A 144,179-nucleotide genomic window follows, 5' to 3' on the forward strand; every position below is an offset into this window, starting at 1 on the left:
AAACAATTGTAGACCTCCACAAGTCTGGTTCATCTTTGGGAGCAATTTCCAAACGCCTGAAGGTGCCATGTTCATCTGTACAAACAATAGTACTGTCACGGTTGTCAAAAGGAGAAGAGGACCAAAGTGCAGCGTGTGTGTCGTTCCACATTTTATTTATACTGTGAAACTATGCAATACATAAATACACTGAATGGGGGAAAAAAAAGAAAAGTGACACAGAGATGAACACATACACAACTCAAAATTAATCACCCACAAAACCCAGGTGGAAAAACCCCTACTTAAGTATGATCTCCAATTAGAGACAAACGAGGACCAGCTGCCTCTAATTGGAGATCATCCCAAACAAAACCCCAACATAGAAATACAAAACTAGAACCTAAACATAGAAATAGAAAACATAGAAGAAGAAAAAACCTGTCATGCCCTGACCTACTCTACCATAGAAAATAACATATTTCTATGGTCAGGACGTGACAAGTACGCAAGTATAAACACCATGGGACCACGCAGCTGTCACACCTCTCAGGAAGGAGACGCGTTCTGTCTCCTAGAGATTAACGTACTTTGGTGCGAAAAGTGCAAATCAATCCCAGAACAACAGCAAAGGACCTTGTGAAGATGCTGGAGGAAACAGATACAAAAGTATCTATATCCACAGTAAAACGAGTCCTATATCGACATAACCTGAAAGGCAGCTCAGCATGGAAGAAGCCACTGCTCCAAAACTGCCATAAAGACAGACCTACGGTTTGCAACTGCATATGGGACAAAGATCGTACTTTTTGGAGAAATGTCCTCTTGTCTGAACAAAAATTGTTTTTTTTTGGGCCATAATGACCATCGTTATGTTTGGAGGAAAAAGGTGGAGGCTTGCAAGCCGAAGAACACCATCCCAACCCTGAAGCACGGGGGTGGCAGCATAATGTGTTGGGGTGCTTTGCTGCAGGAGGGACTGGTGCACTTCACAAAATGGATGGCATCATGAGGAAGAAGATTATGTGGATATATTGAAGAAACATCTCAAGACATCAGTCAGGAAGTTAAAGCTTCCAAATGGACAATGACCCCGAGCATACTTCCGAAGTTGTGGCAAAATGGCTTAAGGACAACAAAGTCAAGGTATTGGAGTAGCCATCACAAAGCTCCGACCTCAATCCTATAGCAAATTTGTGGGCAGAACTGAAAAAGCGTGTGTAAGCAAGGAGGCCTACACACCTGACTCAGTTACACCAGCTCTGTCAGGAGGAATGGGCCAAAATTCACCCAATTTATTGTGGGAAGCTTGTGGAAGGCTACCCAAAACGTTTGACCCAGGTTAAACAATTTAAAGACAATGCCACCAAATACTAATTGAGTGTTTGTAAACTTCTGACCCATTGGGAATGTGATGAAAGAAATAAAAGCTGAAATAAATCATTCTCTCTACTATGACATTTCACATTCTTAAAATAAAGTGGTGATCCTAACTGACCTATGACAGGGAATTTTTACTCAGAATAAATATCAGGAATTGTGAAAAACTGAGTTTAAATGTATTTAGCTAAGGTGTATGTAAACTTCCGACTTCAACTATATGCACGGGAATACTTTGGAAAAGATTTCCAAAATTAAAATGACTTGGAGCTGATTTGCTGGTGTTTTTACAGTTTTTTATGTCAAAAAATTATTGTCCAATAGTAATGTTTTTTTGGGCTCAGAAAACTGGCAGGGAAGGCAAATAAAATCACCCACGGGCCAGTAGTTGGGGAACCCTGAAGTAGGGGATAGGGTGTAAGGGCCTAGGGAGTAGGGGGTAGGATGACAGAACCAGGTGTTCAGCAGGGCCATCACATGCAAACTGGGTATCCCTAACATCATCTAGCCACAAAGTCAAAATTGGCTATATCGTAAAAATGTATGAAAACAAAAATGTGCTTTTTAGTCTTAATTTACAGTTATGGTTAGCAGTGATGGGTAAGGCTGTGGTTAGGTTTAACATCTGATTTTAAGATGATAAATTGTAGAAATAGGCGGGGTTTATGACTTTTCGGCTGTCGTAAGTAGTGACGACCGGGGTAGGAAGTAGGGAGGGGTTCCAGAAACTATGGCTAGTGTTTCGTTCAAGGGAAGTGAATAATTAGGTGAGCGAACCAGATGTTCAGAAGGACACCAGTTGGACAGACACAGTTGGACAGACAGTTGGACACCAGACACCAAAATGCTCACAACCAGATGTTTCACTTGAAATAAACACATTTCAGTTAGGTCTGTACTGGGGAGAATGTAGGCAGTTGTTCTATACTTCTGACAACATTTTGGTCAGAGGCTAAAACCATGACCATTTGTAAACAAATAACTGAGGTCTTCAAAGAATAAAGGAGTAAAGGACCATAAAGTAAGTTGTGTGTGTGCGCGTTTGTGAGGTGTGTGCATTTCTCTCACATGATTATTTCAACTTGTTTCATCATTCGGCATCCCTCTTCTAGGCCTCAATTGAGATTAATACTACAGTGTATACACACACACACACACACACACACACACACACACACACACACACAGTACTAGTCAAAAGTTTGGACACACCTACTCATTCAAGGGCTTTTCTTTATATTTACTATTTTCTACGTTGTAGAATAATAGTAGTGAAGAAATAGTTATAACCCAAAAAGTGTTAAACAAATCAAAATAGATTTTATAACCATATTTTTTAACCGGTTGAGAGAATGCCAAGAGTGTGCAAAGCTGTCATCAAGGCAAAGGGTGGCTACTGAAGATTCTAAAATATATTTCATTTATTTAACACTTTTTTGGTTACTACATGATTCCACGTTATTTCATAGTTTTGATGTCGTCACTATTATTCTACAATGTAGAAAATAGTAAAAATAAAGAAAAACCCTTGAATGAGTAGGTGTCGACTTTTGACTGGTACTGTAAATAACAGTAATCTGATTTTATAAATAACTGCAATATCTTCTTTTACTGTAGTCATTTATATATTTTCCATTAAGCACTGACCTCACAAGGGTTGCTGAGACAGTTATAAGCTAGTGTGTACATTACAGCTCAGGAGGGCAATTTTTTTGTTGTTGACAAGAACAATAATGTTTGGTGTCATCGCTGCATCCTTGTTCATAATGTTCACACTCAGCTGTGCTACCCCAGGATCACTTGGGGCTCAGGTAAATTATAGAAGAAGACAAAAACAGAGTATAATTATAGGTAAACAAACAATTCCGTGCTCATGAAACTTCCATTCGCAGCACATGGGGGACAGGTTTTGTACTAGGCTTGGAAGGTATATTCCTCTGAACTGTAGTGACATTGTATCTGGGAAGGCCTGAGAGAATAGTCTAAAACTGAACACTGTGTTAGTGCCTAACGTCATGGTTTGACTGTGTCCGTATCCTAGGTGACACTCGTAATGACCTGTATCTGACCCTGGAGCGTGGGGACTTTGAGAGGGGGGGCAAGAGTGTCCAGAAAAACATTGAGGTCACCATCTATGTGCTTTACGCTGATGGGGACACACTCAAGGTAATTCTACAGCATGAGGAATTGATAATCTGAAGAAATATGTAGAATCGCCTCCAGGGGACAGCTGGAAGCAGTGTTTGTATACAATGCACTACCGTACCAACATTGTACCTTAGGGCTCAGACACACCAATAGTGTTTGCTGGTCAAGAGTACTTAGCACCTCTGAATATAATTTGCGTACAGAGTGCACACTGATTTTTCATGTGGAACCGCAACAAAAATGGCAGCAGTCAGGCACCTACAGCGGGTGGTACCTAAAACACAGCGTGCTGAATGACTGACAGACAATTGCTATGTCCAAATTCTATTGAGCCTTAACTGCAGGTCCACTGGGCGCCAATACAGCACATCTCATGTGAATTCTTATGTGGATTATAATAAATGGTCATAAAGTGAGCTCCAAAAGTATTGGGACACATTTTTTGTTGTTTTGGCTCTTGTACTCCAGCACTTTGGATTTGAAATGATACGATGACTATTAAAGTGCTGACTGTCAGCTTTATTTTTGGGATATTTTCATCCATATTGGGTGAATTGTTTCGAAATTACAGCACCTTTTAATATATTGTCCAGCCATTTTAGGGGACCAAAAGTATTGGGACCAATTCACTTATGTGTATTAAAGTAGTACAAATGTAAGTATTTGGTCCCATATTCATAGCACACAATGACCACATCAAACTTGTGAATATACACATTTGTTGGATTCCTTTGCTGTTTGTTTTGGTTGTGTTTCAGATTGTTTTGTGCCCAATATAAATAATTGGTAAATAAAGTATTGTGTCATTTTGGAGTCGCTTTTATTATAAATAAGAATAGAGTATTTTTCTAAACACTTATACATTCATGTGGATGCTATTATGACTACAGATAGTCCTGAATGAACCGTGAATAATAATGAATGAGAAAGTTAGACGCACAAATATCATACCCCCAAGACATTTTTTTGGGGGGGTATGATATGATATTTGTGTGCCTGTAACTTTCTCACTCATTGTAAACTCAGGGGGGAAAAAGAAACGTCCTCTCACTGTCAACTGTGTTTATTTTCAGCAAACTTAACATGTGTAAATATTTGTATGAACATGACAAGATTCAACACCTGAGACATAAACTGAATAAGTTCCATAGACATGTGACTAACATGTTGAATAGTGTATCCCTGAACAAGGTGGGGTCAAAATGAAAAGTAACAGTCAGTATCTGGTGTGGCCACCAGCTGCATTAAGTACTGCAGTGCATCTCCTCCTCATGGACTGCACCAGATTTGTCTTTTTCTTGCTGTGAGATGTTACCTCACTCTTCCACCAAGGCACCTGCAAGTTCCCGGACATTTCTGGGGGGAATGGCCCTAGCCCTCACCCTCCAATCCAACAGGTCCAAGACGTGGTCAATGGGATTGAGATCCGGGCTCTTCGCTGGCGATGTCACCTTGTAGAGTCCATGCCCCAAAAAATTGTTCATGTTCTGAGGGAAAAAGGGGGTGCAACTTAATATTAGGAAGGTGTTCATAATGTTTTGTACACTCAGGGTATACTGTAGATCTATAATATCATGGTCTGTTTTTAATTTTTTTTCGGTCAGTCGCACTCCATTCCATAGGCTGCTTCACTTTTTTCAATTTCATATTTTCTTTACATCTGGTATTATAGGCCTGTGTGTGTGATTTCGTTTTGACAGGCTTTAGTTTAGGTGTAGTGTACTGTATGGCTGCATTTTGGATACAATTGACAGCTGGCACTGGTCTGAATTACTTGACTGCCCCTGCATGGTGTGAAAGAGACCCTATCTAAATCAGTGAACATACTGCATCTAAATCACAGGGCTCATTTAAAGTTGCTGATACGCAGGAACATTTTCTGCCACAAAAGAGTGATCAAATTAAGAGTACCTGTCCTTTCTCTGTTCCCACCATCAGGACTGTATCAGTCTGGGTAGTGGGGAGCCAAACACAAGTGAGCACCGGTCCTTTGTCCTCTACCACAATAACAGCCCTCGCTGGAGTGAGATGATCAAACTACCCATCCCCATAGACCGCTTCAGAGGATCACACCTGCGCTTCGAGTTTAGACACTGCTCCAGTAGGTCAACAGCTCTAGACATGACTTACAAAATATTATTGTTATGAACTTGATAGCAATACAGAATTGTGTATGGTATTGTCTATGGTGTGTAGATGGTATAAACTATACGGTAATGCCTTTGTGTCTCTCCTCAGCTAAAGACAAAGGGGAGAAGAAGCTGTTTGGTTTTTCCTTCACTCCTCTGATGAGAGAGGATGGGACCACGCTATCAGACGAGAGCCATGAGCTCTATGTCTATAAGGTGGGGTCACACAGACATGCACCAATGTTTGCATATAGCAGCTATTCTACATTATTCTGTCATTTCTATCTAACACATGTCTATGTTGTGCCTCTGTTCCCCAGTGTGATGAGAATGCGACATTCAGTAACCAGGGCCTGTACCTGAGCATGCCCTGCTGTAAGGAGGACTTCAACAGCTGCCTCAACCTGCCCTCTACCCTGCCCTTCCAGAGGAACCCCAAGGAGACCTTCTGGGTCTCCACACAGCTTTGCTCCACCAAGCTCACCCAGAACGGTACAGCCAACTCACTACACTGCATCTCACCACACTCACACAGCTCTATAACAGAGCTTTGACTGTCCTAGCCTCCGTCTTTAGCCAGAGCTTTACATTTATTTCTGTCTATTCTATTCTATTCTATTCTTCTCTGTTTCCAGTGGACCTCCTGGCCCTACTGAACTGGAAAGCCCACACTGACAGGGTGTTGGACATCCTGGGCAGACTACGCCACATCAATGGAGAGGAGATTGTCAAGGCAACACTCTTTTAGTCAATCAATACATACATCTAGGAAAACCCCCTCTCGACTGTTTGGCCAAACACTAACAGATCTGTGACTAGACATATTTTTGGGGAACTATGATGATGAAATGATTGAGCTGGCTCCTCTCTCCTGCAGTTCCTACGAGATGTCCTGGATACACTGTTTTGTCTCCTGGATGACAACACAGATAAATACGGACCATTGGTTTTCCAGTCATTGGTAGGTCAAGATGGAGAGATCATTCAATGGAATGGAATGCCTGCATGTGTGTGACTACATCATAATCTAATTTTCTCCATTATGTCTAAAACCTATCTTTTGTTTTCCTCTCTGTCTGTCTTTTTGCCCTCAGGTGTTTATCATCAACCTTCTCAGGGACAGTCGTTTCTACCACTTCCGGCCTGTTATGGAGGCCTACATACAGAACCACTTTGCAGGAGCTCTGGCCTACAAGTAATGTGCCACGTATACCATTAAAACTGCTTCTGTTGTTTGAGAGGTCTTGATGTCAGTATCATGTTGCTGAGTGGAAACCATAGCAGTTTTTGTTTTGCTCATAACGTATTATACAAGATTTGTCTTGCTCTCTGCAATAATACAGAAATATAGTATGACGCTAATGTGCATTTTCTTTGTCTTATATGGCCATGGGATCCCCCATGTTTTACACACTTTACTCTGTGTTCTTGTAGAGAGCTAATCCGCTGTCTGAAATGGTACATGGACCGCTCTGCTGAGGTTGTCAGACAGGATCACATCCAAGAGGCCATGAAGGTAAAGCTCACATCAGGACATGAGAGGAGGTCTGGACAAACACTGTTAGACACTCCCAACATGCTTTTCTTTACCAAACATGCAACATTTAGACTTCACGCCTATAGATGAAAGGAAATATGACATGACATAACACAACAGAACACATAATATAAAGATAATGGTATTTTACAGGTAATTGTATCTTGTTCCGTCCTCTGTCCACCCTGCAGGCTCTGGAGTACCTGTTTAAGTTCATTGTCCAGTCTCGGATCCTGTACTCGCGGGCGACCTGTGGTATGGAGGAGGACCAGTTCAGAGCCAGCATCCAGGAGCTTTTCCAGTCCATCCGCTTTGTGTTGAGTCTGGACAGCCGCAGCTCTGAGACCCTCGTCTTCACACAGGTCAGAACATCAAAACTTCCTGTCTGTCTGTATATAATGTAGATCGTCTTTATGCCAGAATGCCGTAATGTTATAGTTCTTGACTTTGGGTATTGTCCTCCTCTTCTACATAGACAAATCAGTGCATTTTGACTAGTCTTCTATCTCTTGCTTGCATGTAATGCATTTGTCATTTGTATAATTTTATTTTTGCTCTGATCCCTCCTTTTACTGTTGTCCCATCCTTGGCTTGCTCTTGGACAGTTTAGGGGTGTGATCAACTGCATGCCTTTCTATGGTAGTCATGCTCCAGGGGTCTCTCCTGTCTCAGTAAGTCACAGTGCCACCTTGTGTTGGTGACCCAGTGCCCTGTATGGATGTTACTATAACTATCTTACCGATGGCATAGTGTCATTTATAGAATGGATCAATATGAATGATCTAAAGACCTGCTCCTCTCTCTCTGCGCTTCTCTCTTTGTCGCTCTGTCTCCCTCTGTCTGTCTGTCGGTTCCTCTATCTCCCTCTCACTCCCTTCTTCTCTCTTCTACTTGACCCTGTCAGGCGGCGTTGTTGAACAGTTTCCCAGACATTTTTGATGAGCTGCTGCAGATGTTCACAGTGCAGGAGGTGGCTGAGTACGTCCGGGGCACATTAGGGAGCATGCCCAGTACGGTGGACATCGGCCAGTCTATGGATGTGGTCAAACTGCAGTCCATCGCCCGCACCGTCGAGAGCAGGCTCTTCTTCTTCCCTGGTAAGACTACAGGACAACTTAACTTATACAAAATGAGTCTGTGAACACTTTGATGCTCCCAAAGTGGGAATTTGATAGATGGTGTAACTGGGTCTTTGTCAGGACAAAAAATCTAAAAGTCAAGGGTTAAAGCTGGTTAAATATCTTTCTACATTTGATCCTTCACTTTTTCCCCATCTCACTCGCTCTCCATACCCCTTCCCACTCTCTCCCCCTCTCCTTCCTTCTCTCTCCCCCTCTCAGAGTCTCGAAGTATCTTGCTGCCGGTGGTCCTGCATCACATCCACCTGCACCTGCGCCAGCAGAGGGAGCTGCTGATCTGCTCAGGAATCCTCACCAGCATCTTCTCCATCATCAAGACCAGCTCTATGGTACATCACATCACCACTGAATCTATTGTAGCTGTAAGGGTTTGAAGAATATGCCCTTAACTACAGATCATGGATCAGATTACACTACCCCCAGGCCTAATCATAATCATTAGGGGGATTAAATTATATCTGACCCTGTATCAGTGGTTAGCGGCTACTTTTCTGTACCAAAGCTGGTACCATAACTGGTTACTAGTACATCTCCTGTACCTAGTAATCCTAGCTAAACATTTTTTCACATTTCCTGTTTCAAATGGAATTAAATATGAGACGACTGAGTAGTTGGTAAAACGTTATACACTGTCAAGGCTTGTTAAGGCAAGCATAACACCATGTCATTGTTTAGACATTATTGTCAAGGCATTATTATGTAGGGCACTTCATGTTGAGGGATGAATTTATCTTTAAAATGGTCTGTCAAGCAGCTTATGCAAATGTATTAATTAAATTCCGTCTCTCTTCTTCCCCTTCTCTACCTCTGCCACTGCTCATCGCTCCCCCTATTTTGTCTCCCCTTCCATCTCTGTCTTCACCTGTCTCCTCCATGACCATCTCTGTTTCTCTCTCTGTTTCTCTCTCCCTCTCTTCCTAGGAGTCTTCTGTGCAGGAGGAGGTAGAGATGATGGTGGAGAGCCTGTTGGATGTTCTGCTCCAGACTCTGTTGTCCATCATGTCCAAGTCTCAGTCTCTGGAGACAGCTAGGGGGCAGCGCTGTCCCCAGTGCACCGCTGAGATCACGGTCAGCGATTCTCCTCTCCTACACTGTCTGGCTGGATCTTTATTCACTACATGGAACAGATACTGTATATATTTTGTAATGCGTGTAACCTCTCAATGGGTGGGTTTCTGCCTGTCCAGGGGGAGTATGTGTCCACTCTGCTGTCTCTACTCAGACAGATGACAGAGATCCACTTCCACCACCTGCTCAACAACTTCCACAGCAAAGAGGAACTCAAGGTGAGTGCTGCTGTGTCAGTCTGTCTGACAGAGGAACTTGGGGTTGAGCTATAATATGTAGATGATCATGTACCCAACACCAGCTAATTTATTGTCTTCCAGGAGTTCCTGTTGAAGATCTTCTGCGTGTTCCGGAACCTGATGAAGCTCACCATCTTCCCCCGAGACTGGAGTGTCATGAGGCTACTGACCAGTCAGTAAGTCTGACTCAGATGACCTATAATTCTGCCTTCATATTGCCTCCTATATGAGATAAGGGAACATATCCAACCATGAGATGACACTCTCCTGACTCTGATCGCATGTGACATTAGTGTAGCTGTTGCATCATCTATTTTTATCATAACTTTTTGCTGTCTCCTTCTGCAGTGTCATTGTGGCGACAACACAGTACCTGTCTCCAGCGTTACACAAGAACTTCTCAGAGGCGGATTTTGACTTCAAGGTGTGCCTCTGTAGAGAAACGAGAAGTGTCATGTTGAACAAGAGCAGTAAGCAAGTAAACGAGAGCCTTCAATATCCCGGAGAAGTCAACCCCGAACCTGCTGTTCTATCCTTGTCTTTCTCTGTTTACGAAGGACTGTCTTTTTTTTCTGTACATGGTTTAACTACAGTATGCTGTTATTCTCTGATCTGTCTCCAGTCCAATGTGGCTGATTTTGTCCAACCTGGATTTATGCCTAGAGGGAAACTACGGAAATGCAAAACCTGATGGTGAACTAAGGGGCCAATAAAAAGGTGTATACAGTAGATATAACTTTATTGGAATCAAAATACAAGTTGATGTTTGTATGTGTGTGTTCTCTGTACCAGGTGTGGAATTCCTTCTTCAGCCTGACGGTCCTGTACATCAACCAGCCCAGTCTGCAGTTGGAGCCCCTGACCCAGGCCAAGAGGAAGAAAGTCCTGGACAAGTAAGGACCTCTGTTCAATGTCCATCAATTATATCCTCAAACACTCAGGAAATATATAGTTTAAAGACATATTTCCCACATCTATCTACGTGTGGTCACTCAGTAGCTAGTATTCTCTACATTCTCCCCATGTACCTTCTCTGCAGGTATGGAGATATGAGGGTGATGATGGCCTATGAGCTCTTCAGCATGTGGCAGAAGCTTGGTAAGATAACACTACATTCATATACAACTGTCTTGTCATTCTAGCCTTCAAGGATAATGTCATGTGTGTTTATAACATCTGTATTGTGCCCTCTCTGTGTGCTCCAGGTGAGAATAAGCCCCACTTTATCCCTGGAATGATGGGTCCATTCCTGGGAGTGACGCTGGTGCCTCAGAGCGAAGTTCGGAATATCATGATCCCCATCTTCCATGACATGATGGACTGGGAGCAGAGGAAGAACGGCAACTTTAAGCTGGTCAGTACTGTCCCCAGCTGCGTCACACCACTCATCCTTTGTAGGGCTTGTATTACTACAGGTTATCACCCAATATCATATCTATGTTATGGAGCTATGATTTCACTGCTAGAAGTGTGTAGGAAAATGTTGTGGTCATTGATTGCTTATACACTAACCTCTGTGTTGTGTAGGTGGAAGCAGAGTTGATGGACAAGCTGGAGAGTATGGTGGCTGATGGGAAAGGGGACGGCAATCACAGAGAGCTCTTCGGCCTGCTGTAAGCACCAACAACCTCAGTCTTCTATTCATACTCAATGCCAAATTGTTGCTTGAGTGTGCTGTACTACTGTCATTTTCTATGCTTCTGACTTCTCTTGGGTCTTTTTCTGCTGTGTCATTCAGGACCCAGTTGTTTGGGCCTTACCCCAGGTAAGTTATCAGTTTCTCAACAGCCCAAGCCTTAGCTCTACCACTATCATGGTCCTTTCAAACATATCAGTGCTTACAGTTCCATGTCCAATGTTAATGTGCACCAGTAACATAGAGCTTGTCTGTCTCTGTCTTTAGCCTACTGGAAAAAATTGAGCAGGAAACATGGAGAGAGACAGGCATTTCGTTTGTTACCTCCGTCACGAGACTGATGGAGCGCTTGCTAGACTACAGGTATTATTACTACTGATCGATTGGATTACAGATTATAAACAACATGTTAATATCCTAACATTGACTGACTATTGATAAAGGGATGTACTGTCGAGATAGGACATTACAAACCTGCTCTGCTTTTAGGGACTGTATGAAAGGAGATGAGATGGAGAACAAGAAAATAGGTGGTTCTTCCAACCTCATGGTGAGGCATTTTATATGTTTTAACCTTTACTGTACCTCAGTTAGGCCAGATAATAATACCCGCGTGTGCTACAGTATATCCATGTAGTGGTGTGTTGCTTCCATTTGTCTGTCCTCCCCAGAACTTCTACAAGTCAGAGATCAACAAGGAGGACATGTACATCCGCTACATCCACAAGCTGTGTGACCTGCACCTGCATGCAGAGGACTACACAGGTAACTGGTTGGGATGTATATAACACTTTTCAGCGTGCTCACACTGTATAGTATTAGAACCCTGTGACAGTCAGGACTACCATGTAAAGTCAATGACGGTTAATCATGGTGACCTTTGTGTCCTCCCCACCACCAGAGGCAGCATTTACCTTGCTGCTGTACTGGGAGCTGCTGCACTGGGAGGACCGACCCCTCAGAGAGTTCCTCCACTATCCCACACAGAGCGAGTGGCAACGCAAAGAGGGCCTCAGCCGCAAAGTGCTCCACTACTTTAACAAGGGAAAGGCAAGCCAAGCTAAATCAAGTCAAGCTAAGTTAAACAACAAGGGGAATGCAAGTCAGGCTATGTCCAGTCACTTTGGGTAGTATTTCATGTGAGATACTCAAATCAAACATATTATTTTACATAAGTTCCACATGGGTCTACTTAGAAAACATCTCAAGTCAGAATCTCAAGTCAAAAGACTTCTCTATGTTCATGATGTCGTTGATGGCTGTTTAATTCTGGAAATCCAACATTTTCCCCTTCAAATCCTCCTGAGAATGATGTTCCATAGACAGGATATTGTAAACATGTATTGAGAGATTCCATATGTGAGAGATCTCAGTCTCTTTATCTCTTTCCAGTGTTGGGAATATGGAATATCACTCTGCCGGGAACTGGCTTTCCAGTATGAAACCTTATATGACTACCAGAGCCTGAGCTGGATACGGGTGAGTCTGTCTGACAACCCAGTACTGTATGCCTCCTCGCGCTTTCTCTCTCTCTCGCTCTCTCACAGCCATTACTTTATCCCCCAGTGACTACTCATCATCATGAAGATGGAAAGTAAGTAGAAAGGAATGGAATTGAATATTAATTCTTTAATGTCCTCACAATGTGGACATTTATTCACATTGCAATAGACTGACGAAATACCAAAAACATTATGACCCCTATGATCAAGGGAACCTCATTGATGTGTGTTGCTGATAAAAGCTGAAGATGCTCTCTTAGAGTTGAATCAAGTATTTTTGTATTTTATAGAAAATGGAGGCTGCGTACTATGACAACATCATAGAACAGCAGAGGATTGAACCAGAGTTCTTTAGGATGGGCTTCTATGGCAGGAAGTTTCCATTTTTCCTCAGGGTGAGATGAACACACACACGCACAATCTTTTATTTAAATGATATTCAATTGGTTTTACGTATCAGTTGGATGACAACCCTTCTCTCTCCAGAATAAGGAGTTTGTGTGCCGGGGCTATAACTATGAACGGCTGGAGGACTTTCAGCAAAGGATGCTAGGAGAATTCCCACATGCCATTGCCATGCAGCACCCCAACCAACCAGATGACGCCCTCCTACAAAGTGATGTTCAGTGTATCCTAACCATGGTCAATGTGTTGTGTGTTGTGTCTGTCAGTATATTTGGCTGTGTTTTCCTTAACGCCTGGCCTCAGACCTGCAGATCTATGCGGTTACCCCAGTGTCAGACATCACTGACGTGCCTCAGCTGGAGCGCGTACCTGAGAGGATCAAGAGCTTCTACCGCATCAACAATGTCACTCGCTTTCACTATGACAGACCCTTCCACAAGGGACCCAAGGACAGGGAGAATGAGTTCAGGGTATGTGTGTGTGGAAGGAATTAGAATAGAATGTAACTGAAATTGTCAGTTGATACAAGCTGTGTATAATTACTATACAGAAGGTGACTCGGTGTTTTGTGTGTGTGTCTTCAGAGCCTGTGGATCGAGAGAACCACCCTGATTCTGTCTCGTCCTCTTCCTGGCATCTCCCGCTGGGCTGAGGTGGAGAGGAGAGAACTGGTGAGGAGCACTGGCATCACAAACTGTTATCACAAACTGTCATCTCACACTGTGACAGACGCCTCAGGGTGATGATGCAAGCGAGTGCATAATTTGTGTCAAATCAAAATCTAAGTTTATTGGTCGCGTACACCAGTGGAGGCTGGTGACTTAAAAAAAATTGAGGAGGATGGGAGACCCACGGTATAGGGGCGGACCGCACGGAGTCGACAAAGTGTGTTTCAAAAATCGTCAGACTAATTATTTTGAACTAAAGACATTTATAGTACAATATTATGGGGAATGTGAATGAGAGGGCTACTTACAGTGTTGGGAAGGGATCAGAGCAGTGATTGAATGAGGGTATGAGGCATGAGTTGAGGTGTTCAGAGGCTCAACTTCAGTGCAGGTTGTCCTTCAGTGCAGAACAGGCTCATCATGGATGGATGGTGTTGAAGAGCTCAGCTCTTCCACTGATGACAGGACTTGACTAGGGAAGACAAAAAACAATAACAATAACACAACACACAACACAATCAGACAATAGAGCTAAGAATGAGTTAGTCCAAGCAAGGAGTAAAATCATTTACATGTGTAATAATGTGATAGTGTTTGTACAGTAATGAGAGAACATTGACAGGTTTGCTCACAATGCTTGGAGAGGAAACAATGAATGTGTCAGTGGATGAATCAAGCCCTGATCATCCACATACCTGACTATAACGGACAACTGCGAGCAGACTGGTGGGGCAATTCTTTCCCACTGGGGCCTGGTGTTTTTCCTTATCTGGTAATACATATGTCCCACATGGGTCTACTTAGAAACATCTCAAGTCAAAATCAACATATACTTAGCATTACTTTCTTTGCTTTCTCCCTGGCATATTACATCATTTACTTTCTCCCTGGCATATTACATCATTTATGCAGCAGCATACAATACATTTTTGGACTCACTGTTGTGCTGTGCTCATTTGAACAGGAAGGTGGCGCGGTGGTCCTTGTGGGCAAATTTTGTCAGGAAACTTTGTCATCAAAGTCTGGCATTCTCTGGATTTATGGTTCTTTCAAGACAACAAGGAGCTCAAAAAAATAAAGGTTGAATCATAAGGTCAGTGATCTTCAGGTCAGAGCTATAGAAAGAGGCCCAAGTTCCCGACTTGGAATTCTGAGTTGGAGGTCTTTTCTCAGTCGGAGCTTGTTTTTTCAGAGACCCAGTTGTGGCAGAAGTCATGCTGGATTGACAGCATGGCCTATGTATTCAACCTTTTCTGGCACATGGTGTTGCGTGTGAATGTTTATCCTTTTAAGCTTGGAAAAGAGACCCTTAAACCCAGACTTGGACCACACACCCTCTTCACCAAATTGCAGGCAGGGGAAGCAAAATAGTGATTGCTTTGCAACGCCTGCAGTTAGCCGCTGATTCCTTCCAAACCACTCATTGTGTAATTTGCGATTTCCAACTTGTTGTGTAATGTTTATGTCCAATGGCCGATGAGCACCTATATGTTTGATCTATAATTTGATTGAAAAGATTGAAAATGATTTGCCAGTACATTGTAGACGTGATTCATGATGACTGCTTGTCTAGCTTGAAAGCTAAGATTTTTGAAAGTATGATGTTGACATGATCTGTCCAATCAAAGCTACGGTAGATATAATATGATTTGACGTCATTTTATCTGTGGCTAATTACCTTTCTTGGATGGGCACTTCTAATGAAACTCTATGGCAACACCCAAGGGGGCTTGAACTTTCTAGCTCTCCCTGTAGATTTTGCGGTGACGTAGTGTCACCATGAGTGACAGAACGCTGAGCCAATCACGCCGCAACTAGAGAAGATTACCAACCCCTACGCTCTGTATTTTATGCTGGCTGCGCCTCCACCACAGAGAGCACTGAGCTAAGCTGAAACACCAACAATTTGGAGCTGCCTTACTCAAGAAAGCAAAAAAGAGACCATGTTTGTATGCAGATTTATTAACTCAATCAATTTTGTTTGCAAACCGATATGTAACATGTATTAATGCCGAAATAACATGCAAAAAAGTATTATTCAAATATTTTTTTAGCTAAACAGATGGGGCTCAAAACAATTGGGGCTCTGCCCCACCTGCGAGTAAAGCACTGAGATGCAGTGCCTTACTATTAATGGATGATGCAATGGAAGCAGTCAAATCATTCTGAATTGATTTTGACATCCCGGAGAAGACAGTAGAAACTCCCATATGCTCAGCAAGTAAAGCATCATAACTTGGCCCTCCCGAGTGGCAATCGGTCTAAGGCACTGCTTCTCAGTGCTAGAGGTGTCACTATAGATCTGGGTTCGATCCCGGGCTGTATCACAACCGGCCATGATCGGGAGACCCATAGGACTGCGCACAATTGGCCCAGCTTCTTCCGTGTTAGGCGAAGGTTTGGCTGGGGGGTGCTTTACAAGTAGGCTGTCATTGTAAATCAGAATTTGTTCTTAACTGACTTGACTAGTTAAAGGTTAAATAAAAAATTACCTCTGCAAGCTCCTTATAGCTCAGTTAGCTGAACGTTCCTTCCCATCGTGCCCCTAAGTAAAAGCCAACTCTTAAACTGCTTGTGATCCTGTTTCTTCTTAACTTCTCATTGTGTCGTACAGTTTGAATACGCAGACGTTTGTCCATTTACATGATCGATGCAGCTTTTTCCAAGAAGCTTGAATCTGATGTGGGCAATGACACAAAAATCGACTATATTGTTGTTTGCGTTATCTAGCCATTCTGGTGGAGAAAACTGCACTCAGGTAGCTAGGCTAACATTAGCACTGGCTACTAAAGTTAGTGCAATTTATTTCAATTTGCCATGCTAACTCCACACAAAAATAAAGTTTGAAAACCAAGAATACTACATCAAATCTACCTCCTCCTAGAAACTAATTTGAATTGAATAATATTCTAAAAATGCTCAACTATCACTCTTCACTCTAAATCTCTATCCAAATGTAACCAACTCACCAAGCTTCTCAACACAGAACCCCCATAATTTGTATTTAACCTTTATTTAACTAGGCAAGTCAGTTAAGAACAAATTCTGATTTACAGCCTTATTCTAAGATGTATTAAATTGTTTTTAATCCTCATCAATCTACACAAAATACCCCATAATGACAAAGCAAAAACAGGTTTTTAGACATTTTTGCAAAATTATAAAACATATCACATAAGTATTCAGACCCTTTACTCAGTACTTTGTTGAAGCACCTTTGGCAGCGATTACAGACTCGAGTCTTCTTGGGTATGTTGCCACAAGCTTGACTCACCTGTATTTGGGTAGTTTCTCCCTTTCTTCTCTGCAGATCCTCTCAAGCTCTGTCAGGTTGGATGGAGAGAATGTTGCTCCACAGCTATTTTCAGGTCTCTCCAGAGACGTTTGAAGAGTTTCAAGTCTGGGCTCTGGCTGGGCCACTCAAGGACATTTAGAGACTTGTCCCAAAGCAACTCCTGTGTTGTCTTGGCTGTGTGCTTAGGGTTGTTGTCCTATTGGAAGATAAACCTTCGCCCCAGTCTGAGGTCCTGAGCACTCTGGAGCAGGTTTTCAGCAAGGATCTCTCTGTACTTTGCTCCGTTCATCTTTCCCTTGATCCTGACTAATTTTCCAGTCCCTGCCGCTGAAAAACATCCCCACAGCATGATGCTGCCACCACCATGCTTCATCGTAGATATGGTGCCAGGTTTCCTCCAGACGTGATGCTTGGCATTCAGGCCAACCAGAGAATGTTGTTTTTCATTGTCTGAGTCCTTTAGGTGCCTTTTGGAAAACTCCTAGCAGGCTGTCGTGCCTTTTACTGAAGAGTGGCTTCCATCTGGCCACTCTACCATAAAGACCTGATTGGTGGAGTGCTGCAGAGATGGTTGTCCTTCTGGAATGTTCTCCCATCTCCACAGAGGAACTCTGGAGCTCTGTCAGAGTGACCATCGGGTTCTTGTTCACCTTCCTGACCAAGGCCCTTCTCCCCTGATTGCTCAGTTTGGCCGGGATGCCAGCTTTAGGAAGAGTATTGGTGGTTCCCTACTTCTTCCATTTAAGAATGATGGAGGCCACTGTGTTCTTGGGCACCTTCGATGCTGCAGACATTTTTTGTTACCCTTCCCCAGATCTGTGCCTCAACACAATCCTGTCCCGGAGTTCTACAGACAATTCCTCAAGGATTATCAACGGAAACTGGATGCACCTGAGCTCAATTTCGAGTCTCGTTGCGAAGGGTCTGAATAGTTATGTAAATAAGGTATTTCTGTTTTTCATTTTTAATACATTTGCAAAAAAATTTAACCTGTTTTCGCTTTGTCATTATGCGGTATTGTGCGTAGATTGATGAGGAAAATGTTTTATTTAATACATTTTAGAATAAGGCTGTAACTTAACAATGTGGAAAAAGTGAAGGGCTCTGAATACTTTCCGAAGGCACTGTATGTGTGTGTGTGTGTGTGCAGTTGGAGGTGAGCCCTCTGGAGAATGCCATCTACGTGGTGGAGAATAAGACCCAGGAGCTGCGGACCCTGATTAGCCAGTACCAGCACAGACAGCACCAAGGCAACATTAACCCCCTCAGCATGCTGCTCAACGGGGTCATAGACGCTGCCGTCAATGGGGGCATTGCCAGATACCAGGAGGTACTAAGGGAAGGAAGGGAGGGAGATGGGGGTGGGTGGGTCGGTCGGTGGATTTGAATGGATACTTTGGTCCTTTTCTTCCAGAACATATATTGTTATCTGCCATGTCTTGTAACGCATTCATATCCTATATTCCTCCTCCACAGGCGTTCTTTGAAAAGGACTATATGAACAGCCACGCAGAGGACACAGAGAAGATCACTCAGCTCAAAGACTTGATGCAGGAACAGGTCAGACAAAGCTCTTAACTCGTCAGTGGTCCACACAGTGTATATGGGTATAGAAGACAGAAACTATATCTTTCCTACGTGTTGTTTCATTGTCACAGGTTCACATCCTTGGAGTGGGGCTGGCTGTCCATGAGAAGTTGGTGCACCCAGAAATGCGTCCCCTGCACAAAAAGCTGATAGATCAGTTCCACATGATGAGGACTGGTTTACATCAGGTGAGTGGTTCTACATACTCTTCTGTTTGTGTGTCCTAATGAGTTGGGGTGTGTGTGTGTGTGTGTGTGTGTGTGTGTGTGTGCAGTCAGTGATTATTCAGAGCAGTGTTTATATGTGGTCCAGCAGGGGTTGCCAGCAGCCTGCACTGGAGTCAACAATCCCAGAGGCATCAAGACCACTCACAGCCACATGAGCCCAGAAAGTGTCCGTCTGATTCACAGACACAGGTCAGTCACATATTGTACAGGATTTAACTTGGAAAAAAGAGATGTTGCAGTAATCTGTGAGATTAGAATATTATTCTCTCTCTGCAGCCCTATGAACCTGCAGGGTTCTATCCGTCAGTTGTCCTCCTCCCTCTCTTCTCACACCTCCTGCGAGGCGGGAGGAAACCTGGTCATCCTGACAGACGGCCTATTGGGAGAGCACCCTGAGGACACGGCTCACATGGAGGTGGGTGGAATGAATACACACACACAAACACACGCAGGTTTTGTATGTTTTGAAGATATGTGAATGAACAGATATATTATTTTCCAGCCAAGCCCCTCCTCCTCCAGTCTGAGCTCCATTCGGTCCACCTCCTCCCAGGTTATTAACTCTGCCCCATCTAGTGCCAGAGGTGAGTGTCACCTGCACCAGGCAATAAATACCTCCAACTCATCATCATCATGTTCTTGGCCAGTTGTACATTTAACATTCTCAACAATGTACAGTACCAGTCAAAAGTTTGGACACACCTACTCATTCAAGGGTTTTTCTTTATTTTTAATATTTTCTACATTGTAGAATAAAAGTGAAGACATTACAGCTATGAAATAGCAAACATGGAATCGTGTAGTAACCAAAAAAGTGTTAAACAAATCAAAATATATTTTTGATTTTAGTTTCTTCAAAGTAGCCACCCTTTGCCTGTTGAAAAATAAATGATAGTCCCACTAAGCGCAAACCTGATTGGATGGTGTATCGCTGCAGAATACCGTGGTAGCCATACTGGTTAAGTGTGCCTTGAATTCTAAATAAATCACTGACAGTGTCACCAGCAAAGCACCATCATACCACCTCCTCCATGCTTCACGTTGGGAACCACACATGCAGAGATCATCAGTTCACCTACTTTGCATCTCATAAAGACAAAAATCTCAAATTTGGACTCATCAAACCAAAGGACAGATTTCAACCAGTCTGATATCCATTGCTCGTATTTCTTGGCCCAAGCAAGTCTCTTCTTCATATTGGTGTCCTTTAGTAGTGGTTTCTTTGCAGCAATTTGACCATGAAGGTCTGATTCATGGTTCATGCAGTCTCCTCTTAACAGTTGATGTTGAGATGTGTCTGTTACTTGAACTCTGTGAAGCATTCATTTGGGCTGCAATCTGAGCTGCAGTTATCTCTAATGAACTTATCTTCAGCAGCAGAGGTAACTCTGTCTTTCTTTCCTGTGGCGGTCCTCATGAGAGCCAGTTTCATCATTGAGCTTGATGGTTTTTGCGATTGCGCTAGAAGAAACTTTCAAAGTTCATGTCTTAAAGTAATAATGGACTGTCGTTTCTCTTTGCTTATTTGAGCCGTTTTTACCATAATATGGACTTGATCTTTTAGAAAAAATGGGCCAACTTCTGTATACCATCCCTACCTTGTCACAACACAACTGATTGGCTCAAACGCATTAAGAAGGATATGTTAATTGAAATGCATTCCAGGTGACTACCTCATGAAGCTGGTTGAGAGAATGCCAAGAGTTTGCATAGCTATCAAAGCAAAGGGTGGCTACTTTGAAAAATCTCAAATATAACATACATTTTGTTTTGTTTAACACTTTTTTGGTAACTACATGATTCTATGTGTGTTATTTCATAGTTTTGATGTCTTCACTATTATTCTACAATGTAGAAAATAGTAAAAAATAAAGAAAGGAGGGAAGGAGAGGATGGAGAAGAGGACATGAAGAATTTAGCAAATCCAATTGAGATTATCCCAATGGGTCTCTGATGTCTGTCTGACCTGTCCTCTCCCCCCTTCCTCCCCCAGGCTCTCCGTCCCTGCCGGATAAAGCCAAACCCAACCGGGAGGTGATGATGCTGCTGCCGCCTCACCAGAGAGTCAACAACACCATGTACTACACCATGACTGAGAACGGACAGGTGCTGACGTTACAGACCAAACTATGTTAAAATAGCACAGAAGTCAACTGATGACATTGCTGCATTAGTTAATTAAGGAGAAGACGACAGCTAGTTCACTGAGCGTAAGAACGATAGGCTGGCCAAAGCAGAAATAGACTGGTACTGAGCCCCAGAACACACTGTTTGTTCTTGTCCTTTTCAGTTATCTTTAGACTCTGTTGTCTCTCTGTTTGCAGAGCAACCATCTGCAGCGTGCCTTACTCCAGCAAGTGAACCCCTGTAAGCCGTGCGTTGACCCTCCCATGAGCTTGCCAGAGAAAGGTGAGTATACTGTATGCCTGTCTTAAAATTGATAAATGCTGGTGTTCTCTAGTGTTCATGAGAAATGAGCTAAGTAGGACAGAACTTACAGTCCTAGCTCTATAGTGAGCCTGTGGTTTGCTGGTGTTCCCCCAGTGTTCCCTAGTGCCCCGAGCAGCTGGAGTCTAGATGGCGAGGGCAGGGAGACAGTGCCCTATATCCAGGGACCTACAGGGGGCATCATCATGCCCCCCGTCCCACCCAGGTCCTTCCCACCAGGTAACACCAATTATATACACCTTATCTATGTGTAAGAGTCCCTTGGCTGTCATGTACACTAGACAGGAGGTTTTGGAAGTTTATTCTGATATGATTGTTTTCACCTCTTTAGGTCACTTCCTGATGCACTTTGATGCGTTCCACCACCAGAACAGTGACCCGCCCCCGGCACTGCCTGTTCGCTCTCTCAGAAAGGTAAAAGACAGTTCAAATACTGTAACGGTACATCTTCTTTTCTTGGTCAACAGATGCCAACCCATTTCTTATCTTCCTCTTTCTCGCTCTCCATCCCTCCAGTCTCCTCTCCACCCCATACCCGGCTCACCCACTAGTCCTCAGTCAGCCCTGGGGGGCAGTAATTCCACCCTCTCGGGCAGCGCCAGCAGCGGGGTCTCCTCTCTGAGTGAGAGTAACTTTGGGGCCCAGTACCCCGATGCCCAAACTGTGCGAAATGACGCCATGGAGCCCTTACCCAGCCACCTGTGGACCCCTGATGAGTACCTGGCATCTCCCTATCTGCACATCCACTACAGTGGGCCAGAACCAGAGTCCCTCGACCATGTCCGACCCTTTCACTACCGTAACCCTGTCTCACACCTCCCCCACTCCCAAACTCACTCCCACCCCCACTCTCACCACCAACCGGTCGGCCTTGATGGCCACCCTCATCCCCACGGGCCCACCCACCACCAGATACCCATCCACGGCCCACACCACATTCCTTACCGGCGCCCTCAGCCCCCAGCTGTGCCCCCCAAGCCCTACCTGAGGGAAGGGTGCATCCCTGAGGAGGACCTGAGCTCCTTGGTGCCCCAGCCCATCCCCCTTCCTCGGAGGATCTTCCACTCCCCCCACAGCCACAGAGAGGAGCTAGCCAAGGCTGCCTGGGAGCAGTGCATCAGCGAGGAGCATGAGGAGACACCATGAGGAGACTACAGGGCTGGGCCTCTTGGAGATTTTACTCACCTCGGTGCATCTTACTAGTCTAAAGTGGCTCCCTTCCCATTGTCTCCTTGCCTTCATCTGTATTGATGTGAAAGAACATGGGCTGTTGAATCATGCAAATACATTGTAGGCATTAACAATATTGCTTTCATCCATCCCATGTTTTTTATATCAGAGCAGATGAAGGGGAGAGGAAGCCACTTTAGACTATTGAGTTGCACCCTCACTCTCCTCAGTGTATTCAGTCTGATTCTGAATGGATGAAGCAGCATCATAGGAATTAATAAGGGAATATTATCTGTTGGACAATATGACCGATAATGACTTTGTTTAAATTGATATTGACTGTACACTGTTGTACAACTAGTCTGTGAGCATGTTTAGTTTATTTTCATTTGAGAACAGTATACAGCCGTTTTGTGAAACATGACGATCCTCATCAAAATGATCAACACATACGAGCCCCAAATAGAATCCCCCTCCCTTTTCCACAACGAAAGGCAACTACAGAAAGTTATACTCTTAGTAAAGTCATGATGACTTTTCTGCTTTTAATGCTCCATATATCTATTATTTTGATACACTTGCTACAGTATGTATGGGGTTTTCAAATAGACTTTTCCATCCTCTGTTTTACAAAACGCTGTATAGTGCTTCACCATATGACATTCTCCAATCTTCTGTTCTATTCTGCTACCTGCTTCTCATTGAAAGCAGGTCTGTTATTTGGACCTGGGTCACTCTTCTTGACCAAAGCCTCTAGGGACATATAAACCTCAGTTTAGGATTATCCCTCCATACAGTACGTATGGAAAACAATGTGAATGTATTCAAACAAGATGTGCTGTTTGTATTACGCAAGTGGCAGGTCTTCTTTTCTGTTCAAGTGAAGTTGTCTTTATTACAGTCTTCTTGTCTTTTGTGTAACAGACCGAAATATCTCATGAGAGGAGCGTGAATGTTACCCAGACTAAAAGAGCTGATAAATCCTTGGGAGGGCTACAAGGAAGGGGTGGAATTGTCAGGTGCCACAGAGCGCTCTGGAACAACAGTGAGTTCCCAATGTCAGTTTGAGTTGAGTTGGACTCAATAATACTGGATTGTTCCTTGAAAGAAGATAGTGATGGAGAAAATAACCATGGTGAAAACATCCTTAACACTCAACTAGGAGTAAGATGAGAAGTAGCGAAGAATAATGGCTCAACAGTACCTCAACCACCTATTGGACTATCTATACTCATAAAAACAATTATCACACCCTATCTCTGCCTCTATATGTTTCAAGACAATGACAATTAACAAGTAATACATATGTGTGTGTGTAAAAGGACTAATGGCAATGACATTGCTCCTGTCTGTTACCTGTTCTACTCACCTTCACCCCATCTGCCCACCGAATGGCAAATCCAAACTCCCTCAAACAGTGTTCTAAACAACTACCTGCCTTAAGTGCACTGAAATGCAGTATCAGTCTCTCATTCCGACACCTCACTTGACTGTTTCTGTGAAGCTCATGAAATGACAGCTCTCTTTTTTCATCACGTTCTCTACGCTTCCCGAACAAACCTCATGATATCTATGTGTGACATCTGTTTTGTCCTGCCTTGGTTGAAGATTGTTGTTTGGTTTGTAGCGCTACAGTATACTTAGTTTTGCCTGCAGTTTCTCTTCACTCTGATCTGCAATAGAGAGATGTTTGTGTGTACAGAGGATGAGTATGAGAAGCTCAGACAGGACCATGAGGTTGATCTCCTTGGGCAATGAAAGTACAACAGACAGTGTTTGCTGAGATGTAATGTATAACCAACCAGTGGGTTGGAAGGTGGAGGTTACTGTTAAAAAATACAGGTCTTTGTTTCCCCAAGTAGTTTTTTGCAGGTGAATGCTTTGCTTTGTGTTCTTGCACATTAGGTTGTCCACTGATCAGACAACATCTATTTTTGTATGCAGGTACATCAGTTGTGAGGACATATTTCACTGATGTATCATGGAAGGATGCAGGGTATGTTTTGCAGACTGTGGAGTTAGTATGGAAGAACAGAACTATGGATCAAATATAGGATGAAAGTCAGATGTATGGGGAAGCTGATGTTTGTGTGAAGAGGAGCGATACTCAGATCAAATATAGGTACAATAGAATTTTTCAATGTAAATTCTGTTACTGTACATACAGCGGTATTGTGAAATATTTTTGAAAATTATTGCAGACCCCCCCCCCCTAAAATAATTTTATTGTTGTTTTGTGTAAATACATGTACTCCAGAAATTGACGTAATTGATGAATATCTATAATCAATGTTTAAAGAAGACAAAAACATTAGACTGTGGCTGTCTGCATTGTTCTTGACTTCAAGTCTTCAAATATAAATACTTTATACACTTTTCAATGTGCTTTCTTGTACAGATGGTGTTAGCATGATCAAACAGTGTTTGGTTGTAAAGGTGGTTTTCCTACTCCCATAACTGCTGTGGTATGGATTCATTAACAATGCCAAACATTAAAGACAATCTTTTATCAGCTCTGACTCTGTCATTTCCATGGCTTGCTGCTCTGTGGGAAATAGAACCAATGATTGGCAGTATGTTTGACTGGGAATGGAAATTGACAGTAGGTGACACTGCTACTTCCACATACACAAATCACTGTCAGTCAATCAGTCAATCTTTATTTTTTATCAGAAGGAAATTTGGTTGCAGACAGATGTGACAGTTCAGTACACATATTTAGCTATTAAAGACATTTGGTTGTGAAATATGTTTTTTCTTGTAAGGTTCAAAGGAGCAAAAGGCATTACATCTTGTAGGAACTTTGTATAGAAAGTATTAAAAAGACATTGAAGTGAAGTTGATTCACCAAAAGCAAAGCTAAATTGACAGCTGCTTTAAATAATGGAAATACTACCTTTAAATATACTTAAGTATCAAAAGTAAATGTAATTGCTAAAATATACTTAAGTATCAAAAGTAAAAGTATAAACAGTTTCACATTCCTTATATTAAGCAAACCAGACTGCACCATTTAAAAAAAAATGTATTTTATACAGATAGCCAGGGGCACACTTCAACACTCAGACAATTTACAAATGAAGCATTTGTTTAGTGAGTCCACCAGATCAGAGACAGTAGGGATGACCAGGGATGTTCTATTGATAAGAATTCAAAGTGCAACAAGTACTTTTGGGTGTCAGGGAAAATGTATGGAGTAAAAAGTACATTATTTTCTTTAGGTGTGTGGCAGTAAAAGTTGTCAAAAATATAAATCGTAAAGTACAGATACCCCCAAAAACTACTTAAGTACTTTTACTTACTGTAAGTACTTTACATCACTGGTTGCGTGCCACGTCATCGACTGTTCAGTCAGGCATCCGATGGCTAAGTCCTGTTCTCCTACTCAGATGTTGCTGACTCATGCCAGATCTTGCTAATCCTGGATGGGTGTTTTACGTATCAGCTAACCACATGTTAATAGCAATCTGGCGCTCGACCTAACAGTCTGATATGTCACACAACCATTGGTTAATGCATGCAATGTCTAAGCAAGGGATCACAACCTATACCATATGATGTGGTTAGCTGATAGTTTAATACAGATCTGGCATGTGTCTGTGATGCAGTTGGCCAGCAGGCACTCGACCCTAATGCTGCATTCATAAGCAAGTGGGAAGGTGGTAATTACCAGTTGCAAAGTCGTAAATACCAGTTGGATGCATTCACATGCTTTGAACTCGTTGAGAAACGGTAATTGGCGAATGGCCAACAAGCTATGTCAACCATGAACTAATAATGTGGAAATTGAGCAGGTTATTGGAGTAACCCTGGATTGTAAATTGTCATGGTCAAAACATACTGATACAACAGTAGCTAAGATGGGGAGAAGTAAGTCCATGGCGCTGCTCTACCTTCTTGACAGCGCTATTGACAAGGCAGGTCCTACAGGCCCTAGTTTTGTCACACCTGGGCTACTGTTCAGTCGTGTGGTCAGGTGCCACAAAAAAGGACTTGTTGACTTGGCTCAGAACAGGGCAGCATGGCTGTCTCTTGGATGTACACGGCGAGCTAATGTCAATCTCTCTTGGCTCAAAGTGGAAGAGAGACTGACTTCATCACTGCTTATATTTATGAGAGGTATTGACATGTTGAATGCACCGAGCTGTCTGTTTGAACTGCTGGCGCATAGCTCGGACACCTAAGTCCAGAACAGACTATGGGAGCTGCACAGTACTACATAGAGCCATGACTACATGGAACTCTATTCCACATCGACTAACTGATGCAAGCAGTAATATTAGATTTAAAAAACAGATTAAAAATACACCTTATGGAACAGCGGGGACTGTGAAGCAACACAGGCATAGGCACAGACACATACATACACACACACGATAAAACATGCGCACTATACACACACGTACACATGGATTTTGTACTGTAGATATGTGGTGGAGTAGGGTCCTGAGGGCACACAGTGTGTTGTGAAATCTGTGAATGTATTGTTATGTTTTTAAAATTGTATGAACTACCTTAATTTTGCTGGACCCCAGGAAGAGAAGCTGCTGCCTTGGCCAGAGGTCAGCATGTGGGTAAGTCGGAGCTCAGGCATGATAGACGAGTTTCCCACTTGTAATTACCAGTTGGAGGGACGTTCAAGTGGATTTTTCCCAGTGGTACTTGGTTAGGATCGTAACATTACCTGCCACATATCTGGAAGTCAGCAAGGGCAGGTATGTAATGCTGCATTCGTAACCAAGTGGGAAGTGGACATTTACCACATACAACTGTGAATAATCGACTTGAACGGCCCTTCAACTGGTATTTACTGGTGGAAACTCGCCTATTATCCAGAGCTCCCACTTCTCCTAAGGAAATTACCTTGATAACCGCATTTTCTGCACTTAAATGCAGCAAAACATGATTTATAAAAAGCTCTCCATTAATATGGTTTTTGAACACTATAATTTGTTTACAAGCATGATAGCTGTAATCCTAATTTTAGTTGATGGTTTATGTAGCTTGTTGGCCATTAGCCAATCGGTGTTTCTCAACAAGTTCAAAGCACGTGAATCACAGGAGGTTGGTGGCAACTTAATTGGGGAGGATGGGCTTGTAGTAATGGCTAGGAGGGGAAAATATGGAATCGTATCACCTACACTAAACACATGGTTTCCATGTGTTTGATGCTATTCCACTTTCTCCGTTCCAGACATTATCATGAGCCATCCTCCACTCAGCAGCCTCCACTGACATGAATGCATCCAGCTGATATTCATGAATTCACTATTGGTAAATTCCCACTTCTATCCTGGTTACAAAAGGAGCATAAGTGAAATGATTACATATTTTAAACATTACTATTTCCACGCATAGAATAAGCATACGCATTTTATTACTGGCAAAACAATTTATGAACTAAAATGATACCACCCCTTCTTCAAGAACAGAGTAGCGCTTGCGTAGTGTAAAGGTGCTCAAGCAAGTATGTGCATTCTTTCAGGAACACACTTTGACCCCTAGTGCATGATACTTGCTTGTACCTGCTCCACCAAACTCAGTCAAAGACAGTGGTGCAAGTTAACCTGTTGGGGCTAGGGGGCAGTATTTTCACTGCCGGATAAAAAACGTACCCGATTTAAACTGGTTATTACTCTTACCCAGAAATGAGAATATGCATATAATTAGTAGATTTGTATGGAAAACACTCTAAAGTTTCTAAAACTGTTTGAATGGTGTCTGTGAGTATAACAGAACTCATATGGCAGGCCAAAACCTGAGAAGATTCCATGCAGGAAGTGCCCTGTCTGACAATTTGTTGTCCTTCTAGGGCATCTCTATCAAAAATACAGCATCTCTGCTGTAACGTGACATTTTCTAAGGCTTCCATAAGAAGGCGCCAGAAAGTGGAATGAGAGCTCTGCATTCTCTGGGCGAAAAACAGCAGGAGTGTTTGTGAGTGGTCAGGCAGGGAACACTGACACTGGAGCGCGCGTGCATGAGAGGACTCCATTTTTTCTTTCTCTCTTTGAACAAATACAACGTCGCCTGGTTGGAATATTATCGCTATTTTACGAGAAAAATCTCATAAAAATTGATTTTAAACAGCGTTTGACATGCTTCGAAGTACGGTAATGGAATATTTTGAATTCTTTTGTCACGAAATGCGCCCTTCGGATACTGACCTCAACGCACAAACAAAACGGAGATATTTCTATATAACTATGGATTATTTCGAACCAAAACAACATTTGTTGTTGAAGTAGAAGTCCTGGGAGTGCATTCTGACGAAGAACAGCAAAGGTAATTCAATTTTTCTAATAGTAAATCTGAGTTTGGTGAGGGCCAAACTTGGTGGGTGTCAAATTAGCTAGCCGTGATGGCCGGGCTATCTACTCAGAATATTGCAAAATGTGCTTTCGCCGAAAAGCTATTTTAAAATCTGAAACCGCGATTGCATAAAGGAGTTCTGTATCTTAAAATAATTGTTATGTATTTTGTGAACGTTAATCGTGAGTAATTAAGTAAATTCACCGGAAGTTTGCGGTGGGTATACTAGTTCTGAACATCACATGCTAATGTAAAAAGCTGGTTTTTGATATAAATATGAACTTGATTGAACAAAACATGCATGTATTGTATAACACAATGTCCTAGGAGTGTCATCTGATGAAGATCATCAAAGGTTAGTGCTGCATTTAGCTGTGGTTTTGTTTTTTGTGACATATATGCATGCTTTGAAAATGGCTGTGTGATCATTTTTGGCAGTGTACTCTCCTGACATATTGTAATGTTTTGCTTTCGCTGTAAAGCCTTTTTGAAATCGGACAGTGTGGTTAGATTAACGAGAGTCTTGTCTTTAAAATGGTGTAAAATAGTCATATGTTTGAGAAATTGAAGTTATAGCATTTATGAGGTATTTGTATTTTGTGCTACGCGATTCCACTGGCAAACGTCCCACCTTGCCCAGGGAGGTTAATGGTAATGTTAGACAATAAAAACAAATGTATTTTAAACAGTAATAAATATTTAGAGTTGAGCTGCGCAGGCTACATGTACAGTATGTCATAATTTACTGCAAACAAACAAAATGTCCGCATGGCGTTAACCGGCCTGTACCACGGCTACCACTTATTAGAACAGAGGAGTGGAGGAGCGCTATGTGCTTCTCCACAATCTCCACCAATAAAAACTATGAACACATTTTTTTTATTAGCATGAAGTAAAGGTTTTTGTATTAGTTAAGTTACACATTTCACAATAAATTCTTGACAAAAAATGTGACAATACATAGGCTACTAAATATCCCATCAGAATATAGGAGATGAATAACATTAACTGTAGATCAGATGGTATTTCACAAAGTTATAATTCTCTTTTTCCCTTAATTTTTTCTTCCCCCTTTTCTTCTCACATCTCTCCATCTCCATCTCCTCCTTGAAGTCTTCTCCGCCTGGCTGCCTTTTCCAACTCAGTTTGGCATCTTGAGACATCTCCTTCTCCATCATTTTATACCTGTATCTGCTGTAAGGTGGCCTCCAGCACAGCCAGATCAGTCATGGACACAGAGGAGTCTGGTATCAGCTTCACTCTGACTACTTATCTTTTCATATATGAAGGGCACCATGGCAGAAGAAAGGGTATGTCATTTCATATCTCTCAACTTCATATTCCCATTTGTGTGTAGAAGACACCACACATTTGTGGGTCACATTGCGTTGAGGTTGTCCTTGCTTCCAGCTTTTGAATGAGTAGGCACTCTGGTCTGACCACTTGAAGGAGTCTCTGCGCAGGCCGATCCATGTATAATACCCCCACGTTGTAGTCGTCTGGATCTTCTGGTTTTCATTCTGGTTCAGGGCACTGGCTAGGTCTGTGTAGTGCTGTCAACAGTACTTCTAATATAATCAGAGATAATCTTCCCAGATAAAGGCTAAGTCCACAGCAACATATAGGGAATTTATCTCTGAAATTAGAGAAATAGGCAGATTTCATAAAACCAATAGTTACTGTAAATACAAGGACTACTGTCAAGGGATATGTGGGTTAGTGTTTAAGTGGTTGGGTAAGTAAAGACATGTATTGATAAAAACAAAAATATGTTATGGCCGAGATTAAATCCATATCGTGGAAGATTTGAATGCAGAGAATGCATTCACGGTAACCACTGCATATGTCGGTTCAATCGGATAATACCTTAAAATGTTAATCGCACTATAATCCAGTTTTTACAATCTGAACCATACCGTACCATCTTCCAGTCGTCCAGTGCGTTTTTGCACAATGGTGTTGGGTTGTCATCACCCAAGTTCCCGTCAAGACATTCCCCTGAATGTAACCAATACCACCTGACAGAATCCTCCTTCAGCAGCCCTATCCAGACTGATCCTCTATAACCACTGCCTACAGAGTCCTCCATGCTGTCTATGGTGGCCAGGTCAGTGTACCTCTCTCTGCAGTAACTCTGGGTTTCACCACTACGCACACTCAAATGTACAGACAGACTGACAGACGGACGGATGAACAGACAGACAGAAAGATAGTGCCACTGACCTGAGAGGAGCAAGACGAGAAATGTCCTCCCCTCCATTTCTGTAATAGAGTTAGTTGTAAAACAAGGAGTGATAGTAACGATGGTCAAACTCCTTTGTCCATTACGTAACATATTATATAATTCCTCCCTTTTCAACATTGAACGTTCAAATTTCGGTAATTACATTCTAAGATAGTGACAATAGCATGATATTTATTTTTACAGTATTTGTCATTATCATTATGATTATTTTCAAAGATTGATTCATTAATATGTCAGGTTTCTTTGGAATACCTTAAACAACCAAGTCAAGATGGCATACCAGTCTTTTTAATAAAAGATAATACTTTTTACCTACAAAGGGAACGGCTGAGGTTCCAGATCCAAAGCTTTTCCATCTGCTAAGGATATTGTGTATATCCCTCTTCTTCTCCATCTCCCTTCAGATGTAGTAACATCTTTACTCAATGTCACAGCACTGGCACACCTGATTTAACCAGTTAAACACTTCATCATTTTTTTGAACAGGTATGCAAATGCTGGGCTGGAAGAGGAGGCTGAAAAGATTTGGCATTGGCCCTTAGATCCTCAAAAGATTCTACAGCTGCACCATTGAGAGCATCTTGAACGGTACGGCCACTGCACTACCCTCGACCGCAAAGCTACAGAGGGTGGTGCGGATTTCACTTGGGCTGAGCTCCCTGCCATCCAGGACTTCTATATCAGGCTGTGTCAGAGGAAGGCCCAAAAAATTGCTAATGGTAATAGAGCATCGGCCCTCGCACCAACAGGCTCTGTGACAGCTTCTACCCCCAAGCCATAAGACTGCTAAATAGTTACTCAAATGTTAACCCGGACTATCTGCATTGACCTTATCTTACACTGACTCTATGCACACTCACAAGACTACTCATTCACTCACTCTCACTCACTCACTCACTCACTCACTCACTCACTCACTCACTCACTCACTCACTCACTCACTCACTACATACATACGCACACACACGCGCGCGCGCGCGCACACACACACACACACACACACACACACACACACACACACACACACACACACACACACACACACACACACACACACACACACACACACACACACACACACACACACTCTCTCTCTCTGCTGGTACTCTGTTCTTTATTTTACTTGTATTATTATTATTATAATCTATTCTGATGCCTAGGCACTTTACCCCTGCCTTTATGTACATATCTACCTCAAATACCTTGTACCCCTGCACATTGATATGGTACTGGTACCCTGTGTATGTAGACAAGTTATCGTTACTCATTGTGTATTTATTCCTCGTATATATCTAAGTTCTTGTGTATTTTAATCCGATGTGTTATTTATTAGTTTTTTTCCTTATTTTTAACTCTGCATCATTGGGAAGGGCTCATAATTATTTCATGGTAAAGTCTACACCTGTTGTATTTGGCGTATATAACAAATACATTTTGATTTGATTTGAAAAACAAAGATGTGCAAACCTAGGGGGTCCCCAAGTTACAGATAGGGAAAAACTGTTTTATAGACTAATGTATGTGTACATGGGGCTTTGATGGGTCTTTGGGTACAAACTTCCATCATGTGCCATGCTTCAATCAGCAACTAAAAAAAGATGCTATCCATATCCATTTTTGTGAACACCTTTTTTATTGACTATTAACGAACAGAAATAGCAAATTGTTATCTTTCATTTAAGGCCTTTTGTAACGGTGTGGTATATGAATGTGTTATATCCAATGATGATCTAGAAAATGCACTCTGTCTCAAGTTCAAGTTGACTAGTAGCCTATTTAAAACAACATGAGAACTTTCCTTCACACAATATGCTTTGTTTGTTTAAAGCCAGACATCAGTGGAAATGCCATTAACTACTCAACTCCATCCATTTGCTATGCTTTGTGTTTGAAGAAAAAGTAGAGAATCTGTCAGGTCTTTGATGCTGTGGTCATGATGATTCCAGTAACTGCATTGTGTTGCCTACACCACAGTTATAGTCACCCACACTGTGTGTGTGTGCATTGTGCCGCCATACACTCTAAAAATTAGGGGTTCAACAAGGGTTCTTCTAAGGTCCTCAAAGCTCTTAGAAGAACCTTAGGGTTCTCGGCACTGAACATTTCCCCCAAAAGGTTCTTCCAATAACCCCATAGGAGGTGGGGTTCATCGAAGGATGGTGGGTGTTCTTGCAGGAACCTAACTGCCCAACTGAAACATTTGGATTTGAATTTGAAAGGACAGCAGGTGCACACAATTAACTGAAAAATGTGCAGATCTCCTCAATTTAAGGTAAGCTTTGTCCCTTGTATTGTATGATCTAAATTTATATTGTTTGATGATGATAGCGTCTATCTTTTCATATTTGTGCAAATCTTTCTAAAACAGAAAATTGACAATTTAATGAATATTAAATCAACAAAGAGTTAAAGGCTGTATCACATCCGGCCGTGATTGGGAGTTCCATAGGGCAGCGCACAATTGGCCCAACATTGTCCAGGTTTGGCCGGGTTAGGCTGTCATTGTAAATAAGAATTTGTTCCTAACTGACTTGCCTGGTTAAATGAAGGTTAAATAAAACATTTAAAATGAACATGTTGAAGGCTAGCTGTATTGGGTGCAGATGACTGAACTGCTCACTTTTGTGTCTATGTCTGCAGGTATACAGACAAGGAGGCATACAAAGGTATACAAATTGGTATCGGTATGTTATGCAGATCACATTTAACATCCTCCTCCCTTAACTGTTCAATTAATATATCCCATAGGCCTCTACATTATGGACAAGGTATGTGAATGAAAACCATTAACAAAACAGTTTTTTCATTCACATTTACCACAAAAACTAATGTATGAATACTGTTGTGTGCATGTTTTGTTAATCATCATATTTTTGGATTCAGACTTCACCTTTCCTACACCTCTGGTGAATATAACAGGAAATCTGTTCGATCACCATGCACTGCAAATTCATTCTGGCTATGGATACGGAGAACATCAACACATTAACATCAACACGTCAGAGGATATACCCATTGGACTTGGGTATATCTTCGAAGAACTTATAGGGGTTCCCCCAACAGTTTCAATTTGAAGAACCCCTAAAGGATACTCCAGGAACCTTTTCTTTTTACAGTGTAAGCAAGTGTGCGTACGTGAAAGTGTGTGTGCATGTGTATGTGTGTTATGAAAGGGTTCACTTCGGATCCCTGGGTCCATGGCAGACCCTAGATGATGCTTTTGCCTACACAATTCCCTCCTCCTGTGCTTCAGGCAGCAAATAATAACAACTCTGGGAATGGATTAGGGAAAACAACCTGAATAATAAAGGTAGGATAGCTACTGTGGTCTGACATCACAGCTCATTTATTCTCATTTGATTCTCATTCCATAGTCTTTCCATGTAATGTACATAGAAAGCAGGAGGCCTGTACAGGGTGTTGTACGTATTAAGGGGGAGAGAGAGCGAGTGAGATGGATAGATTGTGAGACAAAGGTCAACGGCTGTTCAATTCACTCCATCAGTTAGCTGTCAAAATGCATTAGACTAGGTAGCAGACCTAGGCAGCCGTGCATTCAACGGTGCGATGTATACTTGTTCCTGCAGGTGGCACAAGTGCTCCTGTGCATTCTCATTCATATATACAGTATGGGCATTTGTACAGAGCACAATATTTGTTAATGATGTAGTGTTGGGACGTAAACATAATCAAAGATAGTACTTTCTGATTTGTAGATCATGCAAGATAATGATGTTTTGCTTTCAGTGTATACATGAATAAAAATGTTTTATTATTGTGTGCAGTGAGAGATCTTTGTAAGAAGATGAGAGAGGAAGATAAATAGGGTGTGAGCGAGAAGGAGCAAGAAAGAGAGAGAGGGGGTAGTAGAAAGATGGAGAGCGAGAGGGATGCGGGAGGTAGAGACAGACCATTGAGGGCATAGATATTTTATGACCTTTGGCTCAATGCTCAGGGAGCAGAATTAGGCTGTAGAGAGGAGGAGAGAGAGAGACAGAGAAAGTGAGGGAGGGAGGGAGATCCAATTCTACAGTAGGCAAATCAGCCAACACTAACAATAGCTCTTCCATATCAGCAGCGGAAAGAAACTGGATAATTTGAATACTTTCACGGCCCTCAGCTGAATTTACATAAAGGGACGTCACAGCCTGGTGAAAGGGTAATATTGTTGCATGCCTCTGAGACCACGTGTAAGTGAATATCTATGCCAACAGTAATGACACATCGCTGTCAAGGCCTCCTGTCAATCCCACTGAGAAGTATTCTAAGAGTGGAATGAAATAAGGCTGGTTTTCTCTCCAGAGGATGATTTTGCTGTGGTGAATGTTGATGCTGTTGCTGAATTTCCTTTTACAGTATTTTGTCTTCTAGCTGTCACTGCATGTGCCCTTATCTTCCTTGCTCTCTCCACCTGTACCCTCGTCTCTGTGCATCAGTTGATCTGGATGTGTGTTTGCGTGCGTGCGTACGTGTGTGTACACAGTATTTAAGTGTGTGTGTGTGGATACAGAGCAGCAAGGGGAACTGCCCCTCCCTACTTTCTAACCCTGCACCCCAACCCGAGTACTCCATTCTGCCACCTTTGGTCTCTTGGCCCTCCCACCCGGTCAGCCCAGTCAAAGTTCTTCTCTGTCCTAGCACTCAAATGGTGGAATGAGCACCACTTTTCTTGAGCTGACACTAGCCCTTGTCTTTTTTTACTAGCACTGAATTTGCTGATAGCTACTTCATTGAGGAAACATTTCACTTACTATGACTGTGATATGTGGTTGTCTCACCAAGCTGGCTTACTATAGGCACAAACTGTAAATTGCTATGGATAAGAGCTTCTGCTAAATGACTAAAACGTAAATATGTGTGCGTGCATGTATGCGTGTGAGTTCACCGTCCAAGTGTGTGTGCAGTGTGTGTTTACGTAGTAACCCTGTCTGTGTGTGCCGGGTATTTGTGAATGCAGGCGGAGCCCTCTGCTCCAGTGGGGTTGAGGTGCCTGTCTGTCTCACTGCAGTTACTGTTCGAGGACAAGAGCACAATGATGCGAAGAGCATCCCTCCAAAAACCTGGCATTTGGAATAATGTGCCACCCACTGGCTCGTGACAGTTAGGGGGAAAATGAAAATAACCTGGCTGGAGGAGAATTGGTGTTATGTCATTTTTATATGGTGTGTAAAGTGACTTGACAAGCGCCTTCTTCACTGTGGTTTCAAAAATATTGATTATCTCTAAAAGAAAAAAGAAAAGCAGGACCACTACTTGGGTGTTTCATGTATTTTGCAGTATGTTTGAAGCACACTGATTGGCTTTTGTTTTTGAGTGTGTTTTCGTTTGCGCATTGACTGTTTGAGCGTTTCCTCTCGTGGCCACAGGCAACAAAGAAGTTGCAGGACTCCACCTTTAATGGACAACGGTACAATTTAAAGGGAGATGCATTCCTGCAGCCACCTTAATAAACAAAGCAATAGAAAGAAACAAGATAAAACTAGTTGCACATTTCAAACAAAACCCAACAAAAACAAACATAACACTGAACAGTACAGTACTAGCTATAGCACAAGGCATAAAAAAACTATATTTTTCTTCCCAAACATTTACAGATTTTCTTAAAAACTTCAAGAAGCAATCACAGACATTGTATAAAAGCATCATACAGTTGAGCAGCCATCTGTATCAGATTATAATTTACAAACTTACTGAAGGATAAATACTTTTGGGCCTATTCCTAACTCGAGAGATGCACACTTTCCATTACATCAGTGCATGATTTACATGAAATTCCAAGTTAGTGCATTTCCCAAGTTAGGACTGTGCTCTATACGAGTGATAAATAACAGTTCAATGAGGTGGGGGTGAAAGCAGTCCATAAATTCATGGGGAACTCACAAATCATCTATATATGTAATGTATAGTATACCTTATGATAGCTTTCGTCCAAATCTCTGTTGGTCTCTTCCTTGTGGTGAATTCTAAAGTACAGCCAAGATAATCTCTGGCAGCAGATATGGCTACATCAGGTCGTGATTGGAAGAACATAGGGCAAGTCTCACATGGCACCCTATTCACCATATAGTGCACTATGTAGGAAATAGGGTGTCATTTGAGATGTAGCCATAATAGACAGTTGTCCTTCATTTCAGCCTTCAGAAGAAGGCTAGCGAGGTGTAGCATGTAGCATCAGTAGGGTGCAAACTTCTGCCTGTCGGGTTTCTTGATGCAGTTGGCCGAGGAGATTTTGGTAGTGTAGGCTGCCAGGGAGGCATGGGAAGGGGCTGCGGTAACAGCGACCTGGGGGGCGGGGCTGGAGAGAGTCAGGAAGGGGACAGACTTGACCCCTAACAGACTGGAGAAGGGCAGGGCGCCGTAGGGGTGGCCCATGACGGGGGTGGGGGAGAGGGTACCCATGGCTGCCAGGGTGGAGGCGGTGTGGGGGGAGGAGGCCGGGGAAGCGGGATGTGTGAAGACCATATTGAGGTCAGCCATGTTGGGGGTGGCCATGGAGGCTGCCTGGGCCGTGGATTTAGCTGTCTCTAAACTATGGAGAGAGAAGAGTGGCTTACAATACAATATAATCGAATACAGTACAATGCAATACAATACAGGTGTATGAATTATCTAAGGGGTTATTACCAGAACAAGAGCACATGACCTCATTACTGCCTATCCCCAAGTTATTTAACCTTTAATCTGGACTGTTATGGAAACAGAATTCCCTCTACCTGTCAAATCCCCTCTCCTACTGATTGGTTAGCCTGGATCGCATTGGCCAATGGCCTTACCAGGAGGTGATGAGGTACTGGGCCAGGTTGATACTGACTGGTGTGCCAGTGATGGTGACGTGTCGGTCATTGGTTCCGTCCAGCTGGCTGCCGATCTTTATCTGAGCCCCCGACACCTGCCTGATCTCATTGATCTTAGTGCCCTGTCGGCCGATGATCGAGCCTATCAGCTGCAAGACATAGAACAATAGATGGATGGACAACTATATCCAGTGCATATCTATTTACGCAGAGATTTTAATCACTTGATTGCGTTCAGATTGCCTGAGAGTTAATTATTACATTGACATTGTTTTGACAGTTGTTTCAAGAGTCTCAATATTGCAATATATAAAACAAAGCTACTGTAGGCTATATGAAAGTGGTGTTGATGATGATGATGCTAACTATTAATAATGATTAAAAATGCTAGCAATAATTGTAAAAGCTTGTGTTGAGAATGTGCGTACATGCTATTGTTGGTCTTCTACGGTCTGTGTATGAAATGCACTCCTCTCTAAACATTGTAATCACATTGTTTGTATGTTATGGCCCTGTCATCTATATCACGCATGTGAAATACACAGTTTTTCCAACCTCTTCCTTAATTGCAGTGCACCGTGCCCTGGTAAAAGAGACAGGGTAGAGAGAGTTGGCATATTTGCCTCTTATTAATCTGAGTAGTCTAAAGGTTATAAAGACACAGGAGACAATAATACAAGAAACAACACTTCTGTAGCTTGTCAACTATGTGTCTGTCTATCCCTGTTCTCTCCTCTCTGCACAGGCCATACAAACACTTCACACCGCGTGGCCGCTGCCACTCTAACCTGGTGGTCCCAGCGCGCACGACCCACGTGGAGTTCCAGGTCTCCGGCAGCCTCTGGAACTGCCGGTCTGCAGCCAACAAGGCTGAGTTCATCTCAGCCTATGCTACCCTCCAGTCCCTAGACTTCCTGGCGCTGACGGAAACATGGATTACCACAGATAACACTGCTACTCCTACTGCTCTCTCTTCGTCTGCCCACGTGTTCTCGCATACCCCTAGAGCATCGAGCCAGCGGGGTGGTGGCACTGGAATCCTCATCTCTCCCAAGTGGACATTCTCTCTTTCTCCCCTGACCCATCTGTCTATCTCCTCATTTGAATTCCATGCTGTCACAGTTACCAGCCCTTTCAAGCTTAACATCCTTATCATTTATCGCCCTCCAGGTTCCCTTGGAGAGTTCATCAATGAGCTTGACGCCTTGATAAGTTCCTTTCCTGAGGATGGCTCACCTCTCACAGTTCTGGGTGACTTTAATCTCCCCACGTCTACCTTTGACTCATTCCTCTCTGCCTCCTTCTTTCCACTCCTCTCCTCTTTTGACCTCACCCTCTCACCTTCCCCCCTACTCACAAGGCAGGCAATACGCTTGACCTCATCTTTACTAGATGCTGTTCTTCCACTAATCTCATTGCAACTCCCCTCCAAATCTCCGACCACTACCTTGTATCCTTTTCCCTCTTGCTCTCATCCAACACTTCTCACTCTGCCCCTACTCGGATGGTATTGCGCCGTCCCAACCTTCGCTCTCTCTCTCCCGCTACTCTCTCCTCTTCCATCCTATCATCTCTTCCCTCTGCTCAAACCTTCTCCAACCTATCTCCTGATTCTGCCTCCTCAAACCTCCTCTCCTCCCTTTCTGCATCCTTTGATTTTCTCTGTCCCCTATCCTCCAGGCCGGCTCGGTCCTCCCCTCCTGCTCCGTGGCTCGACGACTCACTACGAGCTCACAGAACAAGGCTCCGGGCAGCCGAGCGGAAATGGAGGAAAACTCGCCTCCCTGCGGACCTGGCATCATTTCACTCACTCCTCTCTACATTCTCCTCTTCTGTCTCTGCTGCTAAAGCCACTTTCTACCACTCTAAATTCCAAGCATCTGCCTCTAACCCTAGGAAGCTCTTTGCTACCTTCTCCTCCCTCCTGAATCCTCCTCCCCCTCCCCCCCCCTCCTCCCTCTCTGCGGATGACTTCGTCAACCATTTTGAAAAGAAGGTTGACGATGTCCGATCCTCATTTGCTAAGTCAAACGACACCGCTGGTCCTGCTCACACTGCCCTACCCTGTGCTTTGACCTCTTTCTCCCCTCTGTCTCCAGAGGAAATCTCGCGTCTTGTGATGGCCGGCCGCCCAACAACCTGCCCACTTGACCCTATCCCCTCCTCTCTTCTCCAGACCATTTCCGGAGACCTTCTCCCCTTCCTCACCTCGCTCATCAACTCATCCTTGACCGCTGGCTACGTCCCTTCCGTCTTCAAGAGAGCGAGAGTTGCACCCCTTCTGAAAAAACCTACACTCGATCCCTCCGATGTCAACAACTACAGACCAGTATCCCTTCTTTCTTTTCTCTCCAAAACTCTTGAACGTGCCGTCCTTGGCCAGCTCTCCTGCTATCTCTCTCAGAATGACCTTCTTGATCCTAATCAGTCAGGTTTCAAGACTGGGCATTCAACTGAGACTGCTCTTCTCTGTGTCACGGAGGCTCTCCGCACTGCTAAAGCTAACTCTCTCTCCTCTGCTCTCATCCTTCTAGACCTATCTGCTGCCTTTGATACTGTGAACCATCAGATCCTCCTCTCCACCCTCTCCGAGTTGGGCATCTCCGGCGCGGCCCACGCTTGGATTGCGTCCTACCTGACAGGTCGCTCCTACCAGGTGGCGTGGCGAGAATCTGTCTCCGCACCATGCGCTCTCACCACTGGTGTCCCCCAGGGCTCTGTTCTAGGCCCTCTCCTATTCTCGCTATACACCAAGTCACTTGGCTCTGTCATATCCTCACATGGTCTCTCCTATCATTGCTATGCAGACGACACACAATTAATCTTCTCCTTTCCCCCTTCTGATAACCAGGCGGCGAATCGCATCTCTGCATGTCTGTCAGACATATCAGTGTGGATGACGGATCACCAGCTCAAGCTGAACCTCGGCAAGACGGAGCTGCTCTTCCTCCCGGGGAAGGACTGCCCGTTCCATGATCTCGCCATCACGGTTGACAACTCCCTTGTGTCCTCCTCCCAGAGTGCTAAGAACCTTGGCGTGATCCTGGACAACACCCTGTCGTTCTCCACTAACATCAAGGCGGTGACCCGATCCTGTAGGTTCATGCTCTACAACATTCGCAGAGTACGACCCTGCCTCACACAGGAAGCGGCGCAGGTCCTAATCCAGGCACTTGTCATCTCCCGTCTGGATTACTGCAACTCGCTGTTGGCTGGGCTCCCTGCCTGTGCCATTAAACCCCTACAACTCATCCAGAATGCCGCAGCCCGTCTGGTGTTCAACCTTCCCAAGTTCTCTCACGTCACCCCGCTCCTCCGCTCTCTCCACTGGCTTCCAGTTGAAGCTCGCATCCGCTACAAGACCATGGTGATTGCCTACGGAGCTGTGAAGGGCACGGCACCTCCATACCTTCAGGCTCTGATCAGGCCCTACACCCAAACAAGGGCACTGCGTTCATCCACCACTGGCCTGCTGGCCCCCCTACCTCTGAGGAAGCACAGTTCCCGCTCAGCCCAGTCAAAACTGTTTGCTGCTCTGGCACCCCAATGGTGGAACAAGCTCCCTCACGACGCCAGGACAGCGGAGTCAATCACCACCTTCCGGAGACACCTGAAACCCCACCTCTTTAAGGAATACCTAGGATAGGATAAAGTAATCCTTCTAACCCCCCCCCCTTAAAAGATTTAGATGCACTATTGTAAAGTGGTTGTTCCACTGGATATCATAAGGTGAATGCACCATTTTGTAAGTCGCTCTGGATAAGAGCGTCTGCTAAATGACTTAAATGTAAATGTAAATGTTATTGATTTCCATCGCCGTGGCAACTTTCCAAACAAATCACTTCCCAAACACGACCCAGAAGAGAAGCATCTCTTGGCTAATGGAAAACGCAATAGGAAAATAATTCAAAACATGATCTATAATCCAGACAGTTTGTGTAATGTCTTTTTGCTGACATTAGTTCATAAGATGCTGACATGAGTTTATATTGGGTCTTAGAAGATGTTATCCAGTTTCTGTTTCTAGAGAACAATGGCCAAGGCCGGAGGATCATGCTAGGCCTAAGGATCAGAGTCTATTCCAAGGGTCTAAGCGTGAGTGCAGGGTGTCAGGCCACAGAGGCAGGGTTATGCTGTCAGATATACGGTGAGAGGCCTTGACAGTGATGGAGTATCACCAGTATGTGTGTGTTGGCAGTTTAATGATGGATGACTGATAGTGGCCCCTGCGAGAGAGACACACACACACACACACACACACACACACACACACACACACACACACACACACACACACACACACACACACACACACACACACACACACACACACACACACACACACACACACACACACACACACACACACACACACACACACACACACACACACACACACACACACACACACACACACACACACACACTTAGTTCTCCTGCTTCTGTCCTTCTCTCTGTATTTCACATTCCTTTCCTGAGAAGTCACAGTCCTGTTTCGCAGCATCTGATTGGTCACACAGCATCCTGGTTGGTCTCTGGCTATTCTTGGCCGAGCAGATTATTCTGGGAGCAGCTAGCTAGGCACTGGCACAGCCCAGCCAGGCTAAAGAGCAGCCCTGGGAGACAACAAGCACCACTAGCACAGACCTGGGATCAGGGATTTGACCAGTACTCTCCCCTGCTGGGAGGGAGAATCAGTACCTCAGAACAATCCATTCCTGATGCTTATATTACATTGATTGTTAAAGCCAAAGTTCTGTTAAAACCATTGTAATCCAAAAACAATGTGGAGTAGAAGGCTCATTTTGAATGTCTGAAGGGCCAATTTCAGAGGTATGTGTAGGAGCTCTAGGGGCTTCCTACACATACCTAGTGTAGAGAAAGGGAAATACCATGCAGCAAATAAAACATTGTGTACGCTGGTGATTACCAGTGCTAAGCAGGGCATACACAGTACAGTAACACTGCATGCCTCACCTCAACTGTATCACCTCAGCTGCTACTGTGTAACTGGCCTAAATTATCTTAGAATTCCTGCTGAAGTAGTAATTTGGAAAATGACACAGGAAGAAGGATGTGGTGGGAGAGTCACCATTTTTATCCAGGCTTAATCTTCCCTAGGCAGAAGTACAGTATATTGCTGACCATGTCTAAGCTCTTCCTCAATGCCTCTCTCTCTCTGTACCCTAAGGGTGCATCTCAATAGTATATGTGGCCTATTTACCTCATCTCCTTTTCTTCAGCTGCAGTCCTATGAAAGGGCAGGACAGGGGAAAGCAAATGCCTCGTATGTCCACAGATTGCTTTTACCTCTGCTATGTATTCCGATCAGCGCAGATCAAGATAAGCTGATGGAAGCTGTTTCAGACTATTGAGATGGACCCAGCCTAAATCTCCCACTGCACCTCTAAGAATGGATCTTCAAGCCTACAGTTTTTGCTCTGATTCTGCTATATGAGAGAGAGAGAGAGAGAGAGAGAGAGAGAGAGAGAGAGAGAGAGAGAGAGAGAGAGAGAGAGAGAGAGAGAGAGAGAGAGACAGAGACAGAGCTCAGCCATGGCTATGTCCTCTCTGGAACAATGGCTGGAGCTTAGACTCAGCTGTCCCAGTCATGCACCCCACTCTACAGCACCAGCCATTCCACTGACGGTTTGGTATTTAAGGGTTTGCTGGGGGGGAAAACGTTGTACAACAGTTATGTCTGGTTGGCATGTCATCTTGAATAGGAGAGCTTATTGCATTCTGTCATGGTGTGATTCATTTCAAGACTGTAGAGTACATGAAGTCTCTGATCCATTCAAATAGTTGGACAGCCAGTGCTAGATCCGAGTAGTCTTCCTTTCCGAATTTATTCCAGCATCTCTGTCTTTTGCTCTGATTGGAGAGGCATCACATGCGGCGTCTGAGTGAGAGGGAGAGAATTGCTGGCAGTTTTTTATTGGCTGTTTTGACAGCAGAGAGAGAGTGTCTAAGTAGGTCAGGGAACATGAGAGGATTTACTGGGTACTCATGGGAGTCCCTCCGAGACACTGCAACTGGAACCCAGACAATAACACCAGGGGATCCATATTGGCTCAAAATCCCCACGACCTTGGGTTAGTCTGGGGTTATAATGACTTGGATAATTAGTATGTTGCCAAGATGTATCCCCTTCTCTCCTTTGAAGTTACCCAAGACTACAGTCTCTCGCCCGCTTTCAACCCTTGAGCATCTGTCTAGCTGGTGTCACCTGCTTCTATGAGTTGTTTACGTGCAATGTGATATTTCTGCTTATGCTGTTGTTTGATGTGTTGTTTGGAATGAAGCCTAGAGTAGATTGTTCTGAATAACAGCATTTTGGGTTAGGGGTAAATTCCATTTAAATTCAGTCAATTTAGGAGATTCATTTAAATTCACATTCAATGATTGAAAAACGGCAATTATTTTCAATTAGTATTTTTCAAATTTCCTAGAATTTAATTGGATGTTCAATTCACCTTCTGAATAGACTTAACCCAGAGGATATCTGAAAAAATTATTTAAATGTAGAATGTAATGTTATGTTCAATTAACTGCTCACATCATTTGGAATAAGGAGCTCCTGCGATGTCTGGGAGTTTGAGTCCATTCCTAGTGAGAGAAAATATGTAATTTAACAATCCCTTTCATACATTAATTCATATATTCATACATTAAATGTGGCTTGCAGGTCAAGCAAACCAGCCACATGAGGTTGGTGGCACCTTAATTGGGGAGGATGGGCACGTGGTAATGGCTGAAGAGGAATAAGTGGAAAGATATCAACAACATCAAACACAGGGTTTCCTTGTTTTTGATGCCATGCCATTCACACCGTTCCAGCCATTATTATGAGCCGTCCTCCCCAAAGCAGCCTCCACTGAAACCAGCATACTTGACATGCTACGTGATAAATATTTTTGATGGTATAACGGCTAGATTTAGCTAAGCAGCTAATTTCCATTTTAATAGATTTATGTTTAACAAGCCACCTTTCTCCAGGCTCTCTGATACTGTGGCGGAACACATCATTTCTTATAATACTTTCCCTTTTCACTGCCAAATATGAAGAGCTGTAGGGAGCTTCCTCTCATCTTCACTGCCACAAGCACATAATCAGTTGGGGTTATGACATGGATCCCTTCACTTAGCATTGTTGTAACAGGATATGTTCTATCTCTGCAGCTCATCCTTCCCTGACAAACTGTTGATGTTACTGATATTTGGCAGATGATATTAAAATATGACTAATAGAATATAAGACTACTTTTTGTATTTAATTGTACCTTTATTTAACTAGGCAAGTCAGTTAAGAATAAATTCTTATTTACAATGACAGCCTACCAGGGAACACTGCCTTGTTCAGGAGCAGAACAACAGATTTTTACCGTATCAGCTCGGGGATTTGATCCAGCAACCTTTCGGTTACTGGCTCTAACCACTAGGCTACCTGCCGCTGCATTAAGTGTTACAGTACCACTACAGTAAGTGCCAAGCCAAAATCTAGCTGTAGTGTAGTTAGTGTAACATGTTCGCTTTGGACTAACATCAGCCATCAAGAGAGGACATCTGGTTCAGTTTCGCTGCATGCTTTCTGATCCCTACATCTCCTACAGCTTTTATGACTATTCTTACTCACAGTTAAATGTATTTGACTGCCATTTGGGCTAAATAAAGTAAACTCATACCAGGAAGAACGGTTGTAGTCTGCTGGCACATGGGACTCTGCTGCATGTTCTGCTGCATGGATAGCTGATGTAGCTTGGCCAACTGAGATACAGGAAGAAAGAGCATATCCAAAATATATGTTAAACTTTTACTGCAGTGGGCTAAATCAGGGTCACACAGAGTGTTTCTTGGTAGTCTTAAACAAATCTACTTTGAAACAAAAGTATACACCTCAAACACATAGTTATGGGGTTACAAAAAATAAAACACATAGACCATGTCAGTTATAGAGTTGAAATGTATTCAATTTTGAATTCGCATCCCAGTATTACACTTTATATACTGTATATTACAGAAAACTGAAATATAACAAAGCTGTTTGACATAGAAACACCGGATTTTCGGGTTGTTAAAAAAAAAGTTTATTCATTATGAAAAATATGAATAATATTCCACCCATAAGGCCACTAGGTCATTTGACTGCATGAAAGGGCTACATAAAAAAATTACAGTGGGATAGTTAGGTTACTATATATAACTGCTGTATATATAACCCCACTTACCTCTGTATGTGGAATGCCATATTGGTTTTGTACAGTGTAGGCCTGGAAGAAATCACTCTGCATTAGGCAAATGACAGTAAAAAACACATTGTTATGCCAATAACCACTTACCAGACAGTGTATATAAGTGCATCACAGACATATGTAATATTTATACAGTATACTACATCAACAATGGCTAAGTATGTGGAAGCAAAGTGCATTTGTTGTGTATTGCAAAGTGGTTAGTGAGTATTATACACTTGCTATATGAATGTATAACTTGTGGCTCTATAACAGGCTATATAAACCCATAAAATGCATCCATAATGTATTACACAACACATGTTGCACATAGAAAGCGTTTCCAGCATCTTTAATGTGATTGCACTTCAGTCCAGATTGGACATCATCAGGGGTCTGCAATCTTCACAGCAGAGTGCCATTTAACCAACCTTCATATTCTGTAACGTGCCTCCTGTAATCCCCTCTCTCTCTCTCTCTCTCTCTCTCTCTCTCTCTCTTTCGCTCTCTCCCTTTCCTCTCTCCCCTCTCTACCCCCTTCCTGTCTCTCTCTTCCCTCTCTTCCCCTCCTCTCTCTCCTCCCACCCATCCTCTCTCTCGCTCCTCCTCATCTATCATAAGTCAGGGTGGTGTCCATGTATCCCCATTGTCAGGCCAGACAGCACCTAGCTAAACTCAATTCTGACCGACGACAGCAGTCTGGCTAGTATTACCACTCCATGGAGACGTTAGATGCAATTCCCTATTATGCACCAAAATGACACAATCAACTCTAAGCACAGGAAACAATGTCAAATCTTTGGTAATACTATCATATTTGTATCACTAGAAGAGATACAGCAGGATCAATAACCATGATCGACTTAAGGGAAAATGAAAAGCTGAAAAGTCAATAAGTATTCAACCCCTTTCTTATAGCAAGCCTAAATAAGTTGATGAGTAAAAACGAGCTTTAGAAGACACATAATAAGTTGCATGGACTCACTCTGTGTGCAATAATAGTGTTTAACATGATTTTTGAATGACTACCTCATCTCTGTACCCCACACCTACAATTATCTGTAAGGTCCCTCAGTCAAGTAATGAATTTCAAACAGATTCAACCACAAAGACCAGGGAGGTTTTCCAATGCCTCGCAAAGAAGGGCACCTATAGGTAGATGGGTAAAAAAAGAAGCTGACATTGAATATCCCTTTGAGCATGGTGAAGTTATTAATTACACCCAGTCACTACAAAGATATAGGTGTCCTTCCTAACTCAGTTGCCAGAGAGGAAGGAAACCTTGGGATTTCACCTTGAGGCCAATGGTGACTTTAAAACAATTATAGTTTAATGGCGGTGATAGGAGAAAACTGAGGATGGATCAACAACATTGTAGTTACTTCACAATACTAACCTAATTGACAGCATGAAAGAAGGAAGCCTGTACATACAATGTTTGCAACAAGTCACTAAAGTAATTCTGCAAAAAATGGGGCAAGGAATTAACTTTTTGTGTAGATGGGTAAGAGAAAAAAATCTATTTAATCCATTTTGAATTCAGGCTGTGGAATAAGTCAAGGAGTATGAATACTTTCTGAAGGCACTGTATGTGTCATCTGTAGTTATAAAGAAAGGTCCTAAACAAGGCTTCTGTGACATCACAGAACAGGATTAAAAGTAAGAAAAACTGTGATTTTCAAAACCTGCAATGAGTTTCTAGCCAGAGGGACTGTATTTTCTTTCTCCCCATGTACCTGTGAATCTTATAGTGAAAATCACTGTTTTTAAAATGTTTTAACTGTTGATGATGTTTTCGGATAGAACTTTTTAACTTTATATTTTTATCTACAAAACATAGAAATGCACCGTTTTCACATATATACACTGTTATTGTGCTGTAGATAATGAAATTGCCCTTTAAGACCACTTTTGAGGTATGAAAATATTTGAAAACTATTCACCATTAAAGGTGTCGGTGACATCAGATCATCTGACACTCACCTGATGCAGGTCAAGACCACCCTGGGAGAGAGAGTACAGAGGGTGGGGGGAAAAGTCTGATGCCTCAAACACCTAAACACACACACACACACACACACACACACACACACACACACACACACACACACACACACACACACACACACACACACACACACACACACACACACACACACACACACACACACACACACACACACACACATTATTACTATTATTTACCTTTATTTCACCAGATAATGTTAGGTAGCTCATTAATTACATACTGTAAACACAGTTTATCTAGGATAAGCTAAGTAGACATACTAATAGTAAAACATAAAAGCTAGAATCATGTAATTAATCAACAAGAACTAGCCTTTTAAAGTGTCCTCCCAGAGCACTTTCAACATCATATATGGGAAATTCCCACTGACTACATTCATTTTCCAACTGAAATGTATCACTGAAAACCCCTTTGGTTCCACTGAAATTTAAAATAACATATATTAATGTTTTCTTCCTTCCTTAGATCAAATAGGTCCCGAGTGGTCCTTGGAGCTCCATGTCAAACTCTCTCACGCACACCTGACTGGCTTATGGTATGAGTCACCATCCAGCCGAGTGTTTTCCCATTCCTGTTTATCCTCTGACAAATTACACAAACACTCCTTATCACTGCTCTGGATTCATTAAAGTGCTTCATCTTCCTCTGACCATAGATTCACCCTGCACTTTAATTTGATATGTTATCATGAGCTCTATCTCAACACAATACCATATCAAACATTTGAGAGTAATGCTCAGACAGCTCATATGCTGTAACAGGGTTTGGATCACCAGCGCAGGCAGGCATAGAAGCCAGGATCCACCACAGTTGAGCCGAACGCTAAAGGTCTCTAGACTGAGTGGCTAAAATGTTTCACTCCATGCATCCTAACATCACCCCCACCCACAATCTCATCCCCCCCACACATACTGTACATATAGTACAACCTCCAAGTAGCAACACTACCTCATATCTTCATGGGTTGAGTCATGGAGTGGCATTGAGGTGCATCATGAACCATAACTAAGGATCTTACATAGAATAGTGCTCTAAAGTCCCTCAATAAGTACACTGGACTATATTTCACATGACACGTCTATACAGGGTGTGGATGGGTTTGTGGCTTTCTCACTTGGTTGCCAGAGATGAGGAGGGCTCCTGGGGAGGGGCTGGGCCGGTAGGGAATGGTAGCACCCTTCGGGGGAGACTGGGGAGTCAAACATAGGTCAAGGGGTCTGATGTGGTGAGATATCGAAACACCTTTATCACCAAAATAAATATGACAGATGCAAGTCAAAACATGTATGAAGAATGTTTAATTTTAAGTCTGGCTATTGTGTCACTTATGTTGTGTAGGAGGGAAAGAAATGGAACAAATGGCATTGAACTATTAAGCACATAAAACACGAGGACAATTAATGGTGTATTTAGGGTTAGGGATATTTGTTCCTTTGTTTTTCTTCTGGTTCCATTTAGTCATTCATTTAACAGTACAACCATTGAAACGGCAGCTCTTTAGTGCTGATTGGATTGTTTTTGAGTTTGTAATCTCAGCCTTTGGCTCAAGTTGTTCAACATTCCTTTGGATATTTCAAACGGGTGCATGCACTACACACACACACACACACACACACACACACACACACACACACACACACACACACACACACACACACACACACACACACACACACACACACACACACACACACACACACACACACACACACACTCTCTCTCTCTCTCTCTCTCTCTCTCTCTCTCTCTGACAAAAACCTACTCCCCTTCAGAGAAAACTCATGAACTCGCCAATTACTGGTTAATGGTTAAAACAACACACCGGAAGTTGTATAATTTATCATAAGGATGCAGGGTTGTCCGGAAATGTGGAGCATCTTTTCTGTGGGAGCAGTCAAAGCCGATTCTTTGTATAACTTGCATAATTTAAATCCTGAAGGCCCCACTGGAAGAGAATCCAAATGAAAGTTGCAAGCCTTTGAAGAAAGCCCTGGAAAACTGGATCAAACTAGCAATTAGGCAGTCCGGTCCAACTGCAATGCAAAAACAAAAAGGACGGCATGTACGGATTGGAGGGAAATAATCCTTCGGGTTGTTTTTTCCCTTTCCACCACTCCTGTTTCTTAAGAGAGCAGTTGTTTGAAGGAAAACACACTTTGCTGCAGGTCAGTTTGTTTTTTGAGCCAGGGTTCTTTCCTCTGCTCCATAATAAGCTGTCTCAGGGTCAAACAAGGTCAAAACCAGAGGAACCTGACTAATGTCTACTAAGCCTAAGAGAAGTTAACTATAGCTAGCTCTTTAGGAAGGATACCACATTTCCCTAAGGCTCAGGTTAGTATAACAGCAAATACAATTCTATTATCCCCTCCTAATTGTATTCTTGGTAAGGCAGTAATTCAATCAAATCAACACTATGGATAACACAAAGGCAGGAGAAATATAACATTGCTCTTGTGCTACGAAAATACAGAAACATTGTTATTGTTACTCCAGTGGCAGTGGAGTGTGGATTTGATTGAATTCCACTCTTGGTTATGGATGTGTGTGAGGGGGATAGGAAAGGGAGAAGGAGAGAAATGTCACCCTACCTCCAGGATTACTGTGCAGATTAGCTTGACACACTGGATTACCGAGTCTTGACTCCCCAATATCGTCACCCCTCGCTCAGTAGAGTTGGGCAGCAAATCTCCTGCCACCTGTATCTGTGCTCCGGTGCTCTGCCAATGATAGCAGTTTAAAGAAAGGATTACACCGATTCAGAAAGACATGGCATTCTAATAATCACACTGACATGGGTCCACCTCTGTGGTTTGTTGACCTAATAAATATGAAAGCTTAGCACTAAACATTGGGTGTTCATGGATGGATGGATGGAAAGACCTGCATACAAATTGTAGTGATCTGCAAAGAAATCAGCTTGCAGTAAAATCAAATAACAGAGCAACTCTATGAGAACAATCAGAGGACATAATGCATCCTGACCACAGGATATCGTGTAAGGTTGCGATAGAAGCTTGGTGCCCTTGAAATAAACACAAACCAGACATGAAACAGACTGGCATATAGTCGCCTCGAGGGCTGATCAAGGAAGGAACTAGCTAACTCCCCAATCTACAGTCAAGTGAAATGGCTGCCTTTTTCTAACTGTTAAGGGTCTTGTTTCTTGCCTTGATCGCCCTGTTGCAATGCAGGAAATGTTTTACTTTTAGTGTATTTGAGGTTTAAAAAGGCTTCTGAAGTTTCTAATTTCCACTGACATTTCAGAATTGATTTTCCCTTACGAAAAAAGGTATAAACCCCTAGAAAAATGTCCATTAATTATAATCCACATAATAATTCACATTTCCTGTTGTTGCAGGATTATTTTCCTGCTGCAGCAAACTGGCTCAAATGAAGATCCTACTTCTGCAGCTGTTCTGTATTAGTCTATCACCTCTCTGATCTCCTTGATCTTTGCCCCTCCCTTGCCGATGAGGGAGCCACACTGGCTGGCTGGGATGACCAGTCGTAGGGTCACTGGGGGCTTGTTGCTGATGGTGCCGTTGGCCACCAGTGTGGTGAGGTCCTGGGGAGAGGGAGAGAAAGAGGGAGAAAAGATAGGGAGGGACGGGGGAAGAGGGAGAGAGAAAGATGAATGATAAATCACTGATAATCTAAAAAAAAAACACTTACGACTTTGATTGAATGGGGCCCTTAAGTGGCCCTGTAAAGGTAAAGCCTTGGCCTTAGTCATCACCATTTCTTATTTTCCTTCAGTTCAGTGTGGGTAATCTCTCTCTCTCTCCCTCTCCCTCTCCCTCCCTCCCTCCCTCTCCTTCCCCCCTGGCAGAATGGAAAACACACCACATGTATTTCAAACAGAATGCATTAGCAAGTCGGTGTGCAATAATATTAATTTCAGAGACTTTACAGAGGTGCCCTCGAGGGGATTTGAGAAAAAAAACATTTATTTCTCCAACAGTTCTTGTGGGCCTACTTTTTCAATTTAAAACCCATGTATCTATCTAATGCGGCTATGACACTTGGTTTTCTCTCAGTGTCTATATTAAGTGAGGTGGATGGATAAGGCCGCAATGCTGGTGTGTCATTGTCTCATTAGAGCTCTGGGCATCATCTCCCAGATTTGATCTAAAAATATGCATCATATTATAACAACTGTGAACGGCCCGATCCTTCCGCACTCACCAAACTCAGTGAGCGACATTTCAAAAGCAAATTGGTGGAAATAAGTCCGGGGGTTACAAGAAGCTGCTGTCACACAAAGAGGCGCTGCACTTAATCCCCCGTGTATGCTGTGGTTAGGACAATAAGACATCAATGGAGAATGACTAACCTGCTGCAAATAAATGCTCTATTTCCTTTCTTAGGAGCTGAACTGTAGTCCTTTGTGATTAGAAAACCGTTCTACCCAGACTCAAGTAGGCCTATCTCTTTACCTGTGCTCATATAATGACTGGATAAAATATATTTAATTGACCGCCTTAATGATTAAATCATCATGATCAAGTTAACGATGAGAGTAGATAGTAGAGAACAATATAACTTCTTTACCCATTGGCCAAAAAGAGTTGAGATGTTATTTTTTTCTTTTTATCCTTAAATTAAAGATGTCAGACACATAACACTCAGGCATGGTGAGAGACATGCCGCTGTAGGTCAGCCAACAGGTTGCCATGACAACTCGGGAGTTTCGGCTGACAGTAGGGTTGGAAAGAGGTGAGAGCTTAAAATCTTTAATGAATGCAGTTCCGCGCGCTCCCAGCCAGCGTTTGTTAAGGCACCGTTGGCCCGACTATGCGGGGAGTAACTGCAGGTAGACCAACCGAAATGTTCCTGAATCTACCATGATAATTAGTTTGCTGATGGATAAATATTAACAATAAGGTTTTAAACACAAACCTCATCTGCATGTTAACATATTATCATCTGTTCTTTCATCAATGGACCTGGAGCACTGATGCATGTTCTCCCTCAATACAATATACTGTCAATAAAAGTCATGGAGACACTTGTCTGTTCCTCTCCTGTTGTCTGAGCTGTTGCCAATGTGAAGCTCTATTGAATAAGTCACTATTGCTGCATAAAAGGCCCAGTGCAAGTTACATTTCACACTGCAGTATTATAATGAGAAACTAAAAGGCTCTTGCACCAAGAGCAGCAAAAGTCTAACTGGTATCCAACGTCAAATTAATCAGCAGTAGAAGCCAACCTGGGAGGAAACCTTGCTATTAAATGTGACTAATGATTTTCCACGATATCTTCAATTTGCATGATGAACTGTACAGTATAAATAAAAACATATTACCGAATTGGAAACCAGGAAATTATACAGTACCAGTCAAAAGTTTGGACACACCTACTCATTCAAGGGTTTTCTTTATTTTGACTATTTTCTACATTGTAGAATAATAGTGAAGACATGAAAACTATGAAATAACACACATGGAATCATGCAGTAACCAAAGAAGTGTTAAATAAATCAAAATATATTTTAGATTTTAGATTCTTCAAAGTAGCCACTCTTTGCCTTGATGACAGCTTTGCACACTCTTGGCATTCTCTCAACCAGCTTCACCTGGAATCATTTTCCAACAGTCTTGAAGGAGTTCCCACATATGCTGAGCACTTGTTGGATGCTTTTCCTTCACTCTGCGGTCCAACTCATCCCAAACCATCTCAATTGGGCTGAGGTCGGGTGATTGTGGAGGCCAGGTCATCTGATGCAGCACTCCATCACTTTCCTTCTTGGTCAAATAGCCCTTACACAGCCTGGAGGTGTGTTGAGTCATTGTCCTGTTGAAAAACAAATGATAGTCCCACTAAGCACAAACCAGATGGGATGGTGTATCACTGCAGAAGGCTGTGGTAGCCATACTGGTTAAGTGTGCCTTGAATTCTAAATAAATCACTGACAGTGTCACCAGCAAAGCACTCCCACAACATCATACCTCCTTCTCCATGCTTCACGGTGGGAACCACACGTACGGAGATCATCCATTCACCTACTCTGCGTCTCACAAAGACACGGCGGTTGGAACCAAAAATCTCAAATTTGGACCCATCAGACCAAAGGACAGATTTCCACCGGTCTAATGTCCATTGCTCATGTTTCTTGGCCCAAGAAAGTCTCTTCTTCTTATTGGTGTCCGTTAAAAATGGTTTCTTTGCAGCAATTCGACCATGAAGACTTGATTCACGCAGTCTGCTCTGAACAGTTGTTTTTGCGATGTGTCTTTTTGCTTGAACTCAGTGAAGCATTTATTTGGGCTGCAATCTGAGGAGCAGTTAACTCTAATGAACATATACTCCGCAGCAGAGGTAACTCTGGGTCTTCCTGTCCTGTGGCAGTCCTCATGAGAGCCAGTTTTCTCATTAAGCGTGATGGTTTTTGTGACTGTACTTGAAGAAACTTTCAAAGTTCTTGAAATTTTCCAGATTGACTGACCTTCATATTTTAAAGTAATGATGGACTGTTGTTTCTCTTTGCTTATTTGAGCTGTTCTTGCCATTATATGGACTTGGTCTTTTACCAAATAGGGCTATCTTCTATATACCACCTCTACCTTGAAATACATTCTACAAATTAACTTTTAACAAGGCACACCTGTTAATTGAAATGCATTCCAGGTGACTACCTCATGAAACTGGTTAAGAGAATGCCAAGAGTGTGCAAAGCTGTCATCAAGGCAAAGGGTGGCTACTTTGAAGAATCTCAAATCTCAAATATATTTTGATTTGTTTAACACTTTTTTGGTTACTACATTATTCCATATGTACTGTTTCATAGTTTTGATGTCTTCATTGTTATTCTGCAATGTAGAAAATAGTCAAAATAGTGATTGTGTTGTTTTACCTCTTCCAGTTTGTATGTGATCATGATGAATGCCCTGAAGACACAGTCTGTAGAGCCGGTGATGGTGATGATCCTCTCTGGACATGATCCCTCTGAAATGTTCACTCGTGCACTGCTCTGTAGGGAGACAGACCAAGAACCAGGGTCCAGCTTTATTGACATTCTATTAGAAGAGGGAAAAGGATGAGAGCAGAGCACATGTTGGGTGGATGGAGTGAATAGGGTAAGGAGGACAGAATGGGATTAGCATGAGTAAGGAAGTAAAGTAAATGGAAGAGATATGTGTAAGGGGAAAAGAGGCACAGGGATGAAGGACAAAAATAAAAGGTCAGATTTAGCAAACTCCAGACCACTAAATACACCCTGTCCTACAGATAACTAACAATAAATAGCTGGATCATCATACAGGGAATTGACCTCGCTGTAATTTAACCCCAGGCTGGTACTCTGATCCCTCCATCCAATGCCATTTAATTTATCTCCAGAGCCCTGTGGAATGGAGAGTGGACACGTGTGTAGTTTAGGTATGATGGTGCTTTAACCTCTATGATGTTTATTACAGTCATCCCACTGAGTCATTCTGACAATGTGGAGACAGAGAGGGCCTGGGGAGGAAGCCAAAGAGCCTCACATAGGGGGAACTAATTAAAGGCCTGTTTGACTTACTGATGGACTGGGTGGAGGGATAACTAGCATGGATGACTGGTTCACTGGCAGACAAATCCAGTGGCTGTATAGGGCTACATGCTCCTTCAGTCTAACTGCCTATGTTTATCATTCTGCTTCATAAAATAAAATATAATAGCTTTGCATCAGGAGTCAGAGTCATTTGAACCAACACAATAGCAATCTAATTACTTTTTGTGCAGAATGAATCAAGCGCCATCGGATCATCTGCACCCTTGAGGCTTATGAGGGAGAAATAAGAGAGAGACATAAAGGGAGAGGGGTAGGCAGAGATAAAAAAAACTGGACTGAAAATGGGAGAGAGGGAAAGAGAGATCTAGAATAAAAAAAGAGACAGGGAGAAAGAGAGCTTGACACTGAGGTAGATTTTTTTTTATTTAACTAGGCAAGTCAGTTAAGAAAAAATTCTTATTTACAATGACAGCCTACTGGGGAACAGTGGGTTAACTGCCTTGTTCAGGGGCAGAACAACAGATTTTTTCCTTGGCAGCTCTGGGATTTGATCCAGCAACCTTTCGGTTACTGGCCCAACGCTATAACCGTTAGGCTACTTGCCACCCCAAAAATGGAGAAGAAGATATGGAAGGAGAGAGTATGAAAAAAGAGCAGAGTGGCCAATGGGCAGGTCAGACTATAATGCTGTTCTGTATGCTATCCCAGTCAACCTTCTCAAACATCCAGAGGGTTTGGGGTTAATATTAATGGAACTATACATCACGCATTGCAAACAATATTAGACACTGTCTCACCGTTTGATTATGTTATTCCTTGAACTATAACCTTTTTTGTGATGGTATACTTCTGTACTACACAATAACTGGAAAATAAAGATTTCAGATAAATAATGCATATTGACGCAGATACCAGATGTGATATTGATAGCTTTGGAGCTAGATGATATACATTTATTTAATCAATCAATGACATTACTGTGGATGCATTATGGTAATGTCGAGTACTCGTACACATATGATGGACAGTGTTAATAGATAGGAAGCTGGTAACATACCTCCTCCCGTATCCTTTTCACCGTCTCTCCTTTCTGGGGAAGAGGAAGATGAAAGACAACTTTGAAGTGAGGTGTGTGGTTTGTTTAAAAGGTACTGGCCTCTCAGTGTGTCCTCAACTTGCAGATGGAAATCTGCCTGCACTTCCAATCCCTATTAAACTGATACCTTACTTCACGTTGACTGTATTTCCCCTCCATTGAAAAGTAATCTAAGCTGTCATGGAATAGAAAAGTAGAGTCATATTTAGCACAAACAGTATTCTCATCACATCCTAAATGTATAAAATATAGTAAATACAGTAAAAACTTAAATCTGCCCCTTTTTGTTCACATCTATATCTACTCTTCTATTATCGACTAATGTCTGTCCTGTCCTTGTGAGATCCTTTCTGTGTGACCAGCGGCCAGCTAGCCAGCCAGCCAGTCAGTCACTCCACCCAGGCTCAGGAGTAAAATTAAGTCACACCTCTGTCATACCTCCTCTGCCAGCTTTCGATTGCCACTCCATCTGTCACTTTTATATTGGCCTCAGCCCATCATTCGCTCTTCCTGCTTCTAAACGATTCTACCAACTACAGCCATGACATTGACAACCGGATGTTTTCTAATACAAATGCACCCATACTATTTTGGGTACTCAGCCACACTGTTATTTCATACTAAATAGAATGCTAGTGTGTCATTTGGGATACTGTAGAGGATGTTGGGCTGAAGCCTAGCCGAGAGATAGAGATGAGGAGGGAGAATGGAGTTATTAACACACGTGCTTTGGATGGAGAGCCTGGTTACCGCCACACACAGCATTTCTCACCCTCCCACTTCTTCTCCATATCTATTTATCCCCTTTTTTCTCTTTTCTCTCTGCCTCTCTCTTTCTCATCCCCTCTTTTTCGCAATCTCTCATCCCCTCTGTGTCGGTTTCCCCTCTCGTTCCTTCACTCTCTCGTTCCTCATATTTCTTTATCCCTCTCCTCCTGCATTCTCTCCCTCTTTCTCTCTTAGCCTGTGTTCTATTACAAGGCTGCAGGGCTAGTGGGAGCCAGAGAAGGGGTAGAGAGCACTCTACACACCCTCCTAGAAGACACTAAACTGATCACAAGGGTCTGACAGTAATATGCCTTTTGGAGCTCAGTTTCAACCGGAGGTTTGCAGTCAATGCACTAATGTTTCTGTTTGATGGATTACCGTACTGCATTAGGGAATGGAGAAGGTTTTAAGTGGGTTGGTATAAAGCAATTACATTTGCAACGGGGAAATACAGTTAGCAAAGTGTGTCAGGAGGCCTTAGGTTTGTTTTGCTTCTACAATAGAATGGAAAGATAGACTGATTGGGAAAATCAATCCACATTGATTGGCTTATGAATACTTTTTAATACAGGATAATTCCCATATCTTTTGTTATAGTACAATTTATAGTACAAAATTAATACAACTCTAGAAATAGTCTTCATTGATCTGAAAATAGGCATCCCTTGTGATAACAGCATATCTCAAGGATCAAAAAGCCCTTCTGAATACTGTATCTCTTCAGAAAATAGTTATAAATAACATAAATGATAGAAGAAAAAGATAAGCCTTCTCACCTTGCCTATGATACTGCCAACCTCCTAAAAAGCCCAGGAGAAAAAAAATACAAAATTCATAAATTAAAGAAATACAAGATTTATTGAAATATTGAAACATAGACTCCTTTAAACATACCATAATGACCTCTTTATGTGCTAAATCAACAGAAATATCTTAAACAAATCTCTCATTTGTATTATTTAAATTCTACAGACTAAGCAGAGCAGGGACACGAGTCAATAGGAAAATCATATTACATACTGTAATTACATCCTAATACCTTAACTAATCCCTTACAGATAATTCCTATATGGCTACAGTTCTTCCAACAACTATTCTTATATATTTCCAGATATTCCCATTCACTTAAACCGTCACCTCATACGTACCTTGCCGTGCATGAGCAGTCGGAGTGTGAGGGTCACACCCAGGCCCCCGTCTCCAAAGTCCTGCTCACAGTTCATTGTAATGTGGGAGTTGCACACAGGGAGACGCATGAACGAGGCTCATCCAATGGTCACGCTGTCAGACGAAGGCTGCTGCTCCCTCTTCCTCTTTCTCTCTCTCTTCTCTGTCCCTCCAGAGTCCTACAAAGTAAAGACATTTCAATATGTCAGATTTGATACCTGATACACTCTTACTGATCTCACTGATTTGTTGTGTTGTTTTACCTCTACATTTTAATGATGTGGTATGAATTAGAATGTCACTTTGCAATAGGAAGTCAATGGAGAAAATATCAGGTTTGCATGACAAGGCATTCCTAAGGCAGAGCCACCATCACATCTCAATCTCATAATACAGGATGCTTGAAAAATAATCTAAATTAAAGTACAGGGTTAGGGAAGTGCAGGGTTGGTTATAATATATATAGCTGGCTGCTACACCAGTAGCAAACTAAGTGAACATTCCCAAAGAACAAGTGAAGAACTGTGAAATCACATGCTGGTGATTTTGATAAATCACTGTTTATCGAGTTATTCTCCAGAGTCATTCACTCAATGCCATTCCAGCCCCAGCCAATTCAGGAAGTAGTAAAAAAATACAATTGTAAATGGAAAATTGCCAATGTTTTTACCATGGGTATTTTCAAGTGATGTACTAAATTGCATTAATTTCCTGAAATGAATTGGAATCGACCCCAACTGTCACATTATATGCACTGCAGTCCACATAATAACTCACAGACACACACATTAGTCCCAGCCCTCTACACTAACACTAATAATGATACGTCTAATTTGCATGATGCTCTTTGAGATACTCAGAGCAGTCCAGCTGACGATGGAGTCCTTACATGTGGATTGTGTTCTGCACTTGTCCCTTGTAGAGTGACTCACGTGTCCCATCCTCCCTGTCTGGTCAAGGCCACTTGTTTTAATAGAAACGCTGCTGACCGTCCGCCAAGTGCATTCCACCTAGCCTACAATACCCCAGTATGTTGCTGTCCTGGTGTTGGAGCCATCACTGAGAAACACGATCGCTCCCTCCGACTTCCAGCAGGTGCCTCCTTATTTATTAGCCAGCCTCTTCATATCCCTTTATAAATTTGTCAAACTGTGTTAGGGCGGCATGTGGATGTAAATGTGTTCATGTTGTTTTTGTGCAAGCACGTTGGGGTATGTCATATGTGTGGAGGTCATGTTTAATCAAAGGGAGTCTGCTTTTTGATGAGGTGCTATTCCTGAGACATCCATTCTAGGCAGGTTTATTGTCTTCACTCAACAGCCAGTCTTGCTAGCTATCTGTTTATTTATGTACTGTATGCATGCAGAGGCTTAAACCTAACATGCCATTCCTCTCTGACTATCATATGGTAGCTTGGCTACTGCTTGCCTACGCCTGTGGTGTCCTGTTCATGACCATGGCATTGCAATGCTGGTCTGTCAGAATCAGCCAGAGAGCAAAGTAGAGTGCCAGTGATAAGGTCTAGAAACAACTTTTGCTTTAAAGAGACAGAATGACTTTGGGGTTTTAGGCTGGGTTTCTGTATAAGCACTTCGTGACAACTGCTGATGTGAAAAAGGCTTTATAAATACATTTGATTGATTGACTTGATAAAATGATATAGGCTATGTGGTAAACCGCGGGGTGTTGGGTTGAGCGTGCAGAGATTGACACAGAGACAGGGAGGTTTTAGTCCGCAAAAACAACTTTACTAAGACAGGAAATAAACATAACAAAGAAAATCACTTAGGTTTGGCTCGGTCCTTCTTCTCAACTGTGGCTTGGTGTCGGTCTCTCCCCGCTCTCCCTCGCGGTGTGCCACCGTGCTCCTTTTATTTGGCCTCCACGGCTGGTTGGCACTTTCCTCTAATTACCTGCACTTAGAGCTGTCCGTCGGGGTGCCCAGCTCCCGTATTCCCAGCAGAGGGAGCCAACATCGCCTCACGTACCTCCCCTCTATTACCATCCCCCGGGGTAGACCTCCTGGGATACCACAGCTAATTTACTACTATATATTCATGCCTCATGAGGGATGTGTGGAACTTACTCCTCAGCTTGAGGTGTCCCCAATTGCGCCAGTGAATAGATAGCTTTTTGCGCTGCGCCGACTGGTAAGACGCTTCAGGAGGGTGGTCACGTGTACTAGCAAGGCAGAGGTTCCGAGTTTGTGCCAGGTATGGGCCGAAACGGGAGGAAGAGGTACTCGCTAAGCAAGCATTGTGACGTCCTTTACAATTATCTGTTGTTACACAAAATTGTGGCCAGAGGATGCTTTCTACAGATAAACAGAAAAACAATAATTCATTCTCTTATCTTTGAAAGAGAAGAGACACAGTTTACCTTTGCGTGCATTCTGGATCATGCTCCGAAACACATGTGATTATCATGGCACATAAATTTACGTAACGGCACGCTAACTTCATTACGCTGTACGGCACGGTGGAAATGTTAGCACTTTATTGCATTAGGAGTTAATGGGTGGAAGGATCATTATGTGCTGCTCTCTGGACTGGTAACAGGGCATGTACTCTGTGTCTGCAAGGTGAGGGGATGGTGTGGTGAGCCTCTGAACTAACCCATTCCAAAAATCCGAAGCACCAGCGTTCCAGAATGAACAGAGCCCCTCTGTTCTAAATTACAACTCAAATCTACTCAGAACTAAGGGCAGGGGAAATAGTGAGGTACCAGACTGCACTGCAGAGTGAGAACAGGGCGGAGGCAGGGTGGAGAGCAGCTAAGGCAGATACACAAAGTCCTGTTTACGATTGGTTAAATTCTAATGAATTACTTGAGTACATCTTAATATTCACAAAAAAAATGTTTAAAGTAATTTTGCGAAACACATTCTAAGAACCCCAAAATACATTTTACTGTCCACTTCGTTATTACACTAACTAAATCACAAAATTACACAAAGTTTTACTGCGGAGCCCCTAGTCCTGCTCAACATGCCTCAGATAGCCCCCTTGATAGCCCCCACACATGCGGAGACCGCACCTAGCTTATTTGGTGCCTCCAGAGATGCAACCTCTCTCATCGTCACACAATGCCTAGGTTTACCCCCACTCGCACCCTACCATACCCTTGTCTGTACACTATGCTACTGTACACTAATCTATCCTACCACCCCCAGAAATCTGCTCCTTTTATTCTCTGTTCCCAAAGCACTAGATGACCAGTTCTTATAGCCTTTAGCAGTACCCTCATACTACTCCTCGTCTGTTCCTCTGGTATGTAGAGGTTAACCCAGGCCCTGCAACCCCCAGCATCACTCCCATTCCCCAGGCGCTCTCATTTGTTGACTTCTGCCACCGTAAAAGCCTTGGGTTCATGCATGTTAACATCAGAAGCCTTCTCCCTAAGTTTGCTTTATTCACTGCTTTAGCACACTCCGCCAACCCTGATGTCCTAGCCGTGTCTGAATCCTGGCTTAGGAAGGCCACCAAAAATTCTGAAATTTCCATCCTCAATTACAATATTTTCCGTCAAGACAGAACTGCTAAAGGGGGCGGAAATGCAATCTACTGTAGAGAGAGCCTGCAGAGTTCTGTCATACTATCCAAGTCTATGCCCAAACAGTTCGAGCTTCTACTTTTAAAGATCAATCTCTCCAGAAATAAGTCCCTCACTGTTGCCGCTTGTAATAGACCCCCCTCAGCTCACAGCTGTGCCCTGGACACCATATGTAAATTGATTGCCCCCCATCTATCGTCAGAGTTCGTACTGATAGGTGACCTAAATTGGGATATGCTTAACACACCGGCCGTCCTACAATCTAAGCTAAATGCCCTCAATCTCACACAAATTATCAAGGAACCTACCAGGTACAACCCCAAATCCGTAAACATAGGCACCCTCATAGATATCATCCTGACCAACTTGCCCTCTAAATACACCTCTGCTGTTTTCAACCAGGATCTCAGTGATCACTGCCTCATTGCCTGCGTCCATTATGGGTCCTCGGTCAAACGACCACCCCTCATCACTGTCAAACGCTCCCTAAAACACTTCTGCGAGCAGGCCTTTTTAATCGACCTGGCCTGTGTATCCTGGAAGGATATTGACCTCATCCCGTCAGTAGAGGATGCCTGGTTGTTCTTTAAAAGTGCTGTCCTCACCATCTTAACTTCTTGCGGATCATTGGGATGCTCCGTCCCACCTGGCCAACATCCGGTGAAATTGCAGAGCGCGAAATTCAAATTACGAAAATCATAATATTAAACATTTATGAAAACACAAGTGTTATACATCAGTTAAAAGCTTAACTTCTTGTTAATCCAGCCACTTTGTCAATTTTCAAAAAGGCTTTACAGCGAAAGCACACCATACGATTATCTGAGGACAGCGCCCCGCACACTAAAGCTACATACATTTCCAACCAAGCAGAGGCGTCACGAAAGTCAGAAATAGCGATAAAATAAATCACTTACCTTTGAAGATCTTCATCTGATTGCAATCACAAGAGTCCCAGCTACATAACAAATGGTCCTTTTGTTCGATAAAGTTCTTCTTTATATCCCAAAAAAAGTCAGTTTCATTGGCACCCTTGACTCAGTAATCCACCGGTTTCCCTCGTTCAAAATGCATAGAAATGAATCCCGTAAGTTACAAATAAACTTCTTCCAATCATATCAAACAACGTTCCTAATCAATCCTCAGGTACCCTAATATGTAAAAAAAACCATAAAATTTAAGACAGAGAATACCGGAGACCATTACTGGAGATAAATAACGAAGTGCGCACCGGAACGCGCAACAAACACTACAGCCAAAATGGGAGCCAATTAGAAAAACTACAATTTCTAGCTCACTTAAAAAAAAACAAGCCTTAACCTCTTACATCTAGACGTTCCGCTAGCGGAACACCTGCTCCAATATCCAATGATAGGCGTGGCGCGAATGACAAATTCCTCAAAAATACAAAAACTTCAATTTTTCAAACATATGACTATTTCACAGCATTTTAAAGACAAGACTCTCCTTTATCTAACCACACTGTCCGATTTCAAAAAGGCTTTACAGCGAAAGCAAAACATTAGATTATGTCAGCAGAGTACCCAGCCAGAAATAATCAGACACCCATTTTTCAAGCTAGCATATAATGTCACAAAAACCCAGAAGACAGCTAAATGCAGCACTAACTGTTGAGCTGAATATCAGGAGTGAGTCAAAGAACTACACTTCCCAGAGTGCACCAGCAGCAGCAAACCGGCTGCTTGTCACCTGATCAATCATTTTCACTTATTTGGAGCACCTGTGAAGGCATGGAGGGTGTCAGTCATTCAGAAGAACAAACTTCAGAGGGAAAACTCCAAGTTCACTCACAGGTTCAGTCCAAAGACGCCAATGGTAAAAGGCTTAAATGGTTAATTCATCTTAGTTATTTAGAATGTTATTTAAATGTTTAAACTAATTTAAGTTCCTTAAAATGTTTAATTAAGATGGTAACTTTTTGTTCTGTCTTTAAAGGTTTACAACCTAATTTACTGGCTAATTTACTGGCTAATTTACTGGACAGACCAATCAACTGAAGGCAAACTAAAAATAAAAAAAGATTGAGTTGGAAAATTGAGTTGTCCCTGTGTCCTTTGGATGGTGAACAAGAGGAGGACTTAACAGTTGTAAACCATGCGGAGCGGCCTGGCCCTGAGGATAAACGGCTTCAGATCCAGAAATAAGCTGTTGACGCAGAGGAAGTCAAGATGGCGGAAGATGTCCTGGGGAAGTCGGTCCAGCAGCTCAAAAAGGAGAGGACCACTGCAAAAAGCAGCTTCACCAGACAAGCCAACTTCATTTCAAGAGGAGCAAGCAGCATGCTTCAAGTGGAGTTAAAGGAGGAATTCGCTAAGCTTTCAGATTGTTTCAGAAAGATGCTCGATGCCAACGATGACTACAGGATTGGACTGGAGGCTGACATGACTGAGGATGAGGAACCAGGTCTTAATGAACAGCAAGAGGCTGACATTGATAGATCTGTAAATGAAGGTGAAACAAAGTTGGCGGAAATAAGAGACATTGTTCAAACAAACCTGTGGTCGAGGTATGGAAGGAGTGAACTTCTTGTGGCAATCCTGGAAGCAGAAAAAGCCAATGATAAAGCGGCTTATGTACCAGTGGAAAGTGCCAATTTAGAGGGCTATGAAGTGCACCTCGCTCTCTTGGACAAGAGGATAAAAGAGGCCATCTCAGCAATGTCATCATGGGAGCGATGGATCCCTGTAGAATTAAAAGACGAATTAGATGGAAGAGTCAAGGACGTAAGAGCATTCTACTACAGGCTTGAGTCAAGGAGACCTGAATTTGCCACTGCACGGACGACCAATGAGCGAGGCACAGGAGTGAAACTACTACACCAACCGGCAACATCCACACCAATAGTGAGAATCAAGCCAATCTCTCTACCTATCTTCAATGGAAGCAGGAGAGAATATCACAGATGGAGGAAAGACTGGGAAAGCCTGCAAAAGCAGGGAGAGCCATCCGGATCAACTGAAGTTAAGAAAATTCAACTCCTGGAGGGTGTGGATGACAAAATCTCAAAAGACCTCAGACTTTCAACCTACACCACTGCCGATGACATGTTCAGAGTCCTGGAGAACAGGTATGGCAACAAGTCAACCATCATAGTGGAAATCCTGGACGAGCTGGAGAAGATGCCACATGTGAAAGGGAACCAACCAAGAAAGGTCATTGATCTCATACAGTCAGTGGAGAAGCTAGCAGATCTCACAGAGTTAGGAAACTCTGGAGCCATAAATAACCCACTGGTAATTAGATCCATTGAAAGCAAGTTGCCTGACTTCATTAAAAGAGACTGGGTTATGTTCATGGTTGAACCCAGAAACGATGTCACATCAGACAACCACTTTGTCATGCTCTTGAAGTTCCTGAAAAGTCAAGAAGGAATACTGGAGAGACTCGAACAGCTCAGAACTGAGGAGAAGGTGGAAAAATCGGATCGTTTGGACAAGAAGTATGACAGAAAGATTGCCTCAACAAAAACCACAAGGAAAGAAGAGCTTGATGAGGTATGTGGTGTATGTGGTGATAGTGGGCACAAAAACAAGATCTTCTGTAGAAAGTTCAAAAGACTTAACCTGTTAGGGCTAGGGGGCAGCATTGACACGGCTGGATAAAAAACATACCCGATTTAATCTGGTTACCACTCCTACTCAGTAACTAGAATATGCATATACTTATTACATATGGATAGAAAACACCCTAAACTTTCTAAAACTGTTTGAATGGTGTCTGTGAGTATAACAGAACTCAAATGGCAGGTCAAAACCTGAGAGATTCCTTTACAGGAAGTGGCCTGTCTGACCATTTGTTGAACTTGTTTTCCATCTCTATCATTTACTAAGGATCTCTGCTCTAACGTGACACTTCCCACGTCTTCCATAGGCTCTCAGAGCCCGGGAAAAAACAGAATGTCATCATTCCAGCCCCAGGCTGAAACACATTATCGCCTTTCTCAAGTGGCCCATCAAGAGACACTAGCTTATGCGCGTGACCCCGACCGCCCCCGCCTTTGGGATTTTTTCCTCTGTTTGCCGAAAAGGAGATTCCCTGTCGGAATATTATCGCTTTTCTACGAGAAAAATGACGTAAAAATTGATTTTAAACAGCGGTTGACATGCTTCGACGTACGGTAATGGAATACTTTGAATTTTATTGTCAGGAATTGCGCCAAGCGCGCGACACCTCTTTACTATTTCGGATAGTGTCTGGAACGCACGAACAAAACGCCGCTATTCGGATATAACGATGGATTATTTTGGACCAAACCAACATTTGTTATTGAAGTAGCTGTCCTGGGTGTGTATTCTGACGAAGACAACAAAAGGTAATGACATTTTTATAATAGTAAATATGATTATGGTGAGTGCTAAACTTGCCGGGTGTCTAAATAGCGAGCCCGTGATGCCTGGGCTATGTACTTAGAATATTGCAAAATGTGCTTTCACCAAAAAGCTATTTTAAAATCGGACATATCGAGTGCATAGAGGAGGTCTGTATCTATAATTCTTAAAATAATTGTTATGCTTTTTGTGAACGTTTATCGTGAGTAATTTAGTAAAATGTTAGCGAATTCCCCGGAAGTTTGCGGGGGGTATGCTAGTTCTGAACGTCACATGCTAATGTAAAAAGCTGGTTTTTGATATAAATATGAACTTGATTGAACAAAACATGCATGTATTGTATAACATAATGTCCTAGGGTTGTCATCTGATGAAGATCATCAAAGGTGAGTGCTGCATTTAGCTGTCTTCTGGGTTTTGGTGACATTATATGCTGGCTTGAAAAATGGGTGTCTGATTATTTCTGGCTTGGTACTCTGCTGACATAATCTAATGTTTTGCTTTCGTTGTAAAGCCTTTTTGAAATCGGACAGTGTGGTTAGATTAACGAGAGTCTTATCTTTAAATGGCTGTAAAATAGTCATATGTTTGAGAAATTGAAGTAATAGGATTTTTAAGGTTTTGAAAATCGCGCCACAGGCTGGCAGTGGCTGTTACGTAGGTGGGACGAATTCGTCCCGCCGGTCCCATAGAGGTTAAGCTACCGGAAAAGAAAACTGTATTAAGAAAGCTGGGAGCATGCAGAAAATGTCTCGGATGCCATGATGAAGATGGATACTGCAGAGACACTTTCCTATGCAGAAACAAAGACTGTAAAAGGGAAGGTGGTGCCCCAGACCACCATTTTTTCCTCTGCCCAAAAGGAGAAGTCAAAAGAGGGGAAGAGAGAAAGAGTGGAAGAGACGGCAAAGGTGAAAGCAAGCTAACAGAGGAACAAGAGAAGATCTTGTCTGAACTTTCCCAGGAAATGGCAGATCGATGCAGAAAGGCTTTCACCAACACCAACAAAACCGCAGTGACACTCGATGCTTCAGGCCAGTCTGAGCTACTGCAGAGAAATGGGCTCACTGAACTTCCTGTCATCATGATGTTGATGCAAGTCACGACGAACGCAGGGCAGAAGATTGGGACTTTAACCTGTTGGGTCTAGGGGGCAGCATTTGCACGTCTGGATAAAAAAAATGTACCCGATTTAATCTGGTTACTAATCCTACCCAGTAACTAGAATATGCATATACTTATTATATATGGATAGAAAACACTCTAAAGTTTCCAAAACTGTTTGAATGGTGTCTGTGAGTATAACAGAACTCATTTGGCAGGCAAAACCCTGAGACATTTTCTGACAGGAAGTGGATACCTGATGTGTTGTATTGACTTTAAACCTATCCCATTGAAAAACACAGGGGTTTAGGAATATTTTGGCACTTCCTATTGCTTCCACTAGATGTCACCAGCCTTTACAAAGTGTTTTGAGTCTTCTGGAGGGAGATCTGACCGAACAAGAGCCATGGAACGGTGATGTCCCATTAGACACCTGGCGCGCTAGTTCATGTTGGGTACCCTCGTTCCAATACGTTATAAAAGAGTATGCATTCGTCCACCTTGAATATTATTCATGTTCTGGTTAAAAAGGCCCTAATGATTTATGCTATACAACGTTTGACATGTTTGAACGAACGGAAATATATTTTTTCCCCTCGTTCATGACGAGAAAGTCCGGCTGGCTTACATCATGTGCTAACGAGACGGAGATTTTTGGACATAAATGATGAGCTTTTTTGAACAAAACTACATTCGTTATGGACCTGTGATACCTGGAAGTGACATCTGATGAAGAGAATCAAAGGTAATGGATTGTTTACATAGTATTTTCGATTTTAGATCTCCCCAACATGACGTCTAGTCTGTATCGCAACGCGTATTTTTCTGGGCGCAGTGCTCAGATTATTGCAAAGTGTGATTTCCCAGTAAGGTTATTTTTAAATCTGGCAAGTTGATTGCGTTCAAGAGATGTAAATCTATAATTCTTTAAATGACAATATAATATTTTACCAATGTTTTCTAATTTTAATTATTTAATTTGTGACGCTGACTTGACTGCCGGTTATTGGAGGGAAACGATTTCCTCAACATCAATGCCATAGTAAAACGCTGTTTTTGGATATAAATATGAACTTGATAGAACTAAAAATGCATGCATTGTCTAACATAATGTCCTAGGAGTGTCATCTGATGGAGATTGTAAAAGGTTAGTGCATCATTTTAGCTGGTTTTATGGTTTTGGTGACCCTGTCTTTGACTTGACAAAACATTACACACAACTCTTGTAAATGTACTGTCCTAACATACTCTAAATTTATGCTTTCGCCGTAAAACCTTTTTGAAATCGTAAAACGTGGTTAGATTAAGGAGATGTTTATCTTTCAAATGGTGTAACATAGTTGTATTTTTGAAAAATTTGAATTTTGACATTTATTTGGATTCAAATTTGCCGCTCTTGAAATGCACCTGCTGTTGATGGAGTGCACCACGGGTGGCACGCTAGCGTCCCACCTAGCCCCAAGAGGTTAATTGACCTTGCTTCAGACACAAACTACATTACCCATAAGGCTGCTGAAAGACTGAGGTTAAGACATGAGAAGATAACCTTAGTTGTTCATTTGGTTGGTGGTATGACCATGAAAGTGAACACACTAAGGTATCTCCTCAAAGTCAGAGTCAAGACACCTAAAGGGACAGAGAGAGCTCATGAAATGGTCTGCTACGGCTTGGATGAAATCGCCAGAGTGCATCAAGTAATTGAACCTGAGAAGTTGAAAAAATTCTTCCCAGAAGTCAAACTTACAGAATTGGAAAGGCCAGAAGAGGTCGAACTTCTCATTAGCCACCGAGAGGGAAGACTCGCTCCCCAGAGGGTAAAAATCATGGGAGACCTCGTCTTGTGGGAGGGTCCATTGGGGAAAACAGTGGGTGGAGCACATCCCGACTTATTTGAAGAAGTGGAGGTTGCACTATATGAGTCCAAAACACACTTTGCTCGCTCCATGAGGACAGCAGCTGTCAAATATCAAGAAATCACAAGTCCAACTACTGACACAGCCCAGCTACAGCAGGAGGATGCGACTCTGACCAAATTTACAGCTGCCAGTAACCGTGAGTTCCTTGAGTGGTGGCACTGGGACAGCATCGGAGCTGCATGTGAGCCAAGATGTGGAGGATGCCGATGTGGAAACTGTCCACCGGGAGGAAAAGAAATGACCCTGGCAGAGGAGAGGGAACTGGAGATCATTAAAGGAGGCCTCACCTACGAGAAGGGGGATGCTCACACACCGGCTCCACATTGGGATGCAAAGTATCCTTGGACGGTAGATCCAGCCTCGCTCCTGATTAACAAAAGTGCAGTCCAGGCTTGTTTCTTAAGGATGGAAAAACAACTAAGCAGAGAGCCAGACTGGAAAGTCGCATATGCTACCCAAATCCATGAAATGGTCGAGCGAGGCGCAGCCATAAAACTCACCAACAAAATCATGGACGAGTGGAATGGACCAGTGTGGTACGTAAGCCACCTGGTGGCACCAAACCCTCATTCGGTAACAACACCGGTTCGTATTGTATGGAATAGTAGCCAGAAATACAAAGGCGTGAGTATGAATGATCTTCTTCTGAAGGGACCAGACGTTCTCAACCCTATAAGAGCTGTCTTGCTGAGGTCCAGAGAGGGGACGTATGCATCTCTAGGAGACATCAAAAAGATGTACAACTCTGTATGGCTGAAGGAGCGTGAGATGCACCTTCACAGGTTCCTCTGGAGGGACAGCCCAGTTGAAGAGATAAGTGAATATGTAATAACCAGAGTCAACATTGGGGACAGACCTGCTGGTTGCATTGCTCAGTTGGCTATGAGAGAAACAGCACGCCTGCCCAACTTTCTTCACTTGGAGGATGAGCGCAGAGTCATTGAAGAGGACAGTTATGTGGATGACCTCTTAACCTCCCAAAATGACCTGGATAAACTTGAGAAAATCACAGCAAATGTAGAAGAGATCTGGAAAGCTGGAGGGTTCTTCCTCAAACCATGGGTCCGGTCAGGGCAAAGTGGGAGGCAAGGAATGGAGGTGGAGGGTCTATCAAAGGCACAAAGTAAAACCTTAATTCTTCCAAATCAAATGAGGGACGAAGACAACAAAGCCTTGGGTATCGGCTACCGAATGGATGAAGACAAGCTCTACATGTTAACCTCAGTTAACTTTTCAAAAAGGAAAAAGAAGATGAGAGTTGGGAAAAATCTTCTCAAGGAGGAGGTGAGAACTGAGACACCTAACCCACTGACTAGGAGGGCCCTCTTAAGCCAAGTGGCTGGACTGTACAACCCAATTGGGTTAGTTACACCTGCCAAACAGAAGGGAGCAATTCTTGTTCGAAAAGCATTCCAAGAGGGAGGGGGTGGGAAACTAACCCAAGAAACCTGGGATCAACCTCTCTCAGAAAGCCTCAGGGAAGAAGCCATCCAGCTTTTTGAAGAATATGTGCAGCTTGGAGAGGTGAAATTCCACAGGAGCCTCACACCAGCTGGCTGGGAAGGGAAACCGTGGGGCATCACATTCTCTTATGGAAGTGATAAAACCTATGGAGCTGTGATGTACTTAAGATGGGAGACAAGTCAAGGCACTAAAGTTCGATTTGTTGAATCAAAAGCCAAGCTGACACCCCTGGATCAGAAGGGAGACGCTGTAAAAGCTGAAATCTGTGGTGCTGTCTTCACAGCCAGGATCAGGAAGTATGTGGAAAAGCATGCTCGAATGAAGATCGAGAGATGGTTCCATCTACTTGACAATCAAACGGTCTTGGGAGCCATTCAAAGAGTCAGTTATGGGTACAAAACCTTCTTTGCAAACAGAGTGGGTGAAATCCAGAAGGCTGGACAAGTGCAAGACTGGTGGTGGATCCGTGGGGATCTAAACATAGCTGACATCATAACAAGAGGGGGTGCTCCTGAAGATTTGAAGGAGAATTCCACATGGCAAGAGGGACCAGAGTTCCTAAAGTGGCCAGTGGAGGAGTGGCCTATAAAATCAGCTGGAGAGGTTGCAGCTCATGCCAGGGAGAGTGTAAACAAGCTCCAGAGGAAGGCATTCTCAGGTGCATTGACAAGAGCTGAAGCGAGAAGTAGTCAGCAGAAAGAAGACCTACAAGGCACTCAGGAAAGTCCAAAGAGTGAAACTCAAGAGGGAATACCTGTGGTGAACCCAACTCTTCTTAGAAGGAAGCCCACTGGTTGGGTTAAAGATCTTGTGGAAGTAAGAAGATTCAGTAGCCTGTCCAAACTGGTGAGAGTCGTTGCCTGGGTTTGTCTAGCAGCCAAACAGTGGCGGAAGAGGAAGGGCCGGGCCCCTAAACAGGCAAAGAGGGAGGTAAGATCACCCAAGCAAGCTGTGCCGACTGTCAAAGAACATGAAGATGCACTCAAAGACCTTTTTCTCGCAGCTCAAGAAGGTACAGATTTTTCAGACACAACTCTAAGCAGACTGACAGTGTACAAAGATGTGAAGTCTGGGCTGCTAGTTTGTGGAGGCAGAATTCAGACATTCAACGAAGATAAGACAGCAGTGCCAGTTTTACCCTTTGAAGCATGGGTGTCTACACTGCTGGCACAAGAATCCCACAAAGCAAACCACGAGGGAGTGGCGGGAACCCTTCTCCGGATGAGGAAGAAAGCCTGGGTAATAAAAAGCTGTAGACTTGCCAAGAAAATGGTTGACAGCTGTGTGGTCTGCAGGAAAAACAAGGCAAAACAGTGTCAACAAATCATGGCTGACCTGCCTCTAGAGCGAACAGGCCCAGCTGCACCTTTTGAATTCACCGCCATGGACCTGTTCGGCCCTTATGAAGTGAAAAATGAGGTCAAGAAGAGAACTAGACTCAAAGTATGGGGAATAGTCTTCTGCTGCATGGCTTCCCGAGCCATACACACTGAAGTGGTGAGTGACATGTCATCTGAAGGATTCCTGCTAGCCTATCAAAGGTTCACTTCACTGAGAGGACACCCCAGGAAACTCTGGTCAGACCCTGGCACAAACTTTGTGGGAGCCAAACCCGCACTTCAAACATTCTTTAACCAACAAAATAAGTCTGAACTTGAAGACACAGCTGCCAAGCATGGTACAGAATGGTCATGGAAGATCCACCCTGCAGACTCTCCCCATAGGAATGGTGCCGCAGAGGCAGCTGTCAAAGTAGTGAAGCGGGCGTTGAGCAACCTTGGTGGAGATGGTGGTTTTACTTGGGGAGAATTCCAAACTTTTCTCTTCATGGCAGCCAACCTTGCTAATGAGAGACCCATTGATGCAAGAACTCAAAGCAGAGAAGACTGTGTAGAGTACATCACCCCGAATTCTCTGCTTTTAGGACGTACCAATCCAAAGGGAGACCCTGGAGATTTCCAGTTTGATGGCAACCCTTACAAAAGACTTAAACATATTCAAGCAGAGGTAAGCCGTTTCTGGAAGAAGTGGAGCCAATTGGCTGGACCTAATCTGTTCATAAGGAACAAATGGCACACCAAAAGGCGAAATGTTGCTGTTGGAGATGTGGTCTGGTTGGCTGACAAAAATGCGCTAAGAGGACAGTACAAGCTGGCTAGAGTGGTCGGTGTCAATGCTGACAGCAAAGGCATCGTTAGAGATGTGCTTGTGAAGACTTTTCCCAGCTATCCTGTTCACATCACAAAGTCAAACAGCAAAAAAGGGCCCACAAGAGCAAACGGTGAAAGAACGAAGAGGCTTCAAACCAAAAATCCCAGGCACAATTCTTCATAGAGATGTCAGACGACTTGTCATTCTACTACCCATTGAAGAACAAACAGAGGTGTGAAGGGCTTGTGACCTCTCTGGATTTGAAAAAAAACAGGAGCTCAAGTGGGAGGTGTTGAGCTGAATATCAGGAGTGAGTCAAAGAACTACACTTCCCAGAGTGCACCAGCAGCAGCAAACCGGCTGCTTGTCACCTGATCAATCATTTTCACTTATTTGGAGCACCTGTGAAAGCATGGAGGGTGTCAGTCATTCAGAAGAACAAACTTCAGAGGGAAAACTCCAAGTTCACTCACAGGTTCAGTCCAAAGACGCCAATGGTAAAAGGCTTAAATGGTTAATTCATCTTAGTTATTTAGAATGTTATTTAAATGTTTAAACTAATTTAAGTTCCTTAAAATGTTTAATTGAGATGGTAACTTTTTGTTCTGTCTTTAAAGGTTTACAACCTAATTTACTGGCTAATTTACTGGCTAATTTACTGGACAGACCAATCAACTGAAGGCAAACTAAAAATAAAAAAAGATTGAGTTGGAAAATTGAGTTGTCCCTGTGTCCTTTGGATGGTGAACAAGAGGAGGACTTGACACTAACCTTTGATGATCTTCATCAGATGACACACCTAGGACATTATGTTATACAATACATGCATGTTTTGTTCAATCAAGTTCATATTTATATCAAAAAACTGCTTTTTACATTAGCATGTGACGTTCAGAACTAGCATACCCCCTGCAAACTTCCGGGGAATTTACTAACAATTTACTAAAATACTCACGATAAACGTTCACAAAAAGCATTACAATTATTATAAGAATTATAGATACAGAACTCCTCTATGCACTCGATATGTCCGATTTTAAAATAGCTTTTTGGTGAAAGCACATTTTGCAATATTCTAAGTACATAGCCCAGCCATCACGGGCTAGCTATTTAGACACCCGGCAAGTTTAGCCTTCACCAAAATCAGATTTACTATTACAAAGGTTTGATGACCTTTTGTTGTCTTCGTCAGAATGCACTCCCAGGACTGCTACTTCAATAACAAATGTTGGTTTGGTCCAAAATAATCCATCGTTATATCCAAATAGCGGCGTTTTGTTCGTGCGTTCCAGAAACTATCCGAAATGGTAAATCAGGGTCGCGCGCATGGCGCAATTCGTGACAAAAAAAATCTAAATATTCCATTACCGTACTTCGAAGCATGTCAACCGCTGTTTAAAATCAATTTTTATGCAATTTATCTCGTTAAAAAAGCGATAATATTCCGACAGGGAATCTCCTTTTCGGTAAACAGAGAAAAAATCACAAAGACGGGGGATGCGCCTAAGTGCACGCGCCTAAGCCCACAGTCCCTTGATCGGCCACTTGAGAAAGGCGATAATGTGTTTCATTCAGGTTTTTCCCGGCTCTGAGAGCCTATTGGAGCCGTGGGAAGTGTCACGTTACCGCAGAGATCCTTTGTAATGGAATGAGATGTCAAAGAAAGACAATAAATGGTCAGACAGGCCACTTCCTGTAAAGGAATCTCTCAGGTGTTGACCTGCCATTTGAGTTCTGTTATACTCACAGACACCATTCAAACAGTTTTAGAAACTTTGGAGTGTTTTCTATCCAAAGCCAATAATTATATGCATATTCTAGTTACTGGGCAGGAGTAGTAACCAGATTAATTCGGGTACGTTTTTTATCCAGCCGTGAAAATACTGCCCCCTAGCCATAACAGGTTAAAGTCTTTCTAAAGACTGTTGACATCTAGTGGAAGCCCTAAGAACTGCAATCTGGGAGGTATTCCTTTTATATTCCCATTCCTAGCCATTGTAGTCAGCGGTGAGCTGAAAAAAACAACTTTTGGATGGATTGTCCTCTGGTTTTTTCCTGACATATCAGTTCTGTTATACTCACAGACATTATTTTCAAAGTTTTGGAAACTTTAGCGTGTTTTCTATCCAATACTACCAATTATATGCTAATCCTAGATTCTGGGTCTGAGTAAAAGGCAGTTTACTTTGGGCACCTCGTTCATCCAAACTTCCGAATACTGCCCCCTAGCCCGAAGAAGTTAAATAAGCATCCCCCTTTAAAGAATGTTGAACTAAGAACAGATATAGCCTTGGTACACTCCAGACTTGACTGCCCTTGACCAGCACAAAAACACCCTGTGGTTTTTTGTGCTGTACACTAGCATCGAATAGTCCCGGCGATATGCAACCTTTCAGGGAAGTCAGGAATCAATACACACAGTCAGTTAGGAAAGCAAAGGCTAACTTTTTCAAAATAAATTTGCATCCTACAACACGAATTCCAAAGTGTTTTGGGACACTGTAAAGTCCATGGAGAATAAGAGTACCTCCTCCCAGCTGCCCACTGCACTGAGACTAGGAAACACTGTCACCACTGATAAATCCACGATAATCGAGAATTTCAATAACCATTTCTCTACAGCTGGCCATGCTTTCCACCTGGCTACCCCAACCCCGGCCAACAGCTCTGCACCCTTCACAGCAACTGGCCCAAGTCCCCCCCAGCTTCTTCTTTACCGAAATCCAGACAGCTGATGTTCTGAAAGAGCTACAAAATCTGGATCCCTAAAAATCAGCTGGGCTAGACAATCTGAACCCTCTCTTCCTAAAATGATCTGCCGCCATTGTTGCAACCCCTATTACTAGTCTGTTCAACCTCTCTTTCATATCGTCAGGGATCCCTAAAGATTGGAAAGCGGCCGCGGTCATCCCCCTCTTCAAAGGGGGAGACACTCTAGACCCAAACTGTTACAGACCTATATCCATCCTGCCCTGCCTTTCTAAAGTCTTCGAAGGCCAAGTGAACAAACAGATCACCGACCATTTCGAATCCCACCGTACCTTCTCCGCTATGCAATCTGGTTTCCGAGCTGGTCACGGGTGCACCTCAGCCACACTCAAGGTCCTAAACGATATCATAACCGCCATCGGTAAAGGACAGTACTGTACTGTGCAGCAGTCTTCATCGACCTGGCCAAGGCTTTCGACTCTGTCAATCACCGTATTCTTATCTGCAGACTCAACAGCCTTGGTTTCTCTAATGACTGCCTCCCCTGGTTCACTAACTACTTCTCAGATAGAGTGCAGTGTGTCAAATCGGAGGGCCTGTTGTCCGGACCTCTGGCAGTCTCTATGGGGGTGCCACAGGGTTCAATTCTTGGGCCGACTCTTTTCTCTGTATATATCAATGATGTCGCTCTTGCTGCGGGTGATTCTTTGATCCACCTCTACGCAGACGACACCATTCTGTATACATCTGGCACTTCTTTGGACACTGTGTTAACAACCCTCCAAATGAGCTTCAACGCCATACAACACTCCTTCCATGGACTTCAACTGCTCTTAAATGCTAGTAAAACGAAATCATTCTCTTCAATCCATCGCTGCCCGCACCCGCCCGCCCGACTAGCATCACTACTCTGGACGGTTCTGACTTAGAATATGTGGACAACTATAAATACCTAGGTGTCTGGCTAGACTGTAAACTCTCCTTCCAGACTCACATTAAGCATCTCCAATCCATAGTTAAATCTAGAATTGACTTCCTATTTCGCAACAAAGCCTAATTCACTCATGCTGCTCAACATACCCTCGTAAAACTGCCTATCCTACCGATCCTCGACTTCAGCGATATCATTTACAAAATAGCCTCCAACACTCTACTAAGCAAATTGAAAGCAGTCTACCACAGTGCCATCTGTTTTGTCACCAAACCCCATACACTACCCACCACCACCTGTATGCTCTCGTATGCTGGTTCTCGCTACATACCCACTGGCTCCAGGTCATCTATAAGTCTTTGCTAGGTAAAGCTCCGCCTTATCTCAGCTCACTGGTCACCATAGCAACACCCACCCGTAGCACTCACTCCAGCAGGTATATTTCACTGGTCATCCCCAAAGCCAACACCTCCTTTGGTCGCCTTTCCTTCCAGTTCTCTGCTGCCAATGACTGGAACGAATTGCAAAAATCACTGAAGTTGGAGACTTGTATCTTCCTCACTAACTTTAAGCGTCAGTTGTCAGAGCAGCTTACCGATCGCTGCAGCTGTACACATCCCATCTGTAAATAGCCCATCCAACCAACTACCGACCTCATCCCCATATTTGTTTTTGTTTTTATGTTCTTTTGCACAGCAGTATTTCTACCTGCACATCCTCCTCCGCAGATACAGTTGAAGTCGGAAGTTTACATACACCTTAGCCAAATACATTTAAACTCAATTTTTCACAATTCCTGACATTTAATCCTAGTAAAACGTCCCTGTCTTAGGTCAGTTAGGATCACCACTTTATTTTAAGAATGTGAAATGTCAGAATAATAGTAGAGAGAAGGATTTATTTCAGCTTTTATTTATTTCATCACATTCCCAGTGGGTCAGAAGTTTACATACACTCAATTAGTATTTGGTAGCATTGCCTTTAAATTGTTTAACTTGGATCAAACATTTTGGGTAGCCTTCCACAAGCATCCCACAAAGAGTTGTGTGAATTTTGGCCCATTCCTTCTGACAGAGCTGGTGTAACTGAGTCTGGCTTGTAGGCCTCCTTGCTCTCACACACTTTTTCAGTTCTGCCCACAAATGTTCAATAGGGATGAGGTTAGGGCTTTGTGATGGCCACTCTAATACCTTGACTTTGTTGTCCTTAAGCCATTTTGCCACAAATTAGGAAGTATGCTTTGGGCCATTGTCCATTTGGAAGACCCATTTGCGACCAAGCTTTAGCTTCCTGACTGATGTCTTGAGATGTTGCTTCAATATGTCCACATCATTTTTCTTCCTCGTGATGCCATCTATTTTGTGAAGTGCACCAGTCCCTCCTGCTGTAACGCCCTGGCCATAGAGAGGGGTTTTTTGTTCTTTATTTTGGTTAGGCCAGGGTGTTACATTGGGTGGGCGTTCTATGTTCCTTTTTCTATGTTTTTGTATTTCTTTGTTTTGGGCCGAGTAGGGTTCCTAATCAGAGGCAGCTGTCTATCGTTGTCTCTGATTAGGAATCATACTTAGGCAGCCTTTTTTCCTTTGGGGTTTTGTGGGTAGTTGTTTCTGTTGTGTGGTTTGCACCGACAGAACTGTTGGCTTTCGATTTCCCTGTTTGGTTTTTGAAGTGTATCATTAAAAATCATTATGACCACTTACCACGCTGCATCTTGGTCCCCTTTTCAAGACGATCGTTACACCTGCAGCAAAGCACCCCCACAACATGATGCTGCCACCCCCGTACTTCACGGTTGGGATGATGTTCTTCAACTTGCAAGCCTCCCCCTTTTTCCTCCAAACATAACGATGGTCATTATGGCCAAACAGTTCATTTTTTCCCCCATCAGACCAGAGGACATTTCTCCAAAAAGTACGATGTTTGTCCCCATGTGCAGTTGCAAACCGTAGTCTGGCTTTTTTATGGCGGTTTTGGAGCAGTGGCTTCTTCCTTGCTGAGCGGCCTTTCAGGTTATGTCGATATAGGACTCGTTTTACTGTGGATATAGATACTTTTGTACCTGTTTCCTCCAGCATCTTCAATAGGTCCTTTGCTGTTGTTCTGGGATTGATTTTCACTTTTCGCACCAAAGTACGTTAATCTCTAGGAGACAGAACGCGTCTCCTTCCCGAGCGTATGACGGCTGCGTGGTCCCATGGCGTATATACTTGCGTACTATTGTTTGTACAGATGAATGTGGTACCTTCAGGCATTTGGAAATTGCTCCCAAGGATGAATCAGGCTTTTGTAGGTCTACAATTTGTTTTCTGAGGTCTTGGCTGATTTCTTTTGATTTTCCCATGATGTCAAGCAAAGAGGCACTGAGTTTGAAGGTAGTCCTTAAAATACATCCACAGGTACACCTCCAATTGACTCAAATTATGTCAATTAGCCTATCAGAAGCTTCTAAAGCCATAACATCATTTTTGGGAATTTTCCAAGCTGTTTAAAAGCACAGTCAATTTACTGTATGTAAACTTCTGACCCACTGGAATTGTGATTCACTGAATTAAAAGTGAAATAATCTGTCTGTAAACAATTGTTGGAAAGATTACTTGTGTCAAGTCTTAACCGATTTGCCAAAACTATAGTTTGTTGACAAGAAATTTGTGGAGTGGTTGAAAAATGATTTTTAATGACTCCAACCAAATGTATGTAAACTTCCGACTTCAACTGTATATCACTCCAGTGTAAATTGGTAAATTGTAATTACTTTGCCACTATTGGTCTATTTATTGCCTTACCTCCTTACTTCATTTGCACACACTGTATACAGATTTTTCTATTGTGTTATTGACTGTTCGTTTGTTTATCCCATGTGTTACTCTGTGTTGTTGTTTTTGTCACACTGCTTTGCTTTATCTTGGCCAGGTCGCAGTTGTAAATGAGAACTTGTTCTCAACTGGCCTACCTGGTTAAATAAAGGTGAAATTAAATATTAAAAATAACAATAACTACTCATTTTGAGGCTCCGTAAAACAAAAAGTTAAGACTTCTTAGTTGAAAAAAAGTAAAGGGTGTCAACTTGCGTACACAAGCAGTGTAAGTGGAAAGGGAGCCACTTCACAGTTCACACTCTTCACAAGCCACCAAGTGCTAATATTCAGAGTCTAAAAAATGTGTGTGAAATGCTTGATAGTGTACTGTATGTGATGTAGAGAGGTCTACTTTCTTCGGGACCTGAATATTGACTGGTTTTCATGAAGCTGTCCGCTCAAGAGGAAGCTTCTCACTGTAACCTGTGCCTGTAATCTCGTTCAGGTTATTAATCAACCGACCAGGGTGTTTACAAACACTACGGGAACAAGATCTCCACATGTATCGATCACATTTTTATTAGTACTGTAGAACTTTTTCTAAAGCAGTATCCATATTGATTGGATGCACTGATCACAATATAGTTGCTACAGTATTTCCAGGAAATCCAAAGTTCAAAAAGCTGGGCCTAAAATAGCATATAAGAGATCATACAAAATATTTTGCTGTGACTCTTATGTGGATGATGTTAAAAATATTTGTTGGACCGATTAATAAGGAGCTTCCAGACACGGCATTTGATGAATTTATGAAATTGCTTCTTCCAATTATTGATAAACATGGACCTGTTAAGAAACTGACTGTTATAACTGTTAAGGATGGATTGGATTGATGGATTGATGAGGAATTGAAAAACTGTATGTTTGAAAGAGATGGGGCAAAAGGAGTGGCTAATAAGTCTGGCTGCACATCTGACTGGCTAACTTACAGCAAATGTAGAGATTATGTGGCTAAACTCAACAAAAATAAGAAGAAACGGTATTATGAAGCCAAGATCAATGATATAAAGAATGTTGGGAAAAAAAACTTTTGAGTACTTAAAATGAAATTATGGTCAGAAAGACAAATTCAACTCTATCTTTAATCGAATCAGATGGTGTATTCATCACAAAACCATTAGATGTTGCCAATTATTTTTATGATTACTTCATTGGCAAAGTGGGAAAACTAAGGCATGAAATTCCAACAATGAACAGTGAGCCATCGTAGAAAGAAAAGCATTGCAAGTTAAAATGTTGTTAGTGTGGATGTGGTGGAAAAATTGTTATTGATCAATAATGACAAACCTCCTGGCATTGACAACATAGATGGAAAGCTACTGAGGATGCTATCTGACTCTATAGCCACTCCTTTCTGTCATATATTTAATCTTAGCCTAGAGGAAAGTCTTTGTCCTCAGGCCTGGAGGGAAGCCAAAAATCATTCTGCTACACAAGAGTGGTAAAACAGACTTTACTGCTTCTAACAGCAGACCTATAAGCTTGCTGCCAGCCAGCAAACTGTTGGAAAAAATTGTGTTTAACCAAATACAATGCTATTTCTCTGTAAACAAATGAACAACAGACTTTCAGCATGCTTAACACTGACACAAATGACTGATGATTGGTTGAAAGATATTGATAATAAGAAGATTGTGGGAGCTGTACTGTGCAGCTTTTTATATTATTAACCATAACCTGTTGTTGAGAAAACGTATGTGTTAAGGCTTTTCAACCTCATGGATTAAGAGCTATCTACCTAACAGTGTTTTCTTTAATGGGAGCTTCTCTAATGTCAAACAAGTACACCACAGGGCAGCTCTCTAGGCCCTCTACTCTTTTCTATTTTTACCAATGACCTGCCACTGGCATTAAACAAAGCATGTGTGTCCATGTATGCTGATGATTCAACCATATATGCATCAGTAATCACAGCTAATGAAGTCAGTAAAACCCTTAATAAAGAGATGCACTTTTTTGGAATGGGTGGCCAGTAATAAACTGGTCCTGAACATCTCTAAAACTAAGAGCATTGTGTTTGGTACAAATCATTCGCAAAGTTCTAGATCTCAGCTGAATGTGGTCATGAATTACATTTACATTTAAGTCATTTAGCAGACGCTCTTATCCAGAGCGACTTACAAAATGGTGCATTCACCTTACGATATCCAGTGGAACAACCACTTTACAATAGTGCATCTAAATCTTTTAAGGGGGGGGGTTAGAAGGATTACTTTATCCTATCCTAGGTATTCCTTAAAGAGGTGGGGTTTCAGGTGTCTCCGGAAGGTGGTGATTGACTCCGCTGTCCTGGCGTCGTGAGGGAGCTTGTTCCACCATTGGGGTGCCAGAGCAGCGAACAGTTTTGACTGGGCTGAGCGGGAACTGTGCTTCCTCAGAGGTAGGGGGGCCAGCAGGCCAGTGGTGGATGAACGCAGTGCCCTTGTTTGGGTGTAGGGCCTGATCAGAGCCTGAAGGTATGGAGGTGCCGTTCCCTTCACAGCTCCGTAGGCAATCACCATGGTCTTGTAGCGGATGCGAGCTTCAACTGGAAGCCAGTGGAGAGAGCGGAGGAGCGGGGTGACGTGAGAGAACTTGGGAAGGTTGAACACCAGACGGGCTGCGGCGTTCTGGATGAGTTGTAGGGGTTTAATGGCACAGGCAGGGAGCCCAGCCAACAGCGAGTTGCAGTAATCCAGACGGGAGATGACAAGTGCCTGGATTAGGACCTGCGCCGCTTCCTGTGTGAGGCAGGGTCGTACTCTGCGAATGTTGTAGAGCATGAACGTACAGGATCGGGTCACCGCCTTGATGTTAGTGGAGAACGACAGGGTGTTGTCCAGGATCACGCCAAGGTTCTTAGCACTCTGGGAGGAGGACACAAGGGAGTTGTCAACCGTGATGGCGAGATCATGGAACGGGCAGTCCTTCCCCGGGAGGAAGAGCAGCTCCGTCTTGCCGAGGTTCAGCTTGAGCTGGTGATCCGTCATCCACACTGATATGTCTGACAGACATGCAGAGATGCGATTCGCCGCCTGGTTATCAGAAGGGGGAAAGGAGAAGATTAATTGTGTGTCGTCTGCATAGCAATGATAGGAGAGACCATGTGAGGATATGACAGAGCCAAGTGACTTGGTGTATAGCGAGAATAGGAGAGGGCCTAGAACAGAGCCCTGGGGGACACCAGTGGTGAGAGCGCATGGTGCGGAGACAGATTCTCGCCACGCCACCTGGTAGGAGCGACCTGTCAGGTAGGACGCAATCCAAGCGTGGGCCGCGCCGGAGATGCCCAACTCGGAGAGGGTGGAGAGGAGGATCTGATGGTTCACAGTATCAAAGGCAGCAGATAGGTCTAGAAGGATGACAGCAGAGGAGAGAGAGTTAGCTTTAGCAGTGCGGAGAGCCTCCGTGACACAGAGAAGAGCAGTCTCAGTTGAATGCCCAGTCTTGAAACCTGACTGATTAGGATCAAGAAGGTCATTCTGAGAGAGATAGCAGGAGAGCTGGCCAAGGACGGCACGTTCAAGAGTTTTGGAGAGAAAAGAAAGAAGGGATACTGGTCTGTAGTTGTTGACATCGGAGGGATCGAGTGTAGGTTTTTTTCAGAAGGGGTGCAACTCTCGCTCTCTTGAAGACGGAAGGGACGTAGCCAGCGGTCAAGGATGAGTTGATGAGCGAGGTGAGGAAGGGGAGAAGGTCTCCGGAAATGGTCTGGAGAAGAGAGGAGGGGATAGGGTCAAGTGGGCAGGTTGTTGGGCGGCCGGCCGTCACAAGACGCGAGATTTCATCTGGAGAGAGAGGGGAGAAAGAGGTCAAAGCACAGGGTAGGGCAGTGTGAGCAGGACCAGCGGTGTCGTTTGACTTAGCAAACGAGGATCGGATATCGTCAACCTTCTTTTCAAAATGGTTGACGAAGTCATCCGCAGAGAGGGAGGAGGGGGGGGGGGAGGGGGAGGAGGATTCAGGAGGGAGGAGAAGGTAGCAAAGAGCTTCCTAGGGTTAGAGGCAGATGCTTGGAATTTAGAGTGGTAGAAAGTGGCTTTAGCAGCAGAGACAGAAGAGGATAATGTAGAGAGGAGTGAGTGAAAGGATGCCAGGTCCGCAGGAGGCGAGTTTTCCTCCATTGGTGTGGCTGTTGAACAAGCTGAGGAGACTAAATTACTTGGTGTTACCTTAGATTGTAAACTGTCATGGTTAAAACATGTAGATTCAATGGTTGTAAAGATGGGGAGAGGTCTGTCTGTAATAAAGAGATGTTCTGCTTTTTTGACACCACACTCCAAAAACCAAGTCCTGCAGGCTCTAGTTTTGTCTTATCTTGATCATTGTCCAGTCATGTGGTCGAGTGCTGCAAAGAAAGACCTAGTTAAGCTGCAGCTGGCCCAGAACAGAGCAGCATGTCTTGCTTTTCATTGTAATCAGAGGGCAAAAATAAATACTATGCATGCCAGTCTCTCTTTGCTAAGAGTTGTGGAGAGACTGACAGCATCACTTCTTCTTTTTGTAAGAATCATTCATGTGTTGAAAATACCAAATTGTTTGCATAGTCTATTTACACACAGCTCTGACACACACACTTACTGTACCCCACCAGACATGTCACCAGCGGTCTTTTCACAGTCCCCAAATCCAGAACAAATTCAAGAAAGTGTACAGTATTATATAAAGCCATTATTGCATGGAACTCCGTTCCATCTCATATTGATCAAATGAACAGCACACCTGGTTTAAAAAAAAACAGATAAAGCAACACCTCACAGCAAAAACGCCTCTCCCCTATTTGACCTAGATAGTTTGTGTGTATGTATTGATATGTAGGCTACGTGTGCCTTTTTAAAATTGATGTAGTTCTATCCAGTGGTGGAAAAAGTACTCAATTGTCATACTTGAGTATAAGTAAAGATACCTTAATGGAAAATGACTCAAGTAAAAGTGAAAGTCACCCAGTAAAATACTACTTGACTAAAAGTCTAAAATATTTGGTATTAAATATACTTAAGTATCAAAAGTAAACAGAATTGTTAAAATGTACTTAAGTATCAAAAGTAAAAGTATAAACCATTTCAAATTTCAGGGTCACACTCCAACACTCAGACATAATTTACAAACAAAGCATTTGTGTTTAGTGAGTCCGCCTGATCATAGGCAGTAGGGATGACCAGGGATGTTCTCTTGATAAGTGTGTGAATTGGACCATTTTCCTGTCAAAATGTAACGAGCACTTTTGGGTGTCAGGCAAAATGTAAGGAGTAAAGAGTATATAATTTTCTTTAGGAATGTAGTAAAGTAAAAGTAAAAGTTGGCAAAAATATAAATAGTAAAGTAAAGTAGAGATTAGAAGTCGACCGAACAATCGGTAATCGGCCTATTTGGATGTCGATTATGGCCGATTACATTGCAATCCACGAGGAGACTGCGTGGCAGGCTGACCACCTGTTACGTGAGTGCAGCATCAAAGGACCTTGTGGCTGCAAGGAGCCATGGTCAGTTGCTAGCTAGCATTAAACTTATCAAGTAAAAAACAATCAATCTTCACATAATCAGTAGTTAACTACACATGGTTGATGATATTACTAGGTTAACTAGCTTGTCCTGCGTTGCATATAATCAAAGTGGTGACTGTCAATTTATATCGAATCACAGCCTACTTCAACTTTGCCAAATGGGTGATGATTTAACCAAAGCACATTCGTGAATAAAGCACAATCGTTGCACAAATGTACCTAACCATAAACATCGATACCTTTCTTAAAATCAATACACAGAAGTATTTTTTTTTAAACGTGCATATTTAGTTAATATAAATGCATTTTAGCAGGCAATATTAACTAGGGAAATTGTGTCACTTCTCTTGCGTTCAGTGCAAGCAGAGTCAGTGTACATGCAGCAGTTTGGGCCGCCTGGCTTGTTGCGAACTGTGTGAAGACCATTTCTTCCTAACAAAGACCGTAATTAATTTGCCAGAATTTTACATAATTATGACATTGAGCAATGTAACAGCAATATTTAGACTTAGGGTTGCCAACCATTAGATAAAATATGGAACGGTTCCGTATTTCACTGAAAGAATAAACGTTTTGTTTTCTAAATTATAGTTTCCTGATTTGACCATATTAATGACCAAAGGCTCATATTTCTGTGTGTTTATTATAATTAAGTCTATGATTTGATATTTCATAGAGCAGTCTGACTGAGCAGTGGTAGGCAGCAGCAGGCTCGTAAGCATTCATTCAAACAGCACTTTGAACTTACCGCATTTGCCAGCAACTCTTAGCAATGCTTGAAGCACAGCGCTGTTTATGACTTCAAGACTATCAACTCCCAAGATTAGGCTGGCAATACTAAAGTGCCTATAAGAACATCCAATAGTCAAATGTATATGAAATACAAATGGTATAGAGAGAAATAGTTATAATTATAATTTCTATTATAGCTACAACCTAAAACTTCTTAACTGGGGATATTGAAGACTCATGTTAAAAGGAACCACCAGCTTTCATATGTTCTCATGTTCTGAGCAAGGAACTTAAACGTTAGCTTTTTTACGTGGCACATATTGCACTTTTACTTTCTTGTTTTTGTGTTTTTGCATTATTTAAAACAAATTGAACGTTTTATTATTTGAGACTAAATTGAATATTTTTATGTATTATATTAAGTGAAAATACAAGCGTTCATTGTTCATTCAGTATTGTTGTAATTAATAATAAAAATTGGCCGATTAATCGGCATCGGCTTTTTTTGGCCCTCCAATAATCTGTATCGACGTTGAAAAATCATAATCGGTCGACCTCTAGTACAGATACCCCCAAAAACAACTTAAGTATTTTTACTTAAGTACTTTACACCACTGGTTCTATCCTTGAGCTTTTCCTGTCTATTAATGTTCTTTATTATGTTATGTTTCATGTTTTTGTCACGCCTGCTCCCCCTCCCTGACACTCGAGGGCGCCAGGCTGCCCATCATTATGCACACCTGTCACCATCATTACGTGCATCAGCGCTCATTGGACTCACCTGGACTCCTTCACTTGATTGATTGCCCCTCTATATCTGTCTGTTGCTCAGTTTGTTCCCTGTGTCAGCATTGATGTCATTATGTTTTCCCCTGTTCAGATGCTGCCCTTATTTGTTTCCTGTCTGTTATCCATTAAATGTTCACTCCCTGTACTTGCTTCTTGTCTCCCAGCATCGGTCCTTACAGAATGCTGACACCACAACTTGAAGCATCAGGGAGTTTTTGTTTTTTGTTTTTGTCGGTGACGTCGGGTAAGGGTGCCGCTGGCGAAGGAACCGGTGGTGCCTCAGCTGGCTCGTCGGGCTTCCACACCTTAGCTGGTGGTGGCGCCCCTAGAGGGGGGATACTGTCACGCCTGCTCCCATTTCCCATCCCTGGCACTCGAGGGCACCAGGCTGCCCATCATTACGCCCACCTGTCACCATCATTACGTGCATCAGCGCTCATTGAATTCACCTGAACTCTTTCACTTGGTTGATTGCCCCTCTATATCTGTCTCTTAAAATAAAACTAAATAAAATCGCAACCAGTGAGTTAATAAAAAAATTGTTATAGCAACAAAGGTATTCATAATGCATGTATTCAACTATGTACTAGAGCCACCGCTATTTTCGAGAGTCAGAGAGACCTTGCCACCACATTAACCAGCAGAAAAGTATACGCCTCCCTGTTTTAGAGGGAGACAGCAGATTCCAGCCCCACCAGCTCCATTTCTGTCATGACTTCCGCCGAAGTTGATGCCTCTCCTTGTTCGGGTGGCGTTCAGCCGTCATCGTCACCGGCTTTCTAGCTGCCACCGATCCATGTTTCTTTGTCCATTTATTATGTCTTGATTGTTCACACCTGGTTCCCATTTCGTTATGATTACTTCCCTATTTAACCCCTCTGATATTCATGATGTTTTGTGCGTTATTGTTTTACTGTTGATCGTGTTCGTTGTATGTATTTCGTTAGTGTTTTATCCCTGCGTGGATTTTGTATATGGAATTTTCCTAGAGTAAAGACATGTTTTACTCAGTTCAGTGTCCTGCGATTGACTCTATTTCTCATCTCCTATACACAGACACTGACATTTTCAGTAAACAAGAGTGGTCAGACACTTGGGTTCTAATGGCACCACTCGTTCACTCCACACCCTAATGAGGGAGCACGCTTCCCCCATTTTCAAATTTTCTCAAAACCCATTGAAACACCCGGCCTGTCTTTGTGCTCCAAACATAATTATGAAGGAAAGATAGGATAATCAAAATTCCAAAGATAAAGGGGAAGGGTTAATTTAGACAGGGATGACTTTGGAACAGACTGAGGATGGTGATGATTTGATGTTGCCTTTGGCAGAATTCTCATAGGTACTATTGGGTAACATACTGAAAGTAATGTACATTTATCTGACATAACTTAGTGTCAATCAAGGCTCTTAGCTCTTAGTGAAATGGAAAATAAGTCTATACTCTTGAAATAAAGAATTTGGCGAGTTCTAAACTTAAAGACGTTCCACTTGAGGATGTAACAGTACCTTGATTATGGCTGCTTTTCACACGAGAGAGAGAGAGAGAGAGAGAGAGAGAGAGATTTGAATAATCTTTATTGGGTCTGGGAGCCCACCACACAATAAATACTCATACAAAAACAGTTACACATCAATTAAAAACACAACTCCAATTCCTCCTCCACAGTAACTATACACAACAGCCTCTGAATACCCCATATACTCATAAACAGATCAATATTGTTGACCAGTTTATAATAAGCAAACTCAACCCTCAGTCTCGCTGCCAACATTCCCTCCAGCATTCCCTCCACATGAACAGACCCCTGTCCCCGAATACTGTTCTTTCGGGTCTTCCATATCGCTAATTTTGCTGCCCCTAACACAAAATTAAGCAACACAACTACACCCTTTCGACTGAACCTGTACTTTGGCCCAAATATATACAGTTGGGAAGAAAAAACCTCTCCCCACGTTGACAACCAATTTGTGATCAGGTCAATCATCCCGACCAACCTGGGACACTGTAAAAACAGATGTGCCAGAGTTTCAGACTCAGCACAAAATGGACACCCCTCCCCAACAGTAGGGTCCAGGTGTACCAGATGCATGTTAGTGGGTATAGCTCTGTGTACTATCCTCCATTGGAGGTCAGCTGTCCTCTTATCAATAGGCAGTTTGTACAGTGATCGCCAACAGCCTTTTGGGGAGGCACCTGGACCAAGCACACCCGCCCACCTCGTCGATTTTACCCCTTCCAGGGAAGAGGCATGGGACACCTTTACACATACTCTGTACATGGCCTTCTTTCCCACCTCCTTGAACTCCCCCAGCTCCGGGGTATCGAAAGAAAGCAGCATCGCCATGTCCTCCACGAATGCCCCCGCTGCAGCACTAACAATCAGTGCAGGGAACACATAATCCAGACCCTCCTTCCACCGATCAGAATTGGAAATGTCATTCACATACTGCAGATGAAGCACTGGCAGGGAGTCACAGACTTCAGCGACGACCTTCCTCAGTAGGCGAGATGATCGGATCCCCGCTCTTTCTCCCAGCTCCTCCAACGATCTATTCCTGTTCCGCATCAGATGACCCAGTTTAGTACACCCCACGCCTAACAGGCATGAACGTAGGCTAGCTGAACCCAGAACACGGGACTGGATGGCAGTGTTGTGAAAAAGAGGCTCTTCAAAAAGCCACATCCCTGGTGGCGTGCTGGCCTTACGAGCCTGCATAACAGACTCATAAAATGGAGTCAGGCCAGGCAAATCACCCCCCTCCAGCTTTAAGAGGAAAAGGTGCTTATCTAAGCCCAAACAGCCCGCTCTCCTCATCAATGTATAGGCTGTGTCGACCCAGCTAGAACCGTCTCTGTACAACAGCCTCTGGGCTGCTTGAAGTCGGAAAGCCATGATCCTAGAGGAAATATCCACCAAGCCTTGCCCACCCTCGTGTAGTGGCAGGTACAGGGCTGCAGCTTTTATCCAGTGTTGTCCAGACCAGAAGAAATTGACAAGGGTCCTCTGAAGCTCTTGAATCAGACCCTTTGGTGGCTGTAAAATCATTAGTCTGTGCCACAGGGTAGAGGCAGCAAGATTATTAGCTACCAATACCCTTCCCCTATAAGACAGCTGGGGCAGCACCCATTTCCATCTTGACAGTCTGGCACACACTTTCTCCACTACACCCTCCCAGTTCTTTTTCTGAAAGACATCAGAGCCTAGAAAAACCCCCAAAGTCTTCATCCCATCTCTGCCCCACTGAAGCCCCCCTGGTAACCGTGGAGCAGACCCCATCTGAAGCTGACCTGCCCACAGCGCTTCACTCTTTCCCCAATTAACTCTAGCTGAGGAGGCCCCCTCATACACCTTTAGAGCATTTGAGAGAACCTTAACATCCTCACCCCCTGTAATAAAAACTGTCACGTCATCTGCATATGCAGACAGTGCTATCGTGGGACCCTTCATTACTCCTGGCACAGAGAAACCAGTAAGCTTCGCTCTTAAAAAACAAAGCATTGGTTCAATCGCCAGACTGTATAACTGCCCTGAAATTGGGCATCCCTGCCTGATGCCCCTTTGGACGGGGATGGGGCAGCTCAAACCACCCCCCACCTTCACCATACATGAGGCCCCAGCATACAGTAAATTCATCCACGACAAAAAACATCCCCAAACCCAAAGGCTTTCATTGTTTTGAACAAGTACTGGTGGTCCACACGATCAAAAGCCTTCTCCTGATCCAAAGATAGTAAACCCACATTTACATCAGACAGTTTACAAATGTCTAAAACATCTCTTATCAGAAACTAGTTGTCAACAATAGAGCGGTCAAGTACACAGTAAGACTGGTCCTTGTGGACCAACAATCCCAGATACTCTTTCAACCTGTTTGAGAGAAATTTAGAAACAATTTTATATTCTGCCCACAGTAAAGCAACAGGTCTCCAATTTTTTATGAGAGCCAAATCCCCCCCTTTTGGCAATAATGAAAGCACTGCACGTTGACAGGATACAGGAAGAGAACCCTCATGAAAAGATTCACACATCACCTCATAAAAATCCTCTCCAATAGACCCCCAAAAGTGTTTATAAAACTCAGATGGTAAACCATCAATGCCAGGGGCTCGGCCTGTTGAGAGCTGCATAACTGCTGTGGACAGCTCTTGCAGTGTAATGTCAGAGTCCAATGCGACTCTCTGCTCAGGTCCCAATTGAGGAAGACCGTGTAGCAACTGTTCAGTACACAGAGAGTCACAATCCTCCGCCTTATAGAGGGCAGAGTAGAAATCTACGGCATGTTGACGCATTTCACTGTCATCCATGGTCACCTTCCCATCAGGGAGACGAAGGCAAACCATCTGTTTACGTTGCAGTGTCGACTGTCCTAGTGGTTAAAAAAGAAAGCGCTAGGAGCATCCATATCCTTGAGGGAAGCGAAACGAGACCTAATCAAGGCACCCTTCACTCTTTCATGCAGAAACAATCTCAGTTCATGTCTCTTGTCCTGTAAATTCATGACTAATCCAGGGTCGTTCTGAGTGAGCAGCTTCAATTCAATAGATTTGATGTCCTGTTCAAGTGCCTTGATAGTCTCTTTGACTTCAATTCGAGACAGAGCAGTATACTGTTGACAAAATAATCGTATTTGGGCCTTCCCAACCATCCACCATTGTCTCAATTTCCTTTTGTAACCCTCCATTTTTCCCAAAACAACAAAAACCTTTCACAAAACATGACATCATGTAACAATTTAACATTAAAATACCAGTAAGGTGATGACCTTCGTGGACAGGACAAATGAATATCAACAGTAACAAAATGGTGATCGAGAAACCCATAGGAGTAATGTCACACCTTCCAACCCTACTACAGTATTGCTCAGCTACATACAACCTGTCTAACCTTGCTGCACTGACACGACCTTCATTAACTTTTAGCCATGTGTACTGCCTAACTTTTGCATTCCTGACTCTCCACACATCAGAAAGCTCAAACTCAGTTAGTAGACCAGACAGGCAAGTGGCTGACCGCAGGTGAGGTTCTTCAGCGGTGTGATCAACAGTAAAATCTACTGTACAATTCCAGTCCCCCCCTAAAACCATACACCCCTCTTGGTCACACTGTCTTAAGGTTTCTTTGATTTTATCAAATACAGCAATACGCTCTGTACCATCATTAGGAGCATAAACATAAAAAAATATTTAAAAAAAACATATCATCCGCCTTGACCAATAAAACCCGACCCTTGACAATCTCTGTTATAGATACCACAGTCACCCCTAAGCCTGAAGAAAACAAGATTGCCACCCCAGCACTGAAATTTGTACCATGACTGAGTATATGCTGCCCCTCCCACCACATACCCCAGTCAACCTCATTTTCCTCATCACTATGTGTCTCCTGTAGAAAAACTACATTAAGCCTTTTCTGTTTTATTACTTCTAATACCCAAGCCCTCTTATTCCTGTCCCTTCCACCATTAATATTGAGAGAACCTACCCTTAATACCTCCATATAGAAAAGAGAAAGGAAAAGCAGAAGAAACCACAGAGAAACCAAAGAGAAAAAATAAGACACCCTATGAAGCATGATCAACATTGTTTAAATTTTCTCTTACCCTGACCACGTTTCCCACCACCTTTTGCTGCTGTGACAGCAGTAACAAATTTCCTCAAGCGAAACCGCTTCTTCTCACTTAACTGGTCTAACCCCACCGTCTTCTGTAACATCACAGCTGACCTCACAAACTTATCAACATCAAAATATTCTGCCAATTTGACAGATTTCCCAAAAGTCTGATCCAAAAACCTATTTACCTCCTCTAGATCATAGATTGAGTCGTCACCAGCTGCTATCATACCAATAGAGATATCCATATCCTGATCCTCCTCAACTGAGGCCACAGACCCCTGACTTGCTTCTAACACATCCCTTTCATCACTCCCCAGTTGCAGCCCATCACTCGTACCAGGCATCTCCTCCACTACCTGGGAGACTAGCCCCACCTGAACCCTATTAGTCGTAGTGGGCATCTCCTCCACTACCTGGGAAACTAGCCCCACCTGAACCCTATTACTCGTAGTGGGCATCTCCTCCACTACCTGGGAAACTAGCCCCACCTGAACCCTATTGCTCGTAGTGGGCATCTCCTCCACTACCTGGGAAACTAGCCCCACCTGAACCCTATTGCTCGTAGTGGGCATCTCCTCCACTACCTGGGAAACTAGCCCCACCTGAACCCTATTACTCATAGTGGGCATCTCCTCCACTACCTGGGAGACTAGCCCCACCTGAAACCTATTACTCGTAGTGGGCATCTCCTCCACTACCTGGGAGTCTAGCTCCACATGAACCCTATTACTCATAGTGGGCATCTCCTCCACTACCTGGGATACTAGCCCCACCTGAACCCTATTACATGTAGTGGGCATCTCCTCCACTACCTGGGAGTCTAGCTCCACATGAACCCCCTCCTGTACCCCGTTACTCATAGTGGGCATCTCCTCCACTACCTGGGAGACTAGCTCCATATGAACCCCCTCCTGTACCCCAGCACTCGTACTGGGCACCTCCTCACCAGTCTGAGGAACTGGCTCTTCAGATCTATCCTTACCTTCTACAACAAAATGTTTCTGCTGCATAACATTTCCCTCTAACACAAGTTGCAACTCCGTGTCCTCAACACGGATAACTAGTTCCTCAGCAGCAGGTGCTTGTGGCTGCTCAACCACTGTCGGCCCACCTCTCCCTACATCAGTGGACCCAGGCGTTACGAGGACCACCTGCGCCCCTCCCTCTGCCTTCTCCCTTTTCGGGCAAGCATGTCGCTTATAACCAACATCCCCACACTCAAAACACCGTTGACTACCGGTACTAGCATAAGCCATATACAATCTATTGTCATACTTGACTTTAAATGCTAACTCCAAAGTCTGCTCCGGTGAGTCCAAAAACATAAACACCTGTCGCCGAAAAGACATAACCTGTTTCAATGCCGGGTGTTTGCAACCCAACAGGACAACCTTAATTGAACTTGCAAACTTCCCAAAGCACAATAACTCGCGCTCCAATAGCTCATTTGGAATAAACGGCGGTACATTTGAAATCGTTACCCTTGTTGACGGAGAAAAAAAGCGGCGTAACTTGAATAAACATTCCTTTAAGAAGTACGCCTTGCTCAGCCATACGATTAACAAGACACTCTTCTTTAAGAAAAACCACCACCGCTTTATTCATCCGTGACGCATAAGCAACATTCTCATATCCTACCTTCTCTCCTACGGCGACCAGAAACTCCTCCACCGTGACAGTAGCTTCAGTAACACACCTAAAGCCGTGCCGAAGTGACAGGGACGGCATCCCCATTCGGGCTGCCATCCCCGCCAAAATCAGGGTAATTTCGATACGAAAACAAAATACTTAATTCTACCACAACAAAAAAATAAAAATAATAACCTTAATCATGCACAGAAGAAAACAAAGAATGCCACCAAAAAAGAGAAAACCTAAAAATAGTTCTGAATATCTAACTCTACACAACACACGCACTCTCTTGCTCAAACAATTCCCAGCATGCACCAACCACTCCCAGCATGCAGAGAGAGAGAGAGAGAGAGAGAGAGAGAGAGAGAAAAAAACGAAAGATCAGTGTTTTATCTCTCAGTATCTCTGTCTCCTCTGTTACTTCTAATGGGTGGGGTCAAACCTCTGCACAGGGTGGGGCTTCCCTCTTCTATCCTTCCCTCTGTATCAGATCCAGTACTAATCTGGAACCGTGTCTGCCTGCTCTGTACTCCATGCTGCCTGTCAAGTCCAGCCCAGCCCTCTGACTGTCTCCTGCTACTTAAGCCAGTTTACTGCCTCAAAGAGGAGTCAAACAGCCCTGTCCTTCCCTGGTACTCTGCTGGCTGGTCATCTGAAACTTAGCTCACTTTGTGCTCCCACTGATGTGGTTTTCTAAGAGAAATATATTTCACATGTAATCTGAGTTCATTCTCAGTTAGAGCACAAGCTTTCATGTTGCGGAGCAAACATAGCATATGGGATATTGAACAGCACCCAAATCTCACAGAATTATGGGAATCAATATTATGGGATGCATTGTGTCATGGCAACTTGTAGAAACACATCATGATGGGAAGAAGAGAGTGACAGCCCTCTCTGACACTATCATGAGACGTGTGTTTGTGAGCTTGATTTTGTATTATTAGTGGGTTGGGTTGAAAACTGATACCATAAAGTCAGTATTGCACTCTGTTATTACATAAAATGCCAATTGTCTCTGGTTGTCCTGTCAGCCCTCAATTCATACTAGCTCATGCACTGTGAAAGGGACTCATAATTTGCTAGCAATGCACAACAAGACCCAAGTGAAACAGACTGGTCTCATAGACTAGACGCAACACAGTAAACGTAACTCCAGAACACTCAAATTAGTATGATATATTAAGTTTGGTATGGTTACCTAAGATAGAAGGTTACTTAACTTGTTATGGATAGGGCCCAGTATTTTCACGGCCGGATAAAAAACGTACCCGATTTAATCTGGTTATTACTCCTGCCCAGAAACTAGAATATGCATATAATTAGTAGCTTTGGATAGAAAACACTCCAAAGTTTCTAAAACTGTTTGAATGGTGTCTGTCAGTATAACAGAACTCAAATGGCAGGCCAAAACCTGGGAAGATTCTGTACAGGAAGTACCCTGTCTGACCATTTCTTGGCCTTCTTTGTCATCTCTATCCAAAACAGAGGATCTCTGCTGTAACATGACACTTTCTAAGGCTCCCATAGGCTCTCAGAAAGCGCCAGAACGTTGAATGATGACTCTGCAGTCTCTGGCTGCAAAACAGTAGCACATTTGGATAGTGGTCGATCTGAGAACAATGAGACTGGGGCGCGCGTGCACGTGAAGAGACCATTTTACATTTTTAGTCTTTGAACGAAAACAACGACTCCCGGTCGGAATATTATCGCTATTTTACGAGAAAAATCGCATAAAAATTGATTTTAAACAGCGTTTGACATGCTTCGAAGTACGGTAATGGAATATTTTGAATTTCTTTGTCACGAAAAGCGCCGGGCGCGTCACCCTTCATTACCCTTTGGATAGTGTCTTGAACGCACAAACAAAATGCCGCTATTTGGATATAACTATGGATTATTTGGAACCAAACCAATATTTGTTGTTTAAGTAGAAGTCCTGGGAGTGCATTCTGACGACGAACAGCAAAGTTAATCCAATTTTTCTTATAGTAAATCTGAGTTTGGTGAGTACCAAACTTGGTGGGTGTCAAAATAGCTAGCCTGTGATGGCCGGGCTATCTACTCAGAATATTGCAAAATGTGCTTTCACCGAAAAGCTATTTTAAAATCTGACACCGCGATTGCATAAAGGAGTTCTGTATCTATAATTCTTAAAATAATTGTTATGTTTTTTGTGAACGTTTATCGTGAGTAATTTAGTAAATTCACCGGAAGTGTTCGGTGGGAATGCTAGTTCTGAACATCACATGCTAATGTAAAAAGCTGGTTTTTGATATAAATATGAACTTGATTGAACAAAACATGCATGTATTGTATAACATAATGTCCTAGGAGTGTCATCTGATGAAGATCATCAAAGGTTAGTGCTGCATTTAGCTGTGGTTTTGGTTTTTGTGACATTATATGCTAGCTTGAAAAATGGGTGTCTGATTATTTCTGGCTGGGTACTCTCCTGACATAATCTAATCTTTTGCTTTCGTTGTAAAGCCTTTTTGAAATCGGACAGTGTGGTTAGATAAAGGAGAGTCTTGTCTTTAAAATGGTGTAAAATAGTCATATGTTTGAAAAATGGAAGTTTTCGGATTTTCGAGGAGTTTGTATTTCGCGCCACGCCCTATCATTGGATATTGGAGCGGTGTTTCGCTAGTGGAACGTCTAGATGTAAGAGGTTCTGGGCTAGGTGGGACGTTTGCGTCCCACCCTAGTCAACAGCCAGTGGAATCCCGTGGCGCGATATTCAAATACCTTAGAAATGCTATTACTTCAATTTCTCAAACATATGACTATTTTACACCATTTTAAAGACAAGACTCTCGTGCATTCAAGACACTATCCGAAGAGTAACGAAGGGGTGACGCGCCCGGGGCGTTTCGTGACAAAAAATTCAAAATATTCCATTACCGTACTTCGAAGCATGTCAAACGCTGTTTAAAATCAATTTTATGCGATTTTTCTCGTAAAATAGCGATAATATTCCGACCGGGAGTCGTTGTTTTCGTTCAAAGACTGAAAATGTAAACATGGAGTCGTCTCGTGCACGCGCGCACCCGTCTCATTGTTCTCAGATCGACCACTTACCAAATGCGCTACTGTTTTTCATCCATGGCCTGCAAAGTCATCATTCAACGTTCTGGCGCCTTCTGAGAGCCTATGGGAGCGTTAGATAATGTCACGTTACAGCAGAGATCCTTTGTTTTGGATAGAGATGACAAAGAAGGCCAAGAAATGGTCAGAGAGGGAACTTCCTGTTTGGAATCTTCTCAGGTTTTGGCCTGCCAAATGAGTTCTGTTATACTCACAGACACCATTCAAACAGTTTTAGAAACTTTAGGGTGTTTTCTATCCAAATCAAACAATTACATGCATATTCTAGTTACTGGGCAGGAGTAGTAACCAGATTAAATCGGGTACGTTTTTTATTCGGCCGTGCAAATACTGCCCCCTATCCCCAACAGGTTAAAGCAAACACGAAAGGAGGGTGAATGGGTGGGCATTAAATGTGAACAACGCAAGGTTTGAATGGTCGAATCTCATCACACACAACTTTAGCATTTTAGCTAATTAGGAACTTCGTAACTATTTCCTACTTTTTAGCTCATTTGTGTCTACTTAGAATGTTAGCTAACATTTCCCCTAACCCTAACCTTAACCTTTTAACCTAAATCCTAACCTTAATCCTAACCTTAACCCCTAACCACTAGAGCTAACGTTAATCAGCAAGCTAACGTTAACCACAGCAAATTGTAATTCGTAACAAATCATTTTGTTTTGGAAATTCGTAACATATTGTATGTTTTTAAACTTCATAACATATCATGTAAAAAATCATCCACAAAATGAACATAGAGTGCCATGCAAAAGTATTCATCACCCTTGGTGTTTTTCCTATTTTGTTGCATTACAACCTGTAATTTAAATGGATTTTAATTTGGATTTTATCTAATGGACATACACAAAATAGTCCAAATTGGTGAAGTGAAATGAAAAAAATAAATAGATTAAAAAAAAAAAAAAAAACTGAGAAGTGGTGCATGCATATGTATTCACCCCCTTTGCTATGAAGCCCCTAAATAAGATCTGGTGCAACCAATTACCTTCAGAAGTCACATAATGAGTTAGATTGCACACAGGTGGACTTTTTTAAGTGTCACATAATCTCAGTATATATACACTTGTTCTGAAAGGCCCCAGAGTCTGCAACACCACTAAGCAAGGGGCACCACCAAACAAGTGGCACAATGAAGATGAAGGAGCTCTCTAAACAGGTCAAGGATAAAGTTTTGGAGAAGTACAGATCAGCGGTGAGTTATAAAAAAACATCAGAAACTTTGAACATCCCATGGAACACCATTAAATCAATTATTAAAAAATGGAAAGAATATGGCACCACAACAAACCTGCCAAGAGAGGGCCGCCCACCAGAACTCACGGACCAGGCAAGGAAGGCATTAATCAGAGAGGCAACAAAGAGACCAAAGATAACCCTGAAGGAGCTGCAAAGCTCCACAGCAGAGATTGGAGTATCTGTCCATAGGACCACTTTAAGCTGTACACTCCAGAGAGCTGGCCTTTACAGAAGAGTGGCCAGAAAAAAGCCATTGTCTAAACTTCTTAGGGATAGGGGGCAGTATTTTCACGTCCGGATGAAAAACGTGCCCAGAGTAAACTGCCTGGTACTCAGACCCAGAAGGTAGGATATGCATATACTGCCCCCTAGCCCCAACAGGTTAAAATCTGACACAGCGGTTGCATCCATGGGTAGTCTATCTATAATTCTTAAAATAATTGTTATATATTTTGTCAACGTTTATGATGAGTATTTTTGTAAATTGATGTGCACATTCACCGGAAGGTTTTGGTGGGAATACATTTTCTGAACATCACGCGCCAATGTAAAATGCTGTTTTTGGATATACATATGAACTTTATCGAACAAAACATACATGTATTGTGTAACATAATGTCCTAGGAGTGTCATCTGATGAAGATCGTCAAAGGTTAGTGCTTCATTTAGCTGTGTTTTGGGTTTTATTGACACATGTCCTTGCTTGGAAAATGGCTGTGTGATTATTTTTGTCTATGTACTCTCCTAACATAATCTAATTAGATCTAATCTACATTAATGAGAAGTTTATCTTTAAAATGGTGTATGTTTGAGAAAGTTGAATTATGACATTTTGTTGTTTTTGAATTTGCCGCCCTGATATTTCACTGGCTGTGTCCCGCAGGTGGGACGCTAGCATCCCACCTAGCCCATAGAAGTTAACGGGGTCATTTTGCACTTCCTAAGGCTTCCACTAGATGTCAACAGTCTTTAGAACGTTGTTTCAGGCTTGTACTGTGAATAGATAGCCAACAAGAGCTTCTGGAAACAGGTGTCCCAGAATAAGGCACTAGTTCAGTCACGCGCTCAGCCTTGGGAGCGAGCCTACTCCATCTTAATTTCTAAAGAGAAGGGAATCGTCCGGTTGGAATTTTATTGACGTTTTATGTTAAAAACAACCTAAAGATTGATTCTATACATCGTTTGACATGATTCTACAAACTGTAGTATAACTTTTTGGACTTTTCGTCTGGAGTTAGCAAGCGCGCGCCTGGAATAGTGAACCTAACACGCAAATAAAATGGAGGTATTTGGACATAAAGATTACATTTATCGAACAAAATGAACATTTATTGTTGAACTGGGATTCCTGGGAGTGCATTCTGATGAAGATCATCAAAGGTAAGTGAATATTTATAATACTATTTCTGAGTTTTGTTGAGTCCAAGATGGCGGGTTTCTGCTTGACTTGTGGTTGATGGCTGAGCGCCGTACTCAGATTATTGCAAACGTGTGCTTTCACCGTGAAGCTTTTTTAAAATCTGACACAGTGGTTGCATTAAGGAAAAGTTTATCTATAATTCTTTCATTAACTGTTGAATATTTTATCAACGTTTATGATGAGTATTTCTGTAAATTGATGTGGCTCTCTGGAAAATCACTAGGAGTTTTGGTGGCAAAACATTTTCTGAACATCACGCGCCAATGTAAAATGGGGTTTTTGGATATAAATATGAACTTTATCAAACAGAACATGCATGTATTGTGTAACATTAAGTCCTGGGAGTGTCATCTGATGAAGATCATCAAAGGTTAGTGATTAATTTTAGCTGTATTTCTGGTTTTTGTGACGCCTCTCCTTGCTTGGAAAATGGCTGTTTGGCTTTTCTTGTTTAGGTGGTGTCCTAATATTAGATTAACGAGAATCCTATCTTTAAAATGATGTATAATACTTGTATGTGTGAGAAATTTTAATTATGAGATTTTTGTTGTTTTGAATTTGGCGCTCTGCTATTTCACTGGCTGTTGTCAAATCGATCCCGCTAACGGGATCCGCGCGTTAAGGGGTCTCTAAGAGGTTTAAAGAAAAAAAATACGCAAACACGTTTGGTGTTCGCCAAAAGGCATGTGGGAGACGCCCCAAACAAGAATGTACTCTGGTCAGATGAGACAAAAATGTAGCTTTTTGGCCATCAAGGAAAATGCTATATCTGGCGCAAACCCAACACCTCTCATCACCCTAAGAACACAATCCCCACAGTGAAGCATGGTGGTGGCAGCATCATGCTTTGTGGATGTTTTTCATCGGCGGGGACTGGGAAACTGGTCAGAATTGAAGGAATGATGGATGGCGCTAAACACAAGGAAATTCTTGAGGGAAACCTGTTTCAGTCTTCTAGAGTTTTGAGACTGGGACACGGAGGTTTACCTTCGAGCAGGACAATGACCCTAAGCATACTGCTAAAGCAACCCTCAAGTGGTTTAAGGGGAAACATTTAAATGTCTTGGAATGGCCTAGTCAAAGCCCAGACCTCAATCCAATTGAGAATCTCTGGTATGACTTAAAGATTGCTGTATACCAGAAGAACCTATCCAACTTGAAGGAGCTGGAGCAGTTTTGCCTTGAAGAATGGGTAAAAATCCCAGTGGCTCGATGTGCCAAGCTTAAAGAGACATACCCCTAGAGACTTGCAGCTGTAATTGCTGCAAATGGTGGCTCTACAAAGTATTGACTTTGGGTGGGTGAATAGTTATGCACGCTCAAGTTTTCAGTTTTTTTGTCTTATTTCTTGTTTGTTTCACAATAAAAAATATTTTTCATCTTCAAAGTGGTAGGCATGTTGTGTAAATGAAATGATACAAATTCCCCCCCCCCCAAATAATTTTAATTCCAGGTTGTAAAGGTAACAAAATAGGAAAAATGCCAAGGGGGGTGAATACTTTTGCAAGGCACTGTATGTTCATTTGTGTATGATATTTAACAAATTACAATTGTTATGATATGTTATGAAGTTTAAAAACATACAATATGTTACGAATTTCCAAAACAACATGTATACCATACATCATACTAAATAGGGTGTCTCAGATTTATGCACAGAATAATACATAATGCTCTGAGACCAAGTTGAGTGGACACAAGCAAAACAGGGGAGCGAACTGATCATTCTTTACTATATCAAAAGTCTCAATGTAAGATGGTGACGGAGAAGAAGGCAGACGTTTTACGTGCCCCCAACCGATTGTGGTTTTTTGATTGTTTATTTGCATTGTTTGTAACTTATTTTTTTACTTATTTTGTACATAGTGTTACCGCTACCGTCTCTTATGACCAAAAATAACTTTTGGACATCAGGACTGCGATTACTCACCACGGACTGGCAGAATCCTTTTTTTCCTTTAATGAGTCTGACGAGGACGACGCGATCGATATACTGCTTTCTCGGGAACAGGCCGAGATCCCCGTGATTTGCGTGAAGAAGAGGCGGAGAAAAAGGGGCTGGAGGGCAGGCTGCATTCTGAGAATTCGTAGGCGATCAACAACAAAAGAACACGTCCTTCCATTCTGCTAGCAAACGTGCAATCTTTGGACAATAAAATAGATGACCTACGTGGAAGATTAAACTACCAACGGGACATTCAAAACATTAATATCTTATGCTTCACGGAGACGTGGCTGAACGACGACACTATCAACATACAGCTGGCTGGTTATATGCTGCACCGGCAGGATAGAACAGCGGCATCTGGTAAGACAAGGGGCGGCGGACTATGCATTTTTGTAAATAACAGCTGGTGCACGATATCTAAGGAAGTCCCGAGCTATTGCTCACCTGAGGTAGAGTATCTCATTATAAACTGTAGACTACACTACCTACCTAGAGAGTTTTCATCTGGATTTTTCATAGCTGTTTACATACCACCACATGCAGAGGCTGGCACTAAGACAGCATTGAATGAGCTGTATTCCGCCATAAGCAAACAAGAAAACGCTCACCCAGAGGTGGCGTTCCTTGTAGCAGGGAAACTTAAATCCGTTTTACCAAATTTCTATCAGCATGATAAATATGCAACCAGAGGGAAAAAAAACTCTGGACCACCATTACTCCACACATAGAGACGCATACAAAGCTCTCCCTCGCCCTCCATTTGGCAAATCTGACCATAATTCTATCCTCCTGATTCCTGCTTACAAGAAAAAATTAAAGCAGGAAGCACCAGTGACTTGGCCTATAAAAAAGTGGTCAGATGAAGCAGATGCTAAGCTACAGGACTGTTTTGCTAGCACAGACTGGAATATGTTCCGAGATTCCTCCAATGGCATTGAGGAGTACACCACATCAGTAATTGGCTTCATCAATAAGTGCATCGATGATGTCGTCCCCACAGTGACTGTACGTACATATTCCATCCAGAAGCCATGGATTACATGCAACATCTGCACTGAGGTAAAGGCTAGAGCTACCGCTTTCAAGGAGCGGGACTCTAACCCAGAAGCTTATGTCTGTAGTCATGAAGTGCTTCGAAAGGCTGGTGATGGCTCACATCAACACCATTATCCCAGAAACCCAAGACCCACTAAAATGTGCATACCGCCCCAACAGATCCACAGATGATGCAATCTCTATTGCACCCCACACTGCCCATTCCCACCTGGACAAAAGGAAAACCTATGTGAGAATAATATTAATTGACTACAGCTCAGCATTCAACACCATTGTGCCCTCAAATCTCATCAATAAGGTAAGGACCTTGGGACTAAACCCCTCCCTCTGCAACTGGATCCTGGACTTCCTGATGGGCCGCCCCTAGGTACTAAGGGTAGGTAACCACACCCGCCATGCCGATCCTCAACACAGGGGCCCCTCAGGTGTGCGTGCTCAGTCCCCTCCTGTACTCCCTGGGACTGCAGTGGAGCAGGTTGAGAGCTTTAAGTTCCTTGGTGTCCACATCACCAACAAACTAACATGGTCCAAGCACACCAAGACAATCATGAAGAGGGCACGACAAAACCTATTCCCCCTCAGGAGACAGGAAAGATTTGTCGTGGGTCCTCAGATCCTCAAAAGGATCTGACTGGTTGCATCACTGCCTGGTATGGCAACTGCTCGGCCTCCGACCGCAAGGCACTACAGAGGGTAGTGCGAACGGCCCAGTACATCACTGGGGCCAAGCTTCCTGCCATACAGGACCTCTATACCAGGCGGTGTCAGAAGAAGGCCCTAAACATTGTCAAAGACTCCAGCCACCCTAGTCATAGACTGTTCTCTCTGCTACCGCACGGCAAGCGGTAGCGGTACCGGAGTGCCAAGTCTAGGTCCAAGAGGCTTCTCAACACCTTCTGCACCCAAGCCATAAGACTCCTGAACACCTAATCAAATGGCTACCCAGACTATTTGCATTGCCCCCCCCCTTTTTACACCGCTGCTACTCTCTGTTGTTATCATCTATGCATAGTCACTTTAATAACTCTACCTACATGTACATATTACCTCAACTAACTGGTGCCCCCGCACATTGACTCTGTACCAGTACCCCCCTGAATACAGTTTCGCTATTGTTATTTTACTGCTGCTCTTTAATTACTTGTTACTTTTAAGTAAGCATTTCACGATTTTATTCGGCACAGGTGACGAATACAATTTGATTTGAGTTGATCACTTGATGTTGCCACTCGTAAGGTATTTGCTTTCATGGCATGTGTGAAGTCATCATTAACGAAACTATAGTTCCTCTCAGTAGAGCATGAGAGAATAGAACAGTACAAGGCAAACATTCAGATAGCTAATGATCATTACAGAGGCCATTTTTCTGTGATGTCAGCCCTTTGCTCCAAGTGGCTGCTGGTTCCCAATCTGGTCTCAGAGCAGTTCATATTATTCGGTACTTACATCTGGCTCACTACATTTAGTATGATATCTTAGTTTCGTATGGTATGTATTAATTTGTAAATGTACATCATCCATTTCGTATGATATGTTACAAATTACAATTTGTATGATATGTTACAAAATACAATTTTTTTTGGCTAGAAGGGCTTAATGCTAATGCTAAATTTAGCTAACTGGCTAACGTTAGCTAGGCTAGGGGTTAGGGTTAAGGTTTGGAGTTAGGTTAAAGGGTTAAGGTTAGGTTTAGCGGAAGAGTTAGCTTAAAGGGTTAAGGTTAGGGTTAGGCGAAAGGTTAGTTAACATGTTAAGTAGTTGCAGAGTAGATAAAAATCAGTAAGTATTTGTCCATGATGAGATTCGAACACACAAACTTTGGGTTGCCAGACATTTCAATTATCTTCAAGGGGCTAGGGGGCAGTAATTTCACGGCCGGATGAAAAACGTACCCAAGTTAAACAGGTTACTACTCTGGCCCAGAAAATTGAATATGCATATTATTAGTAGATTTGAATAGAAAACACTCTGACATTTCTAAAACTGTTTGAATGGTGTCTGTGAGTATAACAGAACTCATATGGCAGGCAAAAAACCTGAGAAAAATTGAATCAGGAAGTGGGAGAATTTAGAAATGTAGTTTTTGTTTAGAATCCCTTAGAAAACTACAGTGACATAGGATTTACGTTACACCTCCTAACTCTTCCATTGGCTGTCAACAATCTTTATGAACAGGTTTCAACCATCATCTGTTACCGGGCAGATCATTTTGGCTCAGTCAATCACAGGCCAGTCTGAGGAGAGGTGTCTTATGATGCGCGTACACGTGACGTCATCGTCTTTTTATTTTTCCTCTGGGATGAATAGCTATTGCCCGGTTGTAAAATTATCACAATTTTACGTTAAAAAATACCCTAAAAGATTGATTGTAAACATCGTTTGACGTGTTTCTACAAACGGTAATGGAACTTTGAACATTTCGTCTATGGATTTGCGTCCACGCCACATGGCATTGTAAAGTGTTCTGGATGGGTCAACAAAACGGACGTATTTGGACATAAATGATGGACTTTGCAGAACAAATGAACATTTCTTGTGGAAGTGGGTGCCCATCCGAGTGCATTCCGCTGAAGATCAGCAAAGGTAAGTAAATATTTCGAAAATATTGTTAGAGATTTGTCGATGCCGTGGTTGTAGGCTAACTGTATAGCTTAGCATTGAAGGCTAAGTTCTGTACTCAGAATATTGAACAATGTGCTTTTTCCGTAACGTTATTTTGAAATCTGACAAAGTGGTTGCATAAAGGAGTAGATTACCTCTAATTCTTTAAATAATTGCTATACAATTTTTCAACGTTTATGAGTTCTTCCATAAATTAAATGTGCCTATTCACTGGAGGTTATGGGGAGAAAACATTTTCTGAACACCATGCGCCAATGTAAAAATTGGGTTTTTGGATATAAATATAAACTTGATCGAACAAAAAATGCATGTATTGTCTAACATGATGTCCTAGGAGTGTCATCTGATGAAGATTGTCAAAGGTTAGTGCTTAATTTTAGCTGTATATCTGGTTTTGTGATGGCTATCATGCTTGGAAAATTGCTTTTTTTTTCCTTTGCTGAGGTGCTATGCTAAAATAATCTAATGTTTTTCTTTCACCGTAAAGCCTTTTTGAAATAAGACAATGTGATTGGATTAACGAGTTGAGTATCTTTAAAATGCCGTATAATACTTGAATTTTAATTTTGAGATTATTTTGTTTTGAATATCACGCCATGCTATCTCACTGGTTGTTGTCCAACCAATCCCATTAGCGTGTTTGTAGCCTCACGCCATCGTTCCGCCACCGTTCCCACCCACTCTCCTTTTGTTTTTGCCTGAAGTAACATTCTGTCTTATGTAACCATGCCAAACGTAACATATCATACTCATTTGAGTGTCCCGGATTTAAATGTACTATGTTAGATGATTATCTAGCATGCTTCGGGTACTGCTATAATGCAAACTCATTTTGGGAGAATGTAAAAAAAAAATTGTGTAGTCCTTAACTGGTTTAAAAAATCACTGACTATAGCAGTTGGATTATATTTTTGGAAAACAGGACCAAAAAAAAAATTGTATTTCTTTGGTTAATTTGCCTTGTTTTCACTTCCAATGGCACATCTCCTATTATTAGAAAGCTTGCATTTGCACAATACGTAATTCGAAATACGTTTTGGCATCGAACTGAATACACTTTGGCATGGTATTAACTCAAGCTTTTATCCCAGTCCAGGATGAAGGTCAATCTTTCTATCTACAGAATTACTTTCCCCCTCTTCATCTGCTCTTTCATTACTTCCCCCCACTTTCCTCCTATCCAGAGGAGTCATGCCCAATAGGGGAGCTTGCTACCTCAGATTTGTCCTGTTTAAAATAAAATACAACTATTTTTTGTTTTGTTTTCACAGAAATACTACTAGCCGTTTTATGAAGTTGGCTTTAGACATATATTTTTTTTAAAACATAGAATTAAGCATAATGATTACGGCTCTAGTTTGCAGGACTGCATGCGAATGGGGGGCAGAGACAGCCTCCCGACCAACCCCAGTCATCCTGACGTACTTTGTGCCCCCGCAGATTTTTGGGGTGCATGACGCCCCTGCTTCCATGCTCCAACCCAGATCATGAGTCAGAGAATCTGACACCTCACTGGAGAGCAGTCAGGAGAGGAGAGAGAGGGGGGGTGAGAGAAAGATAGAAAAGAGAGGGAGCGAGCGAGAGAGAGAGAGAGAGACACACACAGAGACAGACAGAGAGGGAGATCAATAGCTTCTAGAACAAAAGAAGCTAAGGATATGAGAAGCTTGTAGCTTTCAGTGCTTTCACTGTGTATGTTGTTATTAAATCTAACACAGAAATTTGCCCAGAGAGGCCCAAAACAGCCTGCGAGAGACTAAATTACTGCATTAAAAGAACAAACAATACTAAAATACCTTAAATGTTAAATATAATGGAATGGCATTTGGCGCCACATCCTGTACATTCCCAACCCCTGCCGTTATTCAAAGTAACCTTGCATCATATTGAAAACGGCAGCACACCCCTCATTGGTAAAACACACTTTGCCTTGCCAACAGAGCCTTTGTCTGAGAATGGCATACTTACGCCAAACACTACCATGTGTGGTGGGTTGAAACACAACAGGTTATTACATAAGCTCCAAAACAAACGGAGTACAAATCCAAAAATAGTGCAGTCCTTGTTAAATATTTCAGGCACTCAGCAGCTGAGGGGGGGGACTTCTCCCTCCAGACGCGGTTACGAAAACACACTGATGCAGAGGGCCGGTTGAAAGAGAAACCTTCATTTAATGCACTGCCTTATAGATTGGCTCCACAAAGCAAAGCGGATTACTGTCACTAAGACAGCCCCTTAGCTCATTTTCTTCATATATATACACTACTTCACACCACTTACTTTTGAAGTGCTGTGGTGTATATTGCAGCAGTTCAGCCTCTTCATTGTGGGCCTATGCACAGCTAGTAAGTCACTCTGCATAATAGTGTCTGCTGACTGATTAAAGTGTAAAATACTGGGCTGTATAAGCCATCCTCATGGGACTGAAATTCACTACCAGGATTCCACCTGTTAGTGGTAGTAGTATTATTACTAGTAGTATTAGTAGAAGAAGTAGCAGTAGACGAAGTAGTAATAGTAGTAGTAGCAGCAGCAGTATTAGCAGTAGTATCAGTAGTAAAACAATCTGATTACTTGACCAAAGAACTAATCCAGAGTATTTGACAAAAGTAAATACTGCAGAGCGGGTTAGTGAGCCACAATAAATAGAGTAAAGTATTTTATTTAAGGGGAATCTCCCCTCGGCTGTCAGTTATTTGGGTTCAAACCTGAGATAGGAAAGGGAGCAAGACTATCATGTTGCATTTCGTCAAGAGAACTCTTCATAGTTAAACAAGATGGTAAAAAAATTTAGTTACATGTATTGTGCACTATTCAAGCCTTATGAAGGTCTGTGGGGAAGAACTGTTCACAGATCAATGCATTGTAAATTGGTAGTATTTCATAGTGGAGCTGTTCTACAACATCTTGTAAAAACATCATTATTAAGAAAGCAGTACTTGCAACACAACATCTATTTCAATCGATGATGTGGGAGGCATTGGTTGTTCCCTACAGAGTCTATATTCATTACACACTGACAAACACAGGTTATGGACTCAAATACAGGAGAGATTTGTCTAAAATACACAAAGAAAAAATGTATATGTGTAATATGAAAACCACTGTGACAACAAATACAAGACATTACTAAGAACATAGCTGACTGAATATTATTGTTCTGTTTTAATATTATTGACGAGCCTTTAAATTTTAATACAAATAAACAGTCAGGACATAATAAGGTATAGCACAATACAATTGGTTGAATTGAATCTTTGAATATAATCTGTATGACTCAGTTTAGCTCTTATGACTCTCACCTAATAATCCTGCATCCTTTAATTAAAGATCCCCACTTCTCTTTACCTCCTCTTCTGAAACACTATTACCCAGAGTCACCATACAGATGGTCATGGTCTGCAGCTTACACCAATTAGGCAGAGCTACTGTCTATACTCCACAGCCTTACCAAGACCTTGATGACTCCCTCCTCATTGACTAGAACATTGCTTATTTACCTCTGACTGAGCAGGCAGGCCTGGTTGTAAATTAGGAAGGGTATTGGCAGTTTCCAGCCATTGGAGCAGCATGTGTCAGTCCTAGAGTCTGTTATTTATGAGTCCTCTGAGCCCTCAGCCCTTGCTGCTGCTGTAGAGATGCTGATTCAGTTTTATTATTGAAGAGGCCCTTCCACTCCTTATTAGATCGTTGATTCTTGGAGTGCATTAAGGAATTACATTTAGGTTGAGAGTCGGCATCAGCCATGCCTGATGGTCTCTCTCCCTCTCTTTGAGTGAGTAGTGACTCTCTATCTCTCTTTCAGAAATAAACGTATAGATGGACAGACATGGAAAACATTACCCCTCTCTCTGTTTCTCTCTTCCACTCACAAACAAACAAACGCATATGCACGCACTTACACACACACACACACACACACACACACACACACACACACACACACACACACACACACACACACACACACACACACACACACACACACACACACACACACACACACACACACACACACACACACACACACACACACCATTCTGTCCTGATTTGATTTGATATTGATCCTCACTATCTGCCAGGGAGAGATCACCTTTCTATGGGGGTATTCTATCCCATCCTTATATTTCCTCAATGAACAAACAATCCTCCCAGAGAGAGAATTATTTTAAATAGGAGCTAATATTGTGATTCTCTGTGTAGGAGCACTGTATGTAAGCATGCACTAATGCCAGGTCTCTCTCGGAAATTAGGTTCTTAACCTCGAGATCTCCTCGTAGAATAAAATAATATCAAAAACTCTGTTTACAGAAAGATGACATAAGAAATGATGACTCGTACAGGATCATTGATATGCATGACTTATGTCTCTCGTCATACCGGTTTCCAGGAGTGTAGTAGGATTGAACAGGCTTAAAATAGACACTAAAAAAGAATATAGGAAGCTCTCCATCTTTAATTGCAGTTGGTACAAAGCTTTCTCTAATCAATCAGACCATCCACATGCAGATGCTATTTCATTGACCTTATTGTTATAGGAAGTCCATGATGATCAACCCACTAAAATTCAATGGTGCCTTTTGTGTTATAATTGGTCTAACTTATTATGGCTTGATAAGTCTGGTAAACACAGAATTTCAACTAAATATAAGCCATAAACATTTTAGAAGACTTTGAACAGGACTTTGACCATATCCTGTTTGTGCGCAGCTTCAGTAAACTGGAGATCCAAAGCTCTAATGCCAACATCAAGCTGATTTTTGATATTGGTAGCAGCATTGCAGTATTTTGAGGAAGATCATTGTAACGACCGTCGTAGGAAGTGGACCAAAATGCAGCGGGTACGTGAATGCTCATCTTTATTTTATGACGCACACTATACAAAAACAACAAAACAAATGACAGCTAACCAGTAATGCAGGCTAAACATAGCAGTGCACAAACAACCTCCCACAATACCCAAAACAAACACACCCCTATATATAGGACCTTCAATCAGAGGCAACGAGAAACAGCTGCCTCCAATTGAAGGCCCAAATCCCAATTAACTAAACATAGAACTAAACACCCTAGATCAGACATAGAAATACACAACATAGAACCTAACCAAAAACCCCAGACTAATCTAAACAAACACCCCTCTACAAAACACAAACCAACAAACCCCAAACCACGTAAAACAAACACCCCCTGCCATGTCCTGACCAAACTATAATAACAAATAACCCCTATACTGGTCAGGACGTGACAATCATAAGTGTAGATGAATGTTCAAATTTCACTAAAACATATTCCTATCTGATTAGTGATTTTATTTACATACCTGACTGTCTGTGTACCATTTGTTCACAGTAAAGCTTTTACTGAATAAAAATTATCCTAAATGGCAAGAGGTTGAAGGAGGTTGAGAAACAGTAAACCTACAGTGCCAATGAAACAAATGATGGTTGACACACACACACACACACATAACAATACAGTCCTGTGCATTTCAGAGAATCCACAATATTAGAATTATTGATTAAAATAAATACTTGGTATTAAAAAATGGCAAATGGTAAGTATTTTAGTAACTTGTTCTATAATAACATTGTTTGTTACTAGAGTTGTATCTAGTAAGGATATATATAAAAAAATTCACTTAAACAAAGTTAGTGTTTTGAAAAATATTATCACCAAGCTGTTTGACCATTGGCAGCATCAATAAGAGTGTTGAAAAAAAATACATAAATACATACAGTATAAGGCAAAATGAAATTATTATAGTGGAATCTGCAAGTAGAATTTTCCTTGGCGCACGTACATTTTGGTCAATTCATTAGTCTTTCCGTCCAGCCAGTGAGTGATGCGCCTGTCACACGCGCACGCGCGCGCACACACAAATACGCGTGCCTCAGCTCTATGCAGGCGCCCACACTGCCATTCTTGTTGAGCGTGATCTTTGTGCATCTAGAACTGGCCTATAGGCAGTGGGGTCATCTTTCGTTATCATAAAGACGTCTTTTTGAGGACGTCTGTCCTCAATCCCAGTAAACTATTGCTGTTGTTCTTTGAGCGCATATGTCGGGATTGTACTATTTGTCGTGGAGTTCAGCTCAAAATAAGTGTCTTTATATGGCATCCATTTCAGGTTTCTTTGAATAGGCCTACTGTGTCTATGCAGAAAAATTACATGGATGTGTAGCCTCATTTATTTATTTTTTTAATTCAACGACCACATTAGAAAATACAAGGATGAGCAATTTAGGTGAGCTGTCAAAGTGAGAACAAATATTTCCCATATCATTTATTTCATATATTATTTTTGAATAGCCATACATGTATAGTCCAATCTACACCTCAAGGGAGTTTTCTATCATTATTTGAAATAGTTCGGCATTTGAGAATAGGAAGACACAGCAAGATACAGGAGAGGTTTTTGAAGTTGGAGAAATCACCAGATAATAAGAAGTGGCCGTTTGAATTGATAACTCGTATCTTACCTGTTAATATGCAGGGTCGTCAAGATTCCCTCTAAAGTATCCCCATGAAACGTTATAAAGCAGGTTTTGTACACATTAAAGTCCACTGTGCGCTTGTACGGATTCTCCTCCCTGTATCACGCTGAAAGAATAGAACAGGAGTGAGTGCAAGCCGCTTGTGCGTGGAGACGGGGCGTCTCGATGGAGCGAGATGCATGCGGCTCGAAACGAATGTGACAGACCACCCTTTCGGATCGCTACGCGAACGAAGGTGAAGTTTTCAGTGTGTAGCCTACAGTGCACTCTGGGTAAAACAGTCTGCCCAACTATCCAACCACTCCTGTTTCCGCTGGTGCTCTGTTTCTCGGGCGAGTGTGATGGCTATCCCATGGGATCCCTGAATGAATTTGGGCACATCTCACGCTCCCCGCTGCGCGTCGCATGACCAATCGGTTAGTTCGATTGATGGGAGCCCTATTTGTCTTTCTCTCATGTTGAAGAGGATTACAATTACGGAAAATATGCTTGGTCATAAATGACAATAATTGTCGCATTTGAATAGCTTAATGGAGGTTAGCTCCTTGGAAATAATTAATAGCCTAATAATTAATATGTTCAAGTCTTGGGAATTGGGACCAGTGCCCATCAATTCACACAATACTTGATGGCTTTTATTCTGTCAATATATCAGAGCGTTGGCGAAGTTAAAAGTGTAAAAGGATTGTCTAATGCCCACCCGTGGAGGTCTGCTGTGGGCGGTCCAGAAACATGCTACTCTACTACTTGCTCTCATACTGCCATCTAGTGAAGACCTCAGCTAGTCATATTGAACTGGAACTTTTTCTATTGCTGCATCATTTTCATTTTTCATCATGAGAGTTAGGCTATACTGTATTTTGTTGACTTCAATTATGGTTAATGATATTTAACTCTGTGAGGTTATTTATAGACAGGTCTGTAGCCACCTATTTTAAAATAATCTCAATTGTTTCCATTTCCCCAACATGCACTTATTTAACTTTTATTGAACTAGGCAAGTCAGTTAAGAACAAATTCTTATTTACAATGACGGCCTACCTAACTTTCAATAAATTCCCTGGTTATCCCAGTTATAGGATTCATGGAATCTGGAGGGAATAAGTAGGAAATCTGGAAACCTCCAACTAGGATTTCTGGTATAACAGGAAATGTATTCAAAGTTCCCAGAATTTTGCAACCCTAATCCTGACTGTGAAGCATGACATCAGATAACAGCCTCTCTGTCCGTTGGTCCTCGTCAGACAGGGGAATATCGGGGTAATTGGAAGATAACAGCTTCATTTATTTAGCTGATTACTGCTAGGTGCAGAACATCAGTGCTTACTGACTGACTGAAAAATTGTTGAGTATATAATCGAATGCATACAGTTAGTGACATTTTGAATAGACAAAATAAGTGTTATCAAAACTGGTAATACTATTGTAACAACTTAGCAATGTTGATCTCCTCTGGCATATCAATCCAAAGTCTACATGCCCTAATGGCAAATGCCCAATCGCCTTTCGTTTTCAACATATAGACTTTGCAATGTTCCACAGTGCCTTGCCCGAGGATCTCAGGCTGCGTCCTGGTTCATAGGGAGATAAAAGATCAGAGGTATAGGATGGGGCTAAACCAATCCTCGCCTTAAAAGTGATTAATACAATTTTAAAATATATTCCAGAAGTGACTGGTAGCCAGTGTAGAGAAGCTAAAATAGGTGTGATATGGTAAAATGTTTCTGGTTCCTGTTAAAAGTCGAGCTGCAGCATTTTGAACTAACTGTAGAAGATGGAGTGATTTCTGTAGGCCTATACAAAGAGATACAGTGACAACCTTCTATAAATACAACTTGAGGTTAGGGTCAGGGTCTAAGAAGGTACAAAGGTTTCTGGCTGTAGGACAGTCCCGCAATGTTATTTTTGATGTATGTGACACAGCTCACTTGCCAGCCATGGTTCTAGCAATTTTGCGACCCAATAGGCAATATCAAGTGCTCAAAAATAACTTAAGAAATAGGTTAAATTACCAGAGATTCTCACATGGCCCTTATATTGTATAACGGGGCTATATCAGCCACTATGCTAGATGTAGTTTGAAGAGAGCACAGTTGGAGAGACTTGCACTTTCTCTAGCCTACCTTTTAGGAGTGGGAAGATTTTCAGACAGACAAATATGGGTGATCAATATTTAGGCCTATTTCTAGGCAATGTAGTAAACTATAGCCTAATCATAGGCCTATTTAGGAGATACATTTCCATGGAAAAATAACTTCCCTGTGCTTCTCCGCCCATGCATAGGTTATAACCTACTCTATTTAATTGAGACCACACGCGCACCTAATCTACAGTGGGGGGAAAAAAGTATTTGATCCCCTGCTGATTTTGTACGTTTGCCCACTTACAAAGAAATGATCAGTCTATAATTTTAATTGTAGGTTTATATGAACAGTGAGAGACAGAATAACAACAAAAAAATCCAGAAATACGCATGTCTAAAATGTTATAAATTGATTTGCATTTTAATGAGGGAAATAAGTATTTGACCCCTCTGCAAAACATGACTTAGTAATTGGTGGCAAAACCCTTGTTGGCAATCACAGAGGTCAGACGTTTCTTGTAGTTGGCCACCAAGTTTGCACACATCTCAGGAGGGATTTTGTCCCACTCCTCTTTGCAGATCTTCTCCAAGTCATTAAGGTTTCGAGGCTGACGTTTGGTAACTCGCACCTTCTTCTCCCTCCACAGATTTTCTATGGGATTATGGTCTGAAGACTGGCTAGGCCACTCCAGGACCTTAATGTGCTTCTTCTTGAGCCACTCCTTTGTTGCCTTGGCCGTGTGTTTTGGGTCATTGTCATGCTGGAATACCCATCCACGACCCATTTTCAATGCCCTGGCTGAGGGAAGGAGGTTCTCACCCAAGATTTAACAGTACATGGCCCCGTCAAATGATGCGCTGAAGTTGTCCTGTCCCCTTAGCAGAAAAACACCCCCAAAGCATAATGTTTCCACCTCCATGTTTGACGGTGGAGATGGTGTTCTTGGGGTCATAGGCAGCATTCCTCCTCCTTCAAACACAGCGAGTTGAGTTGATGCCAAAGAGCTCCATTTTGGTCTCATCTGACCACAACACTTTCACCAGTTGTCCTCTGAATCATTCAGATGTTCATTGGCAAACTTCAGACGGGCATGTATATGTATTCTTGAGCAGGGGGACCTTGCGGGCGCTGCAGGATTTCAGTCCTTCACGGCGTAGTGTGTTACCAATTGTTTTCTTGGTGACTATGGTCCCAGCTGCCTTGAGATCATTGACAAGATCCTCCCGTGTAGTTCTGGGCTGATTCCTCACCATTCTCATGCTCATTGCAACTCCACGAGGTGAGATCTTGCATGGAGCCCAAGGCCGAGGGATATTGACAGTTCTTTTGTGTTTCTTCCATTTGCGAATAATCGCACCAAATGTTGTCACCTTCTCACCAAGCTGCTTGGCGATGGTCTTGTAGCCCATTCCAGCCTTGTGTAGGTCTACAATCTTGTCCCTGACATCATTGGAGAGCTCTTTGATCTTGGACATGGTGGAGAGTTTGGAATCTGATTGATTGATTGTGTAACGGTTGTCGTCGGGAATGGAGGACCAAAACGCAGCAGGAATGTGGATGCTCATCTTGTATTTATTTTAAATCACGAAAACACCAAAATAACAAAACCGAAGAACTCACGAACAACAAAACAGTCTTGTCAGGCTCACACACGCAAAACAAGAAACAATCTCCCACAACACTACACCAAACAATTACCCATATATAGGACTCTCAATCAGAGGCAACGAGAAACACCTGCCTCCAATTGAAAGTCCAGCACCCAAACCTAAACATAGAAAACCTAAACTAGACAGAATGCAGAAATACAACCTAGAACATACTAACCTAGAACATACACCCAAAACCCAGGAACACATAAATCAAACACCCATCTACAACACACACAAAACCCCCACCATACAAAACAAACATCCCTCTGCCACGTCCTGACCAAAATACTAAACAACTACTCAATCTGCTGGTCAGGACGTGACAGTACCCCCCCCTAAAGGTGCAGACCCCGGATGCACCTCATAAAAAAACCAAAAAAAACAACAACAACAAAAAATCCCCCTAAACTAAAGGGAGGGTAGGGAGGGTGGCTGCCGTCACCGACGGCAATTGTGCTACACCCCCCCTCCCCAACCCACCTATACAGGAGGTGGTTCTGGCTCCGGCCTACAGTCCTCCAGAATGCAGACAGACTTGCTCAGTTTCAGGCCGTAGGCAGACTCCACTCGTTCCGAATCGTAGGCAGACCTCTTCCGTTCCACACTGTAGGCAGACTCATTTGATACACAGTTACTCATATTTAGTTCCGGATCATCAATAGACTTACTCAGTTCTGGGTTGCTGATAGACTCCCTTGGTTCCGGGTCATAGGCAGACTCACCCGGTTCCGGGTCACAGGCAGACCCCTTCGGTTCCGGGTCGCAGGCAGACCCCTTCGGTTCTGGGTTACAGGTAGATTCCCTCGGTCCCGGGTCGCAGGCCGACCCCCACGGTTCCGGGTCGCAGGCAGACTCACTCGGTTCCGGGTCGCAGGCAGACTCCCTCGGTTCCGGGTCGCAGGCAGACTCCCTCGGTTCCGGGTCGCAGGCAGACTCCCTCGGTTCCGGATCACAGGCAGTCTCCCTCGGTTCCGGACTAGACACTGTTGCCGGATACTCTGGACTGCACACTGTTGCCGGATTCTCTGGACTGCACACTGTTGCCAGATACTCTGGACTGCACACTGTTGCCCGATACTCTGGACTGCACACTGTTGCCGGATACTCTGGACTGCACACTGTTGCCGGATACTCTGGACTGCACACTATTGCCGAACTCTCGAGGCTGGGCTGACGCACTGGAAGCCTGATGCGTGGTACTGGTACTGGATGTGCCAGTCTGGGGACACGCACCTCAAGGCTAGTGCGGGGAGCGGGAACAGGCCGAGTCGGACTGGGTTGACCCACTTGAAGCCTGATGCGTGGTGCTGGTACTGGGGGTATCAGCCTGGGAACACGCACCTCAGGGCTAGTGCGGGGAGCGGGGCCAGGACGAGTCGGACTGGGCTGACGCACTGGAAGCCTGATGCGTGGTGCTGGTACTGGAGGTATCAGCCTAGGGGTTCGCACTTCAGGACTAGTGCGGGGAGCGGGAACAGGATGAGTTGGACTGGGCTGATGAACTGGAGGCCTGGTGCGTGGTGCTGGTACTATCTTCAACAGACAGCTAGCACGCACCTCAGGACTAGTATAAAACGCTAACTCAGGTGATATCATTAGGACACGCTCTGTAGGGCGAATGTCGTGCCTAATACACCAACACAGTAGCTCTCTCATTCTTTTCTCCTCCAATTTTCCCATCAACTCCTTTATAGTCTCTGTTTCTCTCACCTCCATTTTTACCCCTCTGGTTCCATCCTCGGCTCCGCCGATCTGTCCGTGTGCCCCCCCAAAAAAAATTCTTGGGGCTGCCTCTCCGGTTTCCTCGCCAGTCGTGTACCCCTGTAGCGTTCCCAGTCCTCACCGAATTCCCCTTGCTCCTTACTCCGCTGCTTGGTCCATTTGTGGTGGGAGATTCTGTAACGGTTGTCGTCGGGAATGGAGGACCAAAACGCAGCAGGAATGTGGATGCTCATCTTGTATTTATTTTAAATCACGAAAACACCAAAATAACAAAACCGAAGAACTCACGAACAACAAAACAGTCTTGTCATGCTCACACACGCAAAACAAGAAACAATCTCCCACAACACTACACCAAACAATTACCCATATATAGGACTCTCAATCAGAGGCAACGAGAAACACCTGCCGCCAATTGAAAGTCCAGCACCCAAACCTAAACATAGAAAACCTAAACTAGACAGAATGCAGAAATACAACCTAGAACATACTAACCTAGAACATACACCCAAAACCCAGGAAAACATCAATCAAACACCCCTCTACAACACACACAATACCCCCACCATACAAAACAAACATCCCTCTGCCACGTCCTGACCAAAATACTAAACAACTACTCCCTCTGCTGGTCAGGACGTGACAGATTGCTTCTGTGGACAGGTGTCTTTTATACAGGTAACAAGCTGCGGTTAGGAGCACACCCTTTAAGAGTGTGCTCCAAATCTCAGCTCGTTACCTGTATAAAAGACACCTGGGAGCCAGAAATCTTTCTGATTGAGAGGGGGTCAAATACTTATTTCCCTCATTAAAATGCAAATCAATTTATAACATTTTTGACATGCGTTTTTCTCGATATTTTTGTTGTTATTCTGTCTCTCACTGTTCAAATAAACCTACCATTAAAATTATAGACTGATCATTTCTTTGCCAGTGGGCAAACTTACAAAATCAGCAGGGGATCAAATACTTTTTCCCCCCACTGTAGCAGGTATGGCTTCTGAACTGGAAGCAGCAAGAATAATAAGAGCGACACTTGCTATGTCTTGCATAGTCCTGTAGGATATAGCCTACCTTTTGTTAGCAGTTGATGTTATTCTTCATTAACACAGACCCCAAAGCAAATCAGGGGGAGAAAAATAGGTTTATTCAAAGAGAACTAATCATAGTTGTTATGCTGGGAAGTAGATGACAGCAGTTCCTTCTTCCCTGTCCTCAGTGATTCTCCACAGAACAAAGGGATAGGATGTAATTTATAACCCAACCCTAGCCTGTGTCATGACTCTCCTGTAAAGATCTGAAGGATCAGGTTACAGTGGGTCCGCTCTATAGCGCCCTCTCTCTCCTGCAGCGTGGGACAGGGGTTGGAAGTTGGCCGTTTTATGACGGTCGTAAATACCAGCAGGAACTCTCTCTCTCCCACACAATGAAAGGGAAGTTAAAAATCCCTTCGTTACAACAGAGAGAGATTTTGTAATACTGTGACATCCAAGATTGGATAATGAAACAATATTTTTGTAATCCAAACAGTTGGAAGGGTCCGTGGGTACTTAAATAACAATTATGTCAGATCAGTTGTTGTTTTGGGATCTCATTAAGGACGGTATAACAACATAACTGTATATCTGAATTTGTATTTTTCCCTGTAGTCAGGTTTACATCCAAATGTTGGGGAATTTATAGGATTAAATATGAAACTATTTGTGAGAAGATGAAATGTGATCTTGGCCTTCTAAATGAGAAAATGTTTTTTCATGTAAAGTTGATCCAATCAGTAACCACGCCCATGTGAGCACAGACATTATGCCAAACGTAATTAAACGCCCTTTTTCCCCAAGTGCTTAAAAAAGGACTCGCTGAAGAATTAACATATTACACCAAAACACGCCTGGTTGCTGCCGGTGTGTGAAGTTGTTCCAGCTGAATACATTACAAATGGTTTTAAAACTACAAGACCAGAAAATGGTAAGACCCTCAAGCTCTCGAGTGTAGACTTCTGATGAACTACTCTCCACAGACGGACTGGCGATTTCAACAGAGAGACAACAAAGACATACAAGCGTAAATATGTGTTGCATTTCTAAATCCGAATGAGTGGTTGTTAGGGTGCTGAATATCCATATTTATGATGGCCGTATTTTCCAAACGTATGTACAATAAGCCCACTTGCTGTCTCTCCCACTCTCTTTCCTGCTCTTTATCTGTCCCCAACCCCTTTCTATTGTCTACCAAGCCATCATATCGGGTTAGTCCACTAGGGACATTTCATTGCATTGTGTAATTATCAATGTGTAAGCTGTTTGTGTGTTTATATACAGAGCCTTGCAAAAATATTCATCCACCTTGGTGTTTGTCCTATTTTGTTGCATTACAACCTGTAATTTAAATACATTTTTATTTGTATTTCATGTAATGGACAAATTGGTGAAGTGAAATGAAAATTCTAAAAATAAAAAACTGAAAAGTGGTGCATGCATATGCATTCACCCCTTTTGCTATGAAGCCCCTAAATAAGATATGGTGCAACCAATTACCTTCAGAAGTCACATAATGAGTTAGATTGCACACAGGTGGACTTTATTTAAGTGTCACATGATCTCAGTATATATACACCTGTTCTGAAAGGCCCCAGAGTCTGCAACACCACTAAGCAAGGGGCACCACCAAGCAAGTGGCACCATGAAGACCAAGACGCTCTCCAAACAGGTCAGGGACAAAGTTGTGGAGAAGTACAGATCAGGGTTGGGTTATAAAAAAATATCAGAAACTTTGAACATCCCACGGAGCACTATTAAATCCGTTATAAAAAAATGGAAAGAATATGTCACCACAACAAACCTGCCAAGAAAGGGCCGCCCACCAAAACTCACAGACCAGGCAAGAAGGGCATTAATCAGAGAGGCAACAAAGAGACCAAAGATAACCCTGAAGGAGCTGCAAAGCTCCACAGCAGAGATTGGAGTATCTTTCCATAGGACCACTTTAAGCCGTACACTCCACAGAGCTGGCCTTTACAGGAGAGTGGCCCAACAAAAAGCCTTGCTTAAAGAAAAACCCAACACCTCTCATCACCACGAGAACACCATACCCAGTGAAGCGTGGTGGTGGCAGAATCATGCTGTGTGGATGTTTTTCATCGGCAGGGACTGGGAAACTGGTCAGAATTGAAGGAATGATGGATGGCGCTAAATAGAGGGAAAGTCTTGAGGGAAACCTGTTTCAGTCCTCCAGAGATTTGAGACTGTGACGGAGGTTCACATTCCAGCAGGAAAATGACCCTAAACATACTGCTAAAGCAACACTTAAGTGGTTTAAGGGGGAACATTGAAATGTCTTGGAATGGCCTAGTCAAAGCCTAGACCACAATCCAATTGAGAATCTGTGGTATGACTTAAAGATTTCTGTACACCAGCGGAACCTATCCAACTTTAAGGAGCTGGAGCAGTTTTGCCTTGAAGAATGGGTAAAAATCCCAGTGGCTTGATGTGCCAGGCATATAGAGACACACCCCAAGAGACTTGCAGCTGTAATTGCTGCAAAAGGTGGCTCTACAAAGTATTGACTTTGTGGGGATGAATAGTTATGCACGCTCAAGTTGTCTGTTTTCTGTTTCTTTTTTGTTTCACAATTAAAAATAAGTTGCATCTTCAACATGGTAGGCATGGCATGTTGTGTAAATCAAATGATACAAATTCCCCCCAAAATCTATATTAATTCCAGGTTGTAAGGCAACAAAATAGGAAAAATGCCAAGGGTGTGAAAACTTTCGCAAGCCACTGTAATTCTGTGTGATTATTTAGTTAGTTAGTAAATAAATAATTAAGCCAATTTGTATATTGCTGATTCATAATTTATGCTAGGGTTCGTGCAGATATCCAAGAGTTTTGCGACATTCAGATTGAGACTGAAGGTAAATAAGAATTAATGAATGATGTAAGAGATCTTTTTATCTTTAAGAGTTAATTCAGAAAATGGTAACTCGTTAAATAAACTTTTTCCATGGTGCCCCATATTACTAAATATTTAATTGTTATATGGTTAATTTTATTGCGTAATAATTAAATGTAGTTAATTGATTTTATGAAATAACACTCAAACACATTAATGACAGCAAAAACACGACACATGTGGTTGACCAATTCGAATTCCTTGCAGTAAAATTGGGCTAATGGCCAGAGAACAAGTATCCCATTTCAGACTCAATGTATTGACCATTCGAACCAATTAGAACTTGCCACATGTAGCTGGGAGTACAGGACTGAAACCCCTACACAGCCATTGATTGTTAATTGCCTATTGACCTCTAGTCCTCTGCGATGTGTATTATCATAAAATATTCTCACACTTTCATGAGGACGATTTGCAGGCAGAGACTAATAAATGGGTAATCAATACTTATTGAAAATGAGAAGCGAAAAGCCCGCTCAACACAGTAGTCTAACCTGTGTGCGCGTTGTGTCTTTTCCTTTTCAGTGATGATTACATTCTTTTGATTGCATCTTTCCATTATCATTATTTATTTACAGGCAATGTAAATTACAGTCTAATCATATCTAAGTTCATTTCATTTTCAAGTTAACTGCCACGTGATTCTCCGCCCATGTAGGCAGCCTACTCTATGTCAATGAGACCACACACACTAGAAGCACTTGAACTCTCACGCCCAACTAGGAGAGGTAGGCTACTGAAGTTGAAGCAGCAAATTCTGAGTGTGTGAATAATGCGAAAATGCTTTTAATAAAATATGTAGGCTAACGCATACAAAGCAAAAAGAGGACCGTTTCCAAATGGGACAACATCCCAAAGTCCTCTCTCTGACCGCTTGCGCCCTCCCGAAGCATGGAAAATGCTGACCGAGCCGCAATGATATCTATCGGACTAGCAGGTCCCGCAGGTATCCTGCGGGAATGTTGCCCTTTATTGCAGTCAGTACACAACAGCTCATCATGTCTTAGCAGGATCATATGGTGATAGGGGTCACAGCTGGGTCAGCCAGGAAGGGTCAGTCTAGGGAGCTCAGGTGAATTGTGCAGAATATTAGCAATATCAGTGATTGATACAAAGATCCATCTTGAATTGATGGGTAGACCTCCCGTAGCTACAGGACAGAAGCTTAAGCTTAAAGCTACAGTCTGTCACAACGACCACAGAAGGTGGCGCCTCTCCCCATTCGTCGTCGCCGGCCTACTAGCTGCCACCGATCTCCTTTTCTGTTTCTTTTGGTAATGTCTGTGTAGGGTAGCACCTGTTTTGTGTTTAGTAATTAGTGGGGTATTTAGTCTGTCTGTTTTTGTTTGGGGTTGTGCGGGATTGTTTCGTGTCAGTGATTGTATGTTGGGGATTTATCATTTCTCAGGTCGTTACGCATTTTGGGGAATTTGGGTTGCTGGGCTGCGTCCCGACTCGTTCCAGGACTGTTTAGTCTTTGTGGGAATTGATTTACCCTGCCTTGTTTGTTCGGCATTTTGGACTGTTGTTTCATTAAACGTGTGTCCACGTACTTGAGTCTCCTGCGCCTGACTTCACCCCTCCTGTATATCTATTTTTGTGACACAGTCTGGGATCTGGGAATAATGGTCATTTCATTATTGAACCATTGATTATATTCTTGGATAAAATAATGTATAAATGTACACCAAGGTAATTCTTTGTCATGCCTCATTTTAGAAGGATCAGCAGGGTCAGGCAGCCAGGGAAGACCAGTCTGTGAGGGAGGTGAGGTGAATTATTGCAGATACAACACTTTGTTCTCTCTGTGCAGCAAACACTGGACAAGCCAGATTATATTTTCAGGAAGTCTGACAAACCGCTAAAGTTGACTTCCAAACTGTATTAAGTGTTGATATAGGCTTTTCCCTATGACACAAAACATTTAAAACAACAATGTGAGGAAGACCTGGTAGAAGCTATTGATGATTATGAATGGATACAGATATGATTGAATGCCCAGTCATGTTCATATAATCTCAGACATAAATTACTGCAGTTGAAGGCCATCCACAGAACGTACTATATGCCAGTAAAACTGAATTCCATGCACTCAGAAATGTAATTCCTCTGCTGGTGGGTGTAAAACACAAAAGGGGACATATTTGCATATGGCTGGCTGAATTCTGGCAAAGAGTCTGATCTTTTTATCTCAGCATGTCTACAGATTCTTCCTTCTCCCTTTTTTTGTTTGCTTGGAAATGTTAATACTGGAGACAGTTATCTGAAGAAACTGTGTAACCAAGCATTTACAGTGGCTATGAAATGCATTGCCATTAATTGGAAGGTTGGTGATCAAAACTAATCAAATTGTATTTGTCACATGCGCCGAATAGAACAGAAATTCTCACTTACAAGCCCTTAACCAAAAATGCAGTTCAAGAAAAAGAGTTAAAACCTGTTGGGGCTAGGGGGCAGTATTTGCACGGCCGGATAAAAAACGTACCCGATTTAAACTGGTTACTACTCTTGCCCAGAAATGAGAATATGCATATAATTAGTAGATTTGGATAGAAAACACTCTAAAGTTTCTAAAACTGTTTGAATGGTGTCTGTGAGTATAACAGAACTCATTTGGCAGGCCAAAACCTGAGAAGATTCCTTACAGGAAGTGCCCTGTCTGACAATTTGTTGTCCTTCTGTTGCATCTCTGTCGAAAATATAGCATCTGTGCTGTAACGTGACACTTTCTAAGGCTTCCATTGGCTCTCTAAAGCCGCCAGAAAGTGGAATGGGGTGTCTGCTGTCTCTGGGCAAAGTACAGCAGCTCTGTTTGTAAGTGGTCAGCCTGGGGATAGTGAGACTGAGATGTGCGTTCACGAGACTTCTCCATTTTTTTCTTTCAGCCTTTGAATGAATACAACGTTGCCCGGTTGGAATAGTATCGCTATTTTATGAGAAAAATAGCATAAAAATTGATTTTAAACAGCGTTTGACATGCTTCTAAGTACGGTAATGGAATATTTTGAAATTCTTTGTCACGAAATGCGTTCGCGCATTAACCTTCGGATAGTGACCTGAACGCACGAACAAAACGGAGGTATTTGGATATAACTATGGATTATTTGGAACCAAAACAACATTTGTTGTTGAAGCGGAAGTCCTGGGAGTGCATTCTGACAAAGAACAGCAAAGGTAATCAAATTTTTCTAATAGTAATTCTGAGTTTAGTGAGCCCCAAACTTGGTGGGTGTCAAATTAGCTATCCTGTGATGGCCGAGCTATGTACTCAGAATATTTCAAAATGTGCTTTCGCCGAAAAGCTATTTTAAAATCTGACATAGCGTTTGCATAAAGGAGTTCTGTATCTATAATTCTTAAAATAATTGTTATGTATTTTGTGAACGTTTATCATGAGTAATTTAGTAAATTCACCGGAAGTTTTCGGTGGGTATGCTAGTTCTGAACATCACATGCTAATGTAAAAAGCTGGTTTTTGATATAAATATGAACTTGATTGAACAAAACATGCATGTATTGTATAACATAACGTCCTAGGAGTGTCATCTGATGAAGATCATCAAAGTTTAGTGCTGCATTTAGCTGTGGTTTTGGTTTTTGTGACATATATGCTTGCTTTGAAAATGGCTGTGTGATAATTTTTGGCAGGGTACTCTCCTGACATAATCTAATGTTTTGTTTTCGCTGTAAAGCCTTTTTGAAATCGGACAATGTGGTTAGATTAACGAGAGTCTTGTCTTTAAAATGGTGTAAAATAGTCATATGTTTGAGAAATTGAAGTTATAGAATTTTTGAGGTATTTGTATTTCACGGCACGCGATTCCACTGGAAGTTAATGATGGTGTTAGAGTTGTGCTTGGCCACGCAGTCGTGGGTGAACAGGGAGTACAGGAGGGGACTAAGCACGCACCCCTGAGGGCCCCCCATGTTGAGGATCTGCGTGGCAGCTTTGTAGTTGCCTACTCTTACCACCTGGGGGCGACCAGTCAGAAGTACAGGATCCAGTTGCAGAGGGAGGTGTTTAGTCCCAGGGTCCTTAATGTATGTGATGAGCTTCGTGGGCACTATGGTGTTGAACGCTGAGCTGTAGTCAATGAACAGCATTCTCACATAGGTGGGAAAAGGCAGTGCGGAATGCCATTGAGATTGCGTCATCTGTGGATCTGTTGGGGCAGTATGCAAATTGGAGTGGGTCTAGGGTTTCCAGCATGATGGTGTTGATGTGAGCCATGACCAGCCTTTCAAAACACTTCATGGCCACCGACGTGAGTGCTACGGAGAGGCAATCATTTAGGCAGGTTACCTTCGCTTTCTTGGGCACAGGAACTATTGTGGTCAGTTTGAAACATGTATTACAGACTCGGTCAGGGAGAGGTTGAAATGTCAGTGAAGACACTTGCTAGCTGGTCCGCGCATGCTTTGAGTACACGTCTTGGTAATCTGTCTGGCCCCACGGCTGTGGGAATGTTGACCTGTTTAAAGGTCTTGCTCACATCGGCTACGGAGTGCGTGATCACGCAGTCATCTGGAACAGCTGGTGCTCTCATGCATGCTTCAGTGTTCCTTGACTCGAAGCGAGCATAAAAGGCATTTAGCTTGTCTGGTAGGCTTGCACCACTGGGCAGCTCGTGACTGGGTTTCCCTTTCTAGTCCATAATTGTTTTCAAGCCTTGCCACATCCGATGAGCGCCAGAGCCGGTGTAGTAGGATTCAATCTTGGTCCTGTATTAACGCTTTGCCTGTTTGATGGTTCGTCTGAGGCCATAGCGGGATATCTTATAAGCTATAGCGGGATATCTTATAAGTGTCCCGCCCCTTGAAAGCGGCAGCTTTAACCTTTAGCTTGATGAGGAATGTGCCTGCATTCCAAGGCTTCTGTTTGGGATATGATTGTACGGTCACCGTGGGGACGACGTTGTCGATGCACTTATTGATGAAGCCGGTGACTGAGGTGGTATACTCCTAAATGCCATTGGATGAATCCCAGAACATATTCCAGTCTGTGCCAGCAAAACAGTCCTGTAGCGTAGCATCCGCGTCATCTGACCAGTTCCGTATTCAGCGAATCACTGGTACTTCCTGTTTTAGTTTTGCTTGTAAGCAGGAATCAGGGGGATATAATTATGGTCAGATTTGCCAAATGTAGGAGAGCTTTGTATACGTCTCTTTGTGTGCAGTAAAGGTGATCCAGAGTTTTTTTTCCTCTGGTTGCACATGTGACATGCTGTTAGAAATATGGTAAAATCGCTGTTCTGATGTCGAAAAGCTATTTTCGGTCGTAAGAGACGGTAGCAGCAACATTACGTACAAAATGAGTTACAAACAATGCATTAAAACTAACAAATAGCACAGTTCGGTTAGGAGCCCGTAAAACGGCAGCCATCCCCTCCGGCGCCATTAAGACTTTTTCCTGCCACAATGTCAAGTTATGTATCACTAAATTTGATTTATTACAAGATTATGGGTATACTGGGCAACTTTCATAAGGTCTGGATGCCTTTATATGGTATACAGTAAGACTAAAGGAGTCTGTATTGAAAACATGCCCACGTCAGGGGAGATACCTATTTAGGCAATCCCTAGCTGCTGGGCTGTTCAGTACTGGCCCTGGGGGTCTGCCATCCTGTGAGATGGCAGACTCTGGCCTTGGCCTAACACACCTGAAACCAATAATGAATATTTCACTAAGATCCTAAAGCTGAGTGGGGTGTGTTGGGTTGAGGGGCTGCAGGGTGATGGACACCTAGAGCAGAATGGGGCGACACAGCTATATTGTTTAGAAGTAAAAAGAGCGCTACAGTACTATTACTCCTTTGAGATTAATTACATGGAGGATTTGCTGTTTCGGTGTGTTAGTTGTTGAGGACAGACGTTCCGCTAGCGGAACGCCTCGCCAACATCCAATGGAACAGCGTGGCGCGAAATACAAATACCTCAAAAATCCAATAATTTCAATTTTTCAAACATACGACTATTTTTCACCATTTTAAAGATACACTTCTCCTTAATCCAACCACATTGTTCGATTTCAAAAAGGCTTTACAGCGAAAGCAAAACATTAGATTATGTTAGGAGAGTACATAGACCAAAATAACCACACAGCCAATTTCCAAGCAAGCATATATGTCAATAAAACCCAAAACACAGCTAAATGAAGCACTAACCTTTGATGATCTTCATCAGATGACACTCCTAGGACATTATGTTACACAATACATGTATGTTTTGTTCAATCAAGTTCATATTTATATCCAAAAACAGCTTTTTACATTGGCGCGTGATGTTCAGAAAATGTATTCCCACCAAAAACTCCCGGTGAATTTACAAAAATACTAATCATAAACGTTGACAAAATACATAACAATTATTTTAATAATTATAGATACAGAACTCCTTTATGCAACCGCTGTGTAAGATTTTAAAATAGCTTTACGGAGAAAGCACATTTTTCAATATTCTGAGTACATAGCTCGCCATCACAGAAAGCTATGCAGACACCCGCCACGTTCGGGGCAACCTAAACTCAGAATTAGTATTAGAAATATTGTATTACCTTTGCTGATCTTCGTCAGAATGCACTCCCAGGACTGCTACTTCCACAATAAATGTTTTTGTTCCAAATAATCCATAGTTATGTCCAAATACCTCCGTTTTGTTCGTGCGTTCAGGTCACTATCCAAAGGGTAACGCGCAAGCGCAATTCGAGACACAAAAAGTCAAAATGTTACATTACCGTACTTAGAAGCATGTCAAACGCTGTTTAAAATCTATTTTTATGGTATTTTTAATGTAAAATTGCGATAATATTCCAACCGGACAATAGCGTATTCATTCAAGGAGAAAAAGAAAAAACAGCGTGCTCGCGGGAACGCGCATATCCAATCCCTTTGTCCTCAGGCAAACCACTCAGTAACTGAGCTCCTGTACTCTGCCCAGAGACAGGAGAAGGCTCGATCCACTTTCCGTAGGCTTTAGACAGCCAATGGAAGCCTTAGAAAGTGCAACGTAACAGCACAGATACTGTAGCTTCGAAAGGGACTAGAAAGAAGAACTACAATTCTCAGATCCTCCACTTCCTGGTCGACTTTTTCTCAGGTTTTTGCCTGCCATATGAGTTCTGTTATACTCACAGACACCACTCAAACAGTTTTAGAAACAGTTTTAGAAACTTCAGAGTGTTTTCTATCCAAATCTACTAATAATATGCATATTCTCATTTCTGTGCAAGAGTAGTAACCAGTTCAAATCGGGTACGTCTTTTCATCCAGCCGTGAAAATACTGCCCCCTATTCATATCAGGTTAATGTATATTTGATGTGTATGTGAGTTTTTTGCTTCCAAACCTTTCCCTTTGGAGTTCAAATACTTAAAGGTTTGAATTGGGAAGGAAATTGTTTTGGGAGAGAATTTAGTTATTGACTATACTGGTGGGGGTCGAGTGTGCAGGTGTCTTGGCCGGTCAGTCGGGCAAAAATTGTACATAGAGGAGGTCTTAATAAAGACAATCAAAAGTTTTTTGTTTTTTTTAAGTTGTTAATTTGTTATGCTATTGATTAAAGGTGCAACACAATATTTATTATTGAATTAGTTTTGATCTAGTTCAGTCTTATTAATCACTTAATCATATGTAATAATGATCTCTTACCTAGCTTGATGACTGTGGGCATTTTTGATTACTTTATGTTCTAAATAGAGACAGCATATTGGATTGTTGAAAAATGCAGGAAATCAGCTTTAGATGCCCAAAATAATTATTGGGGAGGACCCCCAGACCCTCCGCCATGTTATGTCCCCCCCAGTTCTAAAACCAAAGTTGTGCCCCGGCTATCAACGTTTCACTCTGCCATCGGAATTGTTCTCAAATTAATGCAATATTAGCACATTGGAGTAGGATTCTATTGCATTTACATGCACAACTCAGGCCCATATGCTACACAGACCGGTGCTCCATAACCAATCAGAGCTGCAGTAGCCCTATATGCAAATAGCCATTGCCATATATGGATCTGTGCCATTCACTTTGAACTGGACAGCATGAGCAGGTAAAAAACTTTTTTTTAGGCAGTTTTGAATAAGTAGCCAATAGGCAGAAGGTAGCATAATTTGTCTGATTCTTTGTAATAATGGTATCGTAACAATAATGCATTTATTATGAAGTTGCACAGAATTTTCGCAATGTTCAAGTTTGCGCTCAGCAGACCTTTGTTCAGTGCCGAAAAAAATGAGAGGAAACATTGGCTACAACTATCATTTTGATCTCATGGGTGGTCAGTCCTTGCATCCATAGCCCGGTCTAGACATTTGAGAGTGGCTACATTTCTCTAGCCCCATCTCTAAGGTGTTTACCCAAAAAGGTGGTGGAGAGGCCGCTTTGTTATTATGGTTGAAATGCAGATTGACGCTTTAAGACTTGTTTCACCTCTCTGTATTCATTGGCATCCAAGGAATTGGAAGAGTTGTCTGTCTCAGCATACAATGACAACAACTCAGAACTGTAGACAAACAAACAGCGTGGGCGAATAGGGCCTCTAATATATTATATTCTGTACTGTATGCTGCAGTCTACTGATAGATGATAGATCTCAATCGGCAAGTTATTTTGAAAAAATAATTCAAAGTAAAACACTTTGAAATACAATGCAGTTTGGGTGTCTTTAGCATCAAAAGACATTAGACGAAATCAGCCTATCGCATCCCTTGAGTTTTGTTTCATGAATCTGAGGTCCACTGTGAGGTCTATACTTTCACATCAATACAGACCTCTTTAGAAGATACACAACTCCATGTAGGCTGTTTCTTTTGACTATTCACATCATGTTTTATGGTTGATAGTAAGCTAAGAACCTTAGTAAGCCTAGAACCATAGTAAGCCAAGTTGCCTTACACTGCATGGAATAGCTTGCTAGGGTCAACACCTCTCTTGGGGAGAGAGAATGAATGGTAATTCTTTCTAGCAGTAGGCGGTGCTGTGTGATTTCTAATCTCTCTTGCAGAAAGCGAGAAAGTGATGGTCTTCTGCTATATAAAAAACAGAGGGTGCTGTTGCTACTCCTGCTGTAGCAATGGCGCTTGGATTGCTGGATAGCTGCTGTATACAATATATCACTCAAACAGATGTGGTTGTACAACAGTTCAAGTGTGGAGTTGGGAATGAGACCGCCATCAATAATGATGAGGAATTGTAGTATACTGAAACATGACTGCTGGTTAGGCTGGCACACACTGAAACATGACATTTGACTAAGATGACATTGTTGGGCTCTGTGTTGGATCATGACAGAGCACTTCATCAAATGTGACTCACCACCTGAATTCGGTCTTACGTTGCAAAATGTGAAATGTTTTTTTTTTTTTTTTACATTGGATAAATGTATAGAGAGACTCTGAGCTACAAAACAATACATCATACACTGCATTTGAGGAATAATGGGAAAGTAATTCTGCTTTGAATCAAAAGTTCTCACTTTTGAGAAAATTGCCTTTGAATGTTTTGGTATCTAGTGAAGAGCTCTTCTTTGTCTACACCCATTCAGCATTGTTCACACCCTCTTAAGCTTCAGCCCCACCCATCTCGTTTCGCTCTCAGAGCGCACACTTGACGCTCTGGCCGATGATTTGTTTACCTCTGGATAACATGAAAACAGCCTAACCAGCTCTGCTGGCAACAATTTCATTCCGCTTTTTTGCAGATGTTTACTGACACCGGCCATATTCAATGGGTGTTGTACCCACGTCACGTAACGTTAGCAAACGAGCCAGCCAGCTAACGTTAGCTAGTTAAACAATAATGAGCAGTGCCAACAATGCCACAGTGCTGGGAGCTAACCGACCAGGTTCAATGTTAGCTAGCTAACATTAGGCTCTACCTAGAAAAGCAAATGGCTCTGGGAAATTAATAATAACGTCAGCTAGGGAGCCCGCCAGCTGACGTTAGCTAGCTAGCTAACAGTACACTTTAGCTTGAAATGAAACCACAGGTGTTTTCTCAATCTCTTTAGCTATCATACTCTAATTCCACTGATTTCAAAACTTGATCCTCCAGAAAGTGGAGAGCAACACTTATGCAGCTCCAGTACACAATAAAAAAATGTAAAAGCCGCATTTGACAGGATTACCAACACAGACTGACGAGTTCAAATAGACAGAAGCTTTCTATATGGCAGACCAATCCAAACTCCTCTCTCGGCATGTACAGCCCACTCATTATCTCAGCCAATCATGTCTAGTGGGAAGGTTGCTATCTTTTTCTGTGGCTTAACCAACAAGACTCGTAATTTAGCAATTTTATTCATATTTACAGATGGCATACAAGTTTGTTATTAAGGCACATGTTTGAGAAGGCATTTCTGCCAAAAAATGCATTTTGATATAAAACAATGTTTTATTTTCAAACGGCTCTCCTGTGAATTCGTGACTTGCGACATCTCTTTCCTGAATTGGGTCACAAATGTGCCTCCTGCTATGGTTTACTGTACAGTATGAATCAAAGTGGGATTGAAATGGATTTAGTTGTGATTTTTTTTACATTGATCTACACAAAATATGTCAATGTCAAAGTAAAAATACAATTCTACAAATGTTAACAAATTAATACAATTTCTCTAACTAAAATCTAAAAAAGTACTCACCCCTTTTGTTCAGGCAAGCCTAAATTTGTACCGGAGTAAAGTTTAGGTTAACAAATCGCATAATAAATGACATGGACTCTGTGTGAAATAATAGGGATTGACATGATTTTTGAATGACTACCCCTTCCTCTGTCCCCCATACATACAACATCTGTAAGGTCCTTCAGTCACGTACTGAATTTCAAGCACAGATTCAACTACAAAGACCAGGGAGCTTTTTTATAGCCTGACTAAGAATGCCAGTGATTGGTAGATGGGTAACAATAACAAATCAGACACTGAATATCTCTTTAAGCATGGTCAAGTTAATAATTATGCTGTGGATTATGTATTAAACCACACAGACACAACAATTATACAGTCGTCCTTCTGAAATTAACTTAGGACAGGAAGGAAATTGCTCAGAGATGTCACCATTATGCTATGGGTGATTTTAAAACAGCTACAGAGTTAATTGACTGTGAAGAGTGAATTGATGATGGATCAACAACGTTGTAGTTGCTACATAATAATGACCTAAATGACTGAGTGAAAAGAATAATACCAATATAAAGAGTAAAAATATTCAAAACATGCAACAACAAAAAAATCTAAAATAAATAAATGTTTTGGACTAAATGCAAAGCCTTGGGACAAATACAACACAACAAATCACTGAGTAACTGCCTCTTTTTTTTCAAGCATGGTGGTGGCTGCAGCATGGTAAGGGTATGCTTGACATTAGCAAAGAGTGGGGAGTTTTCAGGATAAAAAGAAACGAGATGGCGCTAAGCACAGGCAAAATCCTAGCGGTAAACCTGCTATAGGCATCTTTTCACCAGACACTGGGAGTGGAATTCACCTGTCAACAGGACAATAACCTACAACAAAAGGCCACATCTACACTGGAGTTGCTTACCAAGAAGTCAGTAAATGTTCCTGAGTGGCCAAGTGACAGTTTGACTTAAATCTGCTTGAAAATCTATGGCAAGACGAGAAAATTGCTGTCTTGCCATGTTCCCCAACTCCTTGACCAGGGGCGTTTCTAGGATTTGAAGACAGGATTAAATGTCAGGAATTGTGAAAAACTGAGTTTTATTGTATTTGGCTAAGGTGTATGTAAACTTCCGACTTCAGCTGTATTTACTAACTCATTTCCGGATATCTTCTAAACTACCCACAATGCACTATTTCTCAACGTCATATCGAGAATCTACTCTGTGTTAGCGAGCTGGCTAACATTAGCCACCAGCCATGCAGGCCGAGTGTTGGCAGTGGTGAGCTACAATCCACCAACTACGAGGAGGTGTGATGTAAACAACCAATCAGTTTCCCCCACATATGGTCTCTGAAGTAGGCAACCAGAGTTTTTCAAACATGGCTTAGTACTAGCATGCTATAGTAGCTGACTGTCTGTGCTGTTGTGATCATTTCCTTCTGCCGGTAGCCTTCCCCCGATTACCGTCTTATTGTTGACTCTTCCCCTTGTGTCCTGTGCCCAATGCCCCCTCTTGATGATCTATTTTGGATTTACCTTACTTTATCGCTATTGTATTAGCTGACCCTCCCTTTGCCGGTGAAATGGCCTCTCCTTCTGAAGCGCCTCTCCCCTTGGCTCTTCTTTGGTAGCTAACTCAGCCTGTAATTGTTAAGTCTCTGCTGTCTACTTTATATCTGCTGTCTTTTTTCCACATTGTGTTCTGTGGTTCCTGCCTGTGCTAGACTAGTTGGTGTTTTTCTCTGGCTTACTACTTAGCTATGTCGACAGTGGTAGTTGGCTAGCTAGGCTAGTTAGTTGGCTAGGCTATCTAGCAGGCTAAAATAACTAATTTTAGCTGGCTGGCTTGCTGGCTAAAACATTATTTGATAACTGGTTAGATGGCTATATGGATGTCGGCTGTATTTCCAAAACATTGGTTTACTGTAGTGTAGCTGTAATCTAGGTGTTGATAGCAACTGGCTGAATCATGCAGTGCTAGCAGGATGGTAAGGCTAATGTTAGAAGGCTAGTAAGGCTAACATCAGCAGGCTAGTTGCCTAGCAACCCTGCATGCTGAGTTGTAACAACAAGTTCATAAACTATTTGCTTGTAATTTTGCAGAAGATTTATTGAAACCAACTTCAAATTAAGTTATTTCTGTTGGAGTTTACATTATAAGGAATAGGCTGGCTTGCCGGTCCTCCATATTACGTCACACCCCGCAAAAAAACATTTCCAGGCATGACTTCAGCCTTCAGAATTCTGATCGGTTTAATGTAACAACTCGAAAAATAGAAAAGTGAGGTTTGCATTGGGACTTTTGATGTTACTTGTGGTTACGTTTATGCTACCTACCCTTTAAGCTTTCCTGAATAACTGGGCCTGCTGGGAGCATACAGTGCCTTCAGAAATGATTCATACCCCTTGAAATATTCCACATTTTGTTGTGTCACACCCCTCAGTAAATAGCTTGTAGAAGCATCTTTCACGGGGATTATAGCTTTAAGTCTTCTTGGGTATGTCTGTCGTAGCTTTGCTCATCTGGGTTTTGGGATTTTCTCGCATTCTTGCAGATTTTGTCAAGCTCTGTTAAATTAGATGGGGAGTGGTGGTGAACAGCAATCTTCAAGGCTTTCCACAGATTTTCAATGGGATTCAGGTCTGGGCTTTCCAGCAGGGCCACTTTCCGATAAAGATAGGTGAAGTGTTGTAGAGACCTTTGGCAGGTTCACTCATCTCAGCCAAGGAACTCTGTAGGTCTGTCAGAGTAGTCATTCGGTTCTTGGTTAATTCCCTGACCAAGTTCCTTCTTAACCGGTTGCTTAGTTTGGTCGGACAGCCAGCTCTAGGCAGTCTGGGCTTGAACCTGATCAAACATCGGGACATGTAAATAGCATGTAAATAGCAATGCAGCAACGCTCCCTATCCAACCTGACAGAACTTGAGAGGATCTGCAGAGAAGAATGGGAGAAACTCCCAAATAGAGGTGTGCAAGCTTGTAGCATGATACCCATGACTCAAGGCTTTAATCGCTGCCAAAGGTGCTTCAACAAAGTACTGGGTAAAGGGTCTGAATACTTATGTAAATGTAATATTTCAGTTTATTTGTGACATTTCTAAAACCTGTTTTTTGCTTTCTCGTTATGGGGTATTGTGTGTAGATTGATGAGGGGGGAAAAACAATTTATCCATTTTAGAATAAGGCTGTAATGTAACAAAATGTTGAAAAGTCAAGGGGTCTGAATACTTTCCGATGGCACTGTATGCCTCATCACATTTCTATCTCAGAGATCTATGGACAGTTCCTTGGACTTCATGGTATACTTTCTGCTCTGGCATGCAATGTCAACTATGGGACCTTACATATGTTAGGTTCTAATACTCAGAGTAAAAAACTCAACGGACACTATGAAAAGCTTAACCAAGTTTATTCTTCCCAGAGAATCAATACAGCTGCATTAGACAAAAACATTTTCACACAAGCACTGATATTTAACCCTTCCTCCTAGGCTGAGTCTCCTCCTACCCATCTGACTGCTAGGCAGGAAACTAAGTGATATGGGCCATAAACTTTTATTTCTCCCTTAACGTGACCTGACCTGATCTCGACCCCCGTTCATCACTTGACTCTCTCCTCTTATCAATGCCTGCCACATGTGGTCGCTCCCTGCACTCAATATTTCAATAGGATACCTGATATAATGTAAACGTAATACATTACCCTCTCTCCTTCAGTGACATGAATAAGTATATTCCATATTCTCAGAACCCAACACATAGAAAGATGTTTCTTTTGAATTGGCCACAGGTGGACTTCAATCAAGCTGTAGTGACATCTCAAGGATGTCAACTCCTGAAAATAACCAGAGTACCCAAATATGGGTTAATTTAACCATGAATTGGGTTTTTAATCATTTTCATGCTGGGTTGACTCAGCACCTGTTTATTTTTTACATAATCCATAGGTTATTTTCTGGAGGTATGCCCTATGGGGTGCGTTGCTTTCAGATAGTTATTTTGCCCCCCCCCCCGTGAGAGTAAATATCATTCCTGTTCATCATGTTTGTTTGTACACTGACATTTTAAAATTTCCTTCAATATTTTTGCACATTAGTGTTTAAATATTATAGCAAAGTAGTAACTGTCCCACATTGGGATGTGCATAGGCACTTGAGGAACTCAAACTCTTGTGTAAACCTCAATAAATGACGTGGCCCTTTCTGGGGGTAGATCGTGATTCTGTGATTATTTAGTTAGTTAGTAAATAAATAATTAAGCCAATTTGTATATTGCTGATTTATTATGGAAACTAGGGTTTGTGCAGATAACCAATAATTTTACAATGTTTGGAATGAGACTAATGAGGTAACAATTAATAATTCATTTAATAGAAGACTAATTGATCAGATATTAAAATATCTGAAGAGTTGTATTCGGAAAATTATAACTTCGTAATCAACATTTTCCGTGGTGCCCCGACTTCCTAGTTAATTAAAGTTGACATGATTAGTTTAATCACGTAATAATAATTACACATAGAACATTGATTTGATAAATAACAGTCTTCTCATTTAATGATAGTCCAGGCACAACAATGGCATACTGGGTAAGCTTAACTTGTTTTGGGCCTGTGTCTGGGTCACTTAAATCATCCTCTTCCCTACCAGTTGCCCCTGGCTGCTGCTGATCTAAGTATTCCATCTGTCCTCCTCCTTGGCTCATCTGCAAGGTAGAGGTACAACATGTCATTAGTTAGCTTTAAAGGTACTGTATACTGACAAGACCAGGGCAACTCAACTGTTAAGAAAAATGTAAGTGTCCGTATAACAGAGCAACACAATTCCAAACATGACAAATAAGAAGCTACATAGCCCCTAGGCTACATGAATAGAAAGAGACATGAGCCAAAAACATTTACCTGTAGAATGGAACAAGTTATACAACCTCTATAATTAATTTAATTTAGTCAGTTCTATCAGCTAATGTAAAGTTTCACTATTTTTGATGTACAGTTACAAGATGGCATAATGTTAATCCCTGGGTTGTCCTGAACAGAATGAGCTTAAGTTTGCTTTATTATGAAGAAAACTTGCCACAGACCACACATCTGAATGCACTCAATTATGATCTGCTTCTCAGAATTGCCTTGGGAAAGTCTAACACTGTAAGATCATATTTTATCATTTTGCTAGTCATGTTGGCAATAGAACAAGCTTTTAAATTATGTGCACCTCACCCAGGTTACAATTTATAATGGATTGTTTTTGGATTGCGTAAACCACAATAGTAATTGTGGCGAGATGCAGGGCTGTGTTCCAAACAAAGCAACTACAAGTGTGCTTGCTCAAGTTCCTCAGTGGCACAGCTAGGAGAGCTCAAAAAAGCATCTTATAGTTGAAGACTCTTCTTTGAGGTATAAAAGTGCATTGAAATTACTTAGGAACTGTGCACACTTTGGAGAGGTGAATGTATTTATTTTTTACTTAACCTTTATTTAACTAGGCAAGTCGAACATATTTACCAAGGTGTTAAGTCAGAGGTCTAACTGGTGTTTCCAAGTGGCCAGACAGTGGCGCAGCAGAGCCAGAGGCATCACTACAGACCCTGGTTCGATTGCAGGCTGTATCTTTTCTGGCCGTGATTGGGAGCCCGGTAGGGCGGTGCACTATTGGCCCAGCGTTGTTAGGGTTTGACCAGGGTAGGCCGTCATTGTAAATAAGAATTTGCCTAGTTAAATAAAGGTCAAATAAAAAGTAAAACAAAACATTTTTTTGCACCTACCCAAAACTTTCAAAGAATATTCTTATCATGTTATTGAATGTATAAAGGTACAGTGCATTCGGACCCCTTGACTTTATTTACATTTTGTTACGTCACAGCCTTATTCCAAAATTGTTTAAATTGTATTTTTTCCTCACTAAACTACACACAATACCCAATAATAACAAAGCAAAAACTTTTGTTTTGAAATTTTTGCAAATTCAAAACTGAAATATTACATTTACATAAGTATTCAGACCATTTACTCAGTACTTTCTTGAAGCACTTTGGCAGCGATTACAGCCTTGAGTCTTCTTGGGTATGAAGCTACAAGCTTGGCACAGCTGTATTTCAGCCCAGTCAAAACTGTTCGCTGCTCTGGCACCCCAATGGTGGAACAAGCTCCCTCACGATGCCAGGACAGCGGAGTCAATCACCACCTTCCGGAGACACCTGAAACCCCACCTCTTTAAGGAATACCTGGGATAGGATAAAGTAATTCTTCTAACCCCCCCAAAAAAAGATATAGATGTACTATTATAAAGTGGTTGTTCCACTGGATATCATAAGGTGAATGCACCAATTTGTAAGTCGCTCTGGATAAGAGCGTCTGCTAAATGACGTAAATGTAAATGTATTTGGGGAGTTTCTCCCATTCTTCTCTGCAGATCCTCTAAAGCTCTGTTAGGTTGGATGGGGAGCGTCGCTGCACAGCTATATTCAGGTCTCTCCAGAGATGTTTGATTGGGTTCAAGTCTGGGCTCTGGCTTGGCCACTCAAGGACATTCAGAGACTTATCCCGAAGCGGCTCCTGCGTAGTCTCGGCTGTGTGCTTAGGGTTGTTGTCCTGTTGGAAGGTGAACCTTTGCTCCAGTCTGAGGTCCTTAGGGCTCTGGACCAGGTTTTCATCACGATCTCTCTATATTTTGCTTTGTTAATCTTTTCCTCGATTCTGACTAGTCTCCCAGTCCCTGCCGCTGAAAAACATCCCCACAGGATGATGCTGCCACCACCATGCTTCACCTTAGGGATGGTGCCAGGTTTCCTCCAGATGTGACGCTTGGCATTCAGGCCGAAGAGTTGAATCTTCATTTCATCAGACCAGAGAATCTTGTTTCTCATTGTCTGAGAGTCATTTAGGTACCTTTTGGCAAACTCCAAGTGGGCTGTCATGTGCCTTATACTGAGGAGTGGCTTCCATCTGGCCACTCTACCATAAAGGCTTGATTGGTGGAGTGCTGCAGAGATGGTTGTCCTTCTGGAAGATTCTCCCATCTCCACAGTGGAACTCTGGAGCTCTGTCATATTGACCATCGGGTTCTTGGTCGCATCCCTGACCAAGGTCCTTCTCCCCCAATTGCTGAGTTTGGCCAGATGGCCAGCCATAGGAAGAGTCTCAGTGGTTCCAAATTTCTTCCATTTAAGAATGATGGAGGCCACTGTGTTCTTCAATGCTGCAGAAATGTTTTGGTACCCTTCCCCTGTGCCTTGACACAATCCTGTCTCGGCGCTCTGTGGACAATTCCTTCTACCTCATGGCTTGGTTTTTGCTCTGACATGCACTGTCAACTGTGGGACCTTATATGGACTGGGTTGTGCTTTTCCAAATCATGTCCAATCAATTGAATTTACCACAGGGTGACTCCTATCAAGTTTTAGAAACATCTCAAGAATGATCAATGGAAACAGGATGCACCTTAGCCCAATTTCGAGTCTCTGAATACTTATGTAAAAAAGGTATTTCTGTTTTTGCTTTGTTATTATGGGGTATTGTGTGTAGATTGATGAGGAACATTTTTAATATAATCCATTTTAGAACAAGGCTGTAACATAACAAAATGTGTAAAAGGGGAAGGGGTCTGAATACTTCCCGAATGCACTGTACATCAGGAGATCATCTGCAAATAAGTTTAGCTTATATTCATGTTTACCAATACTGATACCTGCTATGTTTGCGTCCTGTCTAATTCTTTCTGCTAGCGGTTTAATTACCAGTGCAAACAGGACGGGGAAGAGAGGACATCCCTGTCTTGTACCCCTTTCTAAAGCTAATAGTTTTACTAGTTGGCTCTCTGTCTTTCTCACTCAAACACCCATACGCACAGCCACACACAGACCCCCAACGCTGCCAGTTCCATTACAATGGTTGGATTTTCAAATCCAAACAATGAGAGGCTCAACCCCAGAGGAAAGAAATACATTTGAGAGAACCAATCAAACCCATTGGACAATTCCTGAGCGAATATTGCATTAACAAATGGCCTCCTTTCCTGTGCTGTGAGTCATGTGGGTAGCATCAGCCAGGACAGTGCGCTTGCACCCCAGCAGGCAAATTGAATGTTCTGAACCTTATTGTGAGCTTTATTAATGGGTCTTGAGACAGAAAACTTCCCACTTTAAATATTTTTCATACTTCTGACTTATTGTACCTATTCTTTAGCATGCTACTCCTCCTACACCGTTTAAGCTCAAAACACCATTCAAACTTTCAAATGTGCTGACTGGTCTGGAATAGGTTGCTTGTACATAACTTTTTAAACTATTAAACTCGTGTTCCTTCTTTTTGTCCTCATCTACTTTAACGGGTTTTATTCAACATTCTAAACCTCCCATTGTTAAAAAAATCCAACGACTTCCAACATTCTCTTCACTGTAAAGAATCAAACTTTTGACATAAATCAACTACTTTGACCACCAAACAACAAGGTAGACAAAAACGTAGAGGCTATGAAATCTTCCCCTACTTTTCTGCTATTTAAATATGAAGTCAGAATATAAATAACTTCTACCAATCAAGAGGTAGAACTGTTTTAGTAACATCAACTACTTTCATTAATTAAGCTAATTTCCCACTGTCATGTAACTTCGTTAGTGACACTCACAGAGATCCTATAAAATTATTAATAATTACATTCAATTAAAGTTTTCTAATTCCTAATTCTATGGTAACACTTCCCTGGTTACCATAGCAACATTTGGTCTCCCTGTGCATTAATAGCCCTGATAACTCAATCTGTTTGAAGTGCCATTGTTTTCTACAGATAAACCAGTACACACACACTCTCTCACACACACACACACATGTAATCACATGTCCCGGATTATGTGGGACAGTCCCACATTTTGAACCCTTTGTCCCACCTCCCGCAACCAAAATCATGTCCAACATTTAATCAACATTAAACATTAAAACACCACTAATTTACAAAGAAGGTTGATTTGTCCCATTTTTCAGACAGATTTCCTATTCATTTGATGATGATTATGTGCACTGCAAGAATGGATGTAGGATAATGTCATATTGCCAATCAATCACTAAATTCCAGCAACCGGTACTTACAAAAAGCGTGGGGTTAGAGGTCCCAAATTTGGACTGGTACCCTCTCTGGTTACCCGTGGTCGAACCGGACCTAGCCCAACCAGAAGCCCCTCACCCCCTGTACTTTTTTCATCACCTTCTAACATTATTTTCCTATATTAAATTTGATCCAAAAACGTTTTTTTTTATTACATGGAAATGTGCATCTAGGTGTGCCCTTGCACGTAAAAAAGTATTTAGGTTTTTGAGTTATTAATGGTTAAAGACGTACTTGGGGGTTGGGGGATTTGTCTTTTGTCCCCGCTTAGGGGAGGTGGTGGGCGGCCACCCGAGAGTTGATGTAGTAGGCAACTCCTGGTTCTCATTTCTGTTTGGGCCCGACCCCCCCCTAATGGTTGATATCTCAGCCCCTGGGACGGTCAGACACTCCTAGGTTGGTGCAAATTGATTGCTCGGTTGGTTCCTTGGATCCTGTGATGGTTCCACCATGGCTGATACATGTGTTCATTCCTACTGACCGATTGACATCCGTTATCCACCTGGGAGCGCCCCCTTTGCCCGGTCTCTGGCCTGTGTTTGGATGTGTGGTTCCTCCCACCCCATGCGGATTTGCCTCTATTGGTGGAGCAGCTTACGGAGATGGTTCACCTTGTTTCTCAGATATGCTCCAGCCGAGGCCAGTCCGAGCGAGACCCAGTTGACCCGTCTGTCCCAGTGGCCCTACGTTGGTGTTCCGCTCCGCCCCAGGTAGTGATGCTTGGGGCGGGGCCCACCCTGCAATGCACCGGCGCCCGCCCCGCAATGCACCGGTGCCAGAGACACGTTTCTCAAACCGTGTTGTTGGCTCCGTTGTGCGGTTCTTACAAAAATAGTATTTTTTTCATATGCTTGTTTATTCCCAGTGGGGTCTAGGCCGGGATAGGGCTTCGGCTCTCGCCCGAGCCTGGTTCCCCACTGTTCCCCACCAATCGCCTGGGCTGTTCCTGACTGGCTGTCCCTATATGTCTCCAGTATGCGTGGCCTCACGGCTGTCTGGAAGGGGATTGGGGGGCTGTTGGTCAACTCATGTGTAACTGCCGACCTGATTAGAATTGAGAAGGTGAAGGCCTCCCGAGTGGCGCAGTGGTCTAAGTCACTGCATCACAGTGCTAGCTGTGCCACTAGAGATTCTGGGTTCGAGTCCAGGCTCTGTTGCAGCCAGCCGCAACTGGGAGACCCATGGGACGGGGCAGTTGCGGCCGGATCACCTGGTCACCAGATGCACAGAGCCTGTTTCAGGTCACCAGGTGCACGCAGAAGGGCCAGGGGCCAGAGTGAGAGGGCAGGCAGGTGAGTAGGGTGAGACACAGGTTGAAAGTTCCACCAGCACCTGGTAACCCATATGTGTGGACTTTGAGTGGAAAAGCAGTCGGGTCACCAGGTGCACAGAGCCTGTTTCAGGTCACCAGGTGCACAGAGGCAGTTTCGGGTCATCAGGTGCACAGAGCCTGCTACAGGTCACCAGGTGCACAAAGGCGTTTCAGGTAACCAGGTGCACAAAGCCTGTTTCAGGTTACCAGGTGCACGTTATTTGTCAAAGCAGGTTTATAGACGTCTTAGTGTCCAAATTAAATGTATTTGTCACATACACATGGTTAGAAGGTGTTAATGCAATGCTATGCAAGTGTAGCAAAATGCTTGTGCTTCTAGTTCCGACCATGCAGTAATATCTAACAAGTAATCTACCAATTCCACAACAACTACCTTGTACACACAAGTGTAAAGGAATGAATACAAATATGTACATGAAAATATATAAATGAGTGATGGCCGAATGGCATAGGCAAGATGTAATAGATGGTATGGAGTACAGTGTATATACATATGAGATGAGTAATGTAGGTTATGAAAACATTATATAAAGTGGCATTGTTTAAAGTGGCTAGTGATACATTACATCAGGATGGCAAGATGCAGTAGATGGTATGGCGTACAGTATATACATATGAGGTGAATAATGTAGGTTATGTAAACATTATCTAATATAAATAATATAAAGTGGCAAGTGATAAATTGACAACATCAATTTTCCCATTATTAAAGTGGCTTGAGTTGAGTCAGTATGTTGGCAGCAGCCACTCAATGTTAGTGATGGCTGTTTAACAGTCTGATGGCCTTGAGATAGAAGCTGTTTTTCAGTCTCTCGGTTCCAGCTTTGATGCACCTGTACTGACCTCGCCTTCTGGATGTTAGCGGGGTGAACAGGCAGTGGCTCGGGTGGTTGCTGTCCTTGATGATCTTTTTGGCCTTCCTGTGACATTGGGTGGTGTAGGTGTCCTGGAGGGCAGGTAGTTTGCACCCGGTGATGCGTTGTGCAGACCTCACTACCCTCTGGAGAGCCTTCCGGTTATGGGCGGAGCAGCTGCCGTACCAGGCGGTGATACAGCCCGACAGGATGCTCTCGATTGTGCATCTGTAAAAGTTTGTGAGTGTTTTTGGTGACAAGCCAAATTTCTTCAGCCTCCTGAGGTTGAAGAGGTGCTGCTGCGCCTTCTTCACCACGCTGTCTGTGTGGGTGGACCATTTCAGTTTGTCCGTGATGTGTACGCTGAGTAACTTAAAACTCTCCACCCTCTCCACTACTGTCCCGTCAATGTAGATGGGGGCTGCTCCCTCTGCTGTTTCCTGAAGTCCACGATCATCTCTTTTGTTTTGTTGACATTGAGTGCGAGGTTATTTTCCTGACACCACACTCCGAGGGCCCTCACCTCCTCCCTGTAGGCCATCTCGTCGTTGTTGGTAATCAAGCATACCACTGTAGTGTCGTCTGCAAACTTGATGATTGAGTTGGATGTGTGCATGGCCACGCAGTCATGGGTGAACAGGGAGTACAGAAGAGGGCTGAGAACGCACCCTTGTGGGGACCCAGTGTTGAGGATCAGCGGGGTGGAGATGTTGTTACCTACCCTCACCACCTGGGGGCGGCCCGTCAGGAAGTCCAGAACCCAGTTGCACAGGGCAGGGTCGAGACCCAGGGTCTCGAGCTTAATGACGAGTTTGGAGGGTACTATGGTGTTAAATGCTGAGCTGTAATCGATGAACAGCATTCTTACATAGGTATTCCTCTTGTCCAGATGGGTTAGGGCAGTGTGCAGTGTGATGGCGATTGCATCGTCTGTGGACCTTTTGGGTCGGTAAGCAAATTGGAGTGGGTCTAGGGTGTCAGGTAGGATGGAGGTGATATGGTCCTTGACTATTCTC

At 42.6% G+C, this 144,179-nt stretch overlaps 2 protein-coding genes across 6 annotated transcripts in view; one reads left to right on the forward strand and one right to left on the reverse strand.

Annotated features, from left to right (window-relative positions):
- The window catches only part of LOC106571850 (dedicator of cytokinesis protein 3), a 111,609-nt gene extending 86,540 nt beyond the window's left edge, over nt 1-25,069 (forward strand). The window contains exons 38-78 of one of the 4 annotated variants that reach the window (XM_014145341.2): nt 3,401-3,525; nt 5,446-5,608; nt 5,746-5,852; nt 5,957-6,128; nt 6,272-6,369; nt 6,514-6,597; nt 6,731-6,831; nt 7,071-7,152; nt 7,365-7,535; nt 7,779-7,844; nt 8,078-8,270; nt 8,514-8,641; nt 9,234-9,380; nt 9,500-9,598; nt 9,701-9,795; nt 9,968-10,043; nt 10,412-10,512; nt 10,659-10,717; nt 10,825-10,973; nt 11,147-11,232; nt 11,358-11,384; nt 11,523-11,618; nt 11,745-11,805; nt 11,927-12,020; nt 12,157-12,305; nt 12,648-12,734; nt 13,048-13,152; nt 13,244-13,385; nt 13,466-13,632; nt 13,747-13,833; nt 18,276-18,455; nt 18,602-18,685; nt 18,784-18,900; nt 19,007-19,128; nt 19,216-19,354; nt 19,442-19,523; nt 20,933-21,045; nt 21,264-21,348; nt 21,484-21,606; nt 21,719-21,801; nt 21,904-25,069. In XM_014145341.2, coding sequence (XP_014000816.2) covers nt 3,401-3,525; nt 5,446-5,608; nt 5,746-5,852; nt 5,957-6,128; nt 6,272-6,369; nt 6,514-6,597; nt 6,731-6,831; nt 7,071-7,152; nt 7,365-7,535; nt 7,779-7,844; nt 8,078-8,270; nt 8,514-8,641; nt 9,234-9,380; nt 9,500-9,598; nt 9,701-9,795; nt 9,968-10,043; nt 10,412-10,512; nt 10,659-10,717; nt 10,825-10,973; nt 11,147-11,232; nt 11,358-11,384; nt 11,523-11,618; nt 11,745-11,805; nt 11,927-12,020; nt 12,157-12,305; nt 12,648-12,734; nt 13,048-13,152; nt 13,244-13,385; nt 13,466-13,632; nt 13,747-13,833; nt 18,276-18,455; nt 18,602-18,685; nt 18,784-18,900; nt 19,007-19,128; nt 19,216-19,354; nt 19,442-19,523; nt 20,933-21,045; nt 21,264-21,348; nt 21,484-21,606; nt 21,719-21,801; nt 21,904-22,533 — 5,075 coding nt within the window. In that variant the 3' untranslated portion in view covers nt 22,534-25,069. Of the gene's footprint in view, nt 1-3,400; nt 3,526-5,445; nt 5,609-5,745; nt 5,853-5,956; nt 6,129-6,271; nt 6,370-6,513; nt 6,598-6,730; nt 6,832-7,070; nt 7,153-7,364; nt 7,536-7,778; nt 7,845-8,077; nt 8,271-8,513; nt 8,642-9,233; nt 9,381-9,499; nt 9,599-9,700; nt 9,796-9,967; nt 10,044-10,411; nt 10,513-10,658; nt 10,718-10,824; nt 10,974-11,146; nt 11,233-11,357; nt 11,385-11,522; nt 11,619-11,744; nt 11,806-11,926; nt 12,021-12,156; nt 12,306-12,647; nt 12,735-13,047; nt 13,153-13,243; nt 13,386-13,465; nt 13,633-13,746; nt 13,834-18,275; nt 18,456-18,601; nt 18,686-18,783; nt 18,901-19,006; nt 19,129-19,215; nt 19,355-19,441; nt 19,524-20,932; nt 21,046-21,263; nt 21,349-21,483; nt 21,607-21,718; nt 21,802-21,903 lie in introns of those variants that run through there. The other 3 variants (XM_045695913.1, XR_001321018.2, XR_006759220.1) reach the window with 3 other exon arrangements.
- An 11,420-nt stretch (nt 25,070-36,489) lies between these two features.
- LOC106571849 (poly(rC)-binding protein 4) lies at nt 36,490-112,247 on the reverse strand. Of its 2 annotated transcripts, none has more exons than XM_014145340.2 (14): nt 111,853-112,247; nt 58,673-58,870; nt 58,301-58,324; nt 56,718-56,750; nt 55,022-55,138; nt 51,602-51,733; nt 50,757-50,885; nt 49,283-49,357; nt 48,123-48,194; nt 46,137-46,178; nt 45,594-45,675; nt 44,468-44,517; nt 37,888-38,057; nt 36,490-37,643 (listed from the first exon to the last, which is right to left on the reverse strand). In XM_014145340.2, the coding sequence occupies exons 2-14, from the start codon at nt 58,778-58,780 to the stop codon at nt 37,286-37,288; spliced, it is 1,392 nt and encodes a 463-aa protein (XP_014000815.1). In that variant the 5' UTR covers nt 58,781-58,870; nt 111,853-112,247; the 3' UTR covers nt 36,490-37,285. The 2 variants fall into 2 exon arrangements, with proteins under 2 accessions (XP_014000815.1, XP_014000814.1); XM_014145339.2 differs by having other exon boundaries at nt 46,137-46,193.
- Nucleotides 112,248-144,179: the final 31,932 nt, after the last annotated feature.

The sequence above is a fragment of the Salmo salar genome, chromosome ssa15, assembly GCF_905237065.1.
Source record: "Salmo salar chromosome ssa15, Ssal_v3.1, whole genome shotgun sequence".
NCBI lineage: Eukaryota > Metazoa > Chordata > Actinopteri > Salmoniformes > Salmonidae > Salmo > Salmo salar.

Coding starts and splice junctions, on each gene's coding strand:
- LOC106571849 (XM_014145339.2), bottom strand. CDS start 58,780: ATGCGTCTCCCTGTGTGCAACTCCCACATTACAATGAACTGTGAGCAG. Junction 55,139..56,717: donor TGAAAAGGATACGGGAGGAG/GTATGTTACCAG, acceptor GTCTCCCTACAG/AGCAGTGCACGAGTGAACAT. Junction 51,734..55,021: donor TCACATACAAACTGGAAGAG/GTAAAACAACAC, acceptor CCCTCTCCCCAG/GACCTCACCACACTGGTGGC.